Source organism: Arvicola amphibius, chromosome 1 (genome assembly GCF_903992535.2).
Source record: "Arvicola amphibius chromosome 1, mArvAmp1.2, whole genome shotgun sequence".
NCBI classification, from domain to species: domain Eukaryota; kingdom Metazoa; phylum Chordata; class Mammalia; order Rodentia; family Cricetidae; genus Arvicola; species Arvicola amphibius.
This window is the reverse complement of record NC_052047.1, coordinates 99,682,863-99,816,816: the sequence shown is the minus strand read 5'-3', so window position 1 is coordinate 99,816,816 and position 133,954 is coordinate 99,682,863. Positions and strand designations below refer to the sequence as shown.

Genomic DNA, 133,954 nt, shown 5'->3' with positions numbered 1-133,954 from the left:
CTTCACGCCCTTTTCCCTGGGCTTTGAGTTCCGGCCTGGGCATGAGTACTACTACATCTGTGAGTAGCCAAGGCTAGCCCCCTTAGCAAACAGGGAAACTGAGGCAGGCAGTGCCTCATGCCCCACTACCCTGGGAGGAGGAGGGTGAGATGGAGGAAACCCCATTTCTGAGTTGTCTCCTGGGGAGGCCCAATGGGGAGCAGGGCTTCAGGGCACCCTGGGGCAGCACTGGATCCCATGTGCCCAGCCTTCTTGCTGTGTGAAATTAAACTGTACCAGACTCCATTTCTTCTTCTTCCTCCTCCTTTTAATTCAAGCAAGAAGCAGGTGGGGATGGGCAGAAGGCTCTTATAATGAAGTCCCAGAAAATGAGAAAAAAAAAAATGACATTTTTCTTTTTGAGATGAGATTCCCGGAAAGATCAGGAGTGTAATAATTCCTTCCGTCGCTGCACGAATGTTTATTTTTTGTTTGTGTTTTTGGTTTTGTTCTGCTTTTTTGTTTGTTTTGTTTTGTTTCTTCGAGACTAGGGTTTCTCTGTGTAGCCTTGGCTGTCTTGGAACTCACTCTGTAGACCAGGCTGGCCTTGAACTCACAGAGATCTGCTTGCCTCTGCCTCCCAAGTGCTGGGATTAAAGGTGTGCATCACCACCGCTCAGCTCAAGTGTTAATTTTTACTTTGTACTTTTTAATCGTCCAGTCCCAGCATGGGGAATGGGTGAGGGTGGCCGGCAGACCATGAGGTGGTGTCCCGGGGTCAGTCCACTGAGCTACAGATCTCCCCAGTCTGCATCTCCTGTCCCAGCTGCCTGGGAGCCACCCACATGGAGCTGAGGAGGACCCTGAACACCTTGTCCCTCTCATCTCTACTCTGACAGGACGGCGGCAGAGCGCACACCCGAATGTGGTGGGGCCATCCTCCCACCTCTGCCTCCTCCACATGTGCAAGCTGTGGATCCGATTCTCTGTACCCCACAAGCCACCTCCTCAGCCCTTGCTTTGTTTTGTTTTTGTGTTTAAAATGTCACCCTAAGTTAGGTGTCCTGCTGCATGCTATAATCCCAGCACTCAGGAGGCAGAGACAGTGGGATCTCTGTGAGTTTCATGACAGCTTGGTTTTTAAGAAAGTTCCAAGACAGCCAGGGCTGCATAAAGAAAGAGCCCCTGTCTCAAATCAGTAAATGAATAAATAAATTTTAGAAGTCTCGCCCTGTTCCTGAGCTCTGAGAGGTAACTCACTCAGCCTTTGGAGTCAGTGTGGACAGAGAAAGCAAGGAAGAGACTCCCAGGAAGCCTAGGGCATTGTGTCTTGGGTTTTGACACATGGTTATGAGTTTTATGGGTTGGGTCAGCAATGTGGAGAAGGGAGCATGGAGCCCCCAGAAGGTTGCCCTCTCTTCCAGCTGCCACACCTCCCAACCTGGTGGACCGTCCCTGCCTGCGACTGAAAGTTTACGTGCGTCCAACCAGTGAGTGTCTTTAGTGTGTAGTGACCTGGGAAGGACCCAGGTCCCCTCACCCTGCCCTTGACTCCATGAGTGGCCCAGAGAGCTGGGGGTTGCAGAGTCCCATCCCAGCCCCTCCCCCAAACCCGGGACCTTCCAGAGGGCCCAGCCCAGTGCGGCCTGGCTGACAGCCTGTGTCCCCACAGATGAGACCCTGTACGAGGCCGAGCCTATCTTCACCAGTAACAGCTCCTGCAGTGGCCTGGGCGGCTGCCACCTCTTCCTCTCCACGGTCCCTGTGCTGTGGACCCTCCTGGGCTCCTAGTGTCAGGACGGAGGACACCAGCCCCACCTGGACCCCTTGACCTCAGCCCTCGGACCCGCGTGGCCACCTCCGAGACAAAATCCTCGCTGCTTCTCTTCCATGGTGCTGTCCCCCGGAGGAGGCCGCCCACTGCCCAGGGAGGTGACACTATCCTGAAGCCTAAGGAGAGCCAGGCCAAGCCACGTTCTCCAAGGCCTCCCGGCATTGTTTAAGTTCAGTCAGAAAGACTTGAGGGGTGTTTTTTAGTTAATTTATTCCCTGGCATTGCTGGTGACATTGGGACAGGCCAGCAGGTAAGTGGGCCGGGCCCTCCAGACACTCCTCTCTGTTCTGTTATTTGGGTCTCAGAAGGAGCCCACCATAGACTCGCCTGACCCAGAAGAGGTGTATGGTGCCAGCCCCTCAGTGGAGTACCAGGGGCTCATGCCCCTTCTTCTAGCCACTGTTGAGTCCTCCTCCCCGCCAGATCTCAGAAAGCCCTTCAGCCCTGCAGTTCACCCTGCCACCCGGGCCCCTCCACCAGGCACAACCATCTCCAGGGCCGGGAAGACGTTTTATTTCTGTAAATAGAAACCAGCAAATGTGTACTGTGATTTATTTTAATGTATTCTCGAGGACAGAATGGAAGTTCTTTTATAAAAAAAAAAAAAATTTTTCCAGACCTTCGATTCAAGGGGACTTTTATTTTGGTGGGGGAGTGGGGTGGACTTTTTAGGATAGAAACAACACTTCGCAATAAACTTGTTTTTTTGTCTGTTGGAGCCCTCCCCCCAATCATGTGACCTAGTAATGTTTGTAAGAAAAAACACCAAAAAAAAAAAAAAAACTGGACAGGACTGAAAAGGGGAGCTACCTACCAAAAATACAGAAAGAGCAAAGGACCCAGTGAAGCTGGCCACACGACGCATTTCTACGGATTTCGGATTTCTACCCGCCTTTCCTCACTCTGTATTTTATATATATTCTAGATAAATGTATATTGTGGATGGCTGCCATGGCGAGGGGTGGCTGGGGAGCTTTTGTAGGGGCAGGGGGACGGGTGGCCGGCCCCTCATCACATTCAGCTTTGAAGTCTGTATTTTTATAATAAAATGAACCAACTGTAAGGTGTGGGTCTCCCTCTTTGGACAGTTGGGAGGGTTCTGGGGATTGTCCTGCTGCTTCCTGCCTGCTCTCAGGGTCCTGAGGAGTCTGCAGGTAGAAGGCTGGCTTCTTAGGGATCACCCTGACTCTCTGACAAAAGCCTGGCGTGATGGCGCACGCCTGTCACAGGGCAGCAAGGAGGTGGCAGCACCAAGCGTGTACACAGGAGACAAAAGATTGTCTCAACGTCGTGAGACATGAGTCTGACACCAAGATCACTCTCTGACCTTTATACACGCCACACGCACACACACACAATAAACAAATGTTCTGAGTTATCTCCCATCGCCAAGACCACACTTCTGTAACTCAGTTTCCCATGTGACTCAGGTGTGTCAGGGCCGTGGTAATGTTCACATCTGTCTCGGGGAAGGGAGGCCTGGGGTCCCCCAGTTTAGCCCCACTTGGGGTTGCCCAAAGGCTTGGGGGTCACTGGTGATGAGTGACCTGACATAGGGCCTGGGATCCCAGCGGTGGCCCCTCGTCTTTGTGTCACCCGCGGCGACTGCATTCGGGCACAATTAGCTGAGAGGCAACGCTCTGAGCCCATTAATTCAGCCACTCTGTGCCCTGCAACGGGGGCTGCTTCCTAATGAGGCCGGTGGACTGTACAAAGGAACTTGTGTCCATGCCGGCCCTGCCCAGAGAAAGGCGGACCAACTGCAGACGCCTAGGAGGCTCTGCTGCACCCAAGAGCCAGAGCTCAGAGAGACACCCCCATCAGGCCACCCTCGTCACCTGGAGCAGGGTGCTGCCAGCTCCAGGGACCCTGACTGCTATAGCCGTGGGTGTTAGGAAAAAACACCATCAGCAAGAAGCCAGGGGTTGGTGGCCAGCACCAGGAGATGGAGGCAGGCAGGTTTCTGAGGTCAAGGCCAGCCTGGGCTACAGTGTGTGCGGCTGTAGAATGAAGGAGAAAACAGTGAGGTCCCCAGAGATGGCTCCGTGGATAAACCAGCTGCACACCGAGGACCCGAGTTCAAGCCCCAGAATCCAGGGAAAAAAGCAGCTTGAGACCATGCAAGTTTATAACCCAGGGCCCGGGACGAGGGTCCACAGCAGTCCAAGTGACACAGATGAACTAAGGCCTCGGACCTCCTGCTGCTGTCCAGCCCGGAGCAGGTGCTGGTGTGTCTGAGGCCGGGGACTCCCCTGAGCTGTGGCCTGGGCCCATCCCCACACCCAGCACCTCACCCAGGCAGAGCCCTGCAGTCCCTGGAGCTGTGGTGGCATCGGTATGCTCGTCCTGTGTCTGAGTCTTTTCCACCCGAAGCTTCCAGAGAGAAGCAATCTCTCTCCCGCAGCCCTTTACTGCCGCTTCGGTGGCCGCAGTGGGCAGGGGGTGATGGCATGGGGGACAGCAAGGTTCGAGGTCCCCAGGGACCCTGATGATGGTTCTGGCCCCTTAGCTCACAATAGAAAGCAGCATCCACCTCCCCCAGCCCCTCAGCGAAAGCCACGCCTGCCTTTCTGTTTTTCTTTTTTCTTTAGACAAGGTCTCCCAAAACACAGGCTGACCTTGAATGCTGGGTCCTCTAGCCCCCACCTCCTGAGTGCAGGGACCGCAGGTGTGTGCCACACCCCGCTTGGTTTGTTTGCTTATTTATTATTTATTTATTTTTGCTTTATGTAGCTAATTCTCCTTTGTCTAGATTTTCCTTTTCTTCCTTTCATCTTTCAGGCCCTCTGCGCCAAGGGTGAGGACCCTGGGCAGTCTGCTTTCCGGCCTGTCCTTGTCCCTGCCACCTAGCATGCACACAGTACACAGTGGCCCTTCAACCAGAGTCCACTGACTGACGGAATAAATGCTGTATGTATTTATACAGATAAAGCAAGAAAGAATAAAGAGTGTCAAATACAAATTGCACTGGGGAGGCTGAGACAGGAGGATGGCAAGTTTGAGGTCAGCCTTTACTTTGTAGTAAGGCAAGACCTTTGCATGAAAACATTAAAATGAATCAGTAGAACATGTGGTCTCATGTCAAGGTCAGAGCCTGCCCTGTGCGCCAGGAGCACCAGCTGTGTGCAGACATCACTAGACTCCTCCTCCATCTTGGTACCTGGTAGAACCTTTCCACCATCCTGGGATGCACTGGGACGTCAGTGGACACATGGACACAGTGCAGAGACAGTGGGAATCATGAATTACAAGACACAAGGCGGAAATTAACTAGACACAATTGCCCTGAATGGCAGCCCTGGGGTCCTCAGTTCACCCGAGGGGATGCTGGTCTCAGGTGGGGGTGACCAGCATTTGAGGTTGGAGACATGGCCTGTGGGGCTGGACATCAGGGCGGGGCACGCTCTGGGAGGGGTTTTGCTTTGGGGGTTCAGTCATGGGTTCAGTGTGGAAGTGGAGCTGCATCCCCAAATGTGGGTGGACAGGGCTTCTGGGGCTTCCCCATCCAGCCATGTCACCGAGGAAAACTTGGTCAAGTGCTTGTGCTTTTCTGGAGGCCAGGGAGGGAGGGGGTTGGGTGGGACCAGAGATTCATGCAGGCCTGGGACCCTTCTGGCTATGTAGGGAAAGAATTCCTTCCCTGAGCTCCCCCACCTCCCCCACCCTCCACACTTACTGGCTCATAGAGCAGGCCTGAGAGAGGAAGTGTCTTCCCCAGACTCTCCTAACCCCATGGATGGAAAATGGAGACCTGGAGAAAGAAAGGTTCAGTTGGCCCTGTGTGAGGTGTGGCCAATGGGTGGGTGTTGGGGGTGGAGATGCCCCATGACCTGTGCAGATGGAGAAAACGAGGCTTCCCTTGGGCCCCTGTGGTCGATGGGATGGGACTGTGATCATGGAGCTGGGCAGAGAGGGGCATAAATAAGGTGGGTGATGCCAAGACACTCAAGGTCCATCCCCTGTGATGCTGGCCCCCACTGTCCTTTCTCCAGCTTGCATTTGGGGGGCTAAAATTCTGCTCCAATCTTGCTCCCACAGTGGGCCTAATTCCTGGGTACAAGAAAATCTTCCAGCACGCCTTTAATCCCAGCACAGGGAGGCAGAGGCAGGTGGATCTCTGTGAGTTCGAGGCCAGCCTGGTCTACAAGAGCTAGTTCCAGGACAGGCTCCAAAGCTGCAGAGAAACCTTGTCTTGAAAAAACAAAATAAAACAAAACAAAAAAAGAAAGAAAGAAAAGAAAAACCAAAGAAACAAAGCACATCAAAATTATGTTTCTGATGCTTGGTGGGCTAGCCTCTCAAAGAGAGAGACATGGTTGCTTGTCCTACTGGGCCTCAGTTAACCCATCTGTACATAGGGTATACCTACTTTGTAGTTGAGAGAAGAAGGGATGGCCCATCGTCAGGTTCCATGTAGGGACCCTGTTGATGGTTTGTGGGTGGGGTGGTTCCCTGGAGATGCCAGCTCTCACCTGGCACCCGGGCTCCTCCAGGCCAGAGCCAGTTTGGGGAGCTTACTATCATGGAACAGCCTTCAAGGATCCAACAGTAATAGGAGCCTGGAGTCACCATGGGATGGCCGGGTAGTCTGGAGTCTTCGGAGAACCTTCTGGAGGTTCTGACAGGATTAGGGACTGCCCACCCCCCCAGGATTGGGAGCTGTTCCCATGTTGGCCCCGCCCCTACCCCTTAGCTTCTGCCAGCGCTGCTGAGCTACAGTTAAGGAAATATCTCACTCCCTCGGGCCCTGTGTCAATGACAGCTGGGTCCCCACACACTGGGGCAATACAGTGTCATTTGTCATGCATGAACAGGCCTGTGGCTCAGCAGTCATGGCTGTGGCTATAAGGGGAAACTGAGGGACAGGCCAAGGCCTGGCTTCCAGTACCTTCCTTAACTACCCGCCAGTACCTTCCTTAACTACCCGCCAGTACCTTCCGTAACTACCCACCACGGAAGACCTTGCCCATCTAGCAGCTTCATTTTGTTGGTCAGGATGATGGCTGAGGACACGGGGTTCCATCCTGAGCTGAGGAACACTTGCTGAGTGTCCCAAGGGACCTACTGGGTGGCCTGGGCCAAGCACTATCTCTGTCCGCCACAGACGGGACGGCTGGAGGTGCTGGCCTCCTTCTCTGTTGTTCAGGCCCCCTTGGAAGGCCAGGGATGGCGCTGGTGACAGGCAAGGCCACTCTCAGAGGCAGGAGGCGATGGGGGAGGGGGAGGGACTCCACGGGAGCCAGTGGTGCTGGCTGGCAGATCTTTAAATTAAAATACATATATACACTGGATAAATAACCCGGGCCCATATCCTGGTGACAGGCAGAATTAAGTTGCCTGGTTGGGGACCTGGCAGTGAACACTGGGGACAGCAGGAGAGGACAAGGAGACATCACCCACTTTCTCAGCCCCCAGCTGTCCCTGGTTCAACCTCCCCACATCCTCTCTCCTCCCTGCGGGGATCTGGGACAGGCGTGAGGGAGCTAGACAGAGAGGGAGATGCTGGGTCCCAAGTTCTCCCCGAGAAAGGAGGCGTTAGTCGGATCACCAGCCCTCAGGAGCTGCTGCAATCTGTTCCCCCCCCGCCCGGCTCACACAGGCCCAAGGAGGTCCCCAAGGTCCCCCACACAACTGTGGGGTCCTCCCAGCCCCAGTGCCCACGGAGGGGCGGAGGGTGGGAGGGGAATTTTCAATTAGGAATCAGCTAATCACCAGAGAGGGCCGCTCTGGGGCCCAGTGAATCTTTTCTGAAAACCATGTACAATGTTAATGACCTGGACAATCCCAGGATTAGGCCACAGGGAGGGAAACCAAGGTGCAGGGCTGGCTGGGGATTAGCGGATCATAGGCTAGGGTGGTGGGCTCCGGAGGACTTTGGGTAGATTGGTCCCTGGAGATTCATTTTCTCATTGAAGATGCCTCAGCTGGGGAAACTGAGGCCTGGAGCGAGGGGAAAGAGTCCAAGAGCACCTTCCCCAAGGCCGGCAGGGGCTGTCTCTCCCTCGGTTTCCATAAAGATGAACCCTACAGAGCAGCCTGGAGTCCCAGGGTCCCGGTACCCCAGTTATGTCCACAACATTGTGTTCTGCTCTCCAGATATTGATCGTGTGAAAGATCTCTTACTGTTTGTTTGCTAGGGCCGGTGCTGAGCTGGCTAACTGAAGACGGTACCCAGGAGGCTCCTCAGGGCCTGTGGAAACCATCACAGATGAATAGTGGCTGTAGGGTCCTTTCCCCAAGACCGTGGAGATGGCAGAAGCTAAACAAACACCAGGGAGGTCACAGCGAGCGAGGGACCACTGTCCTGGACAGGTGGCTGCAGGAAGCCAGCACAGAGAAGGCTGTTCGGTGGGGGTTTCTCTTACCTTTCATTTTATATTTTGCTGTTGTTTGATTTGGTTTGTTTTTATGAAAGAAGGTCTTATGTAGTCCAGGATGAACTTGAACTCCTGATTCTCCTGCCTCAGCCTTCTAAGTGCTGGGGTGACAAGTGTGTGTCACCAAGCCTGGCTTATGTGGTCCTGGAGATGGAGCCCAGGGCATCATAAGCTGACTCACAGCCTTTTCATTATTTCATTATTTATTTATTTATTTGGATTTTTTTTTTTTTTTTTTTTTTTTTTGGTTTTTTCGAGACAGGGTTTCTCTGTAGCTTTGGAGCCTGTCCTGGAACTAGCTCTTGTAGACCAGGCTGGTCTCGAACTCACAGAGATCCGCCTGCCTCTGCCTCCCGAGTGCTGGGATTAAAGGCGTGCGCCACCACCGCCCGGCTTATTTGGATTTTTTTGAGACAGGGTTTCTCTGTGTAGCCCCGGCTGTCCTGGAACTCGCTCTGTAGACCAGGCTGTCCTGGAACTCACAGCAATCCTCCTGTCTCAGTGCTGGAATGACTGGTGTGGGTTACCATGCCCTGCTTCTCCTGTTGAGTCTGCCGGAGGGTTTTTGATCTCTAAATGGCTCTGGCATTTCTTCCAAAATTCTCTGACCTCAAGGCTTCCCTGGGCGGGAGCCTCTGTGTGCCACGCCCTCCTCTCCACCATCAAACCATAACTGTGAAGTTGCCTACTGTCCCCGGGGTCCCTGATACATGGGAAATCAGAAGGGGGAGCCCTCTTTGATGCTGGCTGGGGAAACTGAGGCTGGTTGATTAGGACTCCATCTCCTCACCACTTCTGGCCCAGGCCCAGACACCTGCAGTAACTGGTAATCCAGATGCAGAGAAAATGAACAGGGGGTGAGTGATTGCCAGGGCTCAGCCAGACCCAGGGTGAGCATGTATCAGACGGGCTCCAGGGGCACCCGCATGGATGACCTCAGCGTCCAGGCCTAGGTAGGCTCTGTGACTCGGTTTCCCCACCATCACCACTATGATTCTCCATGCTGTTCCCAGCTCCTGGGGGTGGAGAAAGGCTTCAGGGTGTCGGGGGGCTCTGGGCTCCCCTACTTCCCCACCCCCAGCTGTCAATCAGGCCACCGGGCCCCCTTCAAGTTGTCACGGCCCAGCAGTGGCCCAGAGAGGGATTATTCTGGCCTGTCCAGGGTGGATTCAAGTGGAACAGGCGCTGACGAGCGGAACGCGCCCCCGCGGGTCCCGCGCTGCCCGCCTTTGTCCACTGGCTGGAACGGCCGCCACCTCCCGCCTGGTCTGGGTGCATTGTGAGACCGCGTCCTGGATCGCTTAGTCCCAGCCTCGGTTTCCCCACCTGTGTGTGGACGCTCCCCTCTGTCCCTCTCCCTGTGTCAGAGGGTGGAATGCGGGTCACGTGGGCGGAGGAGACTGTGGGAATGTCCCTGAGCCCGCGCATCCCCAGGACACACCCGGTCGGCCTCGCACCCCCTCCACTGGGCTTTTGTTGAGGAAATTCGTGATGGCAGGGAGAACAGATCCCCTCAAAGTCTGAATGGAGCCGAGGCAAATGCTGTTGGCCCCTGACCCCGGCCCCCTAATCCCAGAGTCGAAGCTGTCCCCCAAGAGGGGTTTCAGGAGAGGATCTGGGGCCCGACCCTCGGCCCAGGCACCGAGGGGAGGCTTCCGGGTCAGGGTCTGAGAGCTTTCAGGGGAACATGGCTGCCTCTTGGCCACGTGCCTAGTCACCAGGGCTCGGAGGCCAGGCCGCCCAGGGAAACTGAGGAACGAAGTCAGATGGAGCCCACAGAAAGAAAGCCCTTATTCCCTGGTCCAATGCAGAACCTGCTGCTTGAGGGCTGTGTGTCACAGCCCCAGTGGCTTGCCATCTCTGAGTCATTCTGGGGACTGGGACATCTGACTTCCCTGTGTTACACACAATGCTGGGAATGATCCAGAAGTCCCCCTGAGCGGAGAGGAGACTCTCCCCTGTCTTAGGACGGGCTTGCCACTCTGATGGCCTCCATTGCTGTCAGTGGACCGTCATGGACTAGTCACAGAGCAAAGGCTCGGCAGCCGTTAGAGCACAGGCTGCTTCTTCCCCACAGGACCAGGGGTCAGGGCCAGCAACTACATGGCAACTCGCGACTGCCTGTGACTCCAGCTTCAGGGGCGCTGACAGCCCTCCTGGCCTCCACGGACACACACACACACACATTCTTAAGAGCCTAGGTGTGGTGGCACATGCCTTTAATCCCAGCACTCAAGAGGCAGAGGCAGACGAATCTCTGTGGGTTTGAGGCCAGCCTGGTCTACAGAGCAAGTTCCAGGACAGCTAGGACTGTTGCACAGACAAACCATAACTCAAAAATAAATAAATAATTTAAAATTTAAAAAACACACACACACACAAGCAAGGTAGAGGGCTGCTGGGGAGTCACAGGCCATGCACACATAGAGAAAATCGTTGTCTTAAGTTCTGGAATGGATGAATGAATGAATGAATGAATGGCTGGCTGGGAGGGGTTTCTTCCCCCTTCCTGCAGCAGGCAGCCTGCTCCCTGCCCTCTGGGTCCCTGGAGAACTCTACTAGCAGCTTCCCCCACCCAACCCACCCCTGCAAGCCCACACTAAGCTCACCTCCACCACGGGCAGGCAGTGTTCGCACGCTCTGGCACCCCCGTGCTCCCCTGCGGTCGCATGTCTGTTCCACCCTGCCGAGCTGTTCCCCACGATCAATTTCAATTTGGCCTGGTCTATGCCTTGAAGCCGGACCCTTCCCTGGAGAGAGCAACAAGGGAGGATGTGGGTTCACGCTTTTCTGCTTCTCTGCAGATGTGGGGCAGGAAGCTTTGCCATTGCTGGGACACTCTGGGCCTCAGTTTCCCTGGGTGGACAGCTCCAGAGCCAGCCTTGCTGTCACTCAGTCTCCACGGTTTTAATTTTTTTATATTTATTTATTTATTATTATGTATACAATATTCTGTCTGCGTGTATGCCTGCAGGCCAGAAGAGGGCACCAGACCCCATTACAGATGGTTGTGAGCCACCATGTGGTTGTGGGAATTGAACTCAGGACCTTTGGAAGAGCAGGCAATGCTCTTAACCTCTAAGCCATCTCTCCAGCCCAACGGTTTTAATTTTTTATTCATTTATTTATTTTGTGGCAAGGTCTCTCTCTCTATAGCCCTGGCTATCCTGGAACTAGCTCTTGTAGCCCAGGCTGGCCTCGAACTCACAGAGATCCGCCTGCCTCTGCCTCCTGAGTGCTGGGATTAAAGGCTGTGCCACCACTGCCCAGCAGGAAAGGTGTTCTCATGGATGGGAACCATGCATACAAAGGTCCTGAGGTACCTCAGAGGCGGGAGGAGCTTAGTGCTCGCAGAGAGCACAGAAGGGCCAGGCGGTGAGAACCAGGAGCACAGCAGGGGCGATGGAGCGTGGAGAGCGGTAGCCTCGGCGGTAATATTAATACTTAGTATTGGTCAATGGAGTAATATTAATACTCAGTATTGGTCAATGGATTAATATTAATACTCAGTACTGATCAATGGAGTAATATTAATACTCAGTATTTGTCAATGGAGTAATATTAATACTCAGTATTGATCAATGGAGTAATATTAATACTCAGTATTGGTCAATAGAGTAATATTAATACTTAGTTTTGGTCAATGGAGTGCCTATTGTATGACGGCGGTCAGCCTGCATCTTGCTGTACCCATACAACTGTCTGCTTGGTTATACCCACTTTACAAAGTGGGGAAACTGCGGCCACAGAGAAAGGACTGTCACAGGGCCGGTGGCTCCGTGCCTCAGTTTCCCAGACAAGAGTCAGGAAGGAAACCTAAAAAATAAATAAAAATAAAAAAAGCTGGGCGGTGGTGGCGCACGCCTTTAATCCCAGCACTCGGGAGGCAGAGGCAGGCGGATCTCTGAGTTCGAGGCCAGCCTGGTCTACAAGAGCTAGTTCCAGGACAGGCTCTAGAAACTACAGGGAAACCCTGTCTCGAAAAACAAAAAAAAAAAAAAAAACCAAAAAAACAAAACAAAACAAAAAAAGAGTCAGGAAGGAAAGTGGGAAAGAGGAGGTCTCTCTCCTGACCTGTGTGTGGCCCGCAGCTCCAGTGGCCACTAGGTGGAGCGAAGAGGCCAACAGAGACCTAGCGATGATGATGTGCTTGACTCAAGGAGCCTAGGGGAACACTGGTACCCGCCAGCTCTGGTTCCCTGAAAGCCTGCCTCAGCCAGAGCAGCCCAGTCACTGCTGAGCCAACATCCACGCGGTTGAACAGATATGGATGGGGAAACTGAGGCTGAGCTGAGTAAGAACGGGATCAGTGGGGAGTGTGGAATGGAGGGGAACTTCCTCAGCCATGTTCTCTCCTTCGACATTTATCTGGCACCATCTGTAGACCCCTCACAGAAATCAGTGGAGACACATTCTTGAGACCTCTTTCAGCTGCAGGGATGTCTCTTTATTTCTCAATAAATTTTGGAAAGAGAGAAAGAGGGGGAGGGGACATCAGAAAGGAACTTCGGGGTCTCTTGTGTTGTAATTAGCACCGGCTTCTCTTCCCCGTTTTAGCACCTATATGTCCCCTTCGTCACTAGCACGTGGGGGTTTCCTAGGATATTAGCACCTAAGGGATCCGTTCACGGGTTTCCCTTGTATGTACTAAACACCTCTGGGTGCCTCCCCTGAATCCCTACTTTCTGACCCCAGAAATCTATCACATCAAACCAAAGTTGTCCCTACCCCCGGGCCTTTCCACAGGTGTCTCCCCCTGTGTCATCTTGGGAGTGCTGGGGCTAAGGGCTGCAATGTCAGGGTTGAGCCTGTTCATGGCTGAGTCGTGTTCCAGAGTGTGGGCGGAATACATGGCGTGTGTGCCTGTGCACATACGGAGGCCAGAGACAGCCTTGCGAGTGCCCAGTGTCTGTTCATGGAATGTCTCCAGGATTCCCCTCTCTGCCTGGGTCAACAGAGAAACGGTTCCCTCTTCCAGCAGGCTGCTCCCCTCCACCCCACCCCACCCCCGCTGTAATAGGATTGCGACGTTTGAAGTTAATAGGAAATGAGAGAGAAGGATCCCACTTGGAGAATACAGGGTATAGGGATGGCTGTGGAGAGGGGGTTTAGGGGCTTTGTGAGCTGGGCTGGGCTCCTTCCAGCCAAAGACCAGCCTGATGAAAGAACCATGAAATCTGAGCTGTCAGGACAGCCCCTGCTCCAGACAGGCTCCCGCGTTAGGAAAAGAAAGGGGCAATCGCTGCAGTCACAAGTGTCCCCAGCCCCGGCCCAGCAGGGAGTCTCCTCAGAGGTCCCCAGATCCCTGAGTACCAGCTAGGAGTTTGAGGGATTGTTAAGAATGATGATTGGGGGGGCCAGCCCTTGCTGCCTGGGGCTTCCCCCCAGGACCAGAATCTGTAGACAAGGGACACCGAACACAGGACAGGAAGGAATATGTGTCCGTTTGTTTTAGGGTTTTTATAGATTTATCTTGATTTTCTCTATTTTTAAATATTTATTAATATATCTACTTTTTTATTTATCAGCGTGTGTTTACATATGGAGGTGGGTGTGCTGGAGGTCAGAGGATAACTGGGGAATGTCAGCTTTCTCGTTCCATTACGTGGGTCCCAGGGATCGAACTCAGGCAGTCAGGATTCCCAACCAGCACCTTCACCCCAAGCCATTTTGCCAGGGTTTCTCTGTGCAGCCCTGGATGTCCTGGGCTTGAACTCATGGAGATCCGCCTGCCTCTGCTTCCCGAGTGCTGGGACTAAAGGTATGTGTCCACCTGGCAGCCGTCCATTTTATTCTTTGGGACACAGTCTCTCCCACTAAACCCAGCTTTCTCCCGTTCTCCTGGGCTGGGTGCCAGGGAGTACCAGCATCCCCAGCGCTGGGATTACATGTCACCTCTCCTGCCTTTTCACTTGGCTGCCGCGAACTTGAACCCAAGCCCTTGGGCTTCACAGCAAGCACTGTAACCACCGAGCCAAGCAAGTTGATGAACTTTAAATTTCTGAGTGATGTTTCAGTCACCAGGGAAGTAGCCTGGACTGACGCCTAGACGCTGGCCTTGACCCCGGGTACCAGTGTGTGACATTCCTACCAGGCAGTGGGCAGCGAGTTGCACGCATAGAAAACTCCCTCTGCTTCTGCTCCCCACTCTGTCCCATTGATGTCCAGGCGACTCACTGGCACGTGTCCCCACACTTTGGTGGCCAGGATTCACTCTGCTATTAGAACTGTCTGCAGCACTGACACTCCCTACCTTGTCTTCATTTTCTTCCACTTTCTCCAGGCGAGCCTGGAACTCAAAGCTGTGCTCCTGCCTCAGCCTTCGGCCTGCTGGAATTACGTGTGTGGACCACCACACCTAGTTATTTGTCATGTCTCTTTTCTTCATTTAAAATATATTTATTTATTTTTATGTGTATATATGTGTGCCTGAACGTACAAACATGAACCACGTGTGTACAGGAGCCTGTGTGTATCAAGAGCATGTAGGCCATCTCTCCAGCCCTATTTCTTGTCTTAAAAACATGGGCTCTTGCCGGGCAGTGGTGGCGCACGCCTTTAATCCCAGCACTCGGGAGGCAGAGGCAGGCGGATCTCTGTGAGTTCGAGACCAGACTGGTCTACAAGAGCTAGTTCCAGGACAGGCTCTAAAAAAAAGCTGCAGAGAAACCCTGTCTCGAAAAACCAAAAAAAAAAAAAACATGCGTTCTTGCCAAGCGGTGGTGGCCTACAAGCCTTTAATGCCAGCACTAGGGAGACAGAGGCAGGCAGATCTCTGCTCCCCACCAGTGGGAGGAGCTCACTGCTCCCCAACAGTGGGAGCTCACCACTCACCCCTGTTTCACAGAATGACAAACCAGGACTCACAGGAATCGACCACAGACCCAGCCCAGGCCTGGTCTCTGAATCCCACATTCCCTCCAGAATCCCCCACACAGTGATCTCCATCCAACCCACCCAGGGCATTTTCCCAAGGGGGTTTGAGACCATCTCCTCATAAAACCCTCATCTTTCAGCCAGTTGTTGCTTTAGCAACAGTTTGAGGCTAACCTTTGTGCAGGAAACAAACAAACAGAAAAAAGGTTACCTTCTCCACCACCACCACCACCCCCCAGCTGGTATCCCCACCCAACCCCCGCAGTTGAAAGCTACATCTAAACAATGCATTAACTCTTTTGGAGTTGCTGCATGGAGGAAGAATTTCAATCCAATCCCTGGCATCTGCTCCTGAACTTGAAACACCAAATAACGGTGACCAAGTATGTCACCAGACAGACACACACACACACACAGGTGGCCAGGGTCACCAGACACACACACAGGTGGCCAGGGTCACCAGACACACACACACAGGTGGCCAGGGTCACCTGCAGCTGTGTGGGAATCAGGGGCCTAGCTTGGGATTTGTTCACACCTAGGGCCAGGCCCCAGGCGAACACACTCCTGTCCAGTCCCGGTCAGAGACAGAAACAAAGAGACTCAGAGAGGGGCTACCAAGGCCTAGGTGGCTCAGGCCCGTCATCCCAGCACTTGGGAGGCTGAGGCAGGAGGGTCAGAGGTTCAAGACCAGCCTCTGCTAGAGAGGTAACTGGAGGCTAGACTGAGATGCTGAGACCCTGGCCGGAAGGCAGCTGGGAAGGAAGGAAGAGCAAACTGAAAACACAGAAAATAAATGATGCCAGAGCTCGGGAAGTTGCACAAGGGAGCAAGAGAACGGCTCTCTGGCCGTCTGTACTCTGTCTGCCCTGGAAGACTCTGGCAGAGCAGACAGTTCACAGGAACTGAAAGGGAAGAGAAAGCCAGGTCCCTTGAAGTGGCAGCACCCAGCAGAAGGGACAGCCAGCGCAGCGCAGAGCGGGACCTGCGGTGCGTGGAGCTGGCTTCCTGAGCCACCTGGAAGAGCTCCACCACTGTCCTGCAGGCCACAGGGAGCCCCAGCAAGCAAGTAGTAGAGTCCTGTGACAGAGAGCGGGAGGATACCAGCCTGAAGCTGGAAAAGGGATTCGCAACAAGGGTTCTATGCACTGGGCCTCATCCCCTCCACCATTTTCCATTCTCAGAGGCTGAGGGACACTAATGGTTTCTCATGCCGAGCTCTTGAGCCCCCCGAGGCCCCTGCTCTGCTCACAGTGAGAAAGCGAAGGCCAGCAATTGGGAAACTTCCTTGGCCGCTGCCTAGCCCCCTACATGCACAGTGGCTGACAGCCATGCGGCTGCTCCCCGTCTTCACCGGCACCACATCTCGGTTCTGCAAAGACTTAACTCCTAAGCTGACATTCACAGGTTCCAGAGGTCGGGGTATGAATGGATCTTTCTGGAACATCCAGAACCTCCCCAGCAGCCCACACATGAGAGCAGGCCCTGATCTGAGCAGGGCCAGGCTGGGTGGCCTCTGGCTGCCAGAAGCCGGGAGAACACAGTGCTCACGGATCTCACAAGGGCCCAGCCCACGGCAATGAGAGGAGACACAGGTCAATCTCAAGGGATCACGGTTTCTCTGGCCCTAGGACTGTCTGCTTTGTTTTTCTGTCTCTAGTTCTCTTAGTCTCTCTGCCTTTGTCTATGCCTCATTCTGTCTCTATTTCTGTGTTTTATCTCTGTGTCTTTGTCCCCATCTCTGTGTCTGTCCCCATCTCTGTGTCTGTCCCCATCTCTGTGGCTGTCCCCATCTCTGTGGCTGTCCCCATCTCTGTGTGTCTGTCCCTACACTTTCCATGAGAACAAAGCTTCTAGTTTCCAGGTGTCTCCCTCCCTCCTCTGATAGCAGCCTAGTGAGGCCAGCATGTTGTGAGGACTGAATGGGTGGAGGACGAAGGTTCAGTCCAGGAACCCAGCACAGGATGTGGACTCTTCCTGAGGCAGAGACACAGTCGTGAGCTACCAGAAAGAAGCAGGTCCCCGAGGTGCTGGGGACCAATCTGGGTCCTCTGTGAAGGAAACAATGCTTTGCCTGCCGAGCTCCTTCTCCAGTCCCAGTTCACATACTCAGTACCTAAGAATTGTTGCATGAAGCGGAGATAGTCTCTGGACTTGCTGGTCTCAGGTCTGTTTATCAGCTAGCACTGCTTAGACATCGTGCCTTTTCCTCTGAACATTTGTTCTTTAGAGATAGAGTTTTATAAATAAAAAAAATAAAAATAAGGTCAAGCCAGGAGGCGAGGCAGTGGCACACACCTTTAATTCCAGCATTTGGGGGCAGAGGCGGGTGGATCTCTGTGAGTTTGGGGCCAGCCTGGTCTACAGAGTTAGGAGATAGTGACCATTATGGTCTACAGAGCAAGTTTCAGTATAGCCTAGGCTCCACAGAGAAGCCCTGTCTCCAAAAACCAAAACCAAAACAATAACAATAACAAACAGAAAAGACCCACAATGTCTCATGAAGCTCAGATTGCTCTAGAACTCACTATTGGCCAAGGATGACCCTGATCTTTTTTGCTGTTGTTGTTTGTTTGTTTGAGACAAGGTCTCTCTCTAGCTTTGGAGCCTGTCCTGGAACTCTCCCTCTAGCCCAGGCTGGCCTCCAACTCACAGAAACTGTCTGCCTCTGCCTCCCGAGTGATGAGATTAAAGGTGTGCGCCACCACTGCCCAGACACCCTGATCTTTTGCCTCCACCTTCCATGACAGTGTGCACCATTGTGCCCAGTTTAGGCTGTGCTGGGGATGGACTCCGGGCTTCATGTGTGTTAGGTGAGAGTTCCTCAGCTCTGTGACTACGGAGGTCACCTTCTTCCCCCTCCTGGCCTTATGAAACCTGTCGGGTAATGCCACCCATATGTGTGCCCTGGAGGCTCATGGTGATCCCTCTGCTAGGGACAATTCCTATATGGGGTCTAGGACATGTGCAACACTCTGGGACCTTCAGGACAGCATCCTGGGAGTCCGGAGCGTCACAGCTCACAGTGCTGCACTAGGAAAACTTAAATTCTCATCGGATTTGATAAATCCAAAGATCTGTTGGCATTTAAACTCGGGTGTGAATAGTTGGGTGTGAATAGTCGGGTGTGAATAGGGCCAATCTGAGGCTTTTGTTTCCCAGGGAGTTGTAGTTGTCTTGTCTCTCCTCTCTCATCTCCTCTCTTCTCCTGTCCTCTCCTCTCCTCTCCACTCTCTCCTCTCCTCCCCTCCCCTTCCCTCCCCCTCCTCTCTTTCCTCTCCTCCCCTCCCCTCCTCTCCTCTCCTCTCTCTCCTCTCCTGTCCTCTCCTCCCCTCTCCTCCCCTCCTCTCCCCTCCCCTCCCCTCCCCTCCCCTCCCCTCCTCTCCTCTCCTCTCCTCTCCTCTCTCTCCTGTCCTCTCCTCCCCTCCCCTCCTCCTCTCCTCTCCTCCCCTCCCCTCCCCTCCCCCCTCCCCTTCTTTCCCCTCCTCTCCTCTCCTCTCCTCTCCTCTCTCTCCTGTCCTCTCCTCCCCTCCCCTCCTCCTCTCCTCTCCTCCCCTCCCCTCCCCCCCCCCTCCCCTTCTCTCCCCTCCTCTCCTCTCCTCTCCTCTCCTCTCCTCTCCTCTCCCCTCCTCTCCTCTCTTTCCTCTCCTGTCCTGTCCTCCCCTCCCCTCCTCTCTTCCCCTCCTCTCTCCTCTCTCTCATCCCCTCCCCTCCCCTCTTCTCTCCTCTCCTCTCTCTCCTCTCCTCCCCTCCTTTCCTCTTCTCTCCTCTCCTCTTTCTATCCATCCCCAGATGCTTGGTGTGTGTTTTCTGCATTCTATGTCCTACCTGGGACTTTGTGGCTCCTTTTCTCTGGCTTTTATGGCCCAGTTGGAGGGACAGAAACAAGACAGTCTGTGAGTTTTTCTTCCAAGTGTATTTTAGGGCTGACAGAAATGTCCAGGTCCCAGACTGACCCTGTCCAGCTTTGGGAAACTTCCCCTAAGTCACCATGTAGATGTCAGTTGGGGGGGGGGGGCTGGGTGGACTAAGGGGACATGGGGAAGGAGCTCACAAAGGCCCCCTTGAGTTTTTCTATGGATTTGGATTCTCCCCACATCAGGGCTGACACAGCCGCAGACGTCCTCAGGCTCTCAGACTGCGTGCACAATGTCGCCTGTCGGCCCGTGTTTTCTGCCATCCCCACCTCTGTCGTCTTCTGTTTGCCCCTAGGCAGCCATGGGAACTAGAGTTGAGCCTTCTCCAGGCAGGCTGTCTTTGTTGGGGTTTTGTTTCCTCTTTGGGAGACAGTTGGGTAAGCTTTCTTTCTACCCACCTGCCCTCAACAAGGCTAGGGTGACAGCTCTCAGCAGGGAGCAGTCACGCTTGACCCGTGTGTGTCTGATGGCCGGCTGGGCTGGAGGACTTGAAGAGGAGGGTGTGGTGAGGGCCTCTTGTGCAGGTCATCCATCCTTTCCTTCCTCAGCGGAGATGGGCCCAGGCCCCACAGCGTCCCGAACTGTGTGACCGAGTGGTGCTGCTGTCTGATACAGTTTCACTATGTAGACCAGGCTAGCGTCAGTTGTCCCTGCCTCTCCTGTGCTGGGGTTAAGAGCATGTGCCACCTCCCCGGCCTAGGTGGAGCTTACTGCCACCAAATGCATAAGGGACCAAGGCATGTGTCATATGCATATTAAAATTATTTGTGTATATATGTATGTTTGTGCCCTTGGAGGACAAGAGATGACATCAGATCCCCTGGAGCTGGAGTTAAAGGTGGTTGTGAGCCCTGAGTGCTGGGATCCGAATTTGGACTCTCTGAAGGAGCAGCAAGTGTTCTTAACCACTGAGTCATCTCTCACATTATTTTTGAATATAAAATATATTAGTAGGGTGGTGGTGACATATACTGCAGGGCCTGGGTCTACCCTTCTTCCTGGGGTTCATCTTGAGGACAGTTTCTGGTCAGCTAACTAAGCATCCTGTTTGTTCCTGTGCTCCTTCGGCCCGCGTGGTGATTAGCTGTAGGGCATTGACTCCATCGTTGGTATGGTAATTTCCCACCTGCCTGGGCAGAAATCCTTGTGCAGCAGCGAGGTAAATAAGGATTTCCCCAAAGTTAAATAAATGGCATTCGGCTGATCTCCTTTCGAATGACCCAGGTCTCTTGTGTGTTTTTTCAGTCTCCAGGCCCTTGCCCGACTCGCGTACGGTACAGTAGTGTGTGAACTGTACCGAGGGGGTAGCACAAAATTGGGTGTTACAACATACCTTTAACCCCAGCACTCGGAAGGCAGAGACAGGTGAGTCTGTGAGTCTGAGGCCAGAACTCTCTATAGAGCAAGTTCCAGGACAGACAAGGTTCCACAGAGAAACCCTGTCTCGTGGAAAACGCACACACACACACACACACACACTAAGAAGCTGGGTGCTCACTTGGAGTTCTTTCTGGAAGTTTCCAGGCTTTGTCCTGTGTTCCATCAAGACCCTAGAACTGTGTGTGTGTGTGGTTCCCAGGCCCACATGATGTTTACATACATTTTCATTCATCTTCCGCCGTGTGGTCGGCAGGGAACGACCACTTTGCATCCTGCACATGCAAGCTGAGGCAGCCCTGCTAAAAACCAGTAATGGTTCCAGGGAGCCGGGCTCCATGAATAAAACAGGAGGCCTGCAATCGGCTGTCCTCTCCTGCAGCGAATGCATAATCAGGCCACAGGCCAGGAGATGGATGGGGCCGCTCAGAGGCGCCCCAGCAGCGATCAATGATCCATCGCTCATCGACTAATTGCTGGGGTGTATCAGCCTGGGACGACCCCTCGTGATGGGCATTATGTACCTGTTGGCCCTGGGAGGCCTCTGGAGGCCCAGGGTGCTCCCCAGCTGGGGCCCATCTGTCATGTCACCAGGCAGAGTCCTGGGCCAAGCCAAGCTCAGGGCGGAGATCAGATGTTTGGGCTGTGGAGATGTGGGGGACAACGACCCATGCACCCTCACTGCCTGGCTGGGAACCTGGGGAATCCTGGCCGCAGGTGTGTGTGTATCACTGTCATGGCCGGAGCTGACAAGGGGTGGCAGGTATCCCTAATTGTGTTCCCGCTTCGGCGGCACTGCTGGTCCTGGTAGGGGCTGCTTTCTCCCTGCTATGAACCCTCGTAACCTTGACAAGGTCTGTGTGCCACCGTGCACCTTACTTTTATTTGGTATCACATGGAGGTCAGAGGACAACTTGTTAGAGTCGGGTCTCTCCTACCACATGGGCCCTGGAACCAAACAGGGGTTTCAAGGACCAAATGCTTGACCCTCTGAGAATCTAGGCCTTCTTCCAGCCTCCTCCTCCTCTCCCTTCTTTCTTTCTTTCATTCTTCACGTTTTATTTTGTTATTCTTTGTTACTAAGTCTCCTCCATCCCACATTGTCCTTGAATTCCCTTTGTAACCAAGGAGGACCTTGTACCCTGGATCCCCTCCCCCCATCTGCACTTTCAGAGTGCAGGTGTGTGTGTGTGTGTGTGTCTGTCTGTCTGTCTGTCCTAGTCATGGGACTTAGAACCCTGGGGTTATAAATCAGGCCAGGCCCCACACAGCCCAGGTGGGAAGGAAAGGGCTCCCCACCCCCAGAGTTGCCTCACCCCTGTCCTTTGCTGGGAAGTAGGGATGGAAATGCTTTCTGAATGAAGTCAGGGCCAGCCTGTGCCGGGACTATGGCTACAGTGTCTGGGGCTCACTCCACAGGTCCAGGCCTGGTACCACAGGGGTGGGGTGAAGACGGAAGCTCTGAGATGCCTTTGTTTGCACAGTGAAGGGATTTTCTTTTCTTAAATTTGTGCATGTCGCCGGGCGGTGGTGGCACATGCCTTTAATCCCAGCACTCGGGAGGCAGAGGCAGGCGGATCTCTGAGTTCGAGGCCAGCCTGGTCTACAAGAGCTAGTTCCAGGACAGGCTCTAGAAACTACAGGGAAACCCTGTCTCTAGAAACAAACAAACAAAAATTCGTGCATGTCTGACTATGTGTGCATGCCTGGAGTCTTTGCGGGCCTAAGAGAACGTTGGAACTGGAGTTCCAGACTCTTGTGATTCACCACATGGGTGCTGGGAGCTGAACCCTGGTCTGCAGCAAAAACAACAAATGTTCCGGTTTTTGTTGGTTGGTTTGGTTGATTTTGTTTTTAAGACAGCGTTGTTTGTTTGTTTTTATTTTGTTTGTTTGTTTGCCTTTTTGGTTTTTGAGACAGGGTTTCTCTGTAGCTTTGGAGCCTGTCCTGGAACTAACTCTTGTAGACCAGGTTGGCCTTGAACTCACAGAGAGCACTCTGCCCCCTGAGTGCTGGGATTAAAGGTGTGCACTCCTACCGCCGGCTAAAACAGGGTTTCTCTGTGTAGCCCTGGCTGTCTTGGAACTCACAGAGATCCTCCTGCCTCTATCTCCCGAGTGCTGGAATTAAAGGTGTGCGCCACCACTGCCCAGTTTACAATAAATGTTCTTAACCACTGAGCCAACTCTCCAGTCCATACAGTGAAGTTTTTATAAGTTTAGCAGACTGTTCTGGAAAGGAGCCTGGCTCCCAAAGCCCGCCAAAGATGGATAGATGGCAGTAGTAGCCACCCACAGGTGGGGCCTGAAGAAGTCACCAGTTCTGAAAAAGCTGGGTATAGTGGCACACATCTTTAATCTCTGTACTTGGGAGGCAGAGGCAGGAGGATCTCTGTGAGTTTGCGGCCATCCTGGGACACACAGAGAAACCCTGAAAACCCTGTCTCAGAAAATAAAGAAGAATGTGTAAAGCTGTCAAACAACAGAGCAAAAGGGAGTGGGGCAAAGAAGCAAACAGAGTGTTTACAAAACATTCATTCACAGCTGTGTTGTGCTAAAAAAATAAAAGAGAAAAATCTGTCCCCAGCTCCTCACTGAGGATTCTAGGCTGGAGGGGGGGGGCTCCACCACCCTGACCATGCCCCCAGCCCCCTCACTGGGGATCCTAGGCGGGGCTCCACGATACTTCAAAACTGTACTGTCCTGGGCAATTTAGTGAAAGGTTATCTCAGAATCAAGAGCAAGACAGGCTTTGTGGTGAACCCTTTTCAAGCACCAAACAAGGTCTTTACTTATCATAAATAAATAAATAAATAAATAAATAGAAAAATATCTTATGTCTAGTGTATTTTCTTATAGAATTCCAATGGGATTTGGGGTGACTGAGAATTTTGGGTTCCCCTAGCTGATGCTGTCCTGGAAAGGTCACTTGGAGCTTTTGGGGGAGACAGAAGAGGAGAGACTTGGTTGGAGGTGGAGGATGCCCAGAGGGAGCTTCCAACAAATGAGGAAGTGTGTGAGCCGCTGTGGTAGGGGACCTTGAAGCCAGCAGCGTGGTAGATGAGGCTGTCTCAGGGAAGAACAAGGTGGCAGGAAAAAAAAATGAAAAACAAATCCTAGCCGGAGAGGGTTTTTGTGTTTTTTTGAAATGTAAATGACACTCCCAGAATTGCCTAATAGTTAAAATGAAAGACTTAAAAAAAAAAAAAATCAAAGGCAAAAGGATGGAAACTGGATGGGGCCTCATCCTAGACTGTATGGGGCAGCTCTGAGGTGCTTGGTCTGGGGACTGCTGGGGCTCTTCCTCCAATCAGCCACCGGCCTTCAAAGGAAGCCTTGGCGGCCAGGGTCACTTTCTGAGCATTCATCTCATCCCCAACCCTCAGTCCCCCTCACACATTCCACACTGTGGGAGGATGCTTAGCTCCTGGGGCTCTGTTTTTTCCACAGGCCTTTGTTAGAAACACTGCCAAACTGGGAATACAGGCTATGGCGAGCACACAGTAGGACTGTAAAAAGGAGCATGTTTGTCTGCGCTTTTGTTATCTGATGTAGATTTTGTCTTTTTTTTTTTTTTTTCTTTCTTTTTTTGGTTTTTCGAGACAGGCCTCTATGTATCCTTGGCTGTCCTGGAACTCGCTCTGCAGACCAGGCTGGCCTCAATCTCACAGAAATCTGCCTGCCTCTGCCTCCCGAGTGCTGGGATTAAAGGCGTGCGCCACCACCACCTGGCTTAATCGATTGTCTTCCTTAGTACTTCCAGGTGGCGTTTACTGAATCCCTGTGCTCTCCCCTTTGATGCTGCCAGGTTCACATAGCAGGGAAAATGTGTAACCAGAGGTCATATATCTATCTCCTAAAACTCAGCTCACGTCCGTGTTAATCAAGGATGGCCGGGGTGTTGGGTTCTCAGTTTGCAGAGAGATGCTTCGGCCTTGTGAATAGAGCCACGGGTGTAAGGTGGAGTACCCACTGTTGATAGCGGAGTACATACTGTTGATAGCGGAGCACCCACTGTTGATAGCGGAGCACCCACTGTTGATAGCGGAGCACCCACTGTTGATAGTGAATCCTCAAGCTGCTGAGAAAGCTGCTGACAGTCTGTTCTCATTCTCCTAGGCTTACAACTTTGCATTTCTTTATTTCTACAGTCTTATTTCTGGAACCTACATTTTTATATTCTTATTCTTGGACCCTTCACTCAGAAGCCTTACCTTTAAGGTATCCCCTCCTGACATTGTAATGGGTTAAATTGTGTCCTCAAAAAGATATATCTGCAGGGCAGTGATGGCGCACACCTTTAATCCAGCACTCGGGAGGCAAAGGCAGGTGGATCTCTGTGAGTTCAAGGCCAGCCTGGGATACACAGAGAATTCCATGCCAGAGAGAGTTACTTAGCAAGACTCTGTACAGAAAATAAAAAAAGAAAAGAAAGAGATAATGTGCAGACCCTACAAAATCCCTTAGAACACATGAATTTGTTTGCTTTAAATTTGTTTTTGTTTTTTGAGAAAAGGTTTCGCTATAGTTTTGGAGCTTAAGTTTTTATTACATTTATTTGTGCGTGTGTGTTATGTATGCGTGTGTGTTAGGTGTGTGTGTGTTAGGCGTGTGTGTGTTATGCATGTGCATGTGTGTTAGGCACATGTGTATTAGGCATGTGTGTATGTTAGGTGCGCGCGTGTGTATTAGGTGTGTGTGTGTTAGGCATGTGCACGTGTGTTAGGCACATGCATGTGTGTTAGGTGCGTGCGTGTGCTAGGCAGTACATGTTAGGCGTGTGTGTGTGTATTGGGTATATGTGTGTGTTAGGCACGTGCATGTGTGTTAGGTGTCTGTGTGTGTTAGGCATGTGCCTGATGCAGTGGAGGCCAAGGGACAATTTACAGAAATTGATTTTCTTTCTTTTCTGTTTTTTTTTGTTTGTTTGTTTTGCTTTTTGAAACATGGTTTCTGTGAGCAGCCCTGGCTGTCTTGGCACTTGATCTGTGCACCAGGTTGGCCTCAAAAAATCCCCCTGCCTCTACCCCCACCTCCTAAGTGCTAGGATTAAAGGTGTGCACTGCCACCACCTGGCCTTTTTTCTTTTTGTTTTGATTTTTCAAAACAGGGATTTGCTGGGCAGTGGTGGCGCAAGCCTTTAATCCCAGCACTTGGGAGGCAGAGGCAGGCGGATCTCTGTGAGTTTGAGGCCCAGCTTTGTCTATATAGTGAGACCCTGTCTCAAAAGTAAAAATCCCCTTGCTGGGTGGTGGTGGTGGCGGCCAGTTGATGCCTTTATTCTCAGTTCAAGGCTAACCTGATCTACAAGAGCTAGTTCCAAGACACAGAGAAACCCTGTCTCAAAAATCAAAAAATAATAATTAATTAACAATCCCCCAACACACACACACCTGAACATACACACACCTGTACACACGCACACCTGCAAACACACATAAACCTGCACACACATACACACCTGCAAACACACACTAACCTGCACACACATACACCCGCAAACACACACAAACCTGCACACACACACACCTGCAAACACATACACCTGCACACACACACACCTGCAAACACACACTAACCTGCACACACACACCTGCAAACACACAAACCTGCACACACACACCTGCAAACACACACACCTGCACACACACACACACACCTGCACACACACACCTGCAAACACACAAACCTGCATACACACACCTGCAAACGCACACAAACCTGCAAACACATACACCTGCAAACACACAAACCTGCAAACACACACACCTGAAAACACGCACACAACTTGCAACACACACTTGCAAATACACACACACACCTGCACACAGACACATACACACACACGTGTGTGCACGCTATCACCATGGTGATATCATGCATGGTAGCACATGGCCATCACCTCAGCACTGCTGAGGCAGGAGGGTCAGCAAATCAAGATTAATCTGTGTTCCATGAGACCTTGTCTTGAAAAAAGAATGGGACCCACACACACACCCCTTCCACACACACACCCCAATCAGAGCAAAGGGCAAGCCTGGGCTAGGCAGATAGTGCACTCGCTTAGTGCTCACAAAGCCCTGGGGTCCATCCTCGGCTCCATGTAAGCGAGGCGCCGTCTCCCTGTAAAGTCGTCATCACCACACTGCAGAGCGGAAGGCAGTGACAGCGGGACCCACATGGACAGCCGCCTCCTCCAAACCCAAGAGCTGTTTCTGTGTGATCACTTGTTGGCACTCCTGCAGTGTCTTGGGAACTCAGGACTTCTGAGTGCCCACCTTCATACCCTCCCTTGTGGAAGGCAGGCAGGGCTCTGGCGGGCCCAACTCCCGTCTGTCTCTGCCTCCTTTATGAGCAAGTCCAGCTCAGAAAATGCCTCACCGTCCTGCACAGCAGCCCCAAGGCTCAAGACTGCCGCTGAAGGTTGTGTGACGTCCCATCTGTCCCTGGCTCTTGATCTCTGGTCTCTGCCTCTGAGAGCTTTGCCAGCTCCGTGCCAGGCACCGCTGTGTTCTCCCGTGGAGGAGGCTGGCTGTGTCTTCGCAGGCCCTTTTCATCTCCTGGCCTCCGGGCCTCCCTCACCACCCCTAGGACTAATTAAGGCATTTTCCTAAACAAGCCTGGTTGCATCTCAGAAAATGAATTCTGAAGTCAGCTGGTGAAATTAATTCCCTCTCCTATCTTCTGTCGTAGTGGAATGAACGACAGTCAGGCACCTGCAGCAGGCCAGTGGCCCGGGAAGCTTGAGACCTCAGACTGGTGATTACATTCAATGTAAGAAGTGGCCCATCTGTGTGGCTATGCTGGCCAAGGCTGGTAACCAACACCCCAGGCTCAGTGACCAAAGACAGCTAAGGGTATTTTATTTTACTTTATTTTTTTTTTTAGGTTTTGTTTTGAGACGGGGTCTCAATTAGCCCAGGGGGCCTCAAACTTAACTAAGTAGCAAAGGGTGACATTGAACTCAACTGGCGTGCTAGGGGACGTTTTATTCTGAGCCCCGGTTGCAGCGAGTGAGTTGGCCCTTTTCCAGGCCTTGGTACTGTGTGAGTGGTCCTTGCCCACCCAGCTTCGGCCACTAATCATTCTGTCCTTAGGGAAATCTTTAGGAACAAGAAATTCTAGCTTTGCTGGACTTGATTTGGTGAAGGTGTTTGTCAGACTAAAGCCAAGATGCAAGAAAGGAGCCAATGTGGGCTGTGCACTGTGGTGTGCACTGTGGTGTGGTGTGCACTGTGGTGTGCTGTGGTGTGCACTGTGCTGTACACAATGGTGTGGTGTGCACTGTGGTGTGCTGTGGTGTGCACTGTGCTGTGCACTATGGTGTGGTGTGCACTGTGGTGTGGTGTGCACTGTGGTGTGGTGTGCACTGTGGTGTGCTGTGGTGTGCACTGTGCTGTGCACTATGGTGTGGTGTGCACTGTGGTGTGCACTGTGGTGTGCTGTGGTGTGCACTGTGCTGTGCACTATGGTGTGGTGTGCACTGTGGTGTGCTGTGCACTGTGGTGTGCACTGTGGTGTGCTGTGCACTGTGGTGTGCTGTGCCACTGCAGCCCCAGCATACTTACACCCCACAAGGGCTAAGGGGATGCTTTCTCTTACCTTGGCTCTGTGTGTGTGCACGTGCACACGAGTGTGTGTGTATGCATGTGTGTGAATGTATGCATGCAAACCACGTGCCTGCAGCTGCCTGTGGAGGTCAAAAGAGGGCATCATATTCCCTGGAGGTAGAGTTACATTGGCCATTGGCTGCCGGATGTGCATGCCGGGAGTCAAACTGGGGTCTTTTGCAAGAGCAGTATGCAATTGGCCACAGCTCTATCCCTCCACGCTCTCAGTCTCTCTCTCTCTCTCTCTCTCTCTCTCTCTCTCCCTCCCTCTCTAGACAATCTCAGTGTTGTCCCACCTCATGTTTGGAGACAGCTCCAGGCGCTGCCTTGGTCTCTGCAGAGCCGCTCTGGAAGCTGAAGCACACCTGGCTCTGCACGGGTGCAGATGGAGCCCAGGTCCTTGTCTCAGCTAGCTCTCCAGCTCCCGCGTCGTTGCCCCAGCTCTTCCTTCTTGTTAACTGAACAGCCCACCCAGTGAGTGCCTGAGGCGGCCTCAGTGCTTAGCCCTGGATTGTACTCCCACCATGTTGATGGGGTCACAGTGCCCACCTGCTCTGCCCCGGGGTCCCTTGCTCAAGTTCTATAGATGTCCAATCACAAGTGTGTGCAAGGCACTAGTCCTGATGCGGGAGATTCAGTTCACAAGGGGCTAGACAGTCACTCGCTATCACGGAGTCTTCAGAGGACCCCACAGGAAACGTGTTAGCAATTGAGGTCAAGGTCTGGGCTACCCTGTGCTCAGCTCTGGCAGATCTGTTCACTGAAGCAAAAGAAAAGAATAATGGGTGAATGGGTTAACTAGGGGCCAAGTTAACTGGTTAATAGATAATAAGTGGATCAATCAGCTAATTGGTCAAACCATGAGCAGGTTACTAGGTGGATGGGTTAGTAGTTGGTTCCAGCCAGCTGGGAACTGGGCTAACTAACTAATCCCTTGCATCACCGTATCTTGTTCTCACTGCTTCTGCCTGGCTGGGGAGTGTGAACCCACAGAACCAGCCTTGTGAGAGACCTGCTCTGCCCACATCTCCACTCACACACACACACTCTCCACTCGCACACATACACACCCTCCACTCACACACACACACCCTCCACTCACACACACACACACCCTCCACTCACACACACATCCTCTCCACTCACACACACACACCCTCCACTCACACACACATCCTCTCCACTCACACACACATCCTCTCCACTTACACATACACATCCCCTCCACTCACACACATACAACCTCCACTGCTCACACACACACCCTCCACTCACTCACACACACACACGTACACACACAATCCCCTCCACTGCTCACACACACAATCCCCTCCACCACTCTCACACACACACACACACACACACACACACACACCTTACCTGCTCACACACTCACCATTTTCCACGCTGATATAACAGACCAGTAATGCTTAGTGACAATGTGGGGACCACGTCAAGAGAATTACCCTCTCCCCTTGGCCAGTGCTGCTGGGATACCCCAGAATTGCCATCTGAGCTTCTGGGACTTTGACTCCTGACCTAGAAAAATTTGGGGTGCAGAGCCACCAACTGATGGAACTCAGGATAGAGGCCTATCACCTCACCTCTGTGGCCAACAAAGCCAGTTTCTCCATGTGTGATGGGAATAGTTAAAATAAAAGCCGTTTTAGACAAAAAGAAACAGCTCAGTTGGGAACCCAAGGCAGGGCCTGATAACCAGACCCAGGGCCACCGCTCACTCACAATAACCAGACACATGGCAACCACTGGACGGTATCTAAGCAGAGGCCAAGATCAGTGTCTGCTCTATACATCTTCAGGACTGCTAGGAACCCTGGAGAGTCTCCCCGGGAGCCTGACCTTCAGGTAAGAGAAGCCGCACAGGTGAGCAACCTTGGGGAGACAGACAAGAGAATGTAGATAAGAACTTGAGCCTGGCCAAGCAGTGGTGGCGCACGCTTTTAACCCCAGCACTCCGGAGGCAGAGACAGGCGATCTCTGTGAGTTCGAGGCCAGCCTGGTCTACAGAGCCAGCTCCAGGACAGCCAGGGTTACGCAGAGAAACTCTGTTTCGAAAACAAACGAACAAAAAAACCAACCAAACAAACAAAATATATATCTTCTTATACCAACAACTGCTTACAGTATCAGTGTCTCATTGTGGGCAGCCTCATTGTGGCAGCCTCATTGTGGGCAGCCAAACTGGAAGCTTCCAGCTCTAGAAACCCCCATGAGGGTCCTGGATGCAGCCCCTCCCGCTCAGTCACCCGCTTGGCTCCAGGACACTCGGGGACCTCACATCCTGTTCCCACTCTGGTGGACACCACCATTCTCACTCGGTGATGTGCTTTCTGCCTGCGGTGGGAATTGGGTCACCCCAGAAGCTGGAAGGTCCTAGAAGGTTCTGTGAGGGGACAGGAGCTGGTGAGGCCTTCGTCTTTCCAACCCCCCTTCTCTGACTACCCACAGTGCCACACAGACGGGAATCCGACTGGAACAGGGGCCTTGCCCGCTCTACCACTCAGGCGTGACCACTGACTGCCGGAAGGATGGGGCGGGGCTACACCATGGGGCGTGGCCTAGCGAGGCCGCCGTCGACTAAGGGAGGTGCAAGGCAGCAGTCGGGGGGCTGGGATTTGGCGCGGCCGCGAGGCTTACCCCGCCTCGGGCGCAGGGGGCGCCCTTCCGCGCACGCCACAAGTCGCTGGGCAGGAGGGAAGGCGGCTGGGGGCGTGGTCTACACCGTGGGGCGTGGCCCGCAGAAGGCCGCGAGCGTCTGGGGGCGGGGCCTCAGCGCAGGTACGCACCTCCTATTGGGCGGGCGCGTGGGCGGGGCCTGGCGCCTCTGTGCGATAGACCCCGCCCCTAGCCCGCGGGGATCTGCGCGGCGGTGGAGGCGGTGAGCGCGCGGGCTGGCGGCGGCGGTTGGCGGGCGGGCGTCCGCCGTTGGGACCGCCGCGGCCTGGTCGCTAAGGCTCGGACGCCGCGTCGGGTGGGCTGGGGGTGGGTGAGCCCGCTGCGGCCGTGGGAGGGCCAGATGGGGCGCAGGCGGAGAGCCTGGGGAAGGGCGGCGGCTGGGCCGGACCTGCTGGGCCGCGTCCGGTTCTGCGCAGGGCCCATGTGGCCGAGCCCCGCGGGTGCCGAGAACCTCCAGTTTCCTGCTGCGAACCCTGTATTTCTTACCTGAATCCCTTTCTCTGTAGCCTGAGTCCTCGACCCCTTGAGAATCCCTTATTTCCGGCCTGAATCCCCATCTTCTGCAGCCTGAACCCCGTATTTCCGGCCTGATCTCTTCCGCAGCCTGAATCCCGAGTTTTCTGCCTAATCTTTGCCCTCTTTGCAGCCTGAACCTGTGTCCTTTCTGAGATCCCAAATTTTCTGCTGGAAGCTCCGTATTAACCCAGTTTTCCCACCTCTGCAGTGTGAACCCCATTTCTTACTCGACCCCCCCCCCCACTCCTGTAGCCTGAAACGCAGATTTCTTGCTTGGTATCCCATATTTGCAGCCTGAACCTGTGTCCTTGCTGAGAACTCAGAATTTCCTGCATGGACCCCACTGTGCATACTGAACCCGTTTTTTGGGGGACTCCCTCTTTGCAGTTCAAACCCAAAATCCTGCTCAAACCCTATCCCTGTTGTGAACCTAGAGTTTCATGTAGAGTCCTCAGTAGCCCTATGCCTCTTATAGCTTGACTTCTCATTGCTGCAAACACTATTTCCTGTTGAACTCCAGTTTCTGCAGCCTGGATCTCAGTTCCTTATGTGAACCCCATCTTTGCTTCCTGTATTGCTCCCCTTCTGTGAGCCTAGTACCTACTGCAAACTCCCGTCTCTCCTGCCTGATTCTTCTTGAACCTCCTCCCTTGCTATGAACCCAATATTTGCTGCCCAAACCTTCTGCTACCTGAGCCCCATCTCTTGTTACCTGATTTCCCATACCTGCTTAGAAGTCCTTATTTGCTTCCTGAACTTCCATCCTTCCTGAGAACCCTGTATTAGTCATCAGCCCCCCAACTCTGCTGCAAGTACTCCCTCTGGAAGCCCTCTTCTGTAAACTCTTTAACATAAACCCTTGATTCTGCTGGCGGGTCTCCTCCTTGTTCCTGGTGTCCTTCCTGCTGCAATGGTTCCCCCTCCCCCAACTTTCCATTTCTGTCCACAGCCCTGGCTGCGTCTGCCAGGGGTGTCATGTTGTGAACGCCTGCATCTGTCTCTGTCCTTCCAGGGAACTGGGCAGCCATGTGTGCCCTATGTGTGCTGTGGTCACCCTTCAGGCTTGAGGCTAGGAGGGTTGTGAGCTTTGACTGCAACGAACGCCGGCAGCTGCTGTGGGTGCCATGGGTGCGACCTTGAAGGGGGGATTTGTTGAGTTTTACTTATGGAAAACAGTGCAGCCACTTCCCCATGTCCTAGGAGCCTGCCCTTGACTTTGCCTGTCTGCGGCCGGTCCTGGAGGCTGTGTGTGAGGCCAGCCTCTGCTCTTGGAGCTCCCGTTGCAAATGTCTCTGGACGCAAGCAAATGCCTTTCTAAGCCCTCACACATGTTTTGTTGCAGGGCACCTCTGGCGTCAGGCCCTGTAGCTCGTAGCTACCCCCTTCCTACCACAGCTCCACGTCATGACGGATGCCAAGTATGTCCTCTGCCGGTGGGAGAAGCGATTGTGGCCTGCGAAGGTGACAGCCCTTATTCTCTTAATTTGTAGAATTAGAAATGACTTTTGGTGACAATAAAGTCTTTATCAGACTGTGCTCCCTTGGATTGACTCTGGGAGAAAAAGTTGAGCCTGAATGCTTGGCACCCAGATCTGCTGGCACGCGTCCCAGGGTGCCTTCACTCCACAGGGTTTTGGTCTGGCACTTAGGAGCCTCTGTATCCGGAATTGTCTTTAATTATTTTCACACTAAGGAAAAGAAAAAAAAATTAAATAAATAAAAGTAACCAAAGTCAGCTATAAAAAGGCATGGAAGGCTGTGATGACAGGAGTTCCAGCTAGGAGCCCCCAGACGGGGAATAGCTGTGGTGTTTTAGTGGTGCTTTCTGGCATTTTAGCAGGAGCTGCTGAGTCCGCGCCCTAACCTGGGATGGCCATGGGCTCAAGTACCTCAGTTTCTCTGCCTGAATCAAAGAAGCTTAAATTAGGTGTCTGGTAAATCCTGTGGTCATCACCTTGGGAAGGGCTTGCCACATGTCTGTTCCTGCATGTCGCCGTAATAAGAATTCTTTTTTTACACATAGGTTTTGGCCAGAACTGAGACTTCAGCGAAAAACAAGAGAAAAAAAGAATTATTTCTAGATGTTCAAATACTCTCACTAAAAGAAAAGTAAGTGTCTGTGTGTTTAATACTGTCCTTGCTTCTAAAATGGTAGAGGCGGAGAGAAGCCTGCTTCCCCCGGGGTCTCCACACTCAGTAGCCCTGCAGGGAAGACTGGGTTTTATCTGACACCAACTTTGAATTGAAGGTCTTACATGAGGCCCAGGGATCTACAGAGAGAGGGGTCTCAAGGGCGAATAAATAGAAATTACCTCCAGGGAGCCATGCCGGGGTCTCCCCTCTTGCCAAGAACCAGCGTTTTTTGTTTCTGCTCTGGCTGTGCCAGACCCCTGCACCACTAAGAAAAAATGTTTCCATACCGGCAAAGCGGATGGGTGGCGGGACTCTGTTGTCCTGTACCTGGTCACCCTTCATGGGCCATCTGCAAGGACGATGTGGGTGTGGGCACGCATGTAGTCCCCTGCTACAGTCCTCGCTTCTGAAGAGTCCACTGGCCTCCAGTCTCCTGGGTCTCGCGGCCCACTCCTTCATGCCACCATCTTCAGAGCCTGCCATCACTTGAGAGTCCCCAGCTCCCACTCTCCCTGCGGCAGGGAAGGTAATTGAATGCTTGAGTTTAAAGGAAAGAGCGTCCTTTAAACTAAAATGCGCCTGCTGGGCTGTAAACAGCTCTCGGTGACATTAGCGGCTACTCGGAAAACCTAACAAAGGAGTTATTTGTGCAGTTGAAAGTCGGATTTGCTCATGAAAGTCCCAATTTGAATTTATTTTTACTCTTAACTTCAGCCGACCTTTTTCTTAAAAGTGGGGGGAAAAGGAAGAGAGAGAAAGCCATATCCACCCTGGTTGGCTATGCTTGTCACCTCAGCAGTGTGTCCCTCCCTGTCCCTCCTTCAGTGTGACTTTTGGTGTGAGTGGAAGGTTGCGAGGGACATCTGGACAGTCGGGTTTGCAGGTTGGTGGCACTAACCAGCTTTTTCTCACCGCAGGATCCAGGTGAAGAGCTCAGCCGTGGAGGCGTTGCAGAAATCGCACATTGAGAATATTGCGGCCTTTCTGGGTAAGGGCTCCAGCCAGACCACCACGGTCCATCCTTTCCACACCCCTTTATGAGGGGGATCTCACAGGAAGAAAAATGGATTTGCTTGCTTTTTTTTCTTAGCCTTTTTTAGACAGGGTCTCACATAGCCCAGGTTGGTCTTGAAATCACTGTATAGCAGAGGCCGACCTGAACTCCCGATCCTCCTAGCTCTGAGTCCCCAGTGCTGTGATGATGTATTCATGTGGGCTGGGGACAGAACCCAGGGCCTTGTGCATAGTAGGTACTTACTCCCCCCACCAGGGCCAGCTGTTTGGTTGTGTTTGTGGCTTTTTGTTTGGGCGATGTTGGCAGTGGGAGCCGACCACTATCTGCATTCCCAGCTTCTATGGGTTTTTTTGTTTTGTTTTGTTGGTTTTTGTTTTGGTGTGTGTGTGTGTTTCTTAGTTTTTGAGGTAGAGTCTCATATTGCAGCCCGAGCAGGCCTGGAGGTGGTGGCAGTCCTCCTGCCTCAGCCTTTGTAGGACAGGGATCACAGGTATTAGACTCCACACACAGGTTCCAGACAGACACACACATGCGTATATAACATAAGATAGACACACATGTGCATGCATAAAACAGAAAGAAGCAGACACATGGATACATAACATCCAGACATACACATGTGCGAATATAACATACAAGGAGAGATATACACATATAATACATACATACATATGCATAAATTGCCAATTAAAAAGGCCAGCGTGGTCAGATTGCATGTCACCCCTCCATGTCACTTACGGGTATTGTGAGTGGGGGAGTCAGTGTGTATCGGGTGGGACTCCTTTCTTTGTGTGTGTAGGCCCGCAGTTCAGCCCCTCCACCCCTTCTCTTGTGGCTGAGCTAGACTTCTTACTGACCCCGCTCCAGACCTGGCAGTGGCGCCAACGGCAAGGGTCCTAGACAGCGGCAATCACCACCCAAGCAGAGCTGGTGTCAGGCTCCTTGCCGTCAGGTTGAGAGAGCGAGTCCCAGCAGCCAAAGCAGGCCCAAGACAGCCAGTGCAAGGCCTTCATGGAGCGCACAACCGTTCAGGGGAGCTGCAGGCTGGGCTGGCCACCTTGCGTAGAGACCAAGGGTGTCCCCAGTGCTGGCTCGGAGGGTTGGGGGCTGCTTGCTTGGAAGCACGCGTTAGTCTTTGTTAAGCAGGCGCCAAGTGTGGATGTGGTAGACAGAGGCAATTATCTTGGCAAGTGTGAAGCTGTCCCGATTCCCCTTCAAGTAAACAGTGCAAGACGTTGAGATGTGTTTCTACACAGTGCTGTTTTGCACATGTTAACCTGTCAGGCTGAGGTCATTCCGGTATGTGCTGTTCTTCAGTCATAGCCCAGAGTGAATGTATAGCATTATCCTGGCTTTGTCCTCTTTTTGCGGGGGATGCGTGGCAGGAGTAGTGCCGGGCCTGCCTGTGGCTCTGTAAAGATGGGTTTTTCCAGGCACTTGATGTGGTCATGGAGTCTGCTGCTGCCTGGCTGCAGTGGCAAGCCCTAGGCACCCGAGTGCACCCTCATTGCGCGGATCTTTGTCTCCACAGCGTCTCAGAATGAGGTCGCAGCTACTCCCCTGGAGGAGCTGACCTACCGACGCTCCCTGCGCGTGGCCCTGGATATCTTGAATGAGAGGACAAGCTTGAGTCCTGAAAGCCATCTGACGGAAGAGAAACCCCGCGCAGATGCCGCCTCTTGGGTGCCTAGCACTCGCTCTCCATCCTTTTGCAGCGAGGACGGTGACAGTGTGGCTGCCAAGTGCACACACAAGAGGGAGTGGCTCCCACAAAGCCTGTCGGGGCTGTCTGTAGCTGAAGAGGACCACAGTACAGGCCTCACAAAGAATGGAACCCTGAGAGCAGCGTTGCCTTCTACTAGAGATGGGTCTCAGGACGGTTCTGGATCACAACTGGACTGTGAACAGAACACTGCCAAGAAGAGGCGGAGGAATTTGGGAGAGAAACCTACTGGGCGCCACAGAACAGCGTCTTGCCTTTCCAAGGGAGAAAGTGCTGAAGAGAGCGAGGGGCAGGCAAATAGCTGTGTGACCCCGGCTTCACCTGGGCTACTCTCCCCAGCCTCAGAAGAGGACCCCTGTGCCGGGGTCAAAGGCTGTGACCCGGTTGTGCCATCGGGCAGCAGCAGGCTGCTCCCAGCCTCTGACGGAGGCAGAGGATGCCCCACAAAGAGGCCACGCTTGGATGGAAGCCAGAACCCACCCGTCAGGCAGCTGGCGACTGGAACTGTGGGGGCAGCACCCTCCCCTCAGAACTGGCCTGGGGAGACCATGGTGCAGCTCAGGTCTAGTGACAGGGACAAGCCAGAGGAAGGTAACCATGAACAGGGACCCCTGAAGTATAGTGACTTTGTCTTCTCCCACATAGTTCTGTCTTTGTGTCCGAAGAGAGTGGAAGCTCGGGCAGGACTGGGGGTAGCAGTTAGTGACCCTGCAGAGCACTCAAAAGCACATTCCGAGTAAGTGAGGGGTCTGCTGAGGGGATTAGGAGCCCAGCATCAGGAACTGTCTGGAGGTCCTTCTGAAACCTGTGTGTGGCTGCAGCCAGGGGCTGGACCCGTCCAAACCTGTCTTGACCCCCGAGCTCTGGTGGGGTCCTTCACAAGGCCGTCCTCTGCCTGTCCACGGGCTACAGCGAGCAGCTGGTCCCCTCCACCATATCTTGGAGAGCAGGGGACTGTCTTAACTTGTTTGCAGTCACCTTTTGGTTCTGGGGGCTCATTCTCTGTGTAGCCACATGTCAGGGTCGCCACCTGGAGTCCCCACACTTTGTTACCGAGTGCTGCGCTTGATAGCCCTTTTCTTCATGTTTTTCTTTCTTTAACATGTACTTGAGGCTGGCACTTAGACTGGAGCATGTGCCTGGCCAGCAGGAGACCCTTTGTTTGTCCCTGGTCCCAGAATTTAAACAAAACAGGAGGGGTCCATGACATGGCTCGGCAGATAAGACAGTGACACTGAACTTGGTGACCTGAGTCTGATCTCAGGCGTTCACAGGGTGGAAGGAGAGAACTAATTCCACAGAGTAGTTGTGATTTCTATGTGTGCTCGTGTGCATGTGTGTGCTTGTGTGCACGTATGTGCCTGTGTACACGCATGCACAGACACACACAGGTACATGTAGAAAAATTTAAAGACAAACACAAATCTGACACGGGGTGCACCCTTATTGAATCTGTGTGGCTCCATCCTTTATCATAGATGGTTCTTTGTCCCTAGCCCTTTTTGCAGGGTGAGGGGTGGCCATCAAGTGGTGTCCCCTGTCTCAGCAGCTCCTGTGTCCTCAGAAGAGTTCACAGGGTTCAAGTCCATCCACACCCTGCTGGAGGAGGAAGAGGAGGAAGAGGAGGAGCCACCCCGGATCCTTCTGTATCATGGTAAGGGTGCTGCACTTGAGAGAACAGTGGGCGAAGGTCCCTGCCTTGCCAGGCACTCCGTAAAGCCATCTTATTGTTTGGCGCTGGTAGTGTTTTTGTTTTTAGACTGGGTCTCACTGGTGACCTCTAAGTAGCCTGGAACTTGCTGTGTAGACCAGCTTGGCCCAAATTCAATTTGATCCCCTTGTCTCTGCTTCGAGAGTGCTGGGATAAAAGGTGTGTGCCTCCATATCTAACACTGTTTCGGGTGTTATGCTCTCACTGACCCGACAGCTGTCCAGAGCTTTGTCTCCTCGCTAATGGTGCTTAGGATAGGTAGCCAGCCCTGCATGGAAACCAGTGTTGGTCCTGTCCCTTTCTGGGCATGCCGAGTAAAGACGCAGGCTCTTTTGCCCTCAGTTGGGCAGAACCACCTTTGCCATTTGTGCAGGGACCTGAGTCCATCCTCCCTAGAAGTACGACACGAATTGTGCAGCCAAGAATGACATGCGGGTTAGGGCTGCTGAGTGCACAGGGATGGCTCAGCCTCTCCTGAGTCTGCTGCACACTGGGATGCTGTACTGTGTGGCCCGGATGATACAGGGCAGGCTGGGGGGCTGTCAGCAGCCTCCTGATCAGGTAACGCCTGCAGAACACCAGGGTTCTTAATGAGGACCAGCCAGATTCCATCCCCAACTTACCTCCTGTTCCTTTTAGTGCGTCCGAGTCCTGGTGCCAAGTTCTTGCTGAGTACCCAGGCTGAGTTCCCGCTGAGTATCTAGGATGGTAGAAGGGCCTGGGTGCCGGTGTGAGCTATGCCTTGAAATCCTCATCTTTGGGTGAATTTGAAGATCAGGGCATACTGGCTGCAGAGAGACCTCAGCTTCCAGACCTTAGGATCTTTGGCATCTAGTGTTCTCCCATGGCAGGCTTGAGCTGATGGCTTCCTTAACCCACCAGACCAAGCTCATGACAGTTGCCAGTTCCCAGCCAGGGTCTTTGAGGTGCTTGGAGCCTCTCCTGGGTGAGCTGTGACTTTCTCAGAGCCATGTCACCTCCACCTCTAGTTCCTGCTGGCCTAGCGAGCCCTTCACAGCTTTGGATTTCATGGTGGGAGACATGGCAGTATCTCCACTTCCTGATAGCTTTCCTGATGCTAAAAGCCTTAGCAGTCCACACCAATCCTTCATCCTGGGATTCTTTGGTTTGGTTGGTTTTGGTTGTTTTCGAGACAGGGTTTCTTTATCTAACAGCTTTGGCTGTCTTGGAACTCACTTCATAGACCAGGCTGGCCTTGAACTCACAGAGATCAGCTCTCCTCTGCCTCCCGAGTGCTGGGATTAAAGGTGTGCACCACCACTGCCTGGCCATCCTGGAATTCTTGGCCAATAGAAAATGTTAAGTCTTATGTAGCAAAGCAGGTGAAGGCAGAGGGATCCCTGCGAGCTGAAGGCCAACTTGGCCTGCATAATACAATTCTGCCTTAATGACAGTAGCGGAGCCAGGGCTCGGACGCTGTCACCCCAGCACGGGAGGCAGAGGCACGTGGATTTGAGTTCCAGGCCAGCCTGGTGTACATAGACCCCTGTCTCAAAACCACAGGAGAGAATGACTTTTCTTCCTCTGAAATCATCATGTTTTCTGATTTTTGTGACCGCACTGTCTATGATTCCTTGAACTTGCTGTTCCCAGGAGGGCAGTTTATTCTGGGAGCCATGTGATTGTATAATCTACACTTGGTGCAATCATCCTAATGTCTGCTCTTGAGAACATGTTAGATTAGAGGTGGAGGTTTGGGGATAGAAGTCATCCGTCTTCCTGCTGGCGTCGTCTCTGTCGTTTATCACTGGGGACACGCAGTCATGGCCGCATGGCTCCTAGTGGGTACTCAGACTCCCATTCTGTAAGCCCTGTGTCCCCAGCTCTCTGGGTTTCCTGGTAGATGAGGAGGTTAGAGTTGGGTTTAAATGATGCTGTGATGAACGTGGGTTTCTTTTTTTCTGTCTGTACTGTACTTGTTTAAGGCGTATCTGACAGCCTTCTTTTCCTTTTGAACCCTAGAACCACGATCATTTGAAGTAGGGATGCTGGTCTGGCTGAAATACCAAAAATACCCGTTCTGGCCAGCCGTGGTAAGTGTACCTACTGTGTGCGCCAGGTCCCTTCCCTCAGTTCCCATTCCCCCTGTTCAGGTAGTAGTTTGGCTCTGCTAATGCTGAAACACTCAAGCACTGGTAACTCTGACGTGCACACAGCCCCCTCTAGCCGGGGCCTGGTCATTTGATGAGTGCCATTTAACATGGTGTCCTAAGTAGAATTCACACCACATTTCCTCAGGGAAGCTGGTGTGAGCAGCGTGCTCTGCTGAGCTTCAGGAATGGATGTTTTCAAGTCTCCTCCATCCAGGCCCCTGAATTTAGTGCCTATGATGCTGTGGGCATGGTGGTGTGTGCCTGTTAGTCCCTGTACACAGGAGGCAGAGGCAGGAGGATCAGAAGTTCATAGTCCTCAGCTACATAAAAATGTTGGAGGCCAGTGTGGGCTACATAAGATCTGTGTCTAAAACAATTTAAAAAAAAAAAAAAAAAAAAAAGGTGACTCAGTCCCACTGAAGGTCTATCAAGTGGCCGGTGAGCTTGCTCTGCCAAGAACAGCCCTAGGTACATTCAGGCACGGGTTATAACCCTCCCTAGGTGGAGACTCCCCCGTCATCACCCCTCACTCTCCTGTCATGGGATGCTATCTTCGCACCTAGCTTTAGTGGTTTGTGTTGTTTTGGATCTTTTGTTTTTATGATAATAGGGTTTCTCTGTAACTTTGGAGCCTGTCCTGAAACTCGTAGACCAGGCTGGCCTCGAACTCACAGAGATCCGCCTGCTTCTGCCTCCTGAGTGCTGGGATTGGCGTGCGCCACCCCCGCCCAGCTTATGGGAGACTAAAAAAGTGGGCCAGGTGGGCCAGCTCAGTGGGTAAAGTGCTTATACTAGCATGAAGGCCTGAGTTTAGCTCCTAGAACACAGAGCCAGACTCTAGTGTGCCTGCCGTCCTCTGGGCTGGAAGGTGGAGACGGGAGGACTCCAGAAGCTCTGTCCACTAGTCTGGTGCATGCATGGACAAAGAGACCTTGTCTCAAACAAGGTAGAATGCAAGGGCCAGTATTTGAGTTGTCCTTGGCTTCCACACATGTGCTTCTGTACTTGTAACAAAAGATTTATAAACAAGACCCAAATGCAAATCGCTGGATTCTGCCTCATAATACCACAGAGCCCCAGGAAGCAATGGGGGCCTGAAGCCTGGGTCATGCCACAGCACTAGGCTGGCCAAGCCCAGGCCCAGAGGGCCTCAGTGGAGGTGGATAGCATCACCTCCACCCCTGGTCATGCTGTGCTGTTCCAATTTGCCTGCAGGTCAAGAGTGTCCGGCGGAGAGACAAGAAAGCCAGTGTGCTGTTCATTGAGGGCAACATGAACCCTAAGGGCCGAGGGTTAGTACTCTAGGGTTAGGGCCTGGGCAGGGGCAGAGCCCTCTGTGGTACCCCGACTGCAGCTTCTGACACAGTCCAGCATCCACCTTGCTATTTGGTGCCTTAGCCAGACAGGGCAGCAGCCAACCCCCACTCCCCTACCCCCACCCCCACCCCCACATGCTGCACCGCAGGAGAGCTTCAGCAGAATACGCTTGTTGATTGGACTGCATCCTCCCCTAGCTGCTGGCCTCCTTACATGGCCTCAGAGGCCCCAGGCCTCTTCTAGAAGGAGACCCCTGGTGACCCCTGGACACCTGTGTGCGCCTGAGGGGGGCTGGTTGGGCTAGGGACCTGGGCCCAGTGCCATGGAGGTGTTGCAGTCCAGACCAGGGTTAAGTCTCGGAGGAGGGGGTGCCTCCCCTGGGATGAGGCTACCCGTGCTGACCTTGGCCTCTGTTCTGTCAAGAATCACCGTGTCACTTCGAAGGCTCAAGCACTTTGATTGTAAGGAAAAGCACGCACTGCTGGTAGGTGGCGGCCTGTGCTCTGTGTGTGCCCACACGCCAGCCATTGTGTTGGTGTTGTCACCTTTGTTCTGTGTTTGCGCGTGTGTGTACACGCTTGTGCTTGTGAGGGTGTGTGATGGTCAGGATTTCTGTGTGTGCGCGCGTGTGTGTACACGCTTGTGCTTGTGAGGGTGTGTGATGGTCAGGATTTCTCTGTGTGTGCGAGTGTGTGTACACGCTCGTGCTTGTGAGGGTGTGTGATGGTCAGAGGACAACCCTGGGTGTTGGGCCTTGCCCCATGTTTTCCATTGTTCTGTGTACCCCAGGCTTGCTGGGTCTCCGACTTTGGCATCTCCCATCCTGTCTCACCATAGGAGTGCTGTCTCATACTCCACAGCCACGTCTGATTTTACATGGGGATTTGAACTTGCCTGAATGAGCTTTTTCTCTTTGGCCAGGAACACTTACTTTGTTCTATGTACTCAAAGCCCAAAGCACCGGGCTGTGGGGCGATGGGTGGCCTTGGGAGACAGTGGGGCTGTGGCGCTGAGGCGAGAGTGGTGCCGCTGGCTGCAGCGTGCACCAGGCCTGCGTCTCCTCACTAGCATGGAGTCGGTAACGAACCAGAGCGAGGGCCTGAGTGTGAGTCCAGAGCCACTTGAGGGGAAGACATGGTTGTATGTTACTGTCACCCAGCACTGGGGAGACAGAGACTGGGGATCCCTAGGTCTTACCACAGTCTAACTGAGTCAGGCAAGCTCAGTTCAGAGCGAGACTGTCTCAGCAGAGACAGAGATCAGTTGAGTACAGGACCTGGCCTCCATCTCTGCCTCCACACGTGTGAGCATGCACACAAATCTGGTTATGGGATGCAGCGTCCCCAAGGTGATTGGGAGAGTTGGGGGGCCGTGCTGGCTAGAAGCTGAGACTGGAGGATTAGGGGTTCTAGGGCCAGGCTTGGTTATATACAAGGCCTAAACTACTGAGCCTCTGTCTGGAAAAGACTGAGAAGCTCAACTGTCCGTCCGGTGGCTTGCTGGATGCTTCATCTGAAGGGGCTTGTCTGTCGTACCCCTGAGAGGGCCGGGCTGCAGTGGAGTGGATGAGAGGCTGGGCTGCACAGCACCTGCCCAGGCTGAGCCCGGGAAACTAAGGCTCCATGCCTATGGGGCTGCCGCGGCCACTTGTGCCCTGTTGTTGGGTTTTGTAGGACAGAGCCAAGGAGGACTTCGCCCAGGCCATTGGCTGGTGTGTGTCACTTATCACCGACTACCGTGTGCGGCTGGGTATGTGGGCTAAACCCCAGGGAGCGTGTGGGGTGTACCACGCCATTGTTATCTCCTGAGGGCAGGATGGAGGGGCTGACGTGGATGTGGTCCCAGTCCTGCATCCTGTCTTGGCCTGGCTAACCTGTGGCGATACTTTTTCTGTGGAAAGTGGGAGCAGGTGCAGCCCTCCTGACTGAAGGCCCAGTTCCTCTGCACAGCACTGCCTCTGTGTGGTGACTTGACCATCCCCTGAACCCCGGGCAGCTCCTTCCTAGGGCAGTGGACAGACTTAGCACCCCACAGACCTGCCTCAGGGTCAAGCACAGCCCAGAAGGCTCCTGAACAGAAGCCCTGAGCCACAGGACCTGGCAGGGTGCAGGTATGAGCATGGCCCTTTCCTGTGCCCTCCACAGGCTGCGGCTCCTTCGCTGGATCATTCTTGGAATATTATGCTGCTGATATAAGTACGTATAAGTGTTCTTCACCATGGGGTCTGCCTTTGGTCCCTGAGAAGGCTCATCCTGAGTCTCCTGTTGTCTTGGTGCGTGCATCAAGGTGCCAGTGCCATTCTGAACAGAACTCTGTGACCTCAACTGCCCTCAGGGATGCTCTGCATCCTTGTCCGATGGGCAGCTGTGTGCCAGGCGGGGGTCTGAGGAGTACTGGGCATCTAACCAGCACACTGGATGATCCCCAGAATGAGGATTCTCCTCATGGGCATGCGAGCTCTGGAGAGAGGGGAGTGATGAAGGGGGACGCGAGCCATGAGCTCCTGATGTGTGTTCCCCTTGCAGGCTACCCTGTGCGCAAGTCCATCCAACAGGATGTCCTGGGGACCAGGTTTCCTCAGCTTGGCAAGGGGGACCCTGAGGAGCCTGTGGGGGACAGCCGGCCAGGACAGTGGCGGCCGTGCAGGAAGGTGCTGCCTGACCGCTCTAGGGCTGCGCGGGACAGAGCAAACCAGAAGCTGGTGGAATACATTGTAAAAGCCAAGGGTGCGGAGAGCCACCTGCAGGCTATCCTGCACAGCCGCAAGCCCTCACGCTGGCTGAAGACATTTCTGAGCTCTGGCCAGTATGTGACATGCGTGGAGACATACCTGGAGGATGAGGCACAGCTGGATGAGGTGGTGGAGTACCTGCAGGGCATCTGCCGAGACATGGATGGGGAGGTGCCTGCGCATGGCAGCGGGGACCGCATTCGTTTCATCCTGGACGTGCTGCTGCCTGAGGTGGGTGCCCGGGCCCCATCCTCAGCACTGACAAGGCTCTGTGCTCTGTCCCCAGTCAGGGTTCCAGGAAAAGCAGTTGCAGGTCAGTCAGCTGTCAGCCCATGCTCACAGCCATGTTGGCTTATTGCTATGGCTGGGACATGTCCTCGTAAACTGGAAAATAAATGCGTGATGGGCTGTGTGCCAGCCTTAGCCCAGGCTGGCCTCAAACTGGGGCTCCTCCTACCTACCTCAGCCTCTTAAGGACTGGGTGACCTCCACACCTGGCCCCTGGAAGTCACCCATGGCCACTTCAGTGTGTAACTTAAAACTGGGTGACTTTGACTGTCTCAGGGCGTTGTCTGGTGTGACGGCCCCAAGAGAGCTCCTCATGGAGCGAGTGGAGGACGCTGCTGAACATGCATACCCCACAGGGAACAGCTTCACGCTCTGTCCCTTCTTAAGGGAAACCTCAGGAAAGACCTTGTCACCAATGTGTGGTTGCGCAGGCTTGTCACACAGCTGCTGAGGCAGGAGGATGCTGACTTCCAGGCCAGCCTAAGCTGCACAGTGGGACCTCTTCTCTTCTCTTCCCTTCCCTTTCCTTCCTTCCTTCCTCCCTCCCTCCCTCCCTTCCTTCCTTTTCTTTCTTTTTCTTTTTCCTTCGGTTTTTCCAGTTCAGTTTTGTCTGTGTAACCTTACCTGTCCTGGAACTTACTTTGTAGACCAAGCTGGCCTTGAACTCAGAGATCCACCTGCCTCTGCCTCCCAAGTGCTGAGATTAAAGGAGTATGTCACCACCATATCCAGCAGAGACAATTTCAAACAACAAAGATGTGTTTACCGAAACTACAATGTGCCTCCCTAAACTAATGGTGGCTCCCCAAGACCCTGACTGTCAGAACTGCACAGGCTGAGACAAGGCTGCCCTTGAGCTGCCATAGAGCTGAGGGTGCCCTTGATGCTCCCGCCTCGCTGCCCCTGGGGGCTGGGCACACCTGGTTTTTGTGATGGTGCCATAGAGCTGAGGGTGCCCTTGATGCTCCCGCCTTGCTGCCCCTGGGGGCTGGGCACACCTGGTTTTTGTGATGGTGCCATAGAGCTGAGGGTGCCCTTGATGCTCCCGCCTTGCTGCCCCTGGGGGCTGGGCACACCTGGTTTTTGTGATGGTGCCATAGAGCTGAGGGTGCCCTTGATGCTCCCGCCTCGCTGCCCCTGGGGGCTGGGCACACCTGGTTTTTGTGATGGTGCCATAGAGCTGAAGGTGCCCTTGATGCTCCCGCCTCGCTGCCCCTGGGGGCTGGGCACACCTGGTTTTTGTGATGGTGCCATAGAGCTGAAGGTGACCTTGATGCTCCCGCCTCGCTGCCCCTGGGGGCTGGGCACACCTGGTTTTTGTGATGGTGCTGGGAACGAAACCCAGGGCCTTATAAATGCCCGGCTCGTTCTTTGCCCACTGAGCTGCGGCCCTTTCCGTTCTCCTGCAGGCGATCATCTGCGCCATCTCCGCAGTGGAGTGCGTGGACTACAAGACGGCTGAGCAGAAGTACATCCGGGGCCCTACTCTCAGCTACCGGTAGGCTAGGCCTCCTTGTGGGCCCTGCTCTCCCTGTCGCAGCACAGCTGCTCAGCCTCCTTCTCCACAAGGTGGTGCTGGTGCTATCTGTGTCAGCAGACAGGTGCTGGACAGGGACTGGACAAAGGCCCAGGTCTGCAGGCTGTTCTCTGAGCCAGGCTGGATGCAAGCCAGGACCCTGCGGCTGGGCAGGAGCCTCCTCTGCCTAAGACCTCTCTAATCTCCTTGTGTGGGGCGATGTGGACTCCGCCCCGCCCGCTCTGGTGCAGCCGGTAGCTGGCACAGAGCTAGATTAAGAGGCAGTGGAGCCGTCAGCAGGGCAGCAGGATGAAGATGCCTCTCCTGTCAGCCCGCAGCACTCTTGAGATGTGGCCCCAGAGCCTCTAATCCCCCTCTGGGCACACGGCCAGGCCTCAGCAGGAGCCACAAGCCAAGCTCTAGCTTGTTGGGGCCCATTATCCCTAACTGTAAGTCGGCGTCCCCAGGCCGGCAGTGGGCCACCAGAGCATCCAGGTCAGGTGAAGGCTCCCACTGATCGGTCTGCCCAGGAAGTGTGCAGCTCCTGTCATTTTCAAGATTCTGACCCTGAGTGACATGGCAGCCAGGGCCCTGGGACCGGCTTTCGAAGATGCTTCCAGTCCCCAGCTTCCAGCAGTCAAAGGGGCCTTACTTAATACACCAATCCGTTGTTCTCATGCCAGCGTGGGGAGGTGAGGAGGAGCCTGAGGTCCGACTGCCTGGGCTAGAGGATGTCTCATTCAGTCAGTGAAGTTTCCATCAGCGCTTGTGTAAGAGGCTGGGAGTAGTTGTGCATGTGAGAGTTGAGCCCTGGAGGGCAGAGACAGGAGGATACCATGTATCAAGGCTGGCAGCCTAATCAGAAAGGACCAAGTGCAGTGGAGACTTGTCTCCAAAATTCAGATGGAGGGTCTGTGCCTGGTGTCTCTCTGGCCTCCATATTGTGAGCGTGCGTGTGTGTGTGTATTTGTGTCTGTGCATGTACTTGGTAAGCAAGGCCTACCACAGCACTGTCTCCTGATGTTGTTCTTGAGATGAACCCAGGTCTTTGCTCCTACAAGGCCCGTGCTTACTGCCCCATCGTGCCCCGAATAATCCTCTCTTTATTTTTAGATGCGTCTATGTTTATGAATATGGGTGCTTTGCCTGTGGGGGGAGGGAGGGCTGGTACCTGCAGATGTCAGAAGGGGGCATTGGATCCCCTGCAGCTGGAGTTCTGAATGTTTGTGAGCCACCATGTGGGTGCTGGGAATTGAACTTAGGTCCTTGGCAAAATCAGCAAATTGTTCCAACACTCGAGTCATTCCTTCAGCTCCCGAAATAACATTCTACAGGCAGGAGGATTGCTGTAAGCCCAAGGCCAGCCTGGGCTATGTGAGACTTTTATCACACACATTAAAAAAAAAAAGTCAGCTTGGGCTGTTGCTCAATGGAACACCCATAAACTCTTGCTTGAAGCCCTGCCTTTTATCCCAAGCTCACCTGGCAAAGTTGAGGGGTTTTTATGTTTTTTGTTTGTTTTGGTTTTTGAGACAGAGTTTATGTTTAGCTTTAATTGTCCTGGAACTAGCTCTGTAAACCAGGCTGGCCCTGAACTCAGAGATCTACCTGCCTCTACCTCATGAGTGTTGGGATTAACGGTGTGCGCCAGCACTGATCAGCCCATCTCTTGTTTCTTAAAGGGAAAAGGAAATCTTTGACAATGAACTCCTGGAGGAGAGGAACCGTCGCCGTCGCTGATGCCCTAACCTCCACCTGGCCAGCGAGCCCTCCACAGCCTGCCAGAGGGCTCTGCAGGAATAAGAATATACTAGAAGCAAGCGGCCCAGAAGTGTGCTGACTTTGAACTGTGGGTCTTACATCTTCAGTACTGAGTCCGGGATATCAAATGTCATTGACACACCAGAAACCTGCTGGCAGCTACGGACAGAGCTTTCTGGAAGTTTCTGTGCGTGTTTGCGTGTGTGTTTGTTTTTTGTTTGTTTGATTTTAATATTATTATTTCATTTATAAATGAGTTTGAACATACGTGTGTCATGGTCACTGCAGTGTGGCCGGCATGCGGGACTGGTCCTGTGTTACTCGGAAGGACTGGAACACACAGCTCCCAGAGCATTGACATGTTTCCCTGGCGTGTTCTGCTTATCTCTTCTCTGTGGTTTCTTTCATGTGGCAGGCAAGCAGGAGGTAGGACCCTGCAGCTACTGTCTTTGGGAGGTGGGGGCACGTTTGCTCAGTGGCCTCTGTGTGTTCCTGGGAGGACAGGATGGTCAGCTGACTCAGCCCCCGTACTCCTGTCCCCACTCAGCCATGCACTGAAACCTTGGCAGTGCGCTCATGGCCACCACCCCACCTAGAAACCTATTTGGGGCTGTGGGATGTGGGGATGGCAGCAAGAAAAGCCAGCTCCTGGTGGTGGAGAGATGGCTCAGAGGTCAAGAGCACTGCCTGCTCTTCCAGAGGTCCTGAGTTCAATTCCCAGCAACCACATGGTGGCTCACAGCCATCTGTAATGAGATCTCGTGCCCCCTTCTGGCCCACAGGGATACATGCAGGCAGAATATTGTATACATAATAAATAAATCTTAAAGAAAAGGCAGCTCCTGCTGTGCTGGCCACCCACACTGGATACCATGGCCTCGGGTGGCTGTGTGGAAGCTGTGCCTGGCAAGGGCAAGGGCCGGCAAGGGCAAGAGCAGAGCACTGCCTGCAATGAACGGTCCTAGCTGCACAACCCCACGGGGATGCTCAGCCAGGTGTTTCCTGGATATGGGACACACGGGTATCCTTCACACTGTGGCCACCCCAGGATGAGAGGGGGACATGGGTTTGATGGGGATGTGTGAACCTGACACCTGCATCTGACAGCACAGCTGCCAGGATGGCACAGGACAGATGGGCTTCCATGGAGACCAGCAGCAAGGCAGGGCTGTCTGCAGACCTTGAGGCTCCGAAACTAAATTGAACTATCACAGTGTTGCTCCGGGGGTCTTGGCCAAATGGCCAAATGAAACCTAACGGTGACTCCTGTTGGCTTTGGGAAGTGGGCCTGCCCTCACCATGGGCTGAACTGGCAGGGAGTGGGGAGTCTTTCAGAACTGCAGGAAGTGCCCTTGTATGGCGCCCACGGGATTCTCACTGCCTTGATCCTGACCTTATTTACTGTTCTGCCTCAGATGAGGGTCAGTTGTGTGGTACTGCCCGGCAGGGGGGGCCTGGAGAAAACAACACCCTGGCCATGTCTTGGGTTCCAAGCCCTGGCGGGGGAGGGGGGGGGAAGAGAGCCGGCAGTATTCCCATCCTCTGCACTGCCTAAGGCCCTTGCCGGTGCCCCCATATCCTCCATGGCTCCTTCTGACACCAGATCTTATTCAGGGCGTCCTAGGCCCTGTGGAGGGATGGACACTGTTTGTCCAGCTGTGATGGGTGTCCTGAGGCCTCTTCTGCTTCTACAGCACTGAAGAGGGGGCTCTGAGGCCTTCAACCCCATCCCTGGCTCCCTGGTGCCAACACCACCTATACCTCAGGGGCCACAACCCTATGTCACCTGACTCCCAGACCCTACATAATGAAGACTCAAATCCCCTCAAGAGGCAACAGGTGGGCAGCGGATAGAGGCATTGGTGAGGATCCTGACTCTCTCTGGCGAGTGAACTGTGGAGCATGACACTATGCCATGCTAAGAGAATGGAAAGTGCTCCTAAGTCTCACCCGTCTGTCCTGCATGGCGTTGTCCCCTGATGATCCTCCATCTGCCAGGCAAGCAAGCCTGGTGACAGGAAGCAGATCGGGTCAGTAGTGGGCAGTGATCAGAGGCTGGGCAAGGAATGCACACTAAGGCAGAGGACTTCTTCAGTGATGAAGCCCCTGCAGCCAATCTGTACCCTGCCTTTTCTCCAAGGATTTGCTGGGGGGAGGGAGATGAGTAGGTATGGGAGTGGGTATGTCTGTTCAAACTTATGCTTGAGAGTGGTGTGTGCGTCTGTGCAAACTTACGCTTGAGTGTGGTGTGTGTACGTGTGTGTGCAAACTTACGTCTGAGTGTGGGGTGTGTGTGCAAACATGCTTGAGAGTGGTGTGTGTGTGCAAACTTGCACTTGAGTGTGGGGTGCAGTGTGTGTGCAAACTTATGCTTGAGTGTGAGGGGTGTGCAAACATACTTGAGAGTGGTGTGTGCGTGTGTGCAAACTTATGCTTGAGTGTGGTGTGTGTGTGCAAACTTACGCTTGAGTGTGGGGTGTGTGCAGTGTGCATGTGTGCGGTGTGCATGTGTGTGCAAACTAATGCTTGAGTTGTGTGTGTGCAAACTTATGCTTGAGTTGTGTGTGTGTGTGTGTGTGTGTTTGAGAGAGAGGCACCCTGTGCTTCTACTAAGCTATCTGGCTGCCCCCTTCCACATTTAGTGAGAATCTCACTGTCATCCCAAGTTTGCCTCAAACACCAAGTAGCACAAGGTAGCCTTGAATTCTCAGGACTACCGCCCTAGTCACTCTGTCTCTCTCCCTTTCTCTTGAGACAAGGTCTCTCTACAGCCCTGGCTGTCCTGGAACCTGCTATGTATGTAGACAGGCCTCAAACTCAGAGATCGGCTCCCTTCAGCCTTAAAAATGTCTGGATCCCAGTTGGATACCACCATGTTCCGCTGAGAAGCCATCAACTGAAGCCATTCTGGGGACCCCATAACCTCATCTAACCCCGGCACTGCCAAAGGCCCACCTCAGACTGCAGTCAACACAGGACTGTGCCTGCGGAGTTCCCAGCACCTGCGGAGCCAGCATCGCAAGGCAGTGAGGGGAGGGCTGTAGAGACAGCCTCTGCTTAGCTGAATCGTTATCAGGACAAGCTGCTATCACCGAAGGTTGGGGGTGGCTCAGGCAGCACCAGACTAGCCTGCAGGAGGCCTTAGCTCTGGGGCTGGGGAATCTCACGATATAGAATGGCTCAGCTGGCTGTGGCCTACCTAGGACTCCTCTGAATTCTCTTTGCAGATGGGCATGGTAGAGTCGAGGCTGGAGGATTACCTTGAAGGCCAGCCTAGGTTACAGAGTGAAGCTCAGACTCAAGAACAAAAGAACAAAAGAACCTAAAAGATTTTTTCCAGACCATAGCTCTCTCCTGGCCATACTCAGCGTTCACACCGCTTCCCCCCCCATACCTCTGCCTGCCCTCCCCACAGCTTGCCAGGGTGCTGTCACCTAGTAGGAACTCCATAACTCCTATGGTTTACCCATTTTGTGAACTGAACAGAATTGTGTAAACACAGCACACTCTCCTGTTAATTTGGGTTTAGTGTTAAGATTTATTTATTTTTGGTCGTGTGTGTGTGTGTGTGAGTGCGAGCACAAGGCAGATGTTAGTACCAAGGCAGAGGAGAACGTTCCGGAGTCGGTTCTCTACTGCCATCTTGTGGAATCCGGTGGTCTAGCTTGGGCTTGGCAGCAAAGTTCTTTTATCCGCTGAGCCGTCTGCCAACCTCTGGCCTTGAAACTTTTGTGTAGCCAAGAACAATCTCCCTGTGCCGGAGTGCCGTACCGTGCCCAGGTCGTGGAGTGCAGGGGGTGGGACCCGGGGCCTTCCACATGATAGTAGAGAGTGAACTTCACCTTCCTAGATTTGATTCACTTTATCAAATCTATTTTTTTATTATTTTTAAAGTTAATTAACTTATTTGTTTGTTTAGGTTTTTCAAGACAGGGTGTCTCTGTGTAGCCCCGGAACTAGCTCTGTAGAGAGAGGCTGGCTTTGAACTCACGGAACTCTCCTGAGTGCTGGGATGATTATGATTTTATTTTATGTGTGCAGGTGGTTTGGCTGCTTGCATAGCTGGTGCCTGAAGAGGGCAGAAGAGGCATCAGAGACCTGGAGCTGGAACTCCAGATGGTTCTTAGCCTTTCAGAGAACACCGGTTGTCTTTGTCTGCTTTGTCTGCTTGCTGAGCCACCTTTTAAATGTTTAAATGTTTAAAATGTTATTATTATTATTATTATTACTACTACAACTACTATTACTAATATTAGTATTATCACGATTGGCTTTTTGAGAGGAAGACCTTGACTTCGAACCACTCTTCCTACTTCTCTGAAGTGCTGGAATGACAGGCGTGTAATACCTCACCTTGAAATTTTTAGATTCCATACTCAATAATTGCTTTACCCTACCAATTTAAAGAATATTATAATGATCTCCAACGTCTAAAAATAATAAAAAAAAAATAAATGTCGGATTGGAAAAATTCAGCGTTGTGGGTGAAAACATAACAAAAATCTCAAAAATACCAGATACATTTTCAATGATTCAAAACGAACTGCCGAAACCCGGGATCGAACCAGGGACCTTTAGATCTTCAGTCTAACGCTCTCCCAACTGAGCTATTTCGGCACGCCGGTTAGCACTGCTCCCGCCCAGTCTCCTCCCCGTGTGTAGCTACTGTGCACAAGCGCACGTCACAGCCCGTGTGCATAGCCTTGTAGGACTATACTAGCGTGTCGTTTCCAGGGCTGTCTCTGTGGCGCAATCGGTTAGCGCGTTCGGCTGTTAACCGAAAGGTTGGTGGTTCGAGCCCACCCAGGGACGGGCACGCTCGAGCATCTTTTTTCCTTGAAAAAGCCCTTGTTTTAGTTCCAGTTCCTTGCCACAGGAGGCTGGAATCTCACGGCGCGCGCGCGCGCGACCACAGGCAGTAAAGTAAGCGCATCGGAACGACTCCGCTTCCCTGTCCCGGTTTCCGTTAGTGCCTATTTGGGCGAAGGACCAGCCCCGGAACGCTTTGGAGGACGGACCGCAGAGGTTGTCTGAAGGCCGAGGCCAAGATGGCGGTGCTGGCGGGTGAGTGAGCTCTGAGCTCGGGATAGCGGGACAGCCTTGGGCTGCGTGCTGTGGCCGCCGGGAGCCACCTCGGCGTCTCAGACCCCTGTAGGTTGGGTCTCAGCCCTCGGTAATGTCGGGGTCCGGGATCGGGCCGAAGTGCGTTTGGATCCGCTTCACACAATTCTGTCAGCTGTAGACCTTCTCCTGTTATTGCGCAGATTATAGTCGGGGACGTTGAGGCCTGTCTGTCTCCCAGCCCCAGGAAACTGATTGCAGGAGCCCGCTGATGTCCTTGAAACACAGAGAGCGGGACAGGGAGGGGACCCAGGGCAGTCAGGCTACACACCCGCGCCTCCATCACAGCCCTGGGCAGCCAGCCAGGGCCTCTAGCATTGCAGATGTCTCGGTTTCCCTATGGAAGCCTTGGTGCCGTTCTCTTTATTTACAGGGATTATCCGCGAATCCAGTCTGGCGTGCTGAGCGACCCTTGATAAGTTTCCCTTAGCAGAACGTCTTAGTCTTAGCCCCTAGATGGTGGCACTGTTAACACTAGGAACCGGTGATCTCAGGCGGTCGGGTCTCACTCCACCCGGGTTTTGTTGTTGCTCAGAGACAGGGTCTCATGAAAGCTAGGTTGGCCTCAAACTCACTATGTATCCTGAGGATGAACTTGAAGCCTCCACCCATTGAGGGTGTGCACCGTGCACCCTCGTACCCATTTCTGCAGCGCTCGGAAGGGAACTTAAGGGCTTGGTGAGTGCTAGGCAAGGACTCCGCCAAGGAACTCCAGCGCCAGCGCCAGCCGTTTTGTTTTTAGACAGAATGTCACGTGTGGGAAGCTGACCTTGAACTCCCGTTCCTCCAGCATCCCCACCCCCCCTTGAACTCCTGTTTCTCTAGCATCCCCCCCCCTCTTGAACTCCTGGTCGTTTCTCCAGCATCCCCCCCACCACCTTGCACTCCTGGTCCTCAGCACCCAACCCCCAAGTGCTAGGATGACAGATTTGGACTTGAACTTTTTTTGGTTTTGTGGGTTTTTCTTTTTCTTTCTTTTTTTTTTTTTTTTTTTTTTTTTTTTTGGTGGGGGTTTGGTTGGTTGGTTGGTTTTGGAGACAGGGTTTCTCTGAAACTGTCCTGGAACTCACAGAAATCCTCCTGCCTCTGCTTCCTGAGTACTGGGATTAAAGATGTGTGGCACCACGGCCTGGTGATTTTGTTTTTCTTTAAGATGGGTCTTTCTGTGTGGCGTAGGTTATACCAAACTGATGATACTCTGCCTCCTCTCATGCTGGGGTTACAGACCTGGGCAGTATGCCAGGCCCAGCTGTGGCATGGGCACTGAGGAGTGGAAGGAATGGGTTCATGGCATGGACTGCTGCTTCCTGAGCTCACTCAGGACTGGCTGTGCACTTGCCAATGAACAGGTGATAGACCTTATTACCAATTGCTGTGTTTTCTGACCCACAGTTGGGTTTGAAGGAAAAGCTAATTTTCATTAATACTTTCGGGGCAGCAAAGAAGATGTTTGCGGTAGAGCATTGTCAGGTACAGCTATGATCCTAGTCCTATGGAGGCTGAGGCAAGAGGAAGCTGATGAACCTAGCCTGGACTAGACACTGAGACCCTGCTTTAAAAGAAGGATATTGGGGTCCCTGTGAGTTCTTGTCTCCCTAGGAAGTTCCAGGTCAGCCAAGGATGCATAGTGAGACCCTTTAAAAAACAGAAGGAGAAAGAAAGCAGGAAGAAGTGGAGGCCTGGGATGTGACTCAGTATTGAAGCACTCACTGAGCATGTTCAAGCCCCCAAGTCTAATTGGCAGCATGACAGCACAAAAGTCTGGTCCACGCCAGGCTTGGTGCTCAGAAGGCTCTCTTGAGGTCGGAGTTGAGAGCTTGTCAGGGTAACATAGAGAGACTGTGTGGCCCTTAAAAAAAAAACAAAGCCTGATGCTGGCACCCCAACCTCTTAGTAGGGCATTTACTCACTGTTAGTTTATTCAAAGCCTTAAATTTTCATCTGGGGAAACCAAGGCTGGTGTGTGTCCTCAGACAGGAGGTCTAGACCTAGCAGACATCTTTGGTCCAAGCAGTAGGCCACAGTCGTGACCTTGGAAAACGTATCACTGAATAAGGTTGACATCAGAGTGAGGAGAGCTGAGGCAAGAGGGACAGCAAGGAAAGCAGCTGTCAGCCCTAGCCCAGGTTTAGAGACAGAATATTTCCCAAGTCATTGTGGGGGGGCTCCCAGTCCCTCCTTTCTGTCATGCAGAGGCTGTCTCAGGTGAGGCCTCCTCCCTCCTCACCACCAAGACAGGGTCTCACTGTGTGATCCTGGCTGACTGGAACTTGCTATATAGACCAGGTTGGCTCTGAACTCACAGAGTTCCAATTGTGTTTCCTCAGTGCTGGGATTAAAGGCGTGCACCTCTACACCCAGCTCCAGGTGACAGAAATTTACCCTATAGCCCTGGAAGCTGAATTCAGGGTCAGGTGTCACAAGTGTCACCTCCCTTGTAACCTCATGAGGTTATTTTTGTATTAATCTCTGTATACCCCACCCCACCCCTGGTTGGTTTTTGTTTGTTTGATTGTTTGTTTGTCTTTCATACTGTTCGGGTTTTTCCAGTGTGTAAGCCAGGCTGTTCTAGATCATGCAACCCCCTGTCTCAACCTCCAAAGTGCTGGGATGCCATTCGTACATCTTTGGACCTGATTCGCATCTGTCCTCACAAAGCACCCAGTCCTGCTACCTCAGGGCACATCTTAGTGGCCTATGGAGGGGCTCATGCAGACAGGCCTCATTCCCGGGTGCTGGGGTGAAGGGGCCAACACGTGCCTAGCTCCACCCCACCCTCAAAGATGCCCCTGGACTGCATCCTGCTGTGTGGAGATGTAGGACCCGTTACTCAGGAGCAGCTGGCTGGGGTCCTGGTGTGGCATGGGAGGCAGAGGGAGACTCAGCCAAGGCTCAAAGTGTGCTGGAGCTCTCCAGGGAAGGGCCATGACCCAGAACTAGACCCTTGGGACTAAACTGTTGGACCCAAGCTGCTATGCTTCTCTCCCCAGCTCCTGGTCTCTTCTGTGTACGGATCCTGGGCCTACGGTGAGTGTGCCTGTCTGTCATACATCCAGCCTGCCGTCAGGGAACAGAGTGGAGCTGCAGGGCTTGGAGCCAGGAGGGCCCCTCTGTAGCGTCCAGGGAAGGGACTACTTGGTGAAGGTTTCCCAGCAGGTTCAGGGAGGCTGACCAGGTGTCTTCCTCACATGGTGTGTGGGGATTGTCTGGAAGGGCGATGGCCAAGGAAGGGCAGCACTCTCCACACACCTGGGGTCCTCATAGCTCACGTACTGCCTGTCCCAGCAAGGTGCTCTATGACCACTTCCCCGGACCTCCGCAGGCTGGCTGCCTTGGGACAGGTAAAGGGCTTCAAGCACAGCACCTCAGGACTGTCCTAGTGAGGACATTTGACAGCGTTGGCCAGCTGCTGTTCTCAGGTCGTGTCTGAGAGAGCAAGATGGCCTGTAGATGCTCAAGGGACCATGGGTGGGCAAGGAAGGCACTTGTGGGTGGGGACAGTGGGAAGGAACAGCTGCCTGGGTCCTGGTGGCCTTTCACCCCTGTCCCTGTTCGCAGGTCTAGCATAGACACAGCGGCCAAGGTGCGCAGAGTCCATCAGAGTGTGGCCACCGAGGGCCCGAGCAGGTAATCCAGGCTTGGGGGAGAGGCCCCAGTGCCGTCTTCCAGGCCCTCCACGCAGGTGCTGCCTACACCCTGCCTGCCCTACGATCTCGCCTCTCTAGTGTGGCCACTACTCCTTTCCTATGTGTCCCTCCCTACTGGGAAGCTGCTCTGGCTGGGTCCCAGACAGGACACTGGGGTCCCCTGGCCAACTCTCCCCCATGCATGTGCTCTCTCCTTAGCACACAGTCTGCTGTGCCCAAGGCTGCAGGCGGAGCTGTGGTTCCCAAGCCCTCCCATCTTCCCAGAAACCGGGCCGAGTATGTGGTGGCCAAGCTGGATGACCTCATCAACTGGGCACGCCGGGTAAGTCCCCTTCCCAAGGGTTTGGTTGCCCGCCCAGCCGTCACTCAGGATGGCTGGATGACTAGGCCTTCAGCAGGCCTCTGTCTCTCGAGACAGGCTTTCTCTGTGTGGTCCTGGCTATACTGCAAATCTTAAGAACATTTTATTGTATTTATTTATCTGTTTTGTCAAGTATGTGTCTATGCATGCCTGTGTGTAGAAGCCAGAGGACAGCTTGTAGGACCCCGCCCCCTCCTTCTACCATGTAGGTCCCAGGGATCAAATTCAAGCCACGCATTAACTAGATCCCACCTCTTAAAGATGATTGGTTAACAAAGCTGTCCATCCAAGGTTCTCTGACTTACTGGCAAGTCCTTTATTCATTGAGACATCTCAAGAGCTGATGAAAATGCCTTTTAAATTGTGTATTGTTTTATTGAGACAGGGCACTTTCAGCCCAGACACATTGGCCGGGTCTCAGGTGCAGGTGCAGGGCGTCCAGACCCGCGAGGAGCTAATAATGCACTAGTGGATAGAGCCCGGGGATTCCAAGAGGGGATTCCTGGTGCCCAGCGCAGCAGCTTGGCCTGGATGCCGCCCAGAGTCCTGGGTCTGCAGCAGGCACTAGCCTCATGTGACTGGCAGGCACTCAGTGTCACTGTGCCCACAAGGTGGAGGGTGTGTTGAACGGACGTGTGACCGACTGCCCCCGCCCTCACAGAGCTCCCTGTGGCCGATGACCTTTGGCCTGGCATGCTGCGCGGTGGAGATGATGCACATGGCCGCCCCACGGTACGACATGGACCGCTTTGGTGTGGTGTTCCGTGCCAGCCCGCGTCAGGCCGACGTGATGATTGTAGCTGGCACACTTACCAACAAGATGGCCCCTGCACTCCGCAAGGTACACCTGGTCTCCTTGGTTTCTTCTCCTGCCCAGCACCCACAGACACCTGACCTGAGTGTCTTTTAGGTGTACGACCAGATGCCTGAGCCTCGCTATGTGGTGTCCATGGGGAGGTGAGTGTGCTCGGTTGCCTGGGGAGTGGGCACTCCGGTACCCCCACTCCAGTAACCCCCCTCCCCGTCACAGTTCCCGTTCAGTGAGCTCGAGGCCAGCTTGAACTACATAGTGAGATCCTGTTTCAAACGATAAAACGTAAAGGGCCGCAGTTAGGTTAGAGATTCACCCCAGCATGCAGGAACATGGGGTCCATCCCCAGCGCCAGGTAACAGTAGGTGGCACATGCCTGTCACCCTCAGGTCATCTATTGTGTAGTGAATTCCAGACTTTTGTGAGGCCATCTTAGATCCCACAGTCCCACCCCAGGTCCATCAGCAGAAATGCTTGGTTGAGGGCACTTTTCCATGTGTTTATCGTTGCCACTTGCATCCTACGTTCCCCATGGAAGGTTCTAGAAGCCCCCTTTACTGAACCCAGTTCTTATCCATATGTAGGGTCTGGCCTTTGCATTTTCTCCTCTCCCAGGGCCAGGATGAAGGGTGTGGGGTGGGCTTTGTGGCCACGCATCTGAACCGCCTCACCCTTTCCCTAGCTGTGCCAATGGTGGGGGCTACTACCACTACTCCTACTCAGTGGTGCGAGGCTGCGACCGTATTGTGCCTGTGGACATCTATGTGCCAGGTGAGGCCAGCCACCCTGCCCCACTCCAAGGGCCAGCTAAATGGGGGAGGGGGCGCAGCTCCAGGCTGTATTCCTGAGGCCTCTGGCATTCTGAGACCTGGAATCTCAAGATGCCCCTAGCCCAAGCTTCCTGCCCATCTCCCCTGACCCAGTCAGTGGACCTGTTTCTGTGAGTGACTCTTCCTGAGGACCCCACTGGTCACCAGAGTCACAACCTGGGCCCTTTTCTGTGTGGAGTGGGTGTCGGGAGGCCCAACACAGCAAGGACACTTGTCCCTTCAAAGCCAACCCCAGGGTACCCCGAGAGTCCTTCATGTGGGCCCGTGGGGTCTCAGCGTGTGTGTCCTTCAGGCTGCCCGCCCACAGCCGAGGCACTGCTCTATGGCATCCTGCAGCTGCAGCGGAAAATCAAGCGTGAGCAGAGGCTGAAGATCTGGTACCGCAGGTAGAGCCGCCAGGCCGAGCGCCACAGCTCCGGAACCCCAGTGTGAATAAACCCACCCTAGTCCTGTGTGTGCTGTGTATGGACTGTGGCCCCGTGGGAGGCATCACACTGGGCGTCCTGTGCCCTCTGTAAAGACTGCTGGCCCTGAGGGACTGCCATAAGGGAGCAGGAAATTGGTGGCCCCTCAGTCTCAATGGCTTGTCCGCTCACACCTGCCTTGGGGCTCAGACTGCGACTGCTGCGCACTGTGCAGCTCAGGCTAGTCACCCCCGCTTCTGGGCAAGTGAGGACAGTAGCGGACACATCCTTGGCCTGCTGTCTGCCCTGGAGGAGACTCGGCTCGATGCCCCGTGTGAGCATGAGCCTAGGCTGTGCCATGCAGATCTTCACCCTGTGACAGCAGTGGCTCTGGGATCTGGCATTTCTCTCTTTAATAAGTATACACTGTTCCTCCAGCCTGGACACCTCCACGCCAGAAGAGGGCGCCAGGTCTCAGTACAGATGTGAGCCACCATGTGGTTGCTGAGAATTGAACTCAGGACCTCAGGAAGAACAGCCACAGCTATTAACCTCTGAGCCATCTCTCCAGCCCCAGGATCTGGCATTTCTAGTTGATGGGCTGGGGTGGTACATCTTGGCAACCCAGGACATGGAAGGGGCAGATGCCTGCCCATCCCAAGTAGGAGTTTTTTGTGTTTTGAGATAGGGTCTCTTTGTGTAGCCCTGGTTGTCCTAGAACTCACTTTATGGGCCAGACTGACCTTGAACTCAAGAGATCCCTCTGCCTCTGCCTTCCAAGGGCTGGGGTTAAAGGTCACCACACCATGCCCTGCTCCAAACTTTTAGGATAAAACTCTGTTAAGGTTGGGGCTTTCCAGGTAGAGCGACAGCCTGCTCCCTGTTGTAAATGCTGAGCCTGGCCTTAGTGCTGGGGAAGGGGCTGGGGGGAGGATTTCTTGTGGCAAGGGCAGGGTGTGAGCAGAGGGGTCTCTAGGGGCTGGGTATAGGCTACAGGCTGAGACACTCACTCTCAGGGCCAGGCAGGGGCTGCATTGTGGACCAGACATTTGCAGAGGAGGGTGTCCTGGCTTGGTGTGGGCTGGGCTTCCCATTGAAAATGGACAATGGTTAGTTGGTCACATCTGGGCAGGGCAGGGGCAACAGTGATGGATGACTGCATGTTCTGAACCAGATGTGCCTCCCTCCAGCTCACTGTCCGGCCCAGGCCACCAGTCCTTTTGTTAGAATTTATTTTATCCCTGAGCTCTGGGAAGGTAGCTGGGCCAGCAAGAGTTACAGTTCAGGGATAGCTGAGAGGCAGGAGTTGTGAGCTCCAGCCACCAAGGCACTGAAGAGGATATCCGCTCATTCCAGCCTGGGCCAGTCGCTCAGTGCTTGGTGACCACGGGAGTGATCATCTCAGGGAAGGCGTAGTAACGGCAGTCTGCTGGCGGCACCAGTGCCATCACCTCTGTGCGAATGTTCTCTCTCCGGAAGCCCGCCTCCTGCAGCGCAGGCACCTGTGTCTCCTGGAGGGAGGGGCTCGGGTCATCCCCTGACCACATGGGACAGGACCTGGGGGTGGTGGTGACAGAACCTCGCATTCTAGTCCCTGGAGTGTCATTGCACTGACCCACTGCCAGCCTCCAGGAGAAGGGACTCCTGGTCCTGCTGGCCCTGGCACAATCTCTAAGATAAGTGTGGCCACACAACAGAGGGCAGTGGATAGGGCTGCACCGGCACTGGGGATCCACGGGAGGCTAAACTAGTGAGGGCTCTCCTCATTTCACAGTGGAAAATGGCAGTACTCCCGACCCACTGAAGACCTCTGGCCTCTGAGGCCATAAGAGTGGGGCCTGTGTCACAGGTCAACCACAGTCACTCCCAAGGTCACTGCTCCAGGCTTCAGGGCTATCAGGTAGTCGCACCTCAAACATGGTGGTGATGTCCGTGTACTTGGACTTCATCAGTTCCCCCCAGGATGTGAGGTTGCAGTAGGTGAGGATGCCCCCAGGCTTCAGCAAGCGGAAAGCATGGTTCTGCAAAGAGAGGCCAGTGGACGGGGTAGGGGCTGTGGGAAGAGAGGTGTCCCATGCCCTGCCCACCACTCTTGGCCCCACAGCCCCACCTTTATGAAGTTGAACTGGTGAGTGTGCCAGGTCTCCTCAGATAGTGGGTATGTGTCATATAAGATCCCTGCAGAGAGAACACAGGCCTGGCAGCCAGCCTCGCACACCGCATCTGACCCAGCCCACAGCCGCTCATTTCTGCCCTCTCTAGTCTGTGCCAAGTGCACACTGGAGGTGCGCAGAGGATGGGGGCACGTGCGCGTGGCAGAGGACCTCCTTACACCACGTGCATCCTGGGACTCAGACTTGACGGCAAGTCTCACCAATCTAATTATAGTGCAATGGCTGCCAAGAAGGACTGGGGCCAGCCTTTTCCCTGGAGCATGGCCCCTTTGCTGGGCTCACAGAGCCTTCTCACCATCAAATTGGCCATCAGGTAGTGTAGGCGCCACCTCCTCCCATAGGCCTTTCAAGGGAACGACCTTGGAAAGGAAAGAAGATTGGGGGTCAAATGGCTCCCCGGGACCCCCTAACCCTGGGGTACTCCCAGATTGCCACCCCAGTGGTACCTTGTGTGGCTGTTGCAGGGCCCAGCCCTGTAGGCGCTGGAAGACCCCATCATTGCACTCAATAATCCAGTGTTCTTCTATGGGGGCCTGTTGCACCCTGGAGGCCGCAATGGCCATACCAAAGCCCACTTCCAGGACACGACCCCCTGGGAGTACAAAACACAGAAAGGCTGCCTTGGCTGGGGGAGGGAGACGTGGGGGTGGGGCCCAGCTGCCAGTCACATGCCTCAAGGACAACCAGCCAGCAGGACCGTGTGGGTGGACAGAACAAAGTAACACAATAGTGTGGGCCCTGGACAGCTGCCAATCAGAGTGGCTGGCCTGGGAGGCTACGGACAGGCACAGCTCTTGTCTTGGACCTGGTCCCAGGGATCCCTGGACTCTGAGCCCCTGCCCACGCTATTTGTGCTATGGCCCTTATCTGTGGGGTTAGCAAGGAACAAGCCCGGCTTGGATACCTGACACCTGCAGCCCCCTTAACCCGTGTTTCATTCATCACCTGACACTAGGTCCTCATCTGCCCTGGGTGAACTTGAGGCTCATTGCTCTGTTTTAGTCTGGGGAGCCCCAAACACCAATCATCCTCTCTCAACCAGCAGTTCCTGACCACAGCTCCAAGACAGCTGCCTCTGCTCAGTTTTCCCAAGCTATTCTTAGCCACAGTCCGGGGAAACTCCCGACCAGCCCCAGCCCCTCCACTCTGTCCCTCATTTCCACTCAGGGCTGTGATCGGAAGACCCACCCTCCCAGCCAGCCCCGGGGAGTAGAAGTCTTTTCCCTCTGCAGAGAGGAAGTTACAGTTGGAGGCAGGCGCCTCTTATGTGCGTCCACATTTTGGCAACACCCTCCCTTCCCGGCCAAGGTGGTCCTGGGGCAGGCCCAGGCAAGGAAACTGAGGCACGAGCACGCATGGGAACTCCCGCACGCCTGAGCTGCAACCTCAGTTTCCTCGGACAGGGTACCTCTGGAGGCGGCTATCGCCGCCAGCGCATGCATGTAGGGGGTCTCCCAACGCTCCATCACCGGCTTGCCCAGGATCTGCAGGTGCGTGTCAGACGCGTCATAGGCCGCGGGAGCCGCTCGCCACACGGGGCCGCAGTCCTCGCCGGGTGCGAAGAGCGGGCTGGCAGCAGAGGAGCTCATGGTGAGGTTCTGCACACCAGGCCGGGAGGACAGGGCGGTGGAGCGGCGGGGCTGCAGGAGGCGGGGTGGGGCGGTGCCTGTGAGAATCTGAAGGAGTTTAGCCAAGTGCTGGGACGGGAGGGTGGAGCCTGGGACGGGGGCGGGGCCTGAGGCCCTGAGGGTGTCTCGCCAAATGATGGAGCACGCTGGCGGGGCTTGGCTAGGGCTGGGCCTGGGGAAGGAGTCCGGCCCTGGGTTGGGGTGGGTGGAGCCATCAGAAGGGGTGGGGTCTTGCCCCTCCTACTGCTGGTCTGGGCCTGGGTAGTAGTCCGAACCTGAGAACGAGATGGAGCACGCAGGCTCTGCTTAGGGTGGGGGCTGCTGACTGGAAGAGTAAAGTTCTGTTAGGGGAGATCTATGGGCTGGGGATGATCTTGCAGTGGTGGGCAGGGGAGGAGTCCAACCTTTTGCTATGGATGGGGCCTGTGGGCTGGGACAGAATCCAGTCTTCTATAAGGAAAGCAGGCAGGAGCCATACAGGACGGAGCTTGTGCTAGGGCAGAGTCCAGACTTCTGCTAGGGGCGGGACCAGAGCGATGGGGTGGGGTCACCCTTCTACTAAGTATGAGGGACAGAGCTAAGGAGCGGGGCCAGCGGGCTGAGGCGGTGGTATCCAGCCTTTTGCTACGGATGGGGAAAGAGCCATGGGGTAGGTGTTTATGGGATAGGATGAAATGTAGCCTTCTGCTAGTGGCCTTCTTCCACGGGTGGGGTGGGGCCTAGCCTGCTTGGGGCTAGGTAGAACTGTCCGGGCCTATCTTTCGGCCGAGGACTAGGGTTGGAAGCAAGGAGTCTGGCAACTAGGGTTTTTGTCTGGGGGGGGAGGGGAGGTTGGGCGGAGTTCTGCCTTTTGCAAAAAACAGGGCACGATGATGGGGCGGGGCCTACGGCTCTGGGCAGGGCTTAGTTGTTTAGCCCTGAAGTTGGAGCCACGAGGGCCCGGGCCTACTTGCTGGGAACAGGCCAGTGCCGTAGATGGTGTGATATGTCTTCAGGTGCACGCCGAGGCTTCTGCAAGAGTGGACCAGGCATTTTGAGCAAGACCTGACTTTCTGCATTTGTCTAACTGGCTCACGCGGATGCTATTTACTGTCCAGAGGCCTGTCTGGAGAAGCTGCCAAACTTGCTGATCCTAACACGTCCTAGCTGCTCCTCCAAGTTTATTTTTTATTTGTATTTATTTGTTTATTTAGAGATAGGAGCTCACTATATAGTCCTGACTGGCCTGGAGCTTGCTAAGTAGACCAGGCTGACCTTGAACTCACAGAGTTCTGCATCTTTCTCCGAAGTGCTGGGATTAAAGGTGTGGGCCACCAGGGCTGGTCTGATAAAGTCTAGACACACACTGGCCTGGTGGGGTCCAATAAGCCTCTCACTGCCCCTCTAGTCTGCATTTGCTCCTAACCGGCTCCATTTTACCTCTAGAACGCTTGGTCTGGTGGGGCGTAGCTACCTGATGGCTTTTCTGAGCAATGCTGGAAGAATGTCTGAAATAGTAAAACTATTAGCTTTCAGAATGAACTGCCGTGGTGTCTGCTGATGCCCTCATTGTACAGATGGGAAAAGCTGCTGAGTGGGGATCAGGGCTCCAGGTTAGAATCCTGACAGCCTCAAAAAAAAAAAATCCTGATGATCTGGCCTCTACTTTGTTTTGGGGTTTGGGGGGTTTTGTTTTTATTTTTATTTTTTTTATGTGTGCAGGTGTTGTGTCTGTATGCCAGCGCTGTGCAGTATATAGGTGTGGGGTCTGTTTCTCTTCTGTGCATCCTCTGTGTGCCGTGCCCAGGGAGGCCTGAAGAGGGCATCACATCCCCTGGAGCTCGGTTACTGGCAGTTGGAATCAAACCCTGCCCTCTGGAAGAACAGCCAGCTCTCCTGTGGCTCAGGAGGGCCTTGAGCTCCCACACAGCCAAGCATGGCCAAGGCTGTGTCCTGCTGTGCCGGGTGTCTGGGCTTTGTGCCGGCCAGGAGAGTGCTCTCCCCACTGCACTCCAGCCCCACACCGGCCTCCACACTCCACTACCCTGAGTGGTCCTTCTGATGACCTCGTGTGGCCGCTTTGTAAGCCAGCACTCCAGACTCACCAGAGCGACTTGGGGAGATTCTTTCTCCAAACAAAAACTTGGCCTGGAGCACCTTTAATGGTGGGAGAGAGAGGCAGGTGATCTCTGTGAGTTTGAGACCGGCCTGGGAGCTCCAGCTTTTGCTTCAGTCCATTTATGGTGTGAGCTGCTGCACCCAGCTCTGGAAATGAATTGTTGTTTGTTTTATTTTGTTTATTGATACAGGACCTCACAATGCAGACCAGATCACCCTCAGATCAGGCTGGCCTCGAACTCACAGAGATCTGCCTACCTTCCCAGCCCAAGTGCTGGGAAGACCCGTGATTCTGGGGATGGAGCCCAGGGCTTTGTGACTACCAGAAGAACACTCTTCCTGCTGAGCCCCAGCCCCAGTATCTAGTCTCTAAACCATATATTAGTTTAAAGGGCTGACACCCGGTCCTTCTGACCATATCCTGTGCCTTGTGTGTCTTCCTCCACCCCCTCCTGTGCTGTTGATTCACCCAGTCCTCACAGGGTGACAGTACTCTCTGGACCCAAGGCATCGCTCAGCATATAAAGGTGCTTGCCCTTGGGCCTCACACCCTGAGTTCTATCTCTTGCATGTTTTCCTCTGACCTCTCCATGTAGGGTCATGGCATGCTTTGAAAAGTCGTGGTTTTGGCTTTTTTGTTGTTTTGGGTTTTTTTTTTTGTTTGTTTGTTTTGTTTTTTGAGATTGGGTCGCAGTTTGCAGCTCTGGCTGCCCTGGAGCTGCTGATCTTGCCTTGGCCTCCTGAGTGTTGGGGTGACCCGACACCCAGATACAATTCTATTTGTTTGTTTCAAGACAGGATTTCTCTGTGTATCCCTGGCCACTCTGGAACTCAGAGATCTGCTTGCCTCTGCCTCCCAAGTGCTGAGATTATTAAAGGTGTGATTACCACGCTGTGGTATCTTCAAATGTTTTAATGTCGGCCTGTGAGCATTTGGGGGCACCTTCGTGCACAGGGATAGCTGGCACGGAGGCAGGGTAAAAAGACAATCTGTCCATGTGGAACTGTGAAGAGTCTATAAGAATATATAGGCGGGGCAGTCATATCTTTAGTCTCAGCACTCAGAGGCAGGGGCAGGTAGATGTTTGTGAGTTCCAAACTAGCCAGACCTACTTAGTTAAACCTTAGTCTTTAGAAAAAGCCAGGTGTATTGGTACATGCCTTTAATCCCAGCACTAGGGTGGTAGAGACAGGCAGATCTCTGAGTTCAGGCTAAGTTGGTCTACAGAGCAAGTTCCAGGACAGCCAGAGCTGTTACACAGAGAAACCCTGTCTTGCCGGGGGTGGGGGCAGGCAATCTATGGATTGTAAGAACAATGACTCAGAGCTCTAACCCCACCTTGTATTAGGGTCCTGCTTCCCCTGCATTTTACATCCCCCACACAGAGTCAGGCCCTCCTCAAAATTGTTATTACTCTGTTTTGTAATCCAAGAGAAGCTTCACACTGCCACCTGGGGCCACTCTTCTCTCTTGCCTGGTGTATTTTCCATCTGGGTACTTACAAATTACCGTCATCTGGAGCCACAAACAGCACTGTGGGCCACGTGAGGCATTTATTGTTTGATTTTGTTGTTTGAGAATGTCTCATGTAGATCAGGCTGGCCTCAAGCTCACTATGCAGCTGAGGATGACCTTGAATTCCATCTTGCAGGCTTGCATTGTCATGCCTGGTTTATATAGTGCTGGGGATAGAACCCAGGCCTTGGTCAGCCTGGACAGGTGCTCTACAAACTGCGCATCACCTCCTTTTATTTGTTTGCTTATTTATTGTATCATTGTTATTATTATTATTATTATATACCTTTTTGAGACAGGGTCTCACTTTGTAAGGCTGGCTGCTTATTCTTCTCATTATAGTCTTTTTGAGGTGGGTATTATTATTACTAGTATTATCATTTACCTTTTTGACATAGCGTCTCACTTTGTAGCTCTAGCTGGACTGGAACTCGCTTTGAGGAGAGACAGACTATTCTAATGAGAAGATAACCAATAGACAATAGTGAGTTTGTCTGCCCATGTTTAGTGGTACTGGGGGACACTGATATTTTTTCATAGCCAGTGAACTTGATTAACTTTTACTTTGACCCAATCGGGCCTTAACTGAATGACCTTGGACAGGTGAGTCAGCCTCTGTCACCCTCTGTATCATTTTCTGGGAAAAGGGAACACGGGGAAGTGACACATTTCTTAACGTGAACGTGCAGCCTGTATTCTACATCGAGCCCTGAGGGGCGGACACGGACTTTATTTCTCGCAGGCTCCCACGCAAGACCGAGTTTCGCGAGTGGAGAAAGGGGAACCTGCAATTGCGCCTGCGCGCGCCATGCACGCTCCGGCGCGCCCGGCGCCGCATGCACCCGCACGCACGCACGTGGCTGGCTCCCTCCGCGCGCCTTCTGAAAGCGAGAGACCTCGGAGGACTACATTTCCCAGAAGGCTTAGACTCAGCGGGGCGGAAGCGCGTGGCTCGGCTGTACCTGGGGCGCCGGCGCAGAACCCTGTAGTCGTCCTTCTCAAGCAGGCACGCACGCGCAGCGCGCCCCTGGCTCCGCCCCAGGAGGCCCCGTGCGGGAGCGCGCCCGGGCGTGCGCAGGGCGGCGGCGCGGCGGCGCGGGGACGCGCGGCGACCGTTGGCGCGGAGGGAGGAGGCTCAGCGCCGCCGCCGTTGCGCAGATCCGGGCCGCGGCCGCGGGGAGGGACGAGCGGTGACCTTCCGGAGGAGCGGGGCGCAGCGGGCCGGGACGGGGCGCCATGAACAGCGCGGGCGCCGACGAGATCGGGTGAGGACACGGGGCCGGGCCAGCCTGGGAACGAGGGAGGCCGGGGAACCGGGGCGGTCGGGCCGGCCGGGCCGGGACTTAAGGGGAGAGCCGGGGTGCTGGGGGGCGCCCAAAAGGCACCCCAGGGATAACTGAAGGGACCCAAGGTGACAACGCACGCATCCGAAGAACCGTAAATGATAGTGGACGGGTTAGGGGACCCCATAGCATAACTCACCGTGCTCAGACCCCGAAATAATAATCAAGGTATTGAAGATCCCTAAGAGGAGCCCTGGAGTCAGGAAAGCATTATAGAATAATTAGGGATGCTGAGACCCCCACAGGAGATCCAAGGTGCCAGTGAGACTCCAAAGGTGGACCAGGGTCCTTGGAAACCCAAACATTAAATTCGTGAAGCTGAGGGACCTCCAAAGAGTAGATTATAGATCAAAGAAACCCCGTAGGATAACTTTGGGGAGTGGGGAATTGTAAAAGATAGATTACAGGTCACGGAGACCCTGTAAAATATATTAAGGATGCTGAGAGACTCCAAAGGATAGATAAGAGGTCAGAGATTCCCCCCCCCCTCCATAAATTAGGTTATGGGTGCTGAGGAGTCCCAAAGTATAGATTACAAGTCAGGGAGACCCCATGGGATAACTCAGGGATACAGTAGGGTGCTGGACATACCTATATAGAACTGCAGGGAGGAGGAGGACCACAAAGAATAGGCCAGGATGTTAGAGGGCTTTCTAAGTGAAGCTCTGGCGGCCAAGAAGTCCCCAGTGATAATTTTGGAAGTTGTGGGAACCTCCAAATGAGAGTTTCGAGATTAGGGGGGCCATCAAATGATAGTTCATGGAACTGATAGACACCAAAGGCTAGGTCAGGTGTTGGAGGGACCTAAGTGGATCGTGGGTGTCAGGGAGACCCCCCTCAAGTTCAGGGGGCTTGGGAGCACCAAAAAATAGATTAGGGGTCAGGGTGCTAAGGGACTCTACACAGAAACTAGGGCTCAAGAGGGTCAAGTGGATGGGTGCCAGGAGGCTCCTGTAGAAAAATTTAGGGGACTGAGGGACCCTTCCAAAGGACAGATTGGAGGAAGGGGGTCCCTATAAGTTGGAACTATGGAGTTAGATACCAAAGGATAGATCAAGGTGCTGAAGGAACCCCAAAAAGGATCCTTGGTGCTATGGGAACCACAAGCTATAATTGAAGCTAAGGGGAGATTGTACAGGTTAGCTAAGGAGGCTAGGGAGACCGCCAGCAGTAGCCATAGGAGAGCCCGGGGGATAGCTGAAGAACTGCGGAGACCTGAAGATAGCTGGCCAAACTAGGGGATACCAAAATGGACACCCAAGTCAGGGAGGCCCAGAAGGATAGGTAAAGCCTCAAGGATAATTTTTTTTTTTTTGTAAATTTATGTTTGTTGTTGTTTGTTCATAGATAGTTGAGAGGTTGGGGAGACTCCAAATGAGAGCTCAGGGTCATGGAGACACCAAGAGCTCTGTGAGCTTGGGATTCCAAAGTGGTGCTCAGGGAGGTAGAGGGGACGTCAGATGATAACTTGGGGGCCAGGAGACTCCAAAGAATAGGTTAAAGTATAGGGAGACCCCCAAAGGGGAACCTAGGAAGGTAAGTGACTCCAAAGGATAGCCCACGGGGGTCTGTGGGACCCCAGAAGGATTCTCCAGTGTGTTAGGAAGCTCATAAGAGGGAGGCTCTAAACAGTGGTTCTGGGGGGTCTGGGAACCCTGAAAGAGAAACCCAAAAGCCAGGAAGACCTCCTCACCCCTGAAACAGTTCAGTAGGCTAGGATACCCAGAACAAGAACTCAGGGTACTGGGGGAGTATGAAGTGAACTTGAGTCCTGGGAGCCTTAAATAGTAGCCTGGATGTATGGGTGTATGGGGAATCTCACATAGGAGCTTGGGGTTAGGGAAACCCCAAACAGTAGCTCAGAATACAGGGGGCTCGGTGCAGAGTGCTAGGAGACCCAGAAATAAGACCGAAGGATTAGGGGACCACCAGAGGGAAGCTTTTAGAGCCGTAGAACCTGATGTGGGAGTTCAAGGACTAGGGAACCCCAGGTAGGGGCTTTGGTGGACTCTGTGGTATCAACCAGAGCTTGAGGGGTCTAAAAGAACCTTGAATTCTAAAGGGACCTGGTCTAGAAGCTGAGGTCCTTTGGGATCTTGTTTGGTACATCTTGGGTCTCACCAGTAGGTCTTATATGCGCTCCCCAACTGCTTTGTCAATTTTCTGGCCCAAGGGTCTCTGAGTGGCATCCTGAGGCTCCCCCTACAGGCTCAGGAACTTGGCGGGTTGATGTGGTCAACATAGTCAGGCATGGTGTGAGTTCATTTTCCTACACGCGTAGCTTATGCCACCTGGGTTGGGAGACAGTCTCCCACATTGTACTTTGGAGTGCTCTGGTTCCTCTCAGTCTTCCCTGCATCATGGTTCCTTTGTGGATTTCTCTGCCTCTGTAGGAAGGAGTCTGGCTGTTCTCGGGCAGGCTTTCTGGGGTGGTGGTGAACTGCCTAATGCCCTTGGTGTTGAGTGTGCTTGACACAGAGGACTTAGGTATAGTGGGCAAGGGGTGCCCTTGTGTGACTCTTTCCCGGGATCAGAGCTGAAGGAAGGGGGCTGCTGCACTTGGGCCCCAGCCATGAGCTTGAGCACCGTGCTGGTGCCTGTGTAGGTTTGTGGCATCTCTGCTCATAGCTTGGGCTCTGAAGGGCCTCTGTGGGCCTGGGAGGCAGGTCAGAAGTTTCTGGCTCCATCATCTTCTGCAGGCCTTCCCTGGGACAGCATAGACTTCAGGACATTATGATGTACCAGACCCTGTTGCACCACTCCAGCCTCGCACAGACTCACTGGGCAGTAGGGATAGGTGTTTAGACTGGACAAGCCTGGGACTCTGTGGGTCCCCAAGAAGCTACCCAGAGGGCCAGCTTGTGCTTGGTTTTGGTTCTCAGACAAGTTCTCACTACTAGCTCTGACTATCTTGAAGTGCACTATAGTCCAGGCTGGCCTTGAACCTAAAGAGTTGGACCTGCCTCTGCCTCCTGAGTGCTGGGGGTTAAAGGTGTGCCCTGCCACACCCAACCTTTTGTTTAGGTGCTGGGGACCTACCCTAGGGCATGTGAAGAGCCAGATGCTAAAGTTGCAAATCAGGGTCTCCCCGCATAGCAGTTGGTTTCTGAGAAAGCATAGCAGCTGGTCCTCAGCAGTGGGACATCCAAGGTCCCTGATAGAGCTCCTGCTGGCAGAGCTGTTTTAGATGCGGGCGGTCCTTCTGCTCTTTCCCTGTACACCCTGCCCTGGGTTCATTGGCCTGTTCAGACAGTCCATGTAGGTGGGTGGCCGACTGTGTTGCATTTGGTGGGGCCTCAGCCCTCCTGCATGTATTTGCTGGGAGCTCTGGGTCCTGGCAGGAGCTACCCATTCTTTCTCAAGGCCACTGCTGGCCAGAACCTGTGATGTAACTGTCCTCTCCCCAGGAGGTGGGTGGAAGGTAGATAGTGGCTTCCTCTGGAGGTAGCTTCAGGACCACATCTTGGGAAGATAGCAAAGGGACTATCCTTGGTGTCCTTCAAAGTTGGGCTGTCATGGATTTTTTTGTTTGTTTGTTTTCTGGTACAGAGCTTTGGCTGGTCTGAAACTTTGTTATGTAGACCAGGCTGGCCAAAGACTCAGAGAAATCCACCTGCCTGTCTTCTGAATTCTGGGATTAAAGGTGTGTACCACCATGCCTGTTATCTATTTATTTATTTTTGATTTTTCAAGACAGGGTTTCTCTGTGTATCCCTGGCTGTCTGTAGAACAAGCTGGCCTCAGACTCACAGAGATCCTCCTGCCTCTTCCTCCTGAGTGAATGTTGTGATCGAAGGCGTGTGCCACCACTCTCAGCCTGTATTTCTTTTCAAGTTGTGTGTGTGTGTGTGTGTGTGTGTGTGTGTGTTTGTGTCCCTTCCAGGTTGTCAGGCGTGATGACAAGTGCCTTACTGAGACATCTGATTGGTTGGGATCTCTGAAGGGAGTGTAGACGTGCGCGCCACGTCCTGAGTCTGAGTTTCTGTATGGGCTAAGTGCGGGATGTTGGCCTGCCTGCTAGAACTGTCGCAGGTGATCCAGTGCGGTCTGTTCCCTGAGTGTCAGGCCCATGTTTAGACAGATGCTCCTGCAGTCCCCTAGGGTGGCCCAGGTCACTCTGCTCTTCAGCTCCCACAGTGACAGACCTATGGGACAGGGTGGTGGAGAAAAATCCATCTGGTAGCTGCTGTGTATTGACTGCTGTCAGCATCACAGGAAGAGTGAAAGGCAGGCACACTGGGCATGCTGGAGACAAGATCTTCATAGGAAGACTTGGGTCTGTGTGTGGCCTGGAGGAGGGGTCTGGCTTTCTTTTCTGGATGTGGATGCTGGGCATTTGAGATTGGGTTGAGTATCTTGTTTTCTAGCGGCACCACTGGCAGAAGGTGGAATGCAGTGTCAGGGCCCAGCTGATTATTCATGTTGTGTCCCATCTGAAGGCCCCCACTGTGCAGTGTCCCTGCCCTGGGGAAACCAGCTGCCTGGCCCTGAACCCTGGAGGACACCCTCAGACCTCAGCCAGCAACTGCTGTAGGCTAACTGTGGTTGCTCCTTCTGGGACAGTTCATTGGAGGGGGTATACTTGCATCTGTCTTGAGTACTCAGTGAAGATAAATATCTCCTCAGCCCTGGGGCTGTGTCTTGGGGTGGTTTTCCGGAGGGTCGGGTGTCCTGGGCCTGCATGGTGCCTACGTGGTCCAAGGTTTTCTAGGTTCGGAGAGACTGGTGTGAGGGCAGCAGTTGGGGTGACTGTTGTCACTTCATTTGCAGGCCATGGCTGGACTGCCTCTGGCCAGGGCCTTTGCTCCCTGGCCCCAGTTCAGGGGCTGCAGGTATTGTGTTGTGGGTGACTGCTGTTGAGCTTGACTTGTGTGTTTGAACTGGCTTCCCAAAGGCTCGTGAGAATCCATCTCTTCAGAGAGAGTCTCAGGGTCACCAGTTTGAGTGGCTTTGGGGAAGAGATGGGATCGGATGGGCAGGCACATGGGATGGGAGGTCATGCATGGGTGTGTGGATGTCTGTAACACTACTATTTCTTTTCAGGGGCTGCCATTGTAGGGGTTGGGGTTGGGGTTTGGGCCATGAGACAAGTGCATGAGCACTGAGGGCCATCTGGGAGGGTAGAACCACCAGTAGATGTTGTTAGAGATGAGGCCCCTTAGTCACATTCTCATCCACTCCTGCCAGTGGGGGTCACATGTCCTTGTAGGTGAGTTGGGGAACCAGCCTGGGAAGGCGCAGCAGGGGGGCTGTCTGACCATGCACTGCCAGAAACCTCTAAGGGAAGTTATGGCTGCAGAATGTGGGGTGCAGGATGCCAGCCATGGCAGGATGACAAGTCTACCAGCTCCCCCTGGAGGCCCCTTGATCAGTGCTGTCACCCATAGCCTGCCTGGCAGAGTTGTGTGCGGCCTTTGCTGGCCTTTAATCTGCAGTTTGGCTTCACCTTCCCTCCATAGCCAGCCTGGATCTTAGTGGCTGCCTCCCAGGGCTCTGGCTTTCCTTCCTTTCTCTCCCTTACTTGATTGAATACTTGCCCTCCACCCCAGGCATAGAGAGTGGGTTCAGCCACAAAGGAAGTGAAACCTGCATCCTGGAACCTTCCAGAACCTTTGTGAGTATGGGCCTGTCTCACCTGATGGGCTCTTCTGAGCGAGGCATAAAGCACAGACCAGGAGCCCTGCTTTCCTCAGATATAGCCGGAAACAATAGCCACACAAGCAACCGCCCCTCTGGACACCTGCAGCTTGTGGCCCTGCAGGGTGTGGATGTGCCCTGCTGCCTGAAGACGAGACCAGAGGGCACCTTACCCCCCCACTCCTAGTGCTTTCCAGCTATGCTGGCGACCTGGCTGGGTTTCCTTCCCTCCTCCCTCCCCCTCTCTTTAAACTTGTCTGCCTTTAATCCCAGCACCTAGGAGGCAGAGGCAGGTGAATCTACAGAGCGAGTCCCAGGACAGCCAGGGCTACACAGAGAGAAACCCTGTCTCTAAAAACAAAACAAACAAACGAACAAAATCTTATTTGGCCTCCAACTTCTGATCCTTCTGCCACAGCTTCCTGTGCTAGACTTCCATGCGTGTGCTACCACGCTTGGCGCTCTCCCAGTACTGCAAGGGGGTGCTGGACCCACCTGACTGGTTCCTCTTCCTGGCCCAGTGGCCTCCTGCTTTGTTAGGAAGGCCTTCTGGCAGCCTGGTGTTGTGGGAGAGCTGAGCTTGCTCTGGGTTTCAGTGGGTATACCTTGCCCTTCCCAGGCTGTGGCCTGAGGAGACACGTGGTTTTATGTTAATGAGGCTGGGCCCTGAGCCACCTGCTTGATTGATTGCCCAACCTGGATCCCTTGCACAGATTTGGTCCCAGAAGGGCAGTGGGCTTGCAGCCTTGCCGCCCCCCTTCCACACTGTGAAGTGAGGGATCTGTGTGGTTGGTTACTCATGTTTTGCCATGGCTAGCACCTCTGTTATGGGACTTGGCTGTGAACTTGAGGCTCTCATGTCTCTGGTTTCTAGCCTGGCTCTGGTGTTTCCTGCAAGGTGAGCAGGGTCTTTTGTTTGTTTGTTTGGGTTTTTGTTTTTGGATTTTTGGTTTTTTGAGATAGGGTTTCTCTGTGTAACAGCCCTGGCTGTCCTAGAACTCGCTCGGTTGACCAGGTTTTCTTCGAACTCTGAGATCTGCCTGCCTCTGCCTTGTTTGCTGGGATTAATGGTGTGCACCACCACCCAGCTGAGCAGATTTCTTTTTCTTTTTTCTTTTTTTTTTAAACATTTATTTATTATGTATACAGTATTCTGTCTGCTTGTATGCCTGCAGGCCAGAAGAGGGCACCAGACTTCATTACAGATGGTTGTGAGCCACCATGTGGTTGCTGGGAATTGAACTCAGGACCTTTGGATGAGCAGGCAATGCTCTTAACCACTGAGCCATCTCCAGCCCCCCTGAGCAGATTTCTTATGTTTTGGAATGATGGTGGCGCTGGCTCTGTGGTCCCTTCTTGACCAGGGACTTGCCCCAGGTGTCCTGTCTAGGGTCAGTAAGCGAGCTCCGGGGGCAGGCTCTCCTGACTGCTGGACCTGGGAGGGATTGAATGTCTCCTGAGCTCCTAAATGTCTCAGGTGACACAGTGAGTACTTTCTGCTGAGGCCATGGGCCATCTGATACAGCTGCTGCTGCTTCGCTCTGAGTGCAGCTGGCCTTGGAAACTGGGCCGTACAGATGGGGACCCCAGGCCTGACAGGGGCCACTGTTGTCCGTGGCTTCGTTGGGCCATGTCCTAACATCAGTCTTTCTCTAGTTGACTGTCTTTTGGGCTTATGCTGCAGCTTCTCTCCTGATGGTGACGTGTCTGCAGAAGCTGTCTGTGGGCACAGTGGCTCTTTTCCTGGTAGACTGACTCTGACAGGGCCATTTCTGTGCCAGCAAGGTTATTTCTTGTGTCTGCCATAGTATGGGTGCTAGAAGTCCTCTGCTGAGCTCTGCACCCACAGGGTGACTGAGCACATCCCTCTGCCTGTGGGCCTGCTGTGGGTGGGACACCCTAAAGGGATCAGATGACCTGAGCCTCCTCTCCTTGCAGGAAGCTCTTCGTGGGTGGCCTGGACTGGAGCACCACTCAAGGTAGGAGCTGGACATCCCAACCATGGACAGTCTTGGCCCTGGTGTCTGTGTCCCACAGCAGAGCTTGCTCTAAAGTCAGCATGCCTAGCTGGGGATGCTCTGCTTCTCCAGCCCTGCCCTCCCGTGCCCCGCAGTTAGTCCACACCCTGCTAGCACAAGGCAGGATGGCCTGGCATGTGAGTCTGTGCTGTCTCTTTGTACCTTATGCCTTCTCCCCCAGTAGTTAGCTACCAAGCATCTTGGGTGAGGCTGGTGCTCTCCAAAGGCATGTTTGTGTGTACGTACGTGTGCATTTTATGTTCATGTGTGCTGAGTCTATGCCTGAGCTAGAGACATGTGTGCTTTTGTTCCTGCCTCTGAGCAGAGACTCTGCGCAGCTACTTTTCCCAGTATGGCGAGGTTGTGGATTGTGTCATCATGAAAGATAAAACCACCAACCAATCTCGAGGCTTCGGGTTTGTCAAGTTTAAAGACCCCAATTGTGTGGGGACAGTGCTGGCCAGCAGACCACATACCCTGGATGGCCGGAATGTGAGTGACTTCATGGGTTCTCCCCATAGTTGACTGCAGGGTTCAGGCTACTGAAGATTGGGTGTATTAGAGGCCTTAAGGCGGCAAGCCCTGGGGTGTGGTGGGTACTTGAAATAGTGGCCAATGCAATGCCCTTTGCAGAAGAATTGACTTCTTGCTCACCTCTCTGGCTTGACATTTCCTACAGATTGACCCAAAGCCATGCACACCTCGGGGGATGCAGCCAGAGCGAACGCGGCCCAAGGAAGGCTGGGTAAGGCTGGGTTGGGCTGGGTGCTTGGGTTCTACTGGAGGATGGTGGGTGGCCACATTCTCCGCCCTGCCCCCTGACACAAGGGGAATGGGATTCCAGGGGATGCTGGAGCTTGAGAACCAAGCACCTTCATCTTGGGCTGGGTGCAGATTCTCACTAGTCCCGCCTAGGAGGGTGGGGTGGCTCATGCCCTTAGCAGCAGGAGCCTGCCACCTGTGGTCACGTGGCTGCGCATCTCAGCATTCCTTTCATGGCAGCAGACTGCCTTCCCTTCCACATGGGCCTGCAGGGCAGGCAGGAGTGGTAACTTGTGCAGGAGTCTGTGCATACACTATGCATGACTCCTGGGGCCTTTACCAGTGGCTTGCTTGTTTGGTGAGATGGCCTCAGCCTCTCGGGAGCTGGGATTTAAGGTGTGAGCTGCCATTCCTCGATAACTTTCAAATTTTATTTGTACTTTTTACAAATACGTGGGTATCTTGCTTGCATGTGTGTCTGTGCAATGCTACTGCTTGAGTGCTTGGTGTCCAAGGAGGCCAGAAGAGGGTGTCAGATTCCCTAGAACTGGAGTTGTGATAGTTGTGAGTCACCGTGTGGGTGCTCAGGGTCAGACTCGGTCCTCTGAGAGAGCAGCCAGTGCTCCTACCCACTGAGCCATCTCCCCAGCACTTTCCTATTAAGGCATCCCCTCTGGCAGGTGGTCTTTGGGTCCCAGGTCCAGGAAGTTTATGACTGCTGACAGCTTCAGTCCTTCCTTTTGGTTTTTCAAGACAGGGTTTCTCTGTAGCTTTGGAGCCTTTCCTGGAACTAGCTCTGTAGACCAGGCTAGCCTCCTGCCTCTGCCTCTCGAGTGCTGGGATTAAAGGCATGTGCCACCACTGCCTGGCTTCCTTTTCTTTTAAGAAAGCCATTTTCCAAAACAGTTGTAAGCCTAGCACAGCTCTGTGCTTTTCACACAGAGCCTCAGCAGGGGTGTCCTGCTGTGGGCACCATGGACTGGCTGGCTCTGCCCTTTGGGGTTCTGGAGGTTGCACACTGAAACTTCTCAGTGTGGCTTAGCACACTGTGCATGAGCTTCTTACCTGGGCCAGCCCACTCTCATTAGCATAGTGATATGCTTCTCTGAAGTCCAGTATGTCATGTAGCCCAGGCTAGCCAGGAACCAGGATCCTCCTGCTTCAGCCTCCGAATGCTAGGCTGACAGGCCTGTGTGACCATAGCCAGCTAAGTTTAGTCTCTTAACTCAAAGTGGTTAGGACCACGGGGACTGTACAGTCCTCACACGTGGGACCACGGGGACTCTGTGGTCCTCATGCATGGGGCTATGGTCAGGAGAGGGGGGCGGGCTTATGTCCTCTGGCTGCTCTAAACTTCCGAGTCCTTGTGTCTCCAGTTCTCACTGCCAGCTGGTAGCCTGAGACTGCCTTTGAGCTTTTTAACTTTGCCCAAATCCCCATCTGCACTGGGAGTGTAGGTCATTGATGGTCACTTTCTAGCATGTGGAAGGCCCCAGGACCGTCTCAAGCACTGGAATAAAAAAGGAAAGAAGGAAAGCTAAACCCCTGTCTCTCTATCTCTACAGTGTAGGCCGTTTTCATCTTTTTCCCCCCATTGTTTGTTTTGTGAGACAGCCCTAGCTGTCCTGGAACTCACTCTGTAAACCAGGCTGGCCTTGAACTCACAGATCCACCTGCCTCTGAGTCCCAGAGTGCTGGGATTAAAGGCGTGCGTGTGCCACCACTGCCTGGCCGTTTTTTGAGACAGGATCCTCTGTAGCTCTGGTTGGCCTGAAACTCACAGGGATTCCCCCTGCTTCAGACATTGCAGTGTTTTTTGTTTGTTTGTTTTGTTGTTATTTTGTTTTGTCTTTTGTGGTTGCTTTTACTGGTTCTATTTTTTAAAATTTATTTGTTATCTATACAATATTCTGTCTGCATATATGCCTGCCTACCAGAATAAAGCACCAGATCTCATTACAGATGGCTGTGAGCCACCATGTGGTTGCTGGAAATTGAACTCAGGACCTTTGGAAGAGCAGGCAATGCCATCTCTCCAGCCCCCCGGGTTCTAATTTTTAAATTACATGTATTTGTTGTATGTCTGTGGATGTTCATGTCACAGTGTGCAGGTAGATGTCAGAGGACAGCTCGGAGCTGTTTTTCTCCTTTCCATGTTTTCCAAGGCAGAGTGTGTGGTGCCAGAGAAATCGTGCAGGTGCCTGTGTGCTGTGTCCCAGAGTGGTGTGCAGTTCTAGCCTGTGCTCTGCCTTAGCTGAACCAGGCACCGTGTCAGCTGGGGTGGTGGAGGTGGGAATGGGAGGTACACATTTCTTTTTTAAAAGAAAATATTTTTTATTGTTCTTATGTATATGAGTACTCTATCTGCATGTATGTTTTCGTGCCAGAAGAAGGCATCATATTTCACTATAGATGGTTGTAATCTACCATGTGGGTAGTGGGAATTGAACTCGGGACCTCTGCAAGAACATAGCATCCTAGTGCTTTTAACCACTGAGCCATCTCTCAACTCCCCTTCTTCTTTTTCTTTTCTCTATCTTTCTTTTTCTCTCTCTCTCTCTTTCTTTTTAGACAGGGTTTCTCTGTAGCTTTGGAGCCTGTCCTAGAACTAGCTCTTACAGAGAGGTATACACTTTTAATCCTAGTATTATTGGGAAGCAGAGGCAGGTGGACCTCTTAACTTTACAGTCAGCCTGTTGTACATTCTACGTATTGAGTTTTGGGTAGACCAGACCTGCATGATGAGACTCTGTCTCCATAATAACAAGTAAAAGCTGTGCAAGGGACAGAGAAGTGATCTGCATCTGGTGTCCAGCAGTGGACAGCCCAAGGCAGCAGGACTACCATGAGCTGAAGGCCAGCCTGTCTTACATAGTGAGACCATCTCAAAAAGAACAAGCTAGGCGGTGGTGGTGGACACTTTTAATCCCAGCACTCTGGAGGCAGAAGCAGGTGGATCTTAGTGAGTTTGAGGCCAGCCTGGTCTGTAGAACGCGCTCCAGGACAGCTGGAGCTACGCAGAGAAGCTCTGTCTTGAAAAACAAAGACAAAAAAAAAAAAAAAAAAAAACCCTACAAAACTATGGAAAGGGTTTGTGGTAGCTAAGCTGTTGGGGAGTGGGCCACCAAAAGTCACTGACCCTCCTCCTCCTCGACAGCAGAAAGGACCCAGGAGCGACAGCAGCAAATCCAACAAGATCTTTGTGGGGGGCATTCCCCACAACTGCGGCGAGACGGAGCTCAGGGAGTACTTCAAGAAGTTCGGAGTGGTGAGTTCTGCACGCTCCCTTGCCATGCCCCCACCCTTACTTCTCCCCATCAGTGTTGCCTGGGGCGGTGGGGAACTAGCTGTGGCTAGGAGGCATGCTGCCTGTGGGGGTCATGCAGCTGGCCCTAGTGAGACTAGATTCCCCTGGACACCTGGACTTATGCCCAAAGAGGGTTCTGATGTGGAAACCACTGGCCTCCTGGCACTATTCCACTTGGGTTCTCCCAGAGAGACTGGAGCTCCTCGTGTGACCTTTCCTCTGGGGCAGGGTGGAGCCCTCTGTTCCCTGTGAGCTACTCTGTGGGGCAGATAAGACTGCAGGAGCCTGAACTGCTAGGCATTGTACTGAGGTGTCATCAGGCATGACAGCAACCTGGTGACCCTGAGAATGCTTATTACTCTGGGGTAGTGTGTGTCCATCGGGCAGGGCAGGGCACAGGAAGACTGCCTGGTGTCTCCCAGACTTCGTCCTTCCTGGGCTATGCAGCCAGCATCACAGCTGCCTCTCATTTGCCTGGTACCCTGGGACCTCCTGGAACTGGGGCTGAATAGCTCTGTGGTGCCTGCATCATCTACCCTTTGTCCGCAGGTCACCGAAGTAGTCATGATCTATGATGCAGAGAAGCAGCGACCTCGAGGTAAGGACCGAACCCGTTCATCCTGACCCATGTCCTCCCCTCAGATGGCAAACTATCTCGCCCTAGACAGGCCAGGGTCGGATGCTACACAGCCAGTGCCATTGGGCCACATGTCAGACAGATCCATGCTTCCCATTCATATCACACTTTGTCCCCGCCTCCCTGTGGGATGGATGTTCTGACCTCCTCGCATGAATATCAACACACCGTCTGGTTTTAAAGGGCTCAGAACACGGGCTTCTAAGCCCTCATTTATTCTCACTGCCCCCGTCTGTGACTGAGCACTGTCTAGCTCTAGCCAGGCTAAGCAACACCCCTCGACTCATGCCTCACTGCCTGCACTCATTCCATGCTGGACAGGGAGCAGGTGACATCCTCGCTCTCCAGCTCTTCCTTTGTTTTTGTGGCTGTTTGTCCCCCACATTTTTGGTTCAGTGTCCATTTTGGGCCACAGTGCTCCACGGTACAAGACCTTCACCTCACCCAGCCCTCGCTGCCTTGCACTGTCTGTCCCTCCCTCGGCTCACACGGTCTCCATTCACATGTCCCTTCAGCAAAGGCGCCCGTGGCGCCACCACTCGGGAGCATAGTTTGCCATTTGAGCCTCCTCCACTCGTCCAGGACGCACTGCTCACTCGTGTGGTTTAGCTGTTAAGTCTTAGTCTTAATTTACGGTAGACATACATGCTTAATGACGTACGTAGTATCATAGAATACGGTACCGTTAAGTAAGCTGTCTCCTCTCTGTGATTGTCTGTGATTAACGATGTCTCTCTAGATCTCTCTCCAGGTGCTAAGTTAAGTCACACAGGTACAGGCCCGCCCGCAGTCAGAGGACGGAGCGGCTTTGCTCCCGTGGGGTGTAAACGAAGTTTCAGTGTGTTTGTCCCGCTGCTGCCTCTGACACAGCGTTGTAGACAGCCTGCCCCGGCTTCTCCCCCACGACCCACGGCCTCTTGCACTGTGCCTGGACCCAGCCAGCCCGGTGGCTTCAGACACTCCCGCCGTTTGAGAGAATGTCAACTTTTCAAATGTCTTCATCACTATGTTGTGTTCCAAATGCCTCCTCTGACTTTGTGAAGCCTCGGTGTGCGGGACTCTAAGGGCAGCTCCTAGGTGCTCCCGCCCATGGCTGGCACAGCTGCCGCCGCCCTTCTGCCACCCTCACCTGGCCTGGCCAGACCCAGCTAGTGTTGCTGGCCTGTGCTGGAGGGGCAGCAGGAGCTGGGCCAAGAGCTTTGGGGCTGGCATGTGGGCCTGTGTCCATGGGGGCTTGGAAGTGTCCCCGTGGGTGGCAGATAGCAGTGGTTGGGTCAGCAGGGCCCTACAGCACCTCTTGTCCTTCTTGGCTTTGCTGGCTCCTCCAGGATTTTGGTTCCTCTTCCTTCCTGTTCCGTGTCTGCTGACTTCAGATAGCAGGCCATCTTGTCCCTGCAGATCTCTTGGTCCCCAAGCACCCTGTCTGTAGTCTCCTTTACTCTCCTCTGTCCTCTGTCCCTGGTCTCGTCTCTTGAGCCTCCAGCTCCTGTAGACTTCGCCTTTACCATTCCATCTGGCTTCTTTCGTGCCCTGACAACATCTGCATAGGACAGCAAGAGCCCCTAGCCCTACCTGCCCTCCTCTCCCACCTTTTCCTGTCTCCATCTCTTTCCTCCATGTCCACACAGGGCTGCTTCCCTGTTTGAGCTGCAGTGTCCCATCTGATCAGCTGTGGTTTTGTCCCAAGCCACTCCTTCCCAGCTCCCTGTCATACCCAGGGTCCCTAGTCACTCATCCTTCTGCCTCTGCTGTGAAGTTCTCTCGGAGCCTTTGGCACTTCTGTCTTGAGCCTCCCTCACCCTTTGTTCCCCGAGGTCTCTGGGCCTGAGCGCCGCAGGAGATGCTAGCGCCAAAGGCCCTGTCCCTCCTGCCCCTAGCCGGGTGGCCGCGCTTGCCCAGACCAACCAAACTTCGTTTATACTGCCACTTTCTTGTGTTTGGGAAATGCTAAATTTTTTTTCCTTTGAAATTTTTTTTCTTTTTCTTTTTTTCTTTTTTTCTTTTTTCTTTTTTTCCTTTTTTTTTTTTTTTTTAAATGACACCATGCCTCTTGCTGTTGCTGCTGACAGCAGAATTTGACCTGCTGGAACCCGTTGTGGCCTGTATCTTTGTGTATTACCTGTATTTACCTGTATCATATGTGCGTAGAGTAGGACTGTTAGACACAGGACTCCACGGCTTAGCCAACAGTGTTGGGTAAGCCTGGCGAGGCGCCATAGGAACTGCACTCGGTACCGCCTAGAACAGCGGGGGCTGCTGTGAGCACTAGCTGCGAAGCCAATTACAAACCCCAGGGGAGAAGCTGGGTTTCAGAAAAACCAGAGCACACCACATGTCCCCTATTGCCTCCCAGGCACCCCGATTCCCGTGGCCACACACAGCCTGGAGAAGGGTGAATGTCACCCATTGACCCCAATCCCATGTGGGCCATGGCCCCTCTGCACACAGGCTTTGTCTGAAACCCAGTTCGACCCCGTGGCCGCCCTGATACTGTTCATCATCCTGTTTTGTGTCACACGCCCTGCTACCTTGATTCACTCTTCGTCGTTGGCTAGGTTTTGGATTTATTACTTTCGAGGACGAACAATCAGTGGACCAGGCTGTCAACATGCATTTTCACGACATCATGGGCAAAAAAGTGTGTAGTTGTAGTTTTATTTTACCTTAAGACCAAGCCAAGCCTTAGGCAATGAGGGGTTTCACTGGAAAGTGGGTACTCCCCAGCAGGACATCTGTGGGGCACTGCCCCTGGATGGGGGGGTGGGATAGAGGGCGGGGCCCTGGGAGGTGGGCGGCCTTCAGTGAGACCCTAGTGTTGCCTCAGGCTCGGTTTCCATGACCACTCCTTCAGATGTGGCCCAGCCCCTTGTGTAACAGTGACCTTAATGTGATGAGCAGGGACCTCCACAGGCCGAGGTCCGGCTCCAAACTGAGCGTACTGAAACATCCTGAAGGATTGGTTTTCTATCGGGTCACTTACTGTGAAACTCCGGGACCAGCCACATGCTATGATAGCACTTAACCACGTGCAGTCAAGTGACCTTTGGTGTTCCATCTTCATACTGTGTTGCTGCCAGAGTGGGCAGGGCGGGCCCAGGGCCTCCCGAGATCCCAGGCCTCGGATCTCTAGCCGCATGCTCAGGGTTCCGTCCAGCCCTCATGAAGGCCACTCTAGCCGCCTTAGTATGCATGATTGCCCTGGCTATGTCTGGCCCTAGCTCTGAGACTAGATCCACCTGCCACTCCTGTGGCTGCCTGTGCTAGACCCAAGGACAGAGGGACAGGGACATCTCTTGTTCTGGGACCGTGCAGCAGCCCAGGTTGTGGCCTACAGGCTCTGTTCATCCTGGATAGACACTGATGAGATGGGACAGCCCTGTTCTGACATCCCTGCAATCTCAGTTTAAGCCAGCGTGCAGCCTGGAGGGCATAGCGGCTGCCAGCAGTTCAAGGGGCTGTGTGACTAGTCGAAGGTCCCGGGACAGTTGGAGTTTAGAGAAAGCTCAGAGAGGACTGTGCAGTGCCGCCCCATCCCCCGGTCCCTTCCCTTAAAGACCCCAGCTGACCTTTACTGGTCAGTGCAGCCCCTGGCAGACTCCAGGTGCCTGGAGCTTAAACTCCAGACTGAGCAGATGCAGCCCAAGTTCCTCCAGTCTTGGGCACACACTGCTCTGTAAGCGGGACAAGTCCCCGGGGGCTGCAGGGGTTCGTTAACTCCAAGCTCTGATCCTGCTCTCACTGCCCCAGTTTACGGCATCTGCTGCCCACCAAGTTCCCATAACTGGGACCACCTTTGGGTGCTGGAGGGGGTGAGGGTGGGGCTGTGCTGAGTGCTCCTTCCTGCCCTAGGACCCTACCAGAGCCTTTGGGCCTAGCCCTGGTGACAGGCAGCCTGGGTAGGGCTGTTGAGTCATCAGTGAGCCCTCAGACAGCCTGGCTAAGTAGGGCAGACACCAGCTTCTGCTAGGGTCCCTATCTGCTCTCCTTGCTGAGCCAGGACTAGGCTGCTGCCAAACACAGTATGAAGGTTGCTTACTGATCCCTATGTCCATTTTATTGCATGTTTGTTGACTTTTTGTTAGCTGTACCGTAAGGCTCTTACATCCATCCCCTCTGACATTCCTCTGAGTTAACTGAGATTCTTTAAGCATTAGCCTGGGGAAGGTAAGTCTTTATCTTCCACTAGACATTTTAAATAATTGAATCAAAGCCAGCGTGTTTCTCAGGTATGCAAGGGGTGGTGGTGGGTGGAAGGAGACCGCCTCTTGTAAGCGGGGTACCCCTCAGTGCCCCTCCTTGGCTGTCTCTTGAGGGTTCTTGGTCTCCTGCTGCTTGCAGTGGGGAGGGGGGCACAGGGCATCTTCCAGATGCATCCGCTGTACCTGAGAAACATTTTTTATACAAAGAAATTAAAGAGCAAATTTTTTTCTTTTTTTTTTTCTTTTTTTTTCCTTTTTTTAAAGAAAGAAACCTACTGGCCTAAGTAAGCTTTATATTAAGTACTCACTTTAAGTCATAAGGTGTTAAGTGTAGTCATAAGTCACCATGGGTGTCTGAAGGGCAGGGGTACCACTGTGGCTTCTCCCTAAAGTGTACTTGATTTATTTAGGTGGAGGTTAAACGAGCTGAACCTCGGGACAGCAAAAACCAAGCACCAGGACAGCCAGGAGCCAGCCAGTGGGGCAGCCGTGTGGCACCCAGTGCAGCCAACGGCTGGGCAGGCCAGCCCCCCCCCACATGGCAACAAGGTTATGGCCCACAAGGTAAGGCTGGGGCTCCACTGAGACACAGACCTGGTTTTGTCCCTGCTAGGGCATCCTGGAAGTGGTGGCTGCCTCCCTGTCCCATAGCAGTGGGACTGTCCCCACTGTGGAAGCTGCTGCCCACGAGCTCAGGCTGCAGGAAGGCTCGAGGGCTGTAGGCATGTGAGGTGGCTGTCGAGTTGTCCTTTGAGGACCATGGGACGTTATTTTGGCCAAGTGTGTCACCACTTCTGCCTAGTTCCTAGCTGTCAGCAATAAACACGGGAGCCTGGCAGTAGCTGCCTGGGGGACCCAAGTCTACAGAGGGCCCCTCTGTTTTCTAGAATTCTCCTATTTGACCTAGGTAGAACGTAAAACTTTTCTTTCCCTTGGTGCTAGAGGTGAACTCAGGTCACAGACTAAATTGTTGCTTACTGCTGACCATAGCCAGCGGGGCAATTTCCTTCTTGAACTTTCCAGCCTTCCTGCCTCAGTCTTAAAGGGCCAGGAAGACAGGCATTCACCAACCATCCCACCAGACCTCTGTCTGTGTGGTGATGCAGGCTGCTTGCCACCCTGTGTTCTCTCTCCTGAGGGCTCTGCATGTGGGTCCACCCCCTCTACTGTTAAGTGTGTGCAGCCTCCCAGTGCCTGGCCACAGTGCCGGTTGGCAGTGGTGTGGGGAGGCCTTCATCTGGAAGACTAGCTGGTGTTGCCAGGATTGGATCACTGTGTCTGGGTGCTGAACACCAAGGGACTCCGTCTATGGTATTTTCCTTGTTGTTCTTAGAAGAGTAACTTTTGGAAGAATTTGCTCTGGCTGACATTTTTAGGCACAGGGCTACCCTGGCAGAGCAGGCATGGCAATAGGCTGTAAGTGGAGAACCGTGAACCTAGTGTTTGGCTCCTCCTCCTTTCCTATTGGGTCAGCACCCCAGCCATGGACGGACTTCCCTCCTTTCTCACTCTGGACAAACTTGTGCACATGCCTAGGTGTTTTTGGGCAGCACCAAGAGAAGTTGCTTTGGCAAACTGACGACTTCTTTTCTGTTTTCTGTCTAGGAATGTGGGTGCCAGCAGGACAGGCCATTGGTGAGTCAAGTGTAGGGGGTCAGGTGCACACCGTAGGATTGTCACTGTGTGCACGTGGGGACTAGTGTTGGGAGGAGACTATGGATTTGACTTGGACCTGGCCTATCCTTACCCACTCTGTTTTGCAGGTGGCTATGGCCCACCCCCTGCGGGCAGAGGAGCCCCACCCCCGCCCCCACCCTTCACATCCTACATTGTATCTACACCGCCTGGAGGCTTTCCCCCGCCACAGGGCTTCCCACAGGGCTATGGCGCCCCACCACAATTCAGTGAGTGCTACCCCAGCTGAACACACCCAGCATGCAAGCTGTCACCCCATCCTGCTGGGTAGAGTGGCCACACTCTGCATTCGTCTCCCAGGGCTGGCTGAGTTAGGGACCGGGCAGTCAGGTGTGTGGTAAAACTCTGGAAAGGAGCTGACCCAGGCCATCCCTGTTATTTCCAGTGGGCACTTACTAATGAGACCAATAGCCCACATTGCCCCAGGCAGAACAGTTGGCCTGGGGCCAGCTTGCCTGTCTAGCCTGGCCTGGCCCTGGAAGATACAGCGGCCCAGGCCTCCTCCTGAGCAGACTGACTGTGTGAGCGGCAGCAGTTGTTGTCTTTGCTGCTGGGTGGGGCTAGGACCTCTTAGAGCTGGGCAGGAGCTGCACCCTGGCCCTGCCTGCGGACAGTCTAGCCTGGTGCTCTAGTCTCATTCTGCCCTGCTGAGATGTCTGCTAGAGTGTTCCTGTGGCCCATACTCAGGTCTGCAGCTGTACCAGCTGTCCGTGCCTTTCTCTCCGATCCCTACAGGTTTTGGCTATGGGCCTCCGCCCCCACCTCCTGATCAGTTTGCCCCTCCAGGGGTCCCTCCTCCACCTGCTACCCCAGGGGCTGCCCCACTGGCCTTCCCGCCACCTCCGTCTCAGGCAGCCCCCGACATGAGCAAACCCCCAACAGCCCAGCCGGACTTCCCCTATGGTCAGTATGGTAAGTGGGTGTGGCCGGCCGCTCCCAGGATGGGCAGGAGCAGAAGAGGTCGCCAGACTGGATTCTGGGATGCTGTACTCCATTTTATATCTCTGTGGGGCTATGGGCTCCCAGAAGTCCTGTTGAGCTCTTGGTCAGGGTTACCTGGGCTCTACCGTCTGTAGCTGTCTTCTGGAAGAGCCTCTTTGGTGCAGTCACCAAAGAGATAGGCTAAGCAGTCTCTGGTGTGTGGGCAGTCGGGTCGGGGTGGCCTCACTTGAGTGCCGTGTGTGCACCAGTGGGGCCCAGCGCCAGCCTTGCCTTGCTCAGGTGGGATGAGTGACCCCAGCAGTGGCAGGGAGTGGCCAGGTTCTGCACTGTCAGCTTCTTGTGGCACTGGGACCTTCTGGTGGGTGACTCAGGCTACTGTGGAAGGACTCCTTGACCTGTTCCAGCCTGTCTCACCCCAGTATAGGTGCCCTCAGCTCACCAGGCTTCTGTACTGTACACAAGTGGGCTTCTGCCCTGGGTTCGAATCCACACTCTTAACACAGGCTAGGCATGTGTTCCTTGGAGTGACAGCCTCAGACTTAGCTTTTTGTTCTATGTGCATGCATTACCATGGCATGTGTGGGCAGTAGGGGTACCTTGGAGTTGGTTCTCTTGTCATGTGTTTAGGAATGGCGCTCATATCATGTTGGGTAGCAAACACCTCACTAGGGTATTGCCCCCCCACTTGGGTTTTTTGTTTGTTTGTTTTTTGAGATAAGAGTTTCCCTTTCACCCCACTAGCACAGGTTGGCCTTGAACTCAACCACACCCAGGTTTGTGGGGCTTGGTTTTTTTTGTTTTGTTTTGGTTGGTTGGTTTTGTTTTGTTTTTGAGACTAAGTAGCCTGACTGGCCTGACTGGCCTTAAACTCAGAGACAGTACCTGCCTCCTGAGAGCTGGAATTGAAAGTTTGTACCTCTGCTGTTTTTATAGAAGGAAATTTTCTCTTTTTAAGAATTACTTTATTTGATGTGTATTTGGATGAGTTTATGTGTACCAAGTGCTTGCAGAAATCCTCTGAGGCCAGAAAGAGGCATCCTCTCCTCTGACAACTGGAGTTGGTTGCAGTATGGACGGCACCCATGCTCCTGTCCAGATCTTTCCATCCCCGGCTCTTGTGTGCTTGCTCACGGTCACACAGCTGACCCTGGAGTGAGCGCTTCTGTGCTGTGGCCACAGGCTGTGCCTGCAAGCTGAGCCTCTGAGCCAGGTCTCCAGGTCTTCAGATTGCTTTCACTTGCCTGTTGTGGGGGAAGTGTGGCCTTCCTCCTACTTCCTCTGTCTCTGGGCATTAAGGTCAACCATCCACAGGCCAGAGCCAGTGGCACCTGGGTCCTGTTTGCTGCTGCCCTGGATGGAGTGGCCTGCACATAGGTGGCTTTGCACCTTGGCCACGCAGGCAGGAAATGGTATCATCCCCATTGAGCCAGGAGCTTGGCTAAAAGGCTTATTGGGAGGGTAGGCTGTCCTGGTTCTGACACACCGTCAGCTCAGGTTGTGTCTGCGCTGTGGGCCTAATTTGTTGTTGTTGTTGTTTTGTTTTGTTTTCCCGATGGGCCACAAGAAGGTGCCAGACTCATAACACACGGCCGTGAGCCACAGTGTGGCTGCCGGGAATCGAACTCGGGGTTAAGCAGGGCTCATAACCGCTGAGCCATCTCTCAATTTTTTTTTTTTTTTTTTTTTTTTGTCTTTTGAGACAGAGTTTCTCCGAGCTTTGGAGCTTGTCCTGGAGCTAACCCTTGTAGACCAGGGTGGCCTCAAACTCAGAGATCTGCCTGCCTCTGCCTCCCGAGTACTGGGAGTGGCGCCACCACCGCCTGGGGGTGGGGGCCTGAGCGTTCTTGAGTGCCCCAGTCTGGCTTCACGTGTGGGGTGCATCGGGACTGGGTGATAGGCCACCCTCAGACCCCAGGATTGAACATCCAGCCCCTCTCCTTGGGACAGGGATGCTCTGGAAGAAGCATGGGGCGGGTCTCTGTCTCCTGATCATAAGCTAAGCAGCCTTTCTCCCAGCAGGTTATGGGCAGGACTTGAGTGGCTTCGGCCAGGGCTTCTCGGACCCCAGCCAGCAGCCACCCTCCTATGGGGGCCCCTCGGTGCCGGGCTCAGGGGGTCCCCCTGCTGGTGGCAGCGGCTTTGGACGCGGGCAGAACCACAACGTGCAGGGCTTCCACCCCTACCGGCGCTAGTGCAGGATCTGGAACTGGTGAACTCGTGACAATCACACACTCGGAGCAAAATAAACGACCACTCGACCTGGGGGGGAGGGGGGCTGCGAAGGCCGCATCTGGACTGAGGTTTTAAATATATTTCTTTTCTCTGACCCATCAGCACAATAAAAACACGTCACTGGTTCAACAACAGGGTTTAAAAAACGCCTTCAGCTTTAATTCAGAATTTCAGGTTTCTTTTTCTTTTTTTCTTTTTTTTTTTTCCTTTTTGAGATTATTTTCCTGAGCCTTTTGTTTTACCGTATATTGTAAACTTTTATGTTAAAGAAAAAATATACATTTACAAATTGTGAGATTTTTAAGAGAAATTTTCTACGATGTATACTGGCTTATTTTTTAATTTAAAGCAGGGTTCGGGTGCGGGAAGTGGGGGCCCTAGCTCCCGCCGGCGCGGGCTGGGGCACGGGCATAGACTACTGCGTGCATTTGGTTTTTTGTTCATTCCTTGCTTTGAGCGGCTTGTGTGGCTGTGGGTGCCACAGGGCCCCTGGCCCAGGTGGCAATGCTGACGTCACAGGTGGCCTGAGCCCTACACGGGTGGCAGGCATGGCCTTGCTGGAGGTCCCTCAGCCGGGCTCAGGTTCCCATTGACCAGTTTGACCCAGTTTGAATAAAGCAGCGTGTTTGGATCAGAACTTGAGTGGTGTCTGCTGTGTCTGTAACTCTGGCTTATTTCCCTCTGTCCTTCTCTGTGCGCTTTGGAGGGCCCGTGAGTACCAGTTGGCAGGACCTGCCCCATTAAAGGTAAGCTCAGAATGTAGGAGACAGGGTTGGTTACTTGGAGTCCCATTTTTGGCCTTGATGTGACATCCACAACAATTTATTTTGGTGTGGGAAGGGGCTTATACCAAGGTGTGCTTGTGGAGGTCAGAGAGCATGTCAGAGCTCGCTGGGTTCTTCAGCTGTAAGAAGTGCCTTACTCTCTGAACCTTTTTACTGGCCCTAAGTTTATCTACCCTTAATGTGTGGGTTGTCAGTCTGCTCTCTGCATACAGTGCACACAGTCCCACAGTGGCCTGGGACTGGAGTTGGAGATGGCTGAGAGCCTCCGTGTGGGTGGTGAGAATTGAACCCAGGTCCTTTAGAAGTGCACCAGGTGCTACCCGCTGGGCTGTCTCTCCACACCCTTGAGTACACCTTTAACAGAAATGTGAAGCCAGGTGGTGGTGGCACACGCCTTTAATCCCAGTACCTGGGACGCAGAGGCAGGCGGATCTCTGAATGCAAAGCCCACCTGGTCCACACTGTGAGACCCAGTCTCAAAGGAAAAAATAGTGCTATATAGGAGGTTCCTTGGGGCTGGGCAGTGGTGGTGCACACCTTTAATCCCAGCAGGGACAGGTGGATTCCTATGAGTTCTAGAAAGAAGTTCCTCAATTAAGAGCCGTTGTGCCTCTTGCAGAGGGACCCAGGCTCAATCCTCAGCACCCACATGGTTTGCTCACAATCATGGGTACCACACACAGGTGGTGCAGAGATGTCCATGCGACAGAACACCCACACATACAAGATATAGATTAAACTAAGTGGTAGGTGGTCGTGGTGCAGGCCTGTACTCCCAGCAGAGGCAGGTGGATCGAGGCCAGCCTGGTCTACAGAGCAAGAGTTCCAGGACAGCCGGGCTACACAGAGAAATCCTGTCTCAAATAACAAGAAATCTGTCTGACTGAAGTGGGGGTGCAGTGGGGCTGGAGAGATGGCTTAGTGGTTAAGAGCACTGGCTGCTCTTCCAGAAGTCCAGAGTTCAATTCCCAGCAACCACATGGCGAGTCACAACCATCTACTGAGATCTGGTGCCCTCTTCTGGCCCGCAAGTGTGTATACATAATCTTTTAAAAAAAAAAAAAAAGGCAAGGAGAAAGTCAACACTGTCAACTTGTGCTCCAGGTGATGTCATGTGGCCCCAGGGCCAGCATTCACGTGTACTAACCCATATGCATACACACACACCCTGGACATAAAGTAAATATCCGGGAAAGACCCTGGTCACAGAATAGTTAAAGCAGGGTTTGGGGTGCAGCCCATTTCCAGGGACTCCATGAGAACCGCACCATGGTCCCTTTGTCATTGCTGTCACTGTACACAGGCTGGCATCTCCCGTCCCTGCTTGTTCTTCACACAGGCAGGTGTTTTGTTCTTGTTTACTACAGTTTATTGCTCCTTTTATGTTAATTGTAGATTCTTTTGTTTTTTGAGATGTGGTTTCTTGGAACTCATTCTGTAGACTGGGCTGACTTGGAACTCTTAGAGAACGACCTGCTTCTGCCTCTCAAGTGCTGGGATTAAAGGCGTGCACCACCAAAACTGCTTTAGGCAGGGTCTCTCATCAAACCCGGAACAGGCTGATTTGCTCTGGGGAGTCTGGCTCCACCTCCCTAGGTGGAGTTGCAGGCAGCCTCCAAGCTCACACTGAACGTTGCCTTAGGGGCCCTAAGCACTAACATATCTTCCCTGCCTGACCTAGAACTCAAGAGACCCACCTGCCTCTGTCAAGTGCTGGGATAATAGGTGTGCTTCCATTCCCTATTTGTCTTAAGACAGGGTTTCACAGATAGGGCGGTGGTGGTGCATGCCTTTTAATTCTGGGTTTGACTGAGAGACCCTGCCCCCATCCTTAAACTGCCTTCTAACCTGCCGGACTAAGTAGGTGGGACAAAGGGTGTTGGTTGCCCCCAGGGCTAGTTCCCTTTGTTTTGCTAACAGTCTGGGCATGCTCTAAGCCTGTAGTTTACTTTGGGTTTAAGTTTTATTTAAATGTGGGAGTTGTGAGGGAAGCCAGAGTCCTGCCCTCTGTCAAAGACATTACAGAGTATGCTCGCGTCTCAGTCAGCCTAGGAGGCTGACAGGATGATCCTGAGTTTGAAGCCTGCTAGTATGGAATGAGGGAGGTTCCCCCTCCCCACTTAAAGACAGGGTGTCTTGCCGGGCGGTGGTGGCGCACGCCTTTAATCCTAGCACTCGGGAGTCAGAGGCAGGCGGATCTCTGTGAGTTCGAGACCAGCCTGGTCTACAAGAGCTAGTTCCAGGACAGGCTCCAAAACCACAGAGAAACCCTGTCTCGGAAAAAAAAAAAAAAAAAAAAAAAAAGAGACAGGGTGTCTTTCTGTAGCCCTGGCTGTCCTGGAATTCACATAGATCAGTCTGCCCTCTGTATGATGGCATTAAAGGCACATGCCATCATGCCTGACTGAGGGACAACACTAAAAACAGCCCTCCCTTTTGTAGCTGGGCATGGTGGGTGGCACAGACTGCTCTAGAGGTGGGGACAGGACTACCAGAAGGGCCGAGGGCAGCTTTCCCAGGGCAACTTGGTACACACCTGCCAAGATGGGTTCTATAGATCAGCAGGAAGGTAGACCTGAGTCTCAGACTGAGTCTCAGACTGGTCACAGGAAGAACCAGAAACATTACCTGAGCACCACCCAAAAGCAGACCATCCAAAGGAAATGCCTAAACGTTCCAACCGCTGTAGAAAGGATCACCTGCCAGCACACACCAGGACACCCCCGAGACAAATGTCAGCCAATCAGGGGCCATGAACCTCAGAAACCCCTCACCCCCACCTTTGCTACTATAAAACCCTATTCTAAATGAGCTGGGGCTCTCCGTTTACTCCAATACGCTGAACACAGGGAGAGACAGTTTGCAAACTTGCATAAAATAAAGGCTCTTTGCTTTTACATACGGGACTCGGTCTCCTTGTTGGTTTGTGGGGGACTTTGCGGATTTGGGCATAACAAAAGGTCATTCTCAGCACATACCAGCTTTGAGGCTAGCCTGAGCTACATGAAACCCTGTCCAAAACAGAAAAGAAGGTGGTCAGATGGCTCACTGGGTAACCTGAAGTCAAGTCTCGGGATTTACGTGCCGGGCGGTGGTGGCGCACACCTTTAATCCCAGCATTCTGGAGGCTGAGGCAGGCGGATACACAGAGAAACACTACCTTGAAAAAGCAAAATAAACAAATAAATGAAAATACAAAGTCAAGCAGGAAGCAGGAGGATTGCTATGAGTTCGAGAGCACCGGGACTCATTGAGAACTTGTATATGTGAAAGACAGAGAGAGGGAAAGAAGGAAAGGAGCGACAGATAGACTACAACAAAACAAAACCCCAAATTGGAACCACACCCCTCTGCGCAGGCTGGCTGCGCGTTGCCCTCCACACAGTAGGGGGCGACGGAGAGTTTCTGGAAGGCGGAAGCGGGCGTGCGACTGGGGGCGTGGCCTCCCAGCGGAGCTCGCGATAACTGCGCAGACGCAGCCACCGCTTCCTTTTCCGAATCGCCGCCAAGATGGTGAGTACGCGGGCTCGGCGCTCTCCGCTCTGGTGCATCGGGCGCCATCCGCCCGGGGACGGGGGTCATAGGCCTCAGGGGCGCTGATCGGGGTCTCCGTTGCCCGCTAACCGCGACTCGCGCTCATGCAGGCCGAGGTGGAGCAGAAGAAGAAGCGGACCTTCCGCAAGTTCACCTACCGCGGCGTGGACCTGGACCAGCTGCTGGACATGTCCTAGTAAGCCGGGTGCCGAGGGTCAGACGCGGGGCTCGTGGCCTTCGGGAGCCGGGGAGGGCCCGCCGTCCCCGGGCTGGCCTTGAGCCGCCCCGTCCCTTCTCCCCGCAGTGAGCAGCTGATGCAGCTCTACAGCGCCCGCCAGAGGCGACGCCTCAACCGCGGCCTGCGGCGGAAGCAGCACTCGCTGCTCAAGCGCCTGAGAAAGGCCAAGAAGGAGGCGCCACCCATGGAGAAGCCCGAGGTGGTGAAGACGCACCTGCGGGACATGATCATCCTGCCCGAGATGGTGGGCAGCATGGTGGGCGTGTACAACGGCAAGACCTTCAACCAGGTGGAGATCAAGGTGAGCGGGGGACGGCGGCGGCGGGGAGGCTTCTCCCTCTCCCTCGCTCAGCCGCTCACACTCCGTTCATCCTGACCTGCAGCCAGAGATGATTGGCCACTACCTGGGCGAGTTCTCCATCACCTACAAGCCAGTGAAGCACGGCCGGCCTGGCATCGGTGCCACCCACTCCTCCCGCTTCATCCCCCTCAAGTAGCTGTGGCCAATAAAGACTCTTGTTCAGTCCTCGGAGTCCGCTTTCTTCTGGGGCTCCTGGGAGGAGGGGGGTCATACATAGTCCTCCGCGGTTCCGGGACTCACCTAAGCTGCCCGGCATTCAGGACTGTCTTGTTGGGCAGCACAGTGAGCAGGAAGTCTGGGGGTGCGTGGGGAAGCGGCCACCACAAGACAGCAGGAACTGAAATGAGTGCTGCCGGGAGAGCAGGGTCTGCTGGAGAGCAGCTGTGGGAGGTGGCAGAGGGCCAGTGGTGGCTTGGGTGCTCGACCCTGGGGCCTCCCGGGTCCTGATCCTACACTCCGGGCTGTCCCGCCCATGGGATTCTGACAGGCGCTGCGAGAGGAGCGACTCCTCCTGCCGTGCCCTCCTGAGCGCTGGTTAAAGGCATGCGCTGGAGAGCTTTGGGGGTTAGAGTCGGACAGATTAGCAGGAGACTCTAGCCGCCCGCCCTGCTTGTGCGCTGAAGTGAGCGAGTGCCCACGAAGGCTGAAGAGTTTGGGATCACCTGGAGGGAGTCCGCAGCATGAGCTACCTGCCCGCAGCGCCACCAGGGACTCTTGGGGTGTGAGAGAAGGGCATCCCAAGCCTGGCCCCTCCTATTTGGAGGCAAGCTGTCCTTTGCCAGGCAGGCTGCCTCCCACTCCCATTTTAGCTCCTGACAGAGGCCAGTCCCGTCTTTACAGCGTTACTTTCCATATACATTTCTCTGTCTCCTGTCCGCGCCAGCCCTGCCAGGTCTCTCGGGGTCGCCTGAATCAAAGGAACAAAACCGCAACCTTGCCTTTTTTGGTTATTGAGACAGGGTTTCTCTGTGTAGCCTGAATATTCAGGAACTGTGTAGAGCAAGCTGGCCTCGAACTCCCTAATCCACCTGCCTCTGCCTCCACTACCCAGTGGACTTTTAGCTTTCTTGGTTTTTGCACAAAGACCAGGGGTTCGGACCTAGTTGTCCATTGTACAGGGTCAAGCCGTAGTATGTGTTCCAGGTTTATACATGACCGCCTCAGCAGCTAGGACAGTGTCCCCATTCAGCCGGCCCCTTGATGCCCCTCCCCCGGCTCTCAGAGTGGCACCCAGCAAATGTTGACTTTGTCCACACACGGGTGCAGGGTGTCCCAGCCACAGGGTGGCGCTTTCTAGCTCTCTCCACGTCTCGGTTATTCATGGGCCCCCTCCTTTTTAATTACTGCCCCTTGGACTGTTTCTAATCCTTAGAATCCTCCAGGCCCATCAGAAACGCACTTTTTCGTTGTTCGCAAGCGGGTCCCCGATTTACAATTCCATCTTTAGAGTCTCAGGTCACCCCTCCCCTTAGGGGTGACACCCCCGCCCCCCACCCTTCTGTGCGCAGGCGCAATACTCCCTGCCTCCCGCCTCCATCCCTGCGGCCAAGGGCGGGGCCCGCGCTGTCCAGCAGCCGCAGCTCCATGGGGCTCTTGGGGCTCCTAAGCCTTCTGCACTCAACCTTCTTCGGGGACCAGGTAGGGCACTGGGAGTCCTGGTCGGGGACGAGGGTGTGGATACAGCCAGGTGGGGTCCTGACTGCAAACAGCCGTCCCCTGGGGTCAGCGTGAAGACACCCAGGCTGGAGCAAGCCAGCTTAATGAGTCGGGGGTCTTTCATAGTTGTTCTGGAGATAGTTGCCAAGGAAACCGCCTGGGCATGTGTTTGGGGCTGGGCTCCTCTTCCCTGGGCTCCTCTTCCCTGTGCTGCAGCGACCCCTCCCCCGCCCTGCGCAGGCGCAGACCTTCCTTTTGGGAGCATCCCTCCGCGTGAGAGACCCTCACTTTCCCTCCTCCCCTCTAGAGACCAGTGGTTGGGAGACAGAGGGCTGAAGCTGGGGTACACCGCGCTCAGGGTCCAGCCAGCGCAGAATTCGGGGCCCGACCACGCCCTGCACATTGCTAGGCCTCAGTTTCCCCGTAGACACTACCTGCTCGGTGTCCACAGACTGACATCCCTAAGATTGCAGGGGAAAACTGGGGCACAATCAAGCTGCCCAAGGTCATATGACTGAGCCACAGAAGTGCTTATGCGCCGGGGGTCTGGTGAGTGGCTGCGCCGCAGCCTGCCCCTTCCCAGGGAAGCTGAGGAACATTAGTGTGCTCCAGCATATGCTGCCTCTGCCACCCAGCACAGAGCTCTGTACAAATGAGGAGCAGCTTGTGGTCATGTAGCTGCCCTGTGCCTACTCCACAGCCAGTGCAGCCCACTTGGGGGTCTATGGAGGATGGCTGCATGCCAAGAGGACAGCCGTCAGACTCTGGAGGGCCAGTGTCACAAATCGGGGTCCCAGGGTGCACTGAGCCCACTGGGAAGCCTGGGCACAGTGCACTCGGTACAGGGTCTCCCCCACCATGAAGGTCAGGCCTTGCTTGGATTCTTGGTGACTGGGGCTGAGGGTTGGATTCCAGAGGCTCTTAGGACTTCAGAGTGCCTGGTAACATGGCGTCCAAGTCCATCAGAGGCTCATCCAGCAAGGAGGGGACAGGAAGGAGTAAAGAATGTTCCTGTCTAAGGGTCCCCATAGCCTTCCAACCTCTCCAGAGGCCTGGCTGAAGCTCGGGTGTGATTGAAGCAGTGTACTCTTCCTAGCACTGCCTCAGTGCCTCCATGTGGGAGTGTAAAGTCTCCCTTCCCCCAGCCTTTGCCCGAGAGGACTTGGCACACTGTGGTGTTCTGGAGAAACTGAACAGTCCCGATTTATTCTATAAGGACCACAAGCCAGGCTGGACACCAAGGTCACCCAGGGAGGTGGAGGCAGAACGGAAGTCAAAAGGCTCTGTGTTCTGTAACCCCACCCCACCCTGTTCAACTCTGAGCTGAGTTATGAGGACCCTCCCAGCTCCCCCGACCTTGATGGCTCACCCTGGCTGAATCCCTCCCGCGAACCCCCCCTACAGTGCTTCACGGACACCGCCATGCCTGGACTTCAAGTTGACCGCTTCGCCCCTTTTATTTTTGAGACGAGGTCTCACTCACCTTAGCACAGGCTAACCTCAACCACCATGTAATCTTCCTGCCTCAGCCTCAGTACTGGGATGACAGACATGAAGAAAGCCTTCCCCACTTCCCCGCCTCCCAGGTAGCGAGGACACCACTGCTCAGCCAGCTGCAGGTCCCTGATGAGCCTTGCGTAGGAACCCTTAGTGTCCCCGCTAACTGCTTCTGCTTGGAAATACTGGAGAGTGAGGGGTTCCCCTGCCTTGCCTGGCACCTCCCTGAGATTCCTTCACATCACAGAGTGGCAGAAGTCCTATGGTTTGTCTGTGTCCCCAGATGGGAATGGGGCCGGCAGCCAGAGGGACTGTTTAGACACCAGGCCTGGGCAGTGTGTGTGTGTGTGTGTGTGTGTGTGTGTGTGTGTGTACACACTCACACACCACACAGGTGTGGGCAGTCGCGGGAGATGTGCGATTCCCTGGAACTCCAGTTCCAGGCAGCTGGGAGCCACCGGACCTGGATGTTGGGAGCCGAACTTGTGTTTGCAGGAAGAGTAATATACACTGTTGACTTCTGAGCCATCTTTCCAGCCCAGGCTCTGCGGTTAGCGCCCAGGGGCATCAGGAAGTCAGAGCTGGAGACCTGGGGTGAGATAGAAAGAAACAGGGACAGAGAGACACGGGGAGGAATTGTCACAGGTCCTGGTGCTGTCAGGTGGTGGGGCAGTGAAAGACGCGATTGTCAATCTGTCCCGAATGCCTGCCCATCTCCCAGCCTTCCAAGTCCCAGGTCATTAAGGACCTCAGGGTACTCTGACTTTGCTTGTCCCAAGTCCTTCCTGTCTTGACATCTCCACACCTGGCGGGTGGGTTGAGTAGTAACCTTCCCCCAAGATTTTGGCGTAATATTTGATGCTTTGCATGGGGTTTTGGCTTCAAAGCACACCTTTTCCCTTGATAGGGGTTTATCAATCCCAGTGCCCCCACCCCATCAGCCCCTAAGGAGGCCCGACGCCCCGCGGTCACCACGGGTCCCCGCCCCGGACTGCTATTGGCTGTTGCCATGGCACCAACTCGTCTTCCCGCGCCGCCATTGGCCCAAGCACCTGCATCCCGCATCCTCCCCCGCTTGCTCGCGGTGGTCTCGCCCAGGGCCGGGAGCTGCAGCACCGCACCTTCTGGCCAGGCCGGGATCGGATCGGGCTTTGTCCCTTCGGAACACCCCCCCATTGATCGTGCTGCTGAGATCCCCGGAGACCTAGACACCCCAACTCTGGATTGCAGGTCTAGCCAAGAGGAGGAAGGAGGCCCTGGGCCTCACAGCTAGCCCAGATGCAAGTAAGCGTGCGTCTTCCCCTGCCGCGCCCTGACAGTACTGGCTCAAACGTAGAATAGGAGCTGAGAGGAAACTGAGTCCGGATGAGGCAGGCATCTGAGTCACTATGGCTAGTGCTACACACACACACACACACACACACACACACACACACACACACTCATGGGCTTTAACACCCGGATCCATAGATGATACGTAAGGAGAGGAGAATCAGAGAACAGGATGCTGTGTGGCCCCGGGGAGTTGCTGTGTGCCTCTGGTCTGTTTCTTTACCTCTCTGTAAAGGTTGGGGTGTTGGGATGTCAGGAGTTCGGCGATGAGCCCCCCAGGTGTTTATCTCCCTCCACACCTGTGCCTCCCCCTCTGAGTCAGGAGACCCGCATCCAGTTGCTACATGTCTCCCTGTCTGTCCCCTGCCAAGGTGGCCACCTTGGGGTTAGAGGTAGGTGGGATACCTTTCTGTAGTATTATGTAGGGTGTTGGGGTCACAGGAAAGGTGGCCTCGTGCACCCTGAGGACGTGTGCCTGTAGGGTGCTAGGGTTTTTCCGGCAGGCACTGGGGAGCCATGGGAGGCATCTGAACACCATAACGATGGAATCCTACAGTGAGCCTCGTAGCTTCCTCTGGAGGGGACTGTGTCTTCAGCAGTAGCAAGCAGGAGGACACTGGAGGGGGGGCCTGGTGCAAGGGTGGAGTGGATTCAGCTCGGAGGGCTGGTAGCCCTGTGGGGTCAGGATAACAAGCAACAAAGCGTCCAAATGGGTGGGCACTGTACAATTCCTGCAGAGCCTCATCTCCTCCCCCTGGCTGAGCATGGCATGCTGCCTTCGGCACAAACCCAGGGCTCAATTAAATATGAGCCTTGATCCATGGGTAGAATTTGTGTCAAGGTGAAGCCATTTCTGCCTTGGAAACTCCCATTAGCCCTTTGGGGCAGTCAGGGGTAGATCTTCCGCTCTTCAATGGACACACAGAGACACAGGGAGAGGAGATGTCTGTTTTGTTTGCTTTTACCTTGATCTTTTGAGATTAGAGTCTTAAATAGCTCAGGCTAACTATGAACTCAGTATGTAGCCTAAACTAGCCTTGAATTTTTTGTTTGTTTGTTTTGAGACAGGGTTTCTCTGTGTAGTCCTGGCTGTCCTGGAGCTCACTCTGTAGACCAGGCTGGCCTTGAACTCAGAGATCCACCTGCCTCTGCCTCCTGAGTGCTGGGATGGAGGTGTGTGCCACCACTGCCCAGCTAACTACCTGGACTTGTGAGCATCTCTGCAGGAAGAGTCTGGGTTCTGATTACATTGTCTGCCTTTCCCACTCTTACCACACCCCTAGCCCTAGACCCAAGTTTCTCTCTCCTAGGAACAGCTGAGACTTAGTTCTGTTGTAGGAAGAAGCCAGAAGGCATGGCTAGGCCACAGCCAGTCCTCCAGGCAGGATGGGATGGTGGGAGACTGAGACCCGCAGACATTCGGTGGTCCCCTCCACCCATGCCCTGGGTGACATCAGAGTGGGCTTTCCAGAAAAGGAGAAATTCGTATTAGATCATGTGTGTTCAGGTGTGGGGGGAGCAAAGGAGAAGGTGTCGCCTAAATAGAGTGGGTGTGGTTGATTTGGGATGGAGCCTTAAGGCTGGCAAGGAGAGGGGGCTCCCAAGGAGGAGGAAAAGGAGGAGGCAGGAGAAGAGACGAAACGCCATTGGTGGGCCTCAGACAAAGGCGGAGGGAGGGGGCTTTTGCAGATGGAAGGGAACAAAGACGGAAGGGGGTTGTGGGGTTCAGGGTGGCTGTGGAGGGAGAGCCAAACTGAAGGAGGAGGCACTGGCCAGGAGGACAGAGGTAGGAGGCTGGACATTCGGGAGCACAAAGAGCTGGGCTGTGGCCAAGCTGCCGGGTGGCATGGCGTTCAGGCCAGAGGCTGCTGAGCCACAAACAGACTCTGGAGAGCCTTTCATGAATGGAGGGGGGGGGTGGAGGTGGGGCTTCGGGGGGACTGGCCCAGGGATGACCATGGTGAGTTTGGGTCTATCTCCTGCCCATAGCTCTTTGGCTTTCAGTGTTTTGGGTGAGCTAATGACCCATCCTCCCCAGATGGTCTGCCAGCCTGGGCAATCTGTGCTTTGTTGGGGGATCAGTCCCATCTGCCTGCTGTCTGTCTGTCTGTCTGTCTGTGTCTGTCAGCTTCTCCTGTGTCAGTCTGTGATCCTGATGGCCTCCAGGTGGCCCACCTACCTGCTGACCTGGACTTCCAGAGTGACAGATGTCTGTGTGACCCTCTGTCTGGCTGTCAGTACAGGTGTCCACAAATGTGTCTGTTCACTCGTCGATTCTACTTGTATGTATCGAACGACCCTGTAAGGACTCCCAGCTTCAATTTTCCTCTGTCTCTGTGTCTGTCTGCCTCAGATGCTGGCCAGGTGACTGGTTCACACCAGACAACCATTCCTGCTGAGCACGCCCTGGGGTGGGCGAGAGGGCTGGGCTCAGACCCTGGCCTTTCTGAGGGACACCAGCTCCCACTCTTGTGACCTCCTTGGCCCCAGGCCCTGCAGGAGTTGAAGATGACCAGTTCCATGGCATCGTACGAGCAGCTGGTACGACAGGTGGAGGCCTTGAAGGCAGAGAACACACACTTAAGGCAGGAGCTGAGGGATAATTCCAGCCACCTCTCCAAGCTGGAGACAGAGACTTCGGGCATGAAGGTGAGGGTCTGTGTGACGGGCGTGGCTCAGATGTTTGATGATGTCTTGGGAGGCTGAGAGAGGTCCCCGGGGCAGCCATGATGGCCACAACCCTATTCGCTACCATGCACGCAGGAAGTTCTAAAACACCTTCAGGGCAAGCTGGAGCAGGAGGCGCGGGTGCTGGTGTCTTCCGGGCAGACGGAAGTGCTAGAACAGCTGAAAGGTGAGTGCCTTGCGTTAGGGACTGCCCCATGGCAGGCGGGGACACAGCAGGAGCAGGTGGCTGACCTTCACCCGTGACGCCCCTCCTTTCAGCTCTTCAGACTGACATCAGTAGCCTCTACAACCTAAAGTTCCAGCCCCCAGCCCTGGGCCCGGAGCCTGCCTCCCGGACGCCAGAGGGAAGCCCAGTGCAGGGCTCTGGCCCATCCAAGGACAGTTTCGGGGAGCTGAGCCGGGCCACCATCCGCTTGCTGGAAGAACTGGACCAGGAGCGGTGAGAGCGGAAAGGATCCCGCCCCCAGGGATCTCTATCCTCTGATTGGCTCATTGGCTTGTGGCCCCGCCCCTATTCGTCACACCCACCTCCTGGCTCTTCCACGCCCATCTCCACTGTATTCCTGTCTGGCTGACCCTAGCAGGAGGACAGAGGATATGGGGACATTTCTGGCAAAGGGAAAGGCTCCTGGCAGACACCCCCCACCCCAGTCGGAGACATACAGGCGTCTCTAGGGACAGAGTCAAATCCAAAGTCAGGGCTCAGAATCAGGCCTAATGCCAGAGATTCTCAAGGAGGCCTTTGTTGATGGAAGGACAGAAGCCCAAACATTCTGGGCCTAGGGCCAGTGGGGGGGGGGGCAGCGCTGGAGCCTGGGCTCAGCCCGTCCGGGTTGCATGAGGTCCGCCTGATGGGCAGCCGAAAATCAACTCAACCTAAGTCAGCTATGTGCAACTTCCGGCCTCAGATTTCCACTCCATAAAATGGGGATAGATTTTTGCTGATTGCTTTTTTTTTTTTTGGCTCCCCAAACTATTTATTTCTTTGGGGAGCACCATGGCTTGTGTGTTATTGTCAGCGGACACCAGGATTCAGTGGCCAGGCTTGGTGACATGTGCCCCTGCCCATCTAGCTACTCCGCCAGCCAAGAGAGGGATCTGAGCATCCAGTCCAGGCTAGTGAGGCTCCCCGCCCAGCCTCCTGGGCGCCGTGGGGACAGTTAGGAAGAGGGCTTCTGGGCCGGAGAGCTGGTATGTGTGAACAGGAGGAGGTGAGCACTCCAGAGCCCTGCGGCCTCTTGGGTCTTCCTAGAATTCCCTTTGCTTTGTTTCCTTTTTATCTTTTTATTTATTGAGACAGGATCTCTCTACACAGCCTTGGCTAGCTTGGAAGTAGCTCTTATAGCCCAGACTGGCCTCAAACTCACAGAGATCCTCATGCCTCAGCCTCCCACGGGATTGCTTTTTTGCACTTCCAATTAGCTTCTCCCTCCCACTCATCCAGTTTCTTCCAGTGCCCACCTCAGAGCTGGGAGTAGGGGTGGGGGGGGTCCTTGCAAATGTCACCTATAAGAAGATACCCTGCACCCCTACCCCAGATGCTTCCTGCTGAACGAGATCGAGAAAGAGGAGAAGGAAAAGCTGTGGTATTACTCTCAGCTGCAGGGCCTGTCAAAGCGTTTGGATGAGCTGCCACACGTTGACACGGTGAGACCCCGGGGGCACCTAGCGAAGATGGGGGAACAGGGTGTGTGTGACGGGGAGGCCGGCCCCGGATGCGCCTCACCGCAGCCTGTGCCCCCTCCCAGCAGTTCTCGATGCAGATGGATCTCATCCGGCAACAGCTGGAGTTCGAGGCCCAGCACATTCGCTCGCTGATGGAGGAGCGTTTCGGCACCTCGGACGAGATGGTGCAGCGCGCGCAGGTGCCGGGTGCACACGCGGGCATCAGGAGTGGAGAGCTGGCTGAATGGGAGGAGTCAAGGAGGGGTGGAGGTAGCCAAGCAAGCAAGCTTGCCTTCCCCCTTTCTGGTTTCTAGATCCGAGCTTCGCGCCTGGAGCAGATTGACAAGGAGCTGTTGGAGGCCCAGGACCGGGTGCAGCAGACCGAGCCTCAGGTACCAAGACAAGCAGAGCTAGGGCCGAAGGGGTGATGACCGATGTCTGTCGACTCAGTGACAGTTCCCTAGTCTGCGCCCAGGAGGTGGGCAGTGCAGACTGAACCCCCTAGGCCTCATGTTCTCCCTGCAGGCTCTGCTGGCAGTGAAGCCTGTGTCGGTGGAGGAGGACCAGGAGCCGGAAGTCCCCACGCACCCTGAGGATGGCACCCCTCAGCCTGGCAACAGCAAGGTGAGAAGGGAAAATCTGAGCTTGGGCTGCCAGTGGCGTCCAGTGAGGGCCCCCAGGCAACCCCGGGTTGATGGAGACTCAACCTGGACAGAGGCTCTCTCTCTCTCTGTGAGGCAAGAGGTCTTTGTTCTGGGACAGAGTCCCACTGTGGAGCCCTGGCTGGTCTGGAACTCACTGTGTAGACAAGGCTGGTTTCAGACTTAAATCTGCCTGCCTCTGCTTCCTGCTTGCTGGGGTTAAAGTGCCCTGCTTAGTGTGGGCTCCTTGGGGGACGGTCATGTTTTGATGTAATGAGGTTAGAAGACAACTTGCAGGAGTCGGTTCTCCCCTTCCGTTACCTTCCGAGCCTTCATGCGGCCCACGGGCCGGCCGGCTCTTGAAGGGGAGCGGCCAACAGTGGTGGAGCGCGGTTCCCGCTGCCAGTTTGCACTCATCCCATGTCGCCCTACAGGTGGAGGTGGTGTTCTGGCTTCTATCCATGTTGGCAACACGCGACCAGGAAGATACAGCGCGCACATTGCTGGCCATGTCCAGCTCGCCTGAGAGCTGTGTAGCCATGCGCCGCTCAGGCTGCCTGCCACTGTTACTCCAGATACTTCATGGCGCTGAGACCGGGGCTGGGGGACATGCGGGGACCCCCGGCACACCTGGTGCCAAAGATGCACGCATGCGCGCCAACGCAGCCCTGCACAACATTGTTTTCTCCCAGCCTGATCAGGGCCTGGCGCGCAAGGAGATGCGTGTGCTGCACGTGCTGGAGCAGATACGAGCCTACTGTGAGACCTGCTGGGACTGGCTGCAGGCGCGCAACAGCAGGACTGAGGGTGGTGCAGGAGACGGTGAGTGGGAAGCACCTGCACAGCAACCAGCTGCGCACCTTGTCAGCTGTGTGAGCTGAGTCCAAGGGACAGTGGGGCAAAGGAACACACAAAATACTCTCTACCTCTGACCACGCCCCCATCCCCTCACTAGAGGATTCTGGGTGGGGCTCCACCCTGGCCACGCCCTCAGCCCCTCACTGGGGATTCTAGCAGGCACTGTACTGCTGGGACAGGCCACCAGCCCTCCTAATTTGTCCAGACTGGCCTTGAACCTGTGGCTCTCCCTCCTTCGCTCTGGGGCGCTGAAGTCACAGGCCTGTGCTACAGCACAGCGGCAGGTTTCCTTCACCCGTCTCTGCTGTGCAGTTATATAAGTGACAGCAGCTCCACAGCCATGAGATGGACATCTGTATAGGACACCATTACTCAGCAAGTGTGTGACATTACACAGATTTTGAAGCATTAGAGCATGGGGAGAGGCAAAGGAGAATTCGGGTATCACTACCGGAATGAGACTCTAACTTTGCCACTGCCCACAGCCCCTGTGCCCATCGAGCCTCAGATCTGCCAGGCTACCTGTGCGGTGATGAAGCTGTCCTTTGATGAGGAATACCGTCGGGCTATGAATGAGCTAGGTGAGCTCCCTCCACCCCACCCCCTCCTGGGCCTTACACAGCGGTTGACTGACCCCTCTGGATGCCATAGTACAGAGCATGGATCGGACCCTATAAGAACAGGGAAAGAAGTCTGGCAGTGGTGGTGGCGCACGCCTTTAATCCCAGCACTCTAGAGGCAGAGGCAGGTGGATCTCTGTGAGTTCAAGGCCAGCCTGGTCTACAGAACAAGTTCCAGGAAGCCAGGGCTACACAGAGAAACCCTGTCTTGAAAAACCAAACCAAATAAAACAAAAGACCTGGGAAAGTGGTCCACATAGGATGGAGAGACAGCCACACTGGGCCAGCCTTGTCCTCTCCGCCTCACCTGTCTTCCTTCCCCTCCGACAGGGGGGCTGCAGGCTGTGGCAGAGCTACTGCAGGTGGATTACGAGATGCATAAGATGACCCGGGATCCGCTCAACCTTGCCCTGCGACGCTATGCTGGCATGACTCTCACCAACCTCACCTTCGGAGACGTCGCCAACAAGGTTCTGGGGGAAGGAGGAGGATGGGCGGGGCTTAGGTGTCCTCTTGAGGCTTTCCCCACGTCACCCCAGCCTGGGTGTGGCCCTGAGAGGTGGGGAGTCACTTCGGGCATACAGAGGGGCAGAAGCTGGCAAGAGTTTCTCTTGGGCTCACGCGCACACCGGCAAGGACAACTGTCTGCAGACTTGAGACCTCTGGGCTGGCAAAGTTCAGCGGCCTCTTCCTGTGGGGCATCACTTTCGTCTGCATACCCATGAGGAAGGGAGAGAAAGAGCAGGGGAGCCTCTTGCTGCCACTGCTGGGACAGCAACTGTGTTGTGTCAATCCCAACAGGCCACACTGTGTGCCCGTCGAGGCTGCATGGAAGCCATTGTGGCTCAGCTGGCCTCCGAGAGCGAGGAGCTGCATCAGGTACCGGGGGCAGGGTGGGAGTGGGTGACTCCCACATGATCCCTTCCGTGAGTAATACCTCTGGGTCCTCTGTGACTGCCATCCTGGCCAGGTCGTGTCCAGTATCCTGCGTAATCTGTCGTGGAGGGCCGACATCAACAGCAAGAAGGTGCTGAGGGAAGTGGGCAGCATGACCGCCCTCATGGAGTGTGTGCTGCGGGCCTCAAAGGTGAGCATGGGTGGCAGGGGATTGGAGACGTCAGAGGAAGTCACCACAGCCACTGTCATGAGACACAGGCTCAGAATAGGGAGACCCTGGGGAAAATTAGGTAAACTGGAAAGTGAGTCCGGGGCTCCCAATCTAAAGTTCTGAAACCTCCAGCCCTAAACCACACTGCTGAGCAACCCCAGCCGCTCTCTGGGGATTCTAGGTGGGGCTCCACCCTGACCACGCCCCCAGCCCCTCACTGGGGGACTTTAGGGGAGCTTTACCCTGACCACGCCCCTCACCCCTCACTGGGGATTCTGGGGGGGCTCTACCATAGAGCAACTTTCATAGCATTCTTTTAAACATATTATTCATATTAGATATTCCAGGCTGTCCTGGAACTTGCAATCCTTCTGCCTCAGCCTCCAGAGTGCAGGACAGGCCTGTACCACCAGGCTTGGCGGTTGATCTTTTGGGAAATCTCTGTGGCCCCTCATGTTGACCATCCTTCCCTCCCATCGCAGGAGTCCACTCTGAAGAGCGTGCTTAGTGCTCTGTGGAATCTGTCTGCACACAGCACGGAGAACAAGGCAGCAATTTGCCAGGTGGACGGTGCACTGGGTTTCCTGGTGAGCACGCTCACCTACCGTTGCCAAGGGAACTCCCTGGCAGTTATCGAGAGCGGTGGTGGGATCCTGCGCAATGTGTCAAGCCTCATTGCCACCCGAGAGGACTACAGGTCAGTCTCTGCTATGATTTGCCTGGCTATGTACCAAGAGGCTCATCTTTGAAGATGTAACACACAGTGTCTTAGGACTCTATGGTAAACACCACAAGAGGGTTCATTTGACCCACATGTTCTGATCACTGCCCATCCTTGAGGGAAGACAGGATCTCAGGGCAGACGCAGAGGCAGGAACCATGGAGGTGTGCTGCTTACTGCTTGCTCAGCCTGCTTCCTTGTACATCGGGACCACAGGCCCAGGGTGGCCCATTCACCATGGCTGGGCCCTCCCTCTTCATCTAGAAAATTCCCACAGACCAACCTGATGGGGCCCTCACCTGGGCTGTGTCTAGGCTCACATCCAGGTGACAAAGTGGATTACAAAAAACAGCACAGGAAGATTACATGGGAGGCCTGGCCTGAGGGCACACACCTTTAATCCTGGCACCAGGAAGGCAGAGGCGGGGGTTCTCAGTGAGTTCAAGGCCAGTTGTTCCCCACTGAGGCAAGTTTTCTTTGTAGCCCTGGCTGTTCTGGAACTCACTCTGTAGACCAGACTGGCCTCAAACTCAAGGATCCACCAGCCTCTGCTTCCCACATGCTGGGACTAAAGGTGTGCGCCAGCCAGCACCGGGCCCTAGACTGCGTAAGTTAAAATGGTATTGTTGGTGCTGGAGAAATAATTCAGTGGTTAAACCACTGGCTGCTCTTGCAGAGGATCTGTGTTTGGTTCCCAGCAGCTGCAACCATCTGTATGTAACTCCAGCTCCGAGAATTCCGTGCCCTCTTTTTGCCTTTGTTGGCACCAGGCACATGTAGTGGGAGCACAGACAAAACACCCGTACACATAGAATAAAATAAACCGTGTTGTTAAGTAATGTTCATAATAGGGGTGTGGCAAGGCATGCTCCTGAACCCAGCACCTGGGAAGCACAGGCTAGCCGGGACTAACACATGAGATGCTTTCAAGAAAGAAAAAGAAAGAAAGAAAGAAAGAAAGAAAGAAAGAAAGAAAGAAAGAAAGGAAGGAAGGAAAGAAAGAAAATAAATATAAATAAAATAAAGAAAACTAAAGAAAAGAAAGAAACAAAGAAGAGAGGAGAAAGGGTGGGTAGGATGGAGTACTAGGTGCTAACCTGAGTTTAGTTCTCAGCATTAGATTGGGCAGCTCACCACCTGTAACTCCAGTTCCAAAGCTCTCTAGCATTGGTGGGGATTGCACACACATGGTGCACAGACTTCCATACAGGCAAAATACCCTTCCTTACACATGTGATAAAATCATTAATTAGCTGGGCAGTGGTGGCGCACACCTTTAATCCCATCACTCAGGATGCAGAGGTAGGCGGGTCTCTGTAAGTTCCAGGCCAGCCTGGTCTACAGAGCAAGTTCCAGGACAGCCAGGGCAGTTACACTAAGAAACCCTGTCTCAAAAACCAAAGGTAAGGGCTGGGGAGGTGGCTCAGGGGTTAAAAGCACTAACTGCTCTTTCATCAGAGGCCCTGGGTTCAATTCCCAGCACCCACATGGCTGCTCACAGCTGTAACTCCAAGATCTCTATTACCCTCATGCATACAGGCAAAACACCAATGCAAATAAATAAGAAAAAGTAAATAAAAATAAGACCAAGTAAGTTTTTAAAGATTTATTTATTATATATACAATATTCTGCCTGTATGTATCCCTGTGGGCCAGAAGAGGGCACCAGATCTCAGTACAGATGGCTGTGAGCCACCATGTGGTTGCTGGGAATTGGAGTCAGGACCTCTGGAAGAGCAGCCAGTGCTCTTAACCTCTGAGCCATCTCTCCAGCCCCATAAGTTTTAAAAACAAACAAGCTAAATAAATAACAAGGGTATGATGGTACGGGACACACACGTATGAACCTGACACAGGGAGGGCAGCGCTAGCTAGCAATTGATTTTAAAGTTCGCCTCGGCCTCCTCAAAACAAAACCTAACAACTGAGCATGTCACGCCGTGTGGGGCAGCTATGCTTATGCTACTGCTATTTCATTTTTCTCAAATTCAAATATGCGCCCAATCTAGCGGGTCCATTCTGATGGTAGGCGTGACAGGGGTGTGGCTAAGTGTGACTGGCAGGGTGGGCGTAACTAGGCTATCTGCTCATAGCAATAGAGGTAGATGTGGTTGAACAGGGGTCTGACAGGTGGCGTGGGCGTGTCTAGGCCAAGCAGGCAGGGTGGGCGTGGCTAGGGCACACCAGGCAGGGTGGGCGTGGCTAGGGCATAGCAGGCAGGGTGGGAGTGGCAGGCAAGGTGAGCGTGCCCAAGCTGGGAGCTGCGCTGGTGACCTCGGGGTATAGCGGATATGGGTTGGGTGGCAGCATGACCTGATTTGCAGTATGGTGTGGATGGTGAGCTCCACAGGGCTGGGGTACCCAAGCCCACCTTCCTTGTGCTCCGGGCTCCCCCAGGCAGGTGCTCCGCGATCACAACTGCCTACAAACACTGCTGCAGCACCTCACGTCGCACAGCCTGACCATCGTGAGCAACGCCTGTGGCACACTCTGGAACCTGTCGGCCCGCAGCCCCCGGGACCAGGAACTGCTGTGGGACCTGGGGGCTGTGGGCATGCTGCGCAACCTCGTGCACTCTAAACACAAGATGATTGCCATGGGCAGTGCCGCCGCTCTGCGGAACCTGCTGGCCCACCGACCTGCCAAGTACCAGGCAGCGGCTACGGCCATCTCCCCGGGCACCTGCGTGCCCAGCCTGTATGTCCGCAAGCAGAGGGCACTGGAAGCTGAATTGGACACCCGGCGCCTGGCGCATGCGCTGGGCCACCTGGAGAAGCAGGGTCTGCCTGAGGTAGAGACCACTTCAAAGAAGCCCCTGCCACCCCTTCGCCACCTAGACGGGCTGGTGCAGGACTATGCCTCTGACTCTGGCTGCTTTGATGATGATGACGCGCCGTCTCTGGCTGCTGCGGCCACCACAGCCGAGCCTGCCAGCCCGGCGGTGCTGTCTATGTTCCTTGGCAGTCCCTTTCTTCAGGGCCAGGCACTGGCCCGCAGTCAACCTGCCCGCCAGAGTGGCCTAGAAGCCGAGAAGGAGGCTGGTGGGGAGGCCGCTGTGGCTGCCAAAGCTAAGGCCAAGCTGGCGTTGGCAGTGGCACGGATCGACCGACTGGTGGAGGACATCTCTGCCCTGCACACCTCATCAGACGACAGCTTCAGCCTCAGCTCTGGGGACCCTGGGCAGGAGGCACCAAGGGAGGGTCGTGCCCAGTCCTGCTCGCCATGCCGGGGCACTGAGGGTGGGCGGCGTGAGGCCAGCAGCCGGGCACACCCTCTGCTGAGGCTCAAGGCGGCCCACACCAGCCTCTCCAATGACAGCCTGAACAGTGGTAGCACAAGCGATGGCTATTGTCCCCGGGAACACATGCGGCCCTGCCCATTGGCTGCACTGGCTGAGCACCGTGATGATCCTTTGCGCGGGCAGACTCGGCCCAGCCGGCTGGACCTGGACCTGCCCAGCCGGGCTGAACTGCCTGCCAGGGACACGGTGGCCGCTGATGCCCGCGTGTGTACCATCAAGCTATCCCCAACTTATCAGCATGTGCCACTGCTCGACGGTGCCACTGGGACAGGCACCAAACCCCTCGCTGGACCCGGAGCCTCCCCAGGAGCTCGGAAACATGCGTGGATACCTGCAGAGAGCCTGAGCAAAGTCCCCGAGAAACTGGTGACCTCTCCGCTGCCCGCTGCTAGCAAGGTGCTGCAGAAGCTGGTGGCACAGGATGGGCCCATGTCACTCTCCCGGTGCAGCTCACTGTCCTCTCTGTCTTCCACTGGCCGTGCTGGCCCCAGCCAAATTGGGAACCTCGATGACAGTGATTCATCCCTGGAGGGGCTGGAGGAGACCGGCCCTGGTGAGGCGGAGCTGGATGGAGCGTGGCAAGCGTCCGGGTCCACCTCTTTGCCCATGTCCATCCCAGCCCCCCGCCGGGGCTGCAGTCGAGGTCTTGGGGTGGAGGATGCGACACCATCCAGTTCATCGGAGAACTGCGTCCAGGAGACACCCTTGGTCCTGAGCCGCTGTAGTTCTGTGAGCTCTCTGGGCAGCTTCGAGAGCCGCTCCATTGCCAGCTCCATTCCCAGTGACCCGTGCAGTGGCCTGGGCAGTGGCACAGTGAGTCCCAGTGAGCTGCCAGACAGCCCTGGGCAGACTATGCCACCGAGCCGCAGCAAGACGCCACCAGCGCCTCCCGGCCAGCCTGAGACCAGCCAGTTCAGCCTGCAGTGGGAGAGCTACGTGAAGCGCTTCCTAGACATTGCAGACTGTCGGGAGCGATGCCAGCCTCCCTCTGAGCTGGACGCAGGCAGCGTGCGCTTCACAGTAGAGAAGCCAGACGAGAACTTCTCCTGTGCTTCCAGCCTCAGCGCGCTAGCCCTGCATGAGCTGTATGTTCAGCAGGACGTGGAACTGCGCCTGAGGCCACCAGCCTGCCCAGAGCGTGCAGGGGGTGGTGGGGGACACCACCGGAGGGATGAGGCTGCCTGCCGCATGGACTGCCCAGCACCCGTTGGTTCTCGGGCTCGGTCAGCGGTTGATAAAGAGTTGGAGGTACTGCGTGAATGTCTGGGGGCAGCCATGCCCGCCCAGCTCCGCAAGGTGGTCTCTGCCTTGGTGCCCGGCCGCCGCGCACTGCCAGTCCCCGTGTACATGTTAGTGCCGGCCCCGGCTCGGGACGATGACTCTGGCACTGACTCCGCCGAGGGCACACCTGTCAACTTCTCCAGTGCTGCATCGCTCAGTGATGAGACCTTACAGGGACCCTCCAGGGACAAGCAGGGAGGGCGTGGAGAAAGGCAGAAACCCACAGGTCGTCCCGCCCCTGCCCGGCAGGTCCGTGGGCACCGACCCAAAGCAGCGGGCGCTGGTAAGAGTACAGAGCACACCCGAGGGGCCGGGAGGAACCGGGCACGATTGGAGTTACCCCTCAGCAGGCCACAGAGTGCTCGATCCAACAGGGATGGCTCATGCCAGCCCCGGACCCGTGGGGACGGTGCTCTGCAGTCACTGTGCCTCACAACACCCACAGAGGAAGCCGTGTACTGCTTCTATGACTCTGATGAGGAGCCCCCAGCCACGGCACCACCACCCCGGCAGGCGTCTGCCATCCCACGGGCTCTTAAGCGTGAGAAACCCACAGGCAGGAAGGAGACCCCATCCAGGGCATTACAGCCTGCCACACCACCTGTGAGGGCTCAGCCCAGACTAATCGTGGATGAGACTCCACCCTGCTATTCCTCAGCTAGCTCCCTCAGTGAGCCTGAGGCCTCTGAACAGCCGTCCACCCATCCCCGAGGCTGGGAACAGGCAGCCACCAAGGACCCTGGCCTGGGCAGTAAACGGGACAGCTCTCCTAGCCCACGGGCGGAGGAGGAACTACTGCAGAGGTGTGTCAGCTTAGCCCTGCCCAGGTGCCGAACCCAAGTACCTGGCTTGCGAAGTCGCAAGCCCAGAGCTGCGCGGTCTGACGTGCCGACCACTGAGATTCCCCGGAAATGCCGTGAGGAGGTGCCTGGCTCTGATCCAGCCTCCGACTTAGACAGTGTTGAGTGGCAGGCCATCCAGGAGGGTGCGAACTCCATCGTCACGTGGCTGCACCAGGCAGCAGCCAAGGCCAGCCTGGAGGCATCTTCTGAGTCTGACTCTCTCTTGTCTTTGGTGTCTGGGCTGTCAGCAGGCTCCACTTTACAGCCCTCGAAACCCAGGAAAATGCCAAACTCTGGGGCGGAGACTGGGGGTGTCTGGCGTCCAGAGAAACGTGGTGCAACTTCCACCAAGATCAGCGGGAGTCCGCGGTGTCCTAGTGGCCCCGAGAAGCCAAAGGGTACCCAGAAAATGATGGCAAGGGGGCCAGGAATGCTTCGGGGACGGACAGTGATCTACACAGCCAGCCCAGCCTCCCGAGCTCAGTCCAAAGGAGTTTCCGGCCCTTGTACCACACCTAAGATGGGAACATCTGGTACTATTCAGGCAGAAACTGCCACCAAAACCCCCAGCCCTGGACAGCAGCGTTCACGGAGCCTCCACCGGCCAGGTAAGATCTCAGAGCTGGCAGCCTTGAGCCAGCCACCAAGGAGTGCGACCCCTCCAGCCCGCCTCGTCAAGACGCCATCCTCAAGCTCCTCACAGACTTCGCCAGCCTCCCAGCCCCTACCCAGGAGGTCTCCACTGGCCACTCCAACTGTAGGGCCTCTGCCTGGCCCTGGAGGGTCCCCCGTGCCTAAGTCACCGGCCCGGGCCCTTTTGGCTAAGCAACACAAGACCCAGAAGTCACCTGTTCGGATCCCATTCATGCAAAGACCAGTCAAGCGAGGGCCGCCACCACTGGCCAGGCCATCTCCAGAGTCTGGACCTAGGGGAAGAACGGGGGCTGAGGGGGCTTCTGCAGTGCGTGGTGGTCGCCTGGGCCTAGTGCGCATAGCCTCAGCCCGCTCCAGTGGCAGCGAGTCCTCAGACCGCTCGGGCTTTCGCAGGCAGCTGACCTTCATCAAGGAATCCCCGGGTCTTCTTCGTCGCCGCAGATCGGAGCTGTCCTCTGCAGACTCCACAGCCTCCACCTCCCAGAATGCTTCGCCCCGCCGCGGACGGCCTGCGCTCCCTGCTGTCTTCCTCTGCTCCTCTCGCTGTGATGAGTTGCGCGCGTCCCCACGGCAGCCCCTGGCGCCACAGAGGGCCCCGCAGGCCAAGCCAGGTCTTGCTCCACGTGCGCCCAGGCGCACCAGCTCTGAGAGCCCCTCCCGCCTGCCTGTGCGGGCACCTCCTGGGCGGCCTGAGACAGTCAAGCGGTATGCGTCCCTGCCACACATCAGCGTCGCCCGCAGGCCAGATAACACTGTCTCTGTGCCCACCATCCATGCCAATACCACTCGCCGGGGAAGTGATGGAGAGACCAGGCCGCTACCCAGGGTGGCTGCACCTGGTACCACCTGGCGTCGTATCAAAGATGAAGATGTCCCCCACATCCTTCGTAGCACACTGCCTGCCACTGCCCTACCCCTCAGGGGTCCATCACCTGAGGATAGCCCTGCTGGGACTCCACAGCGCAAGACCAGTGACGCAGTGGTACAAACAGAGGATGTTACCACCCCTAAGACCAACTCCAGCACTTCGCCCAGCCTGGAAAGCAGGGACCCCCCTCAGGCTCCAGCCAGCGGCTCTGCGGCTCCATTGGGCAGTGATGTGGACGGGCCAGCCCTCACCAAGCCACCTGCCTCAGCGCCCTTCACCCACGAGGGTCTGAGTGTTGTCATGGGGGGCTTTCCAACCAGCAGGCATGGGTCCCCCAGCAGGGCTGCACGAGTTCCCCCCTTCAACTACGTGCCCAGCCCTATGGTGGTGGCCACAGTGGCCAGCGACTCTGCCGTGGAGAAAGCCCCTGTCGCCTCTCCAGCCAGCCTCCTGGAGTAGTGGGTGTAGGCCAACCTTCTGGAACATTCTCTCTTTGCCCCGTGGCACAGTCTGGCTTCCCAGGGGGGCTTGCTCTCCAGATGACCTGAGTAGGCACAGCTATGCCCTCAGAGCTCCTGTCCAGCTCACATCTCTGCACGTTAGAGCCAGCCCTTGCTTCTATGCCTGGGGCTTGAGAGGATTGGTTGTAGACAGGCATAGGGCACACACACAGCACCGTTTTCTGAGGGACAGTAACTGCAGGCACTATGCAGGATCTGCCCTGGGCTGCACCCAGTGGGTGGGCGGGCACGGGGCTGTGGTGGGGGGAGTGAGATCCCGGCAGCTGGCGCTCCCTCAGCCCTGCACAGCCTGTAATTAGTGCTGGGGTAATTGGTTAATGAGGACTCTGCCAGGTGTGTTTGCCTTCCCAGAGGCAGCTGAGCAGTGCTGGGTGAGGGGCGTGGCCAAGCTGCTCACCAAGCATTCCTTCATCATGGCTGCAGAGAGATCACCAAGGGTGACGCTGGGGACCCGCTGGCCCTGTGTCCCTTCAGAGGAGAGACTAGTTCTGGGGACACACTGGCTGCCAGCTGGGCGGCTCTGGGGGCTCAAGGGAGCAGGCCTAGGCAGCCAGCGTCTGTGGGGAGGAGCCTGGTCCTTCCCACGGAAGTGTCAGGGCGTAGGATCCTCATCCCTGGCTTGCCCAGTCTGGAATCCAGGTGGGAAGCCCGGGGCTGCTGTGGAAAACAGGGATCAAGATGGAGGCTGATAAAGAGCGAGGTAGGCAGGACTCTGAGGAACCAGGCTGTGGGTCTCAGCTCAGTGTGTCTTCCTGCAGAGAGCACCAACAACCTCTCCCTTGTGGGACCCTGGGCCGCTCTCCACAAGGGGACCTGTAACCACGGCCATCGGCAGGAGTTGCTCCCAGAGAAGGACACTGTTCTTTGAGCTGGCCTCAAGCCCCTGCTGAGGGAATTGGTTTTAAGAAGAAGGTCCTGGGAAGGACTACAGACTGCAGCTGTCCTTCCCCAAGTCCTTCTTATTGGAGGGAGTTGACAGATCCACGATCACCATTGCCATCAAACCCGGGCACACTGACCACTAGGGGGCACCACTAGGGCCGATTCCACAGCAGGAACACCAGGTTCCAAGTCTTCAATCCCAGAACCTTGCCTGCTGGACAGGGCTCTGGCAGAGCCCCCAGTCGGGCCTGTGGTGGACTGGCAGGGAACGACTAAAGCAGCAAGGTGACTCTGAGACCTCAGCTCATACCCACCACGCACCCCAGGGCGCCCCCGTGGTGGGACACAGCGGGAGACATGTCCAGCTGGGGCTGGAGAAGGGGAACCTTATCTGCAGACTGAACCTGTAAACCACGCACTGTGAGACCCCGGGTGGTGTGCATGCTGCTCCGTGCCTCGGTGGAGCAGAGGCTGGGCCATGGCACCAGCACGCAAGGCCCATCATTCTTCTATCCTCCTGCCCTATCGGCCACGTTTGCCTTCTCCAGCCCACAGTGGGGGAAACACAAGCTACAGAGCAACATCCAGACCAGGGTAGGCAAGAGCTGGCATGGAACAGTGGCTTCTGAAGGGTTAACCAAAGCCAGGGGGCGGGGCCAGTCCGCCTCTGGAGTGTCCGCTGTCCTCCAGACTGGCAATGGCTGCAGGCACCCTGAGCTGGAGACCAGTGGTCCACTGGGTGCTTGAACAGGGCGACATGCCCGATTACCTCACCTCCTGTCCTGTCTTTCACACTGTCCAGCGGCCAATGTCACCCCCTGCTCACAACTGGTTGGTTTGTCCTCTGCCGCTACCCCACCTCTGTACCGCCCTACAGGGTTAATATTCTGTACATACTGACCCCCTACCCCATGTAGACAACTTGGCAGGACACCCAGCCTGGCTTCTGGTTCTCGTTCACATCTTTAATAAAGCAAGCCATTGAGTCACTCTGGGCTGTTAATCTTCAATACGGGCTCTGGATGAGGGAGGTTGTTCTAAAGCCTTCTACTGCAGCTACAAGACGCTGGTGCACAGGCCTAAGCTCCCTGCAGACCAACACATGCTAGAGCCAAGGTCGAGTCGGGGTCAGCCAAACCACACCCGCCCATTTGCTTTTGGACATCAGCCACTGACCACCTGTGGGGGTGGGGATCCGGGAACCCAGAGTAAACAGTCTATGACCACTAGGAATGGGAATGTCAGGAATAAGTCACAAGCCAAGGCCATTTCGGACAAACACAGTCCCAGTCAGCCTGGGACATGAGGAAGCGCGTGGGGTGGCCAGCACCTAAGGCGCAAAGGGGCTGGAGTGAACTTGGGCCCCAGCGATCCAGGGTCCAGCTCATGGAAGGGGGGGGGGGCTGAGACCCAAAATCAACTCTCTGATGTTCCAAAAACAAAGCCTGCCCACTCCAGAGCAGCGGGTCAGCAAGGTCAACTGAAGCCCCAGTCCAGAGGGTAATGTCCACCACAGAGCTGAGCCTGTAGGACACAAGCCCCCGCAGGGATCTGTGCACTGTCACCCTGCCTTTGGGCTCCTCCCATACTCCTGGACTCCCCAGAATGAAAACCCCCTAGCCGAGTTCTCTCCACCCCAGGGATATGGGACCAGAGAGCAGGCAAGATGGCAGGACCCTGCAGGACCCGAGCCAGAAGGAGGTAGTCAAGCATGGTGAGGCTGGACATACAGGTTCTGGCCTGCTGCGGATGCTGGGGATGGAGACCCTTGCTGCCCAGGCCAACATGAGGCGGAAGTAGGAGCAGAGGGCTGGCCACTGTGGGGCAGGTTGGTTCTGAGCCCCGACCTCTGCCATCCAGGCTGATGCCCCCATGAATGAGGAGGTGGCCATATCCGCAAGTCCCACCCCAACTTGGAGGCCATCAAGGATGGGAGAGAGAACAAAGGCTCAAAGCCTGCCAAGGTGCCTGGCGCTGGACGGACGGCCTCAGGTGTAGCTTTGTCTTTAGGAGGTGGCTGAGGTCACCTGGCTAACATCCTGTTCTAGCCTCTCATCAGCCTGCCGAAGGTCCTCGAACTTCTGCCTCAGTGTGTCCCCCGCCTGCCGCAGCCTCTCGTTCATGGCCACATAGGCCCGGCTCTGTTGGTAGAGCTGCTCGAGCCGGGCCTCAGGGTCCTCGGCCCTTGGAGATAGATCTGGGGGTTCTGGAGAGGAGAAACAGTGGGTCAGGGGTTGGAAGTCATCCTTGGCTACACAGTGAGTTGGAGCCCTGCCTGGGCTACGTGAGACCTGTCTAGGCCCTAGAAAATAGAGTCAGTTACAGTCCTGACAAAACCCCATGCTTCGGGAGTCACCGAGAGGACAGGACCCTTGATGTCCCACCCAGGGCTGCTTGGGTTTCTGGATTCTAGGGGAATCGCAGAAAACAGCCCCTGTACGTATCGTTTCCCCAGATTTCCACGTAGGAGCCACTGGGCTTGGATTTTTTTCCTTTTTCCCTTTGAGACAAGGCCTTGAACTCACAGCAATCCTCCCGCCCCTGACTCCCAGGTTGGCTTAAGTCATCAAGCTCGCCGGCCCTTCACCTTTGCTTCTGGTGACCCCACTTGACAGAGTCAGAGAGGGCCGCTAACAGAGAGGCAAAAGTCAGGTTTGCTCCCGACTTGGACAGGCTGGGACCCCGCAGTTTCGCGTTCTCCTACCTTCTGGGGCCAGGGCGGTGAAAACAGGGTCGTTGGGGGGCGCCCCTCGCACGTCCTCCAGGATCTGCTCCACCGTGGGCGGCGCGGGGCGCGTGGGCAGCACCACGCGTTTCTTGCCTTTGGAGCTCATCTTGCAGGCGGAGGAGCGCGCGCTGTCAGCAGGTCCACTCTCCACTTGGCCTTCCCACCCTGCGAACCTCTCTATGCACCCGTTACGGCCCTGTGCCGAGGCCCATTCCTTGTCTCGCCTTCTCCTTTCCCGGGGTCTCAGAGTTTGGCTTAAACCCGGCCTAACTGAGCCCCCTAAAATCCCTACTCCAAGTCGCCACCACTTCCGCTTCCTGTTTGAGCGCCGCTCCGTTCTTGCACTTCCGGTCCTCTCCAACTCCGGTCCTCGGGAAACCCCTCCCCGGTCTTAAAGAGCCCTAGGCCTAGACGTTCCTAAGAGCAGTCTAAAAGGATCAAAGGCTTTCCCTGACCATGAATGGCAGGAGGCGCGAGTGCTAGACGTGAGTTAGAGTCCCCCTGGTTGGGCAGAAACTAGGAGTCAGTGTCTAACCACTGCCAGGTACACAGTGGGTACTCAATAAATACTGGGTGGTGCCTATCCACAGGGTAACGTGTTTCAGGGACCTTGTTTCCTTGTCCTGAGTGGTGGCACACGCCTTTAGTCCCAGCACTCAGGAGGCAGAGACAGGTGGGTCTCTGAGTTCGAGGCCAGCCTGGTCTACAGAATGACTTAATTACTCTGTCTTAAAAACCAGCACTAACAGCAACAAAAGAAGGAAAGAGAAAAGAGCTAGTCTTCTGCTCATGGCTGTGCTGTATCTTGGCACTGGACCGTACTTTGGCCCAGGCTCTCTCCTCCCACCGGGGGTCTCTGGGCCTGGAGCAGTCTCTTTACTCCCTTTATGGCTCCTTAGTCCTCCAGGGGCCCTTGTCTTATTTGGGTGACCCTGGGCACCCCCTACCCTGAAGGACACCACAAACTTGACATCTATTTAACTTTTATTTGCCAACTATGAGGTCAGACACGGGGCTTGTGGACGGTTCTGGGCAGGAAGGGCAGATGTTTGGTGGCTGTGGTTTGACCTCTGTCCACTGCACCCCTTGTCCTGCTCCAAAATGCATAAGGAGACACCTCTTCCACTGGGAGTAGCCATGGCCCACACAGTGGGCTGCTGCTGATCTGCCAAGGCCTTCTGGGGCAGGGTCCTATTCCAGCCTGGGAGCGGGGCCTTGGGGTACCACCCACTGTTCTTTGAGTCAGGCATCTCTGGTTCCCCAGCCTTCAGGGTCTCAGGCATTGGGGTGTCTAGCCTAGGGTGGGTGGGCCTTCCTCAAGCCAAGAGGGGTCTCCTGAAAGCCCTGGCCAGTCGGGCCAGCACCATGGCCCGGGACTGATAGCTGGGATGGCCGCCAGAGGTAGCAGGCCTTGGAGGAGCCCTGGAGCTCGTCCAGCATGAAGGACAGGGGACAGGCAGCGTAGCTGCTGGTCAAGCTGCCTCAGCAGGTGCATAGGAGGGTGACAGCCGGCCTGTCCCTCGGTCACTGGCTGCTCTGTGTGGCTGTGGAGCCACCGTCACTCTCAGCTAGAGATGAGGCAGAGCCAGGCCAGGCTGGTGGAGGAACTGTGACTGTCTGTATGGACAGAAGGGGACAGGGTTGAGACTGCAGCTGGAGGTACAGCCAGTACCCGCCCGCCCATCCCGGGGCCGCTGCGCCTCCTCCCCCAACAAGTGACCATGCGCTGCGGCCACTCACCCTGGCGCAGCCCCTCTGTGTCCCTCTGCACACACGTGCGGCTGGTCACCTGGGGGCCCTGGGGCCGCGCTGTCATGTCCTCGGCCGTCCCGTACAGCAGCAGCGTGTAGTAGAACAAAGTTCCTGAGGCAGGGGTCACGGTGGGCACAGGGGGACCGGCCGTCAGTGGCCTGCCAGGCTCCCACCCAGGCCCATGTCAGCTGAGCCTGGTTGCTATCCACCTACTGTGCCAGTGGCTGGAGGCCCTCACTGCCTCAGGACAACTGCACCTACTGTGTGCTAGTGGCCAGACCTCACACCCTCCAGTAGATAACACTTTGTTATTTACCACCGGTCAGACCACCCCCATGATTCTTCCAGGTTTTTGCACACCTACTGTGTACCAATAGCTAGGCTTCCCTCCTTTCCTCAGGTGACTTCACCTACTGTGTGCCGCTGTGCTCAGACCCCCACCACCATCCATTTCCTTCAGGGAACCTTATACCTAGTATGCACTAATGGCCAGATCCACACTTCCCCCATGGTAGTACACCTACTGTGTGCCAGTGGCCACAGCCTCCCTCCCCCACGTTGCTCTACTGTGTACTGGTGACTGGGACTCAACCATCCTCTAGGTAACAACATCTACTGTGTGCTAAAGTAATTGTTACATGGTCTCTCCAAGAAAACCTCTGGGTTGTGGGACCTGTAGCTGTAGGTCAACCAAAACAGAGTCCCCAGCCCGGCAGCCACAGCCCTGCAGCCACAGCCCGGCAGTCACAACCCGGTAGGCACAGCCTGGCAGCAGCCCACTCTCTCACCTGTGTTAAAATAGTAGCCCTTGTTCTCCAGACCCAGGGTCCACAGGCCCTGAGGGTCCTCATCCCAGTAGTGGGTGGACATGAAGATCCAGTTCTTGTAGCCTTGGCCGCTGATATCCAAGGGTCTGTGGCCAAAGGGTGGCATGGGAGAGACAGGAAGGATGGTGGCTCACACGTGTCTACTGAGTCCCACCTGCGTAGGGTACCACCTGCAGGAGGACTAGGCAGGACTCCACTCGCCCACAGGGTCCCTTGGGAGGATCTCACACCTGATGGCCACGAGCGTGGAGCGTGTGCCCATGGGGCTGGTGAGAGAGATCTCCAGGTCCCCGCGGCGGCTGTAGGAGAGTGACAGCTGGACCTGCACGTGCTCGAGCGAGCGGATGAGGCGGTGCGAGCCATCGGAGCACACGGACACGTTCTTCCTCACCAGCATCCGAGGCAGGATGGAGCTGGTAAGGTGAGGACGGTCCTGGGGGCCTGCCGTGGGCCGGGTGGCGCCCGGAGGCGGGTCTGGGGGGTGTCGAAGGACCTGAGGGCACTCTCCTCCCTTAGATGGGTAAATTGAGGCTTTGGGACATCCTCCTTGCCTTGGACTAGGGTGAGGAGGGAGGGGAGGAGGGAGGCTGCAACGTCGGGCACGGGTGGACCTGCCTCCTAGGAATGTGGGAGGGGCCTTCTTCCAGTGGGCGTGACTGGGGCTTCCCCTAGTGGGGCGGGGTGGGGGGCGGGGCCTCCCTCACGTTGGGGTGTGCACCACCCGAATGGCACATTTCTTCTGTGGCTGCGTGGGAAGCCACACGCGAGCCAGGTCCACCAGCAGCCCTGCATCCAGCAGCCCGTAGCCGTAGTGGTGGCTCACTGCGCGGGAGGGGTAGCCGTCACTCGCCCTGCATGCACGGCACCCCAGTCCCCTCCCTGGCCCCGCCGCACCTTGGCGCCCCACGCCGTTGATCCTCCAGTCCTCCGCCTGCAGCTGCGCCGGCCTGGACGCGCGGACCACCAGGTGCTGTAGGTCCCTCCAGGTCAGGAGCGGGCTGGGGGGGCGAGGGCGGGTGAGCCGGGCGCCGCCCGTGGGGGCGGGGCGGTGGGCGGGGCCCCACGGTCACCTACTTGGCCTCCAGAGCCAGTGCGATCATGCCCGCAGCCAGCGGGGCGGAGGCCGAGGTGCCCGTGTGTTTGTCGGTACACTGGTGGTGCAGGTCCGTGGTGACCTGGTGACAGACAGCAGAGGGATCTTGAGCCCAGTGCGCGGTCCAGATGGATGATTTGTTTGGAAGGTACTGGGGACTAAGTTCACAAAGTGCTGAAGATTGAGCTAAGTATGAAGACACAGAGGACTAAGCTCAAAAGGTACTAAAAGCCCCAGCCAGGCCCGGTGATGCAGGTGCTCAAACCCAGCACTTGTGGAGCTGTGGCAGGCGTAGCTAGGACTTCTAGGCTAGCCTGGTTTATGTATGGTGAATACGAATGGCTAAGTTTAACAAGTACTGAGGACTGAGCTCAACAATTTCTAAGGGCCGAGGTTTAAAACTGCTAAGGACTAGTTTCCCAAACCACCGAGCACTGAGTTCATTCGTAATGATACACGGCCCTACATCTAAAAAAAAAAAAAAAAAAAAAAAAAAAAAAAAAAAAAAAAGCAACCACTCCTTTAATCCCAGCCCTTGGGAAGCAAAAACAGTTAAATCTCTGAGTTCGGGACCAGGTCTACAGAGCGAGTTCCAAGACTGCTAGGGTGGTTACCCTGACTCGAAAACACCAAGAAAAGAAAAAGTGCCAAATTCTGAGACTTCATCTCGACAAGCGCCTGAACCCTGGTACTTCAATCTGGGGGACAGAAGTGCTGAGGCAGGAACCTCAACTGCAGACACCAGGTGGGTAGGGGGCAGAGGCCCTGTATGTGACATGTGGCGTGCGAGACCAGGGAGCAGATTCCAGCAGAGGCATTGGCGCGGATCTTGCCCAGGGAGGCAGAGGAGTTGCTAAGTGGGCCGACATGGTTGCGTCTAGTTTGGAAGGGGGTCGGAGGGGCTGTGAGCCCGAGCCGGGTCGAGAGGGGCGGGGTCTGGGGAGATCTCTACGGGGGCGGTGCCTGTGCTGAGGGCTTGGCTGGGCGCTCACGATCTGTGGGTCGGTGGCAACTCCGCTGCTGAAGGTGGTGGTGAACGTGGAGGCGCAGGCCTCGCTGTACCAGGGCACTTGACCCTGCCGCGTGGTGCTGCCCACTGACAGCGTGTGGATGCTGTTGGTGTAGCCATCACAATTGCAGTTGTCATAATGGAGGCCACCGTTTCCCGAGGCCCAGATGAACAGTGTACCCAGACCTTGGCGGCCCTGCGTGGGAAGTGACCCAGGAGAAGGAGTCAGCCCTTCAACCTCAGGGTTGGGGCCCCTCCGCCCACGGTGCGCTCCCTGTGCACCTTGGTCACGCCACGCCTGAAGGCCTCCCGAGTGAGGATGCCTGGTCCGTCCACCGTGCGACCATCATCCTCGGGTCCCCAGCTGGCGCTATAGATGTGTATGTGCTGCGGCTGCAGGCTGAGGGACTGCGCCTCCACGATGTCTGTGATGGTTCCGTCCAACATGCGCACGCCTGCGCGGGTGGGCGTGGGCCTTGCGCCAGCACCAACACTGCTTGCCCTACTAGGCCACCTCCCTGCCACCTTTTAGTAACCCTCAGCTTGGGGCTTGGCACTGCCCAGCAACCCGTGGTGGGAACGGGGGAGGGGGTTGGGAGTGGTGTTCCTCTATTGATCAAGCTTATCCTCACATCCCCCAGCCTCCACCCCTGGTACCTCCAATTCTGGCGTTGAAGGCTACACCAGCGCCACAGAAGCCATTGTTAGCTGTGGCAGACACCTCCCCAGCGCAGCGGGTCCCATGCCTGATTCCAGGGAGGAAAGTAGCCATGTCATAGCCCACCGTGGAATTTCTGCCGGCTGAGGGAATCCCTGGTACAGCAGCGCCTAGCTTACCGGTTCTCATCGCTGGGTGTGTAGCGAGGCTGGGGGTCTGGGTCATAGTCGTTGAAGTCATAGCTGGCCAGAGGGTCCTGGAGAGCAGGCAGGGAAAGAAAGATGGGAATGAGGTGAACCTGATTGGATCTGGGGACCAGCTGCCCAGACACCTGGAGGGCTCACATAATTATGTATACAGTGTTCTGCTTGCATGTACACCTGTAGGCCAGAAGAGGGCACCAGGTCTCATCACAGATGGCTGTGTGCCACCATGTGGGACCTGGGAATTGAATTGGGGACCTCTAGGAAGAGCAGTCAGTGCTCTTAACCTCTGAGCCATCTCTCCAGCCCAACTACTTACATAATTAGCCCAGAGGTCTGGGTGGTCCTTCTCAATGCCGTCATCCAAGATGGAAACCACCACTCCCCGGCCGGTCAGTCCCTGGTTCCAAACCTTCAGAATGTTGAGATCTGGCTGTATCTCGTTGTTCTAAAGCAGACCAAGGTGAACCTGGGGTCAGTGGGGTTCAAGCTGGCCCCCTGTCCACTCAGTCCAGCCCAAGTGCTTACCATGTACCACTGCTTGGAAAACCAGGGGTCCGTGGGCACCACCAAGGAGCGCTTCACCCGCCGCCTCAGAGTCTGTTGCTCAAACCACTGCACCTGCAGAGGGACATGGGCTGTGCTGGATCATCATTACCTCTAGGGGTGTGGGATGCAGGCAGGAGGGCTGAGCCTCCGTGGAGGTCCCTACTGAGAGATAGGAATGTTGGCTTGAACTGCTCTTTGGGTTCCCATGGTCCTCAAGCCGTGTTCTCAGAAACTTCTGAGGCCGAGAATGCATGTGTGAAGCCACTGGGGACGGGTGTGGGTCTTCTGGTCCCCACCCTACTCCTTCCTGGTTCTAGATCCTTCTTGCCAAGTCCTGCTGGCTCCCTCCACTAGTTTTTGTTTTGAGACAAGGTCACATTGCATAGTCGTGGCTGGCCTGGAAATCACCGTGTTGGAATGCTGAGGTCACTCCCAACCCAGCAGAACTTTGAAAATCCACCACTTCAACACAGTTTCTGGGTCAGGACACCCCTACCCCACGACAGCTTCCACTGCCTTCATGTGTCTGTTCTCTCTTGTTTTTCACTTGTTCTCTCTCCCCCCCTCTCTCCTTTCTCCCTCTCTCTCCCCCTCCCCCTCCCTCTCTCTCTCCCTCTTCTCTCTCCTCTCTCTCCCTCTCTCACCTCTCCCCTCTCTCTCCCCTTCTCTCCCTTCCCCTCTCTCTCTCCCTCTCTCCCTCTCTCTCCTCTGTGTGTGTGCACATATATGTGCACCATAGCATATGTGGAGGCCAAAGAACTATCGGGGCTGGAAGATGGCTCAGTAATTAAGAGCACTGGCTGCTCTTACAGAGGATGGGGTTCAATCTCCAGTGTCTACATGGCGGCTCACAACCACCTGGGACAGGTTCCAAGTAGATCTTGTGCCCTTTTCTGACCTCCTCAGCACCTGCATCTGTCCGTGGTACACAGACAAGCAGGAGAAACACTAATACACATTAGCCAAAAAAATTACACATTTAAAAAATGTAAATCTTATAAAACCATGGGAGCCAGTTTTGTCTCTCCACTCTGTAGATCTTGGGCACTGAGCTCAACCGGGCTGGGTAGCAGGCACCTTACCCTCTGAACCACCTCACTCTCTACGTCTGTCTCTGTTTCCTGAGGTAGGGCTCACGTAGCTGAGGCTGGCCTTGAACTCTAAGTAGATGGGTGAGGATGGCCTTGAAATCCTGATCTTCCTGCCTCCACTTCCCTAGTGCCGAGATGACAGGCGTGAGCTCTCAGGCCTGGTTGAAGTGCACTGGATGGAACCAGGGACTGCCAGCTTGTTGAGCAAGTGCTCCGCCCATTGAGCCTCGGCCCCTCTGGTCTCTAGCAGTCGGCCTGCTCCTCCCTGAGCAAGGGCCTTTGCATGTGCTGCTCTGCTGATACCAGCTCAAGCCCCCCTCTCCTCACACCTCCTTCTTACTCTCATGAGCTGCGCTCTCCTGGGTAACCTGACTTGATCTATCTGTCCGTCCACCAATCCAACTCATCTCCATTCTCTTCTGGCCTCTGAAGACACTTAGTCCCTGGGGAGATTTGCAGGAGAAGGATCCCACAGGCTCTGACAGCTAGTTTACAAATGTGTGGCCTTGTTTGAGAAGGAGTGTCACCAGGAGGCGGGTGGAAGGCTCTGAGGTGAATTTCCCAGTTAGCTCTCTCTGTAGGTTAGCAGTCACTGCCCCAGCGTGCCAGCCTGCTTGCTCGCTGCCATGTCCCCCGACATGGTGGGCATAGATGCTGTAAATTCTAATAAACTCTTCCTTCTCTAAGCTGCCTTGGTTGTGGCATTTCTGTCACTGCAATAGGACAGTAACTCGGACAGCTCCTGATGCTGAAGGCGAGCACCCTTCGGTGTATCTCGTAATCGTATCTGGCTCACACTGCCACAACTCCGTTCAGGTTCCTTGAACACCATCTACGGGCTGTTCCCAGTGGAGGACTGGCCTAATGTCCTAGAGAAACGCCCGGAACCAGGGGCTCTGCGCCCGATCCACCGCACACTCATCCACTCTAGGCTCTTCTCTTGGGCACAGCTCCTTCCCTACATCTGATGGCTTGGAGTGGGAAGCTGGGCAGGGGCCCTCTGTAAGAGCTCCCCCACAAACGCCGTGTTGTGGTAGGTGCCATGCTACATGGCTTCCCTAACCAGCTCCCACTTCACAAACCTACGGGTCACTCATAAGAACGAGAGTGACAGAAGGTGGCTTGGTTGGCCTTAAGAGATGGCAAACGGGCTCACTCACCTCGGGTTCTTTCTTTAGGCGCAGACGGTGGCCCCAGTGTGGAGTCAGGGACTGCTGGGCCACACCCCGGTGTCGTAGATGGAAATACTGGTCGTCAGGGAAGATCTGGGAATGTGATGGGCAGAGGCATTGCTGGGACCTGGCTCCTTTGATAGAGTCCCCAAGGATGGAGTGCACTTTCCAGGGCATTATAGGCCTCAATGAGGTGCCCAGATGAGGGCTGCAGGATCCCGAACTGAACATGGAGGGGGCACACAGACACGTTCTTCATATCTGGGGAGATCTTGGGAACCCCCTCCCATATGTCTAGACCTGAGGTCCTTAAGGTCCCCACCCCCATCCAGGTCCCACCCACCTGTCCCAGGTTGACGAAGCCAAATTTACGTGCCAGGCGCTCAGCCTCCTGGTAACCTTTGGTCACCCGCACGGCCCAGCTGCTGACATAGATGGGGGCCCGGGCTGAAGCCCACCCCACAGCCAGGAGGGCCAAAGCCAGACCCAGCCACAGCGCGGTCGTGAAGGGCCGCATAGCGGGGGGCGGGGCGGGGGGCGGGGCCTCAGGAAGCCACCCCCATCCCGGACACCATAGCAACCCAGATTCTTTCAGCTCCCAAGGAGCCTTGCGGTTCCCTCTGCCCCCACCCAGGAGGGGTGGGAATATCCCACATGGAGAGACATCCACACAGACCTAAGCGTTCGGGAGCCTCAGTTTACCAACTTATACAAGGACAACCCCTCCAACTGGCCTAAGAAGCAGTTGCAAGATCACAGGGATCCCCCCCCTCAACCTTTAATTTGGCCCCGCCCACTCTCCTCCACGCCCCTCCTTCGAGAATCAGCCCTGCCTCCGCACATCTTCCAATCAGCATCGTTTTATCCAGGTAGTCCCGCCTCCTTTGTGATAAACCCCGCCTTCTCTGGTCTGTCCAGTCAGCGCTGTCTTTAGCCGGGCCCCGCCCACCTGTTACTCCTCTAGCTCCACCCACCTCGCCGCTCTTCGTCAATAATCTACGACTTGTCCAATCAGCACCGTGCCACTCCCTCTTGACCAATCAACACGCCGGCAGCCTGGCGCCCCGCCCCCTCCGGCCACCTCATGGTCCGGCCGGCCTCCGCCCTGGCCAGAGGGCAATGCGGCGGGGGAAACGGGGCAGGCCCCACCTCCTTTGTCCGCCTTGCCCTCCTATTGGCCAGAGCCGGGGGCCGGAGGCGGAGTCAGGGCCGGGGCCCGAAAGTAGCGGGCAGGGGGCGGGGCGGGACGGCGCGCGGGAGTCGAAGGCTGTTCGCCCTCGGCGGAGCCGGTGCGCGAGGCTGCGGGTGTGCTTGAGCGGCCTGCCCCGGGCCCGCCGCTGCCATGGACGGTCTGCGCCAGCGCTTCGAGCACTTTCTAGAGCAGAAGAACGTGGCCACCGAAGCGCTCGGAGCGCTCGAAGCCAGGACCGGTGTAGAGAAGCGGTATCTGGCCGCGGGTGAGCCTCCTGGAGAGGGGTGCATGTCACGGGTCCCCGGCGGGCACATGAGGTCCTGGGTTCCATCTCTGGAAAGAATGCATGGCCGGGATGGGCACCTTGAAGTCTTGGGTCTCCGACGAGTTATGGGAGGTTCTGGGAACTCAGACCTAGCTGTGGTATTCCTGAAAGGTACTCACTTCCCGGGACCGTCGTGAAGTCCTGGGGACTCTGACCAGAAAGGGGTTCACATCCCAGGTCCCTAAGGGCCTCTACAAGGCCATAAAGACTCAGACCAGGAAGGAGTGTATATCTCAGGTCCCTGATTGACCTGGTGAAAGGCCTCATAAGGTTCTAGGCACCCAGACCTGGATTTAGGGTTCCATCCTACATGGGAAGGGGTGCACAGCTGGGTCTCCAACAGGAAACCAAGATGTCCTGAGACCCCATCCATGGAAGGGGAACATGTTCTGGCTCCCCCATGGACCCTGACGTTATCTGGGGACTCTGAGCTGCCTGCGGGGTCTTATTCTAGATTCTGGAGAAGAAGGACTTTAATTTACCTGCCTCTGCTCTGGGGTCTTTGGGAAAGGCCACCCTAGTGTCCCGAAGCACTCTCCCGTGCAGCCTGCGTGCCAGGTCCCAAGTCCCTGCAAGTCTGGTTTTTCCAGTGTCCAGCTGGCCCCTATGTGGGTGGAGAGACAAGAAACATCCCTACTCAGTCCCCTATGCGTTCCCAGCCCCTTCTTGAATGTTCTCACGGAGAAATTATTCCCATGCATCTCTGGAACATGAAGACTGACCCAGCACCCCCTCTTTGCCCCAACACAATACTTTGAGTCAATATTTGTTGAGCTGAGGTGCCAGCTGGGATCTGGGGGTGGGGAGTCTGAGGGAGGGACTGTTCAAGCATCCCAATTACAGGTTCGTCCTTTGTGTAGGTGTGTTAAGGGCCCCTGTGTGTCTTCCCAAAGAGATTTTCCTGTGCTCCCTTTATGTGTCTTTAGAATCCCACAGACTGAATCACAGGACTTGTGCCACAGGTCATGAAGCCCCTTCTCCAGACAGACAGATCCCAGAAGTTCTGTGTACTCTTACTTCCCCACCAGCTGGAGGGTGGGCCCCCACACCCCAGTGTGTGTGGGATCTGATGGCTGTGCCCAGATCCCAAGATATCCCGCTTCTCGGGGTGACTCAGCACCCCGAGACAGTCTATTGTCCCTCTGTGCAGGTCCCAGGTACAGGCTGTGACCTCTGTTCTGGCTTTTCACATCATTAGGGAAATTGCATCACATACCCTGGGAGGGGGTGGCCAAGAGGGCAGCAGCTTGGGTGGCATCAGGAAGGAAACTGAGTCACAGGAGTCAGGACTGTTGGAAAGCAATCCATCACCTCCACATCCCATGCCCTCTCTCACCGCCTCCTCTCCCTGCCCCATAGGTTTGGTTCCACAGTTATCTTCCTCCTGCTGAGGTTGCAGTTAAAGAGATTGAGGGGACCAGTACACTGGGGCAGCCCTTCCCCCACCAATGCTGGAGACAGGGTGACATTGCTCTCCTGCTTCAGGACCTTATCTAAATAGAGATCTTAGGTTTCAACAGCCCCAAATGGCCATTCTATGCCCCCAGGCACTAAATAAAGCAGGCCACTCGGGACTCAGGGCCGTGATGGGAAGGTCACCCTGGTCAGCTGGGGCAAGCTGGGGCTCCCCTCCTCTCCAGTCTCAGATCCCAGGATAAGACCCAGAGCAGGTGGAAGGAGGGGCAGGGACTCTCTGACCTTAGACCCAGAAGCCTGTGTCCCAGCAGATAACAGTCTGGGGGAGGAAGGAGGAGACAGCTCAGTCTCAGCTACCCTGAGGGCAAAGGTCGCTCTGGTAGATAAACCCCTTCCACCCACTCCGCTCAGCCCTGCCACACCTCTGTTTTTCACTGGAGTAGATTAGACACCAGGTCGTCCCCCCCCCCAGCACTTTCTCGTGGCCCTTTCTAACAGTAAGTGTACAGTGGCAATGGCGTGTGGAAGAATGTCTCAGTGGCCAAAAGAAGGTTCCTTACAGTGTGGTCAGGGAGTCAGCGCCAGCCATACCTGCACGTGGACAGTTCAACCTTGTGCAGAGTCCTGGTCAGATGAAACTGTAGAACAAGGAACCTTGCTTGTTTGGGGGGTTTCTAGTGCACGCACACGAGAAAGAGAGACAGAGACAAAGACACACAGAGAGAGACAGACAGACAGAGACAAAGACACACACACACACACACACACACACAGAGAGAGAGAGAGAGAGAGAGAGAGAGAGAGAGAGAGAGAGAGAGAGAGAGGAGAGAGTTTTCTCCTTCCATCCCATTATTCCAACAATTAGATTAGGTGTCCCTGATTACTTGGCAGGTGTCTTTACCTGTTTTGCCCTCTGGCTGGCCACTCTCCATTTTCTCTGGAGATGCTAAGTTCGCTGAGCATTGAACCTCAGATGACCTTCAAGGAGCCTTTGTCTCCGCTACCCTCCGCCTTTGCACGGCAGCAAGCCCATTTTTGTCTTGTTGCTGTGTGCTGCCATGATGCTTGCACAGAGAGCACTTACCAACCACGTCATCCCCCAAGCCTTTTTAGGTAGTGGCCTCCTGTAGCCCAGGCTAGCACTGGCCTCACTAGCAGCCAAGGATGACCTTGTGTACTCTATCATTCCAGCATTCCAGAGGCTGAGATAGGAGAAGCCAGAGTTCAAAGCCAGCCTGGGCTACAAAACTAGCCGCATTCTCAAAAATCAAACAAAAAAAGCAAAAACTTAGCCAACACGGCAGAGTGTACTTTTAATCCCAGTGCTGAGGTGGAAGCAGGCCGTTCTCCATGAGTTTGAGGTCAGCCAGGGCTGCATCATGAGACCCTGTCTCAAAGAAGAAGAAAAAATCAAAACTGAGCCTTAGTCCAGAACTGAACAAGGTTCCTGCCCGCTCTGGGGCACTCCCCAGACATGGGACCAAGGGTACACTGCCCGGAGTGTCTCCAGGGAGGAGGGCAGGCTGCAGGCTGCGTCAGAAGCATTGCTGGCCATGCTTGTCTCCTCAGGGGCTCTCGCGCTGCTAAGCCTGTATCTTCTGTTCGGCTACGGGGCCTCTCTTCTGTGCAATGTCATCGGATTTGTATACCCCGCATATGCTTCGTGAGTGCTGTGGGCAGCCCGCAGGGTGGGGGCTTCTAGGGGCTCCTTGGGAGCACCAGAGCAGACATGCGCATTCCCATCTCAACAGAGTCAAAGCTATCGAGAGCCCAGCCAAGGAAGACGATACTGTGTGGCTAACCTACTGGGTGGTGTACGCCCTGTTCGGCCTGATCGAGTTCTTCAGCGATCTACTCCTGTTCTGGTTCCCTTTCTACTACGCGGGCAAGGTGGGCAGGCCGTCAGCCCTGGCAGGGACCAGCAAAGGAGCAGGACAGTGTCCTGTGTGACTGTGGTGTGTCCCGTGTGGGGCAGGGCCCTGTGTGTGACTGTGTGGTGTGTCCCGTATGGGGCAGGGCCCTGTGTGTGACTGTGTGGTGTGTCCCGTATGGGGCAGGGCCCTGTGTGTGACTGTGTGGTGTGTCCCGTGTGGGGCAGGACCCTGTGTGTGACTGTGTGGTGTGTCCCGTATGGGGCAGGGCCCTGTGTGTGACAGTGTGGTTTGTCCCATGTGGGGCAGGACCCTGTGTGTGACTGTGGTTTGTTCCCATGTGTGGGGCAGGGCCCTGTGTGTGACTGTGGTGTGTCCCCATGTGTGGGGCAGGGCCCTGTGTGTGACAGTGTGGTGTGTCCCCATGCAGTGCGCCTTCCTGTTATTCTGCATGACTCCGGGACCCTGGAACGGGGCTCTAATACTGTACCATCGCGTCATACGACCGCTATTTCTAAAACACCACGTGGCCCTAGACAGCGCCGTGAACCATCTCAGCGGAAGAGCATTGGACATAGCAGCTGGGATAACCCGGGACGGTGTGTATTCGGAGTGGATGCTCAGTGAGCTTGATCTGGATCCTGGGTTTGTTTTTTGTCTGTTTATGAGACAGAATCTTACTGTGTAGAACAGGCTCCAGGCCTCCCAAGAGCTAGGATTAAAGGTGTGTGCCACCACACATCGCTGGTTCGGTTATTTCGTGGAGCCCAGGCTAGCCTCCGACTCACTAGGTAGCTGAGGGTGACCTTCCTGATCTTCTCCTCTTCCTGAGTACTGAGATGGCAGGCATGACAGTGTCACCCTGCCCCAGATGGTTCCTGGGTCTCAGCTGGCCCTGTCTCTGCCTCTGTCCCCCTGGCTGGATTCTCCTCTCCGTGTGCCTGCCTGTCTCGAGCCCCCTGGCTCTGGCTACACTCCCTGTCTTGCATCGCGACTACCCCCTGCTTGGCTCTGCTGTTCTCTTACTGTCTGCCTCTCTCTCCCTGGCTGCCTGGAACCAGTACTGCAGGCCCTAGCACGGGGCCGAGCTCTCGTCACCCCAGCCTCAACAATGGAGCCCCCAGCCGCTCTGGAACCGGACCGTACGTAACTCTGCAGGAGGGGTTGTGCAGGGTCGTGTGCATTCTGTGTGCATATGTTTGGTTGCGCATGCTGCCCCAGGCATGTGCTTGCAGGTGCCCGTCCGTGGATGAGTGTATGCGTGAGCCCTGGGATGCAGTGTCTGCAGGGGAGCTGCTGGCGCACTCCTGGCAGGTGCTCATCTCCCCGCTCACGCTGTCCCTTTCCTCTCCACAGCCAAGTCAGATCAGAGTCTGCTCCTGAAGCACAAGTGAGGTCCCCTGCGAGCCTGTGCACAGAGCCCCTGGCCAGTGACAAAGAGCAGACAGCGGAGGCCCAGGCCTCTGACTCCTCTTCAGACTCCCAGACAGAGATCGAACAGCAGCGCCGACCCTCAAGCCCGATGAAGCCAGCAGCCAGCCCATCCAGGGCCGTGAACGGGCAGTCCCCATCCCCAGTCAGTCCAGGTTCCGCATCTGCGTCCCCGGGTCAGCTGGCCACAGGCTCTGTTAGTGGCTCCCAGATCCCCAGTAAGGCCAGGGGCCACCGCAGCCGGGGCAGTGTGTCATCCAGGCCTGCACAGCGCACCCGGCTACCCAGTGCATCCTTGGGGGCCTCTCAACCGGCCATGCGCTCTGGGGGGTCTTCACAGCCAGCGGGCCGGTCCTCAGGACCTACTCGGACAGCGGGCCGGAACCAGGGGAACAACCAGCAGACTCCTCAGGCCTCGGCATCAGCCCAGCCAGCTGGCCGGTCGACAGCAGCTGCATCTGCACCCACCTCCACACAGCGCATCAGCATCTCCAACCAGGGCTCTCCCAGAGCCCAGTCACCCAGCACACCCCCTGATCCTAACCAGGCTGCCAGCAAGGCCCCCAGCGAGCCAGGGGATGAGGGTTCCAAGAACAACAAGCAGGAACAGAAGGCGCAGGCCACAGAGGTGCCCGGCAGCAGCTCGGTGCCCGAGCCCGAGCGCCTAGTCCCCTGTCACTCGGAGTCCTCTCTGGAGTACATGTCTGAGTCCACCACGGAGATCACCTGCAAATGGCCGGGTTACCAGCTGCGCTGCCCAAGACACTGCTGGCTCTTACAACACCTGGCATACTAGGGCCACACCTGGCATCTGCCCGCTGCAGCTACTGGAGCACCGTGAGAGTCACACCAAACATCCGTCCTTGAGAGCCACAGAAGACTGCCCACCTACAGACCAAAGTCAGACATCTGCCACAGCACCAAGTGAAACACCACTTGCTGGGCCCCCACATGTTCAACCTGCCCATGAATTCCCTGCGAAACATCTGCCATGGGAGCCCCACATGAGCACATAAAACATCTGTCAGGGTGCACGTGAAACACCACCTGGGGTCCCCGTGTATACCATCTATCCTCCGAAACACGCAATAAAATCACCGGCTCAGGCTCACAAGTGTGTCAGCTCAGCTGCTGGGTGCACTATCAGGAACGAACCCCAACCACGTGGTTAGGCCCAGGCAGAAAACCCATGTCCTCCCTCCTTCCTTGAGACAGCGTTTTTGATATGTAGCCCAGGCTGGCTGGGAACACAGTCTCTGACCTCAGCCACCCAAGTTCTGAGGTCACAGCGATGAACCGCCTGTGTGGGAAAAACATTAGTGTCTGCTCCAGATGAGGAGATAGCCACAGGCTAGAGACATGCAATCAGCAGCTCTGGCTAGAAGTAGAGTTTACTGGGGTTACTTACAGAAGTGGGGAGGTCACCCCAGTCAGGGTGACCAGTTCTCTCCCTGTTGTTCAAAAGACCAGAAAGCTTTCTCAGGGTTTTCTGAGATTTAAAATTTTTTTTCGACACAGGGTTTCTCTGTGGCTTTGGAGCCTTCATGGAACTTATTCTTGTCGACCAGGCTGACCTTGAACTCCCAGAGATCCACCTGCCTCTGCCTCCCAAGTGCTAGGATTAAAGGCGTGCGCCACCACCGATGTCTGTGTGTGAGGTGCTGGCAATGGACAGGGGCACCAGTTGCAGGTGTGAAACCACCAAGGTGCATGCTGGGAACTGAGCTGGGCT

The 133,954-nt window shown here is 54.9% G+C and overlaps 10 protein-coding genes, 1 long non-coding RNA gene and 2 other non-coding genes across 34 annotated transcripts in view; 9 read left to right on the top strand and 4 right to left on the bottom strand.

Moving 5' to 3' along the window:
- Nucleotides 1–2,749, top strand: part of Efna2 (ephrin A2) — an 8,951-nt gene extending 6,202 nt beyond the window's left edge. Inside the window, exons 2-4 of the mRNA XM_038335361.2 lie at nt 1–59; nt 1,404–1,469; nt 1,652–2,749. The exon at nt 1–59 is cut by the window's left edge and continues 255 nt beyond it. Coding sequence (XP_038191289.1) covers nt 1–59; nt 1,404–1,469; nt 1,652–1,770 — 244 coding nt within the window. The 3' untranslated portion in view covers nt 1,771–2,749. The remainder of the gene's footprint in view (nt 60–1,403; nt 1,470–1,651) is intronic.
- A 28,048-nt stretch (nt 2,750–30,797) lies between these two features.
- On the top strand, nt 30,798–47,758 carry Pwwp3a (PWWP domain containing 3A, DNA repair factor). Of its 6 annotated transcripts, none has more exons than XM_038347444.1 (14): nt 30,798–30,868; nt 32,525–32,643; nt 33,206–33,291; nt 34,233–34,303; nt 35,862–36,644; nt 37,600–37,707; nt 39,748–39,818; nt 41,094–41,170; nt 41,619–41,679; nt 42,869–42,944; nt 43,340–43,390; nt 43,721–44,157; nt 45,624–45,712; nt 47,413–47,758. In XM_038347444.1, exons 2-14 carry the CDS (start codon nt 32,587–32,589, stop codon nt 47,468–47,470), a joined length of 2,025 nt encoding a protein of 674 aa, XP_038203372.1. In that variant the 5' UTR covers nt 30,798–30,868; nt 32,525–32,586; the 3' UTR covers nt 47,471–47,758. The 6 variants fall into 6 exon arrangements, with proteins under 6 accessions (XP_038203372.1, XP_038203392.1, XP_038203383.1 ...); XM_038347464.1 differs by lacking the exon at nt 30,798–30,868 and adding an exon at nt 30,887–30,961; XM_038347455.1 differs by lacking the exon at nt 30,798–30,868 and adding an exon at nt 30,887–30,972.
- A 4,277-nt stretch (nt 47,759–52,035) lies between these two features.
- On the bottom strand, nt 52,036–52,108 carry Trnaf-gaa. Its single transcript has one exon. It is a non-coding gene; the product is annotated as a tRNA-Phe (tRNA).
- A 121-nt stretch (nt 52,109–52,229) lies between these two features.
- Nucleotides 52,230–52,303, top strand: Trnan-guu. Its single transcript has one exon. It is a non-coding gene; the product is annotated as a tRNA-Asn (tRNA).
- A 135-nt stretch (nt 52,304–52,438) lies between these two features.
- Nucleotides 52,439–58,715, top strand: Ndufs7 (NADH:ubiquinone oxidoreductase core subunit S7). 2 transcript variants are annotated; one of them, XM_038340272.1, is made up of 8 exons: nt 52,439–52,555; nt 55,603–55,639; nt 56,171–56,239; nt 56,458–56,581; nt 57,282–57,461; nt 57,531–57,577; nt 58,114–58,202; nt 58,598–58,715. In XM_038340272.1, exons 1-8 carry the CDS (start codon nt 52,540–52,542, stop codon nt 58,618–58,620), a joined length of 585 nt encoding a protein of 194 aa, XP_038196200.1. In that variant the 5' UTR covers nt 52,439–52,539; the 3' UTR covers nt 58,621–58,715. The 2 variants fall into 2 exon arrangements, with proteins under 2 accessions (XP_038196200.1, XP_038196191.1); XM_038340263.1 differs by having other exon boundaries at nt 58,554–58,715.
- A 1,165-nt stretch (nt 58,716–59,880) lies between these two features.
- Gamt (guanidinoacetate N-methyltransferase) lies at nt 59,881–62,496 on the bottom strand. 2 transcript variants are annotated; one of them, XM_038340245.1, is made up of 6 exons: nt 62,248–62,492; nt 61,286–61,431; nt 61,135–61,198; nt 60,776–60,843; nt 60,576–60,686; nt 59,881–60,176 (listed from the first exon to the last, which is right to left on the bottom strand). In XM_038340245.1, exons 1-6 carry the CDS (start codon nt 62,426–62,428, stop codon nt 60,036–60,038), a joined length of 711 nt encoding a protein of 236 aa, XP_038196173.1. In that variant the 5' UTR covers nt 62,429–62,492; the 3' UTR covers nt 59,881–60,035. The 2 variants fall into 2 exon arrangements, with proteins under 2 accessions (XP_038196173.1, XP_038196181.1); XM_038340253.1 differs by having other exon boundaries at nt 60,081–60,222; nt 62,248–62,496.
- A 4,693-nt stretch (nt 62,497–67,189) lies between these two features.
- Nucleotides 67,190–89,489, top strand: Dazap1 (DAZ associated protein 1). 6 transcript variants are annotated; one of them, XM_038327473.1, is made up of 12 exons: nt 67,190–67,345; nt 74,999–75,039; nt 75,404–75,570; nt 75,758–75,823; nt 79,001–79,108; nt 79,697–79,745; nt 82,340–82,422; nt 84,394–84,547; nt 85,589–85,618; nt 85,747–85,887; nt 86,414–86,590; nt 88,640–89,489. In XM_038327473.1, the coding sequence occupies exons 1-12, from the start codon at nt 67,317–67,319 to the stop codon at nt 88,810–88,812; spliced, it is 1,218 nt and encodes a 405-aa protein (XP_038183401.1). In that variant the 5' UTR covers nt 67,190–67,316; the 3' UTR covers nt 88,813–89,489. The 6 variants fall into 6 exon arrangements, with proteins under 6 accessions (XP_038183401.1, XP_038183383.1, XP_038183393.1 ...); XM_038327455.1 differs by having other exon boundaries at nt 88,637–89,489; XM_038327465.1 differs by having other exon boundaries at nt 78,998–79,108.
- Nucleotides 89,490–93,076: 3,587 nt separating this feature from the next.
- Nucleotides 93,077–93,935, top strand: Rps15 (ribosomal protein S15). The gene is made up of 4 exons (XM_038348676.1): nt 93,077–93,150; nt 93,282–93,367; nt 93,476–93,710; nt 93,793–93,935. The coding sequence occupies exons 1-4, from the start codon at nt 93,148–93,150 to the stop codon at nt 93,904–93,906; spliced, it is 438 nt and encodes a 145-aa protein (XP_038204604.1). The 5' UTR covers nt 93,077–93,147; the 3' UTR covers nt 93,907–93,935.
- Nucleotides 93,936–95,354: 1,419 nt separating this feature from the next.
- Apc2 (APC regulator of WNT signaling pathway 2) lies at nt 95,355–113,961 on the top strand. 3 transcript variants are annotated; one of them, XM_038311216.1, is made up of 15 exons: nt 95,355–95,408; nt 100,746–100,904; nt 101,019–101,109; nt 101,202–101,382; nt 102,482–102,590; nt 102,695–102,808; nt 102,923–103,000; nt 103,134–103,232; nt 103,684–104,071; nt 104,593–104,688; nt 105,058–105,197; nt 105,529–105,606; nt 105,698–105,814; nt 106,318–106,532; nt 108,954–113,961. In XM_038311216.1, exons 1-15 carry the CDS (start codon nt 95,355–95,357, stop codon nt 113,959–113,961), a joined length of 6,927 nt encoding a protein of 2,308 aa, XP_038167144.1. The 3 variants fall into 3 exon arrangements, with proteins under 3 accessions (XP_038167144.1, XP_038167135.1, XP_038167153.1); XM_038311207.1 differs by having other exon boundaries at nt 102,692–102,808; XM_038311225.1 differs by lacking the exon at nt 95,355–95,408 and having other exon boundaries at nt 100,764–100,904; nt 103,684–104,056.
- A 1,888-nt stretch (nt 113,962–115,849) lies between these two features.
- On the bottom strand, nt 115,850–118,141 carry C1H19orf25 (chromosome 1 C19orf25 homolog). The gene is made up of 2 exons (XM_038347790.1): nt 117,610–118,141; nt 115,850–117,111 (listed from the first exon to the last, which is right to left on the bottom strand). Exons 1-2 carry the CDS (start codon nt 117,737–117,739, stop codon nt 116,912–116,914), a joined length of 330 nt encoding a protein of 109 aa, XP_038203718.1. The 5' UTR covers nt 117,740–118,141; the 3' UTR covers nt 115,850–116,911.
- On the top strand, nt 116,314–125,501 carry LOC119826460. 2 transcript variants are annotated; one of them, XR_005287429.1, is made up of 3 exons: nt 116,419–122,694; nt 122,956–123,167; nt 124,944–125,501. It is a non-coding gene; the product is annotated as an uncharacterized LOC119826460 (long non-coding RNA). The 2 variants fall into 2 exon arrangements; XR_005287425.2 differs by having other exon boundaries at nt 116,314–123,167.
- Nucleotides 118,600–128,237, bottom strand: Pcsk4 (proprotein convertase subtilisin/kexin type 4). Of its 5 annotated transcripts, none has more exons than XM_038347737.1 (16): nt 127,987–128,237; nt 126,331–127,512; nt 125,976–126,080; nt 123,704–123,796; nt 123,495–123,623; nt 123,152–123,228; nt 122,972–123,060; nt 122,597–122,769; nt 122,298–122,510; nt 121,287–121,387; nt 121,107–121,210; nt 120,917–121,034; nt 120,443–120,625; nt 120,174–120,298; nt 119,374–119,496; nt 118,600–119,250 (listed from the first exon to the last, which is right to left on the bottom strand). In XM_038347737.1, exons 2-16 carry the CDS (start codon nt 126,502–126,504, stop codon nt 119,198–119,200), a joined length of 1,860 nt encoding a protein of 619 aa, XP_038203665.1. In that variant the 5' UTR covers nt 126,505–127,512; nt 127,987–128,237; the 3' UTR covers nt 118,600–119,197. The 5 variants fall into 5 exon arrangements, 4 of the variants coding, with proteins under 4 accessions (XP_038203665.1, XP_038203674.1, XP_038203647.1 ...); XM_038347746.1 differs by having other exon boundaries at nt 119,423–119,496; XM_038347719.1 differs by having other exon boundaries at nt 120,917–121,210.
- Nucleotides 127,092–133,333, top strand: Reep6 (receptor accessory protein 6). 3 transcript variants are annotated; one of them, XM_038347761.1, is made up of 7 exons: nt 127,092–127,444; nt 130,490–130,583; nt 130,672–130,810; nt 131,222–131,390; nt 131,853–131,933; nt 132,148–132,563; nt 132,594–133,333. In XM_038347761.1, exons 1-7 carry the CDS (start codon nt 127,107–127,109, stop codon nt 133,016–133,018), a joined length of 1,662 nt encoding a protein of 553 aa, XP_038203689.1. In that variant the 5' UTR covers nt 127,092–127,106; the 3' UTR covers nt 133,019–133,333. The 3 variants fall into 3 exon arrangements, with proteins under 3 accessions (XP_038203689.1, XP_038203698.1, XP_038203707.1); XM_038347779.1 differs by lacking the exon at nt 132,594–133,333 and having other exon boundaries at nt 127,224–127,444; nt 132,148–132,323; XM_038347770.1 differs by lacking the exon at nt 131,853–131,933 and having other exon boundaries at nt 132,148–133,333.
- Nucleotides 133,334–133,954: the final 621 nt, after the last annotated feature.

Coding starts and splice junctions, on each gene's coding strand:
- Rps15 (XM_038348676.1), top strand. Junction 93,368..93,475: donor CAGCTGCTGGACATGTCCTA/GTAAGCCGGGTG, acceptor TTCTCCCCGCAG/TGAGCAGCTGATGCAGCTCT. Junction 93,711..93,792: donor TCAACCAGGTGGAGATCAAG/GTGAGCGGGGGA, acceptor CCTGACCTGCAG/CCAGAGATGATTGGCCACTA.
- C1H19orf25 (XM_038347790.1), bottom strand. CDS start 117,739: ATGAGCTCCAAAGGCAAGAAACGCGTGGTGCTGCCCACGCGCCCCGCG. Junction 117,112..117,609: donor CACCGCCCTGGCCCCAGAAG/GTAGGAGAACGC, acceptor TCTCCTCTCCAG/AACCCCCAGATCTATCTCCA.
- Dazap1 (XM_038327445.1), top strand. CDS start 67,317: ATGAACAGCGCGGGCGCCGACGAGATCGG. Junction 67,346..74,998: donor GCGGGCGCCGACGAGATCGG/GTGAGGACACGG, acceptor CTCTCCTTGCAG/GAAGCTCTTCGTGGGTGGCC. Junction 75,040..75,403: donor GGACTGGAGCACCACTCAAG/GTAGGAGCTGGA, acceptor GCCTCTGAGCAG/AGACTCTGCGCAGCTACTTT.
- Apc2 (XM_038311207.1), top strand. CDS start 95,355: ATGGGGCTCTTGGGGCTCCTAAGCCTTCTGCACTCAACCTTCTTCGGG. Junction 95,409..100,745: donor CAACCTTCTTCGGGGACCAG/GTAGGGCACTGG, acceptor CCTTGGCCCCAG/GCCCTGCAGGAGTTGAAGAT. Junction 104,072..104,592: donor TGAGGGTGGTGCAGGAGACG/GTGAGTGGGAAG, acceptor CACTGCCCACAG/CCCCTGTGCCCATCGAGCCT.
- Ndufs7 (XM_038340263.1), top strand. Junction 57,462..57,530: donor TGGCCCCTGCACTCCGCAAG/GTACACCTGGTC, acceptor AGTGTCTTTTAG/GTGTACGACCAGATGCCTGA. Junction 57,578..58,113: donor TATGTGGTGTCCATGGGGAG/GTGAGTGTGCTC, acceptor CCCTTTCCCTAG/CTGTGCCAATGGTGGGGGCT.
- Pwwp3a (XM_038347444.1), top strand. CDS start 32,587: ATGACGGATGCCAAGTATGTCCTCTGCCGGTGGGAGAAGCGATTGTGG. Junction 33,292..34,232: donor ATACTCTCACTAAAAGAAAA/GTAAGTGTCTGT, acceptor TTCTCACCGCAG/GATCCAGGTGAAGAGCTCAG. Junction 37,708..39,747: donor CCGGATCCTTCTGTATCATG/GTAAGGGTGCTG, acceptor TTTGAACCCTAG/AACCACGATCATTTGAAGTA.
- Reep6 (XM_038347761.1), top strand. CDS start 127,107: ATGCGGCGGGGGAAACGGGGCAGGCCCCACCTCCTTTGTCCGCCTTGC. Junction 127,445..130,489: donor GAAGCGGTATCTGGCCGCGG/GTGAGCCTCCTG, acceptor TTGTCTCCTCAG/GGGCTCTCGCGCTGCTAAGC. Junction 130,584..130,671: donor GTATACCCCGCATATGCTTC/GTGAGTGCTGTG, acceptor CCATCTCAACAG/AGTCAAAGCTATCGAGAGCC.
- Gamt (XM_038340245.1), bottom strand. CDS start 62,428: ATGAGCTCCTCTGCTGCCAGCCCGCTCTTCGCACCCGGCGAGGACTGC. Junction 61,432..62,247: donor GGCGATAGCCGCCTCCAGAG/GTACCCTGTCCG, acceptor TTGTACTCCCAG/GGGGTCGTGTCCTGGAAGTG. Junction 61,199..61,285: donor CCCTGCAACAGCCACACAAG/GTACCACTGGGG, acceptor TTCCTTTCCAAG/GTCGTTCCCTTGAAAGGCCT.
- Pcsk4 (XM_038347719.1), bottom strand. CDS start 126,504: ATGCGGCCCTTCACGACCGCGCTGTGGCTGGGTCTGGCTTTGGCCCTC. Junction 122,770..122,971: donor CTTCAACGCCAGAATTGGAG/GTACCAGGGGTG, acceptor CCACCCGCGCAG/GCGTGCGCATGTTGGACGGA. Junction 121,388..122,297: donor TTGCCACCGACCCACAGATC/GTGAGCGCCCAG, acceptor GTCTGTCACCAG/GTCACCACGGACCTGCACCA.